General features: G+C 35.2%; 7 protein-coding genes across 9 annotated transcripts; 4 read left to right on the forward strand and 3 right to left on the reverse strand.

The window, feature by feature from the left end:
- Positions 1–5979: 5979 nt before the first annotated feature.
- Positions 5980–44595, reverse strand: MS3_00004119 (uncharacterized protein). The gene is made up of 7 exons (XM_035731834.2): positions 44403–44595; positions 19551–19799; positions 18644–18913; positions 17241–17330; positions 12871–13191; positions 6733–6848; positions 5980–6162 (listed from the first exon to the last, which is right to left on the reverse strand). Coding segments are annotated over exons 1-6 (990 nt in total). The 5' UTR covers positions 44404–44595; the 3' UTR covers positions 5980–6162; positions 6733–6789.
- On the forward strand, positions 26869–32865 carry MS3_00010455 (uncharacterized protein; the record flags this gene model as incomplete). Its single annotated transcript, XM_051218820.1, has 6 exons — positions 26869–26899; positions 26943–27230; positions 28097–28132; positions 28952–29260; positions 31219–31269; positions 32720–32865. 6 exons carry the CDS (start codon positions 26869–26871, stop codon positions 32863–32865), a joined length of 861 nt encoding a protein of 286 aa, XP_051072137.1.
- On the forward strand, positions 41519–46533 carry MS3_00010456 (uncharacterized protein; the record flags this gene model as incomplete). Its single annotated transcript, XM_051218821.1, has 3 exons — positions 41519–41537; positions 43881–44064; positions 46419–46533. The coding sequence occupies 3 exons, from the start codon at positions 41519–41521 to the stop codon at positions 46531–46533; spliced, it is 318 nt and encodes a 105-aa protein (XP_051072138.1).
- A 10291-nt stretch (positions 46534–56824) lies between these two features.
- On the forward strand, positions 56825–65808 carry CNPY3 (Protein canopy 3; the record flags this gene model as incomplete). The annotated part of the gene is made up of 7 exons (XM_051218822.1): positions 56825–56888; positions 62022–62136; positions 62174–62314; positions 62350–62434; positions 62570–62584; positions 64566–64610; positions 65752–65808. 7 exons carry the CDS (start codon positions 56825–56827, stop codon positions 65806–65808), a joined length of 522 nt encoding a protein of 173 aa, XP_051072139.1.
- A 4179-nt stretch (positions 65809–69987) lies between these two features.
- On the reverse strand, positions 69988–99514 carry MS3_00004121 (uncharacterized protein). Of its 2 annotated transcripts, XM_051212003.1 has the most exons (8): positions 99472–99514; positions 93057–93429; positions 90685–90859; positions 89305–89542; positions 83515–83696; positions 76085–76162; positions 74794–74955; positions 69988–72917 (listed from the first exon to the last, which is right to left on the reverse strand). In XM_051212003.1, exons 2-8 carry the CDS (start codon positions 93263–93265, stop codon positions 72174–72176), a joined length of 1788 nt encoding a protein of 595 aa, XP_051072140.1. In that variant the 5' UTR covers positions 93266–93429; positions 99472–99514; the 3' UTR covers positions 69988–72173. The 2 variants fall into 2 exon arrangements, with proteins under 2 accessions (XP_051072140.1, XP_051072141.1); XM_051212004.1 differs by lacking the exons at positions 69988–72917; positions 74794–74955; positions 76085–76162 and adding an exon at positions 98652–99267 and having other exon boundaries at positions 82873–90859; positions 99310–99514.
- Positions 99515–109809: 10295 nt separating this feature from the next.
- Positions 109810–114201, forward strand: MS3_00004123 (uncharacterized protein). The gene is made up of 3 exons (XM_051212007.1): positions 109810–110045; positions 112295–112478; positions 113931–114201. Exons 1-3 carry the CDS (start codon positions 110030–110032, stop codon positions 114043–114045), a joined length of 315 nt encoding a protein of 104 aa, XP_051072142.1. The 5' UTR covers positions 109810–110029; the 3' UTR covers positions 114046–114201.
- A 6698-nt stretch (positions 114202–120899) lies between these two features.
- On the reverse strand, positions 120900–130062 carry MS3_00004124 (uncharacterized protein). Of its 2 annotated transcripts, XM_051212008.1 has the most exons (5): positions 130037–130062; positions 129870–129997; positions 126525–126613; positions 123429–123618; positions 120900–121131 (listed from the first exon to the last, which is right to left on the reverse strand). In XM_051212008.1, the coding sequence occupies exons 3-5, from the start codon at positions 126544–126546 to the stop codon at positions 121005–121007; spliced, it is 339 nt and encodes a 112-aa protein (XP_051072143.1). In that variant the 5' UTR covers positions 126547–126613; positions 129870–129997; positions 130037–130062; the 3' UTR covers positions 120900–121004. The 2 variants fall into 2 exon arrangements, with proteins under 2 accessions (XP_051072143.1, XP_051072144.1); XM_051212009.1 differs by lacking the exons at positions 126525–126613; positions 129870–129997; positions 130037–130062 and adding an exon at positions 124276–124367 and having other exon boundaries at positions 120901–121131.
- Positions 130063–144179: the final 14117 nt, after the last annotated feature.

Here is a 144179-nt window from a genome sequence, read left to right on the forward strand (position 1 = left end):
GCTCTTCACTTGCTTGTTCGCTCCAGTGTATTTTGCTTGTGCATTGACCTTCTCTGTCTTCTTGTTCTTTGTTTCTTGAATGTGGTACATGGTTTCGATAGAGATCCATTCCTTATGATGATGCTTGTTGTGGCCCAGTACCTGCTGACATGTTGGAGTTGGTGCTTCGTCGATAGCGAGACTCTAATTTAGGGACGAGCCAATCAGAAGTGTTTGAGCAATTACAATTATTAGCCAATCAGAAGACTGCATAATGTGAAAATATATTAAAAGTAAGTAATAAAATACAGCTGATATTCTTCTTTTACACGATTTAAAAACTCGTATGTTAGCATCCTAACCCTAACTTAACACTAAACCCTAACCTTAACCCTAACCCTAACCGTATGCTAGCACCCTAATCCTAACCCTAAACCCTAACCGTATGTTAGCACTCTAATCCTAAACCTAAACCCTAACCTAACCCTAACCTTAACCTTAAACCCTAACCTTACCCGTAAACCTAACCCTAACCCAATGGACGAGTTTCTATTCCATATGCATTGTGAATTCAGAACCTCTGAACCTTAATCAAACCTTAACAAGTTTTTAAATCATGTAAAAGGAGAATATCCACTGTAATTCATTACTTTCATATAATATATTTTCACTTTAAACTAACTTTCTTCTGATTGGCTAATAATTGTCAAGGTCACTTAACATTCGTTCAAAGGTCGTCCTTAAATTAGAGTCTCGCCTCGTCGATCACTTTCTGATTGTCCTCCATCCTAATTTCCTCTTCTTTCAGTAGATCTAGTAAGGCTTGGAACCCGTTGTTGAGAGTTATATTGAATTCGTTGAGTTTGTTAGAATCTTGTGTGAAGGTTGTATTGAATCTTTGTAACGTTGTTTGTCCAGTCGTCTAATGCTTCTCTAGCTTCAGTTTCATTTTTTTAACCACCAGTTAGTGGTGATCTGAAGCTCTCCTGGTTCTCACGTCTTCCAATTACTTTGTGAACAGCTTACTGATTCAAATATGATCTATATTGTTCTCTGTGGTTTGGTCCGGCGCGATCCATGTGATTGTGTGTATTCGTTTGTATGGAAATATTATGTCGTATATAACTAATTTGTTGAATGCACATAGATTTTCAAATCTGTAACCATTCTCATTTCTTTCTCCTAGTCGGTTTCGTCCTATGGTATCTTCATATGCAGTGTTGTGCATTTCAACTTTGGCATTTAGGTCTCCCATCACGATGGTGCGATCCTTTCCTGGGCACTTCGCTATGATGTCAATAAACATTAAAAAAGTGGATAGTTGCGAAGATAAGCTCACACAAAGTAGACATTCGAGGTCTTCTCTTTGTTATGGAACCATTGGTGAGGAAAGTTACACTAATTCAACGTATGTGAACAGTATTAAACCAGACGAATAGATCATGTTGAATTAATTGTTACCAACTAAGTGTTTTTAATAAACAAATTATAATAACGAATCATGAATATAATAGACGGTGATTTTGCACATATTATTAGTGTTGTTAGCATGAATCCGTACATTTTCTTGTTTATTGAATTATGGTACTTTGTGTATTTAATCAATGAAATTAGCATTGAGAAAACACTTATCAGTCATAGTTACAATGAATTTCAATATAAAATTTGATATACAATGAGAAATTGCTACAAATTGCTAAAATTCATTGTTGTTTGATATGTTGACATCTATAGCACACAGTGTTACTTTATCCATAGTCATGGCAAATAAACACGAGTTATTTCTTTATTCAGTTTATGTAAAATTTATTTCATTTATGTGTATTAGAATTTCTATGGCGAGGAAATGCACTGAATTTTTGTACTTGGGTGTATTCATAGGTGATTAAAATATTTATGTTAATAGTAAGATCCTAAATATAGCTTTTTAAGGTCAGATAAAGAGATGAGGCGTAAAATATATGGACACTGATGAGTCACTATAATGAAAGGAATGAAATTTAGACGAAGGTAACAATGGTATAGAGTGAAACGAAAATATTTTGTCATATTTTAGGACAAATATTTTGCAAAATCTTATGATTAGTCATTTTAATTAATAACTGTTATGTTAAGCAAATCACGTTTATTATTACGTGATCTGATATGTTTTATCAAACCTAAGTTTCACTATTGGCTGTCTTATTAAAGAGTACAAATAAGTCTGGTTGCTTAATTTACAACCGATCTTATTGTGTTGACTCTTAAGTCAGCAATACTTTGTTGTTCTTTTTTAAAAGTTGACAGTTGTAATATGTAAAAACTTTGAAGTCATATGTCCATAGGTAATTGTACTTTAATCGACATTGAAATGACTATGATTATTTATAACTAAGATGAATACATTTGTAGACATAAAATTCCTTAGACTGAATGACCTTATTTTGAAGTACTTATTGTTTTAGCTCAAGAAACGAAACTAGCAAAGGACTGAGGAATGTAATTTTGAGCGTGTAAACCAAGAGAAATCTCAAGTTCTAGATCGTCTTCAGTTGAAGATTTTTTCATTCTAGAGTGATGTCAACTGGAGAACCTTTGAAAATTAGGAAGTTGTAAACAAGATTGGTGTTCGTACTATATTATGATTTGACTAAGAATGGAACAATGGATATTGAAAAATTGGCTTAATGGTGGACTGTATTTCGTAAAACCTTAATGTCCAGGATGTCTAGAATCTCATGTGAAGATTGTACTAAACCTTTGCGATGCTGTTCCCCTTGTTGTTCATTGCTTATTTAGCTTCAGTTTCATCTTCGCCACAACTAGGTGGTGATCTGATGCTATGTCAGCTTCTCTCCTGGTTCCCACATTTTCCAATTTCTTTGTGAGCTTTTTATTGTTGCAAATATTGTCGATCTGTTTCTGTGTAATGTGATTCGGCGAAACCCATGTGGCTTTGTATATGCTTTTGTGTGGAAATATTGTGCCGCCTACAACCAATTTGTTGGATTTATATCGATTTGCAAATCTCTCGCAATTCTCGTTTCTTTCTCCTAGTCCATGTCGTCTCATGGTATCTCCATAACCGGTGTTTCCCACACCGATCTTGGTGTTTAGATCTGTAGTGACTTACTTTTATCAAGAGAACGCGATTGGTTTAATGGAAACAATCATTATTATAACCAATTGTACCAGTGTTTGTTCCACTGTACTTGCCTGTTTATCTGTACTAAGGAGATTCTTCCTTCCTTCGATTGTGACCTTGCACGAATTCGGTTACGCTCAGTAACCACACTTGTAACCTGGCATGATCTCGGTATCCTTTCGATACCACGAGATCGCCAGTAAATGCATCTTGACCACAGCCATCAACTGCCTTCTCATATTTGGCTTACGGGGGATTTTATCGGTTAACTGGTACGTAGTCTTCCTGCAGTGGTGATCATAGACAAACGCGACTTGACGCCACGCTACAGATCTATCATCAGGGTAGTCAGGTGCTTTCCGGAGCTTTTCTCTGTGACCGATTACAGCCTCTATTATAGTTGATCTTCCCTGTCTCCATTGCTATCAATAGTGAGTGCATAACATTCATTGTGATTCCCTCCTTATTCGTTTTAAATGATGCTTTGATTGTTCTGGATCCATGAGATTCCCATCCTATAAGTGCATTACGTGCTTCTTTGTGGAGCACTATTACAACTCCTCGTTTGTGGGACGGATTTCCTTCTTCATAACCAGAGGACGCAGGATCTAACCCTTTCTATACAGGTTTGGTCCAATGTGCTTCACGTATTCCAAGCACCACCAGGTTGTATCATCTCATTTACGTCGCTATTTATTTAATCCTCCCAATCTACCACATCGTCCGGACGTTCTATGTACCTATATAAATTGTTGCTCTGGTTGTTAGACGGGGCATCAGCCTCGTGACTTCCGAATAATCTCGGCTTCCATCATGAAGCGTTATAATTCCTCCTTGAACTCGGAGGGCAGAGTTTGAATGGTTTAAATTTTTTATTCTGGTTAGTGATTTTTAAGCAAGATTGTTTTCTACTGAACGGAGTTGCCGACCCCATTCCCAACCCTCCTTCTTTGTGTGGGCTTGGGACCTCCGAAGAATATCGACTCTCACTGTGGGTCGTTATAGTTCTCCTGAATGAAGTTCCTTCAACTCTCAGGACGGAGCTAAAATGGTTTAAATTGTTTATTCTGAGGATTGTTTTTAATGTAGATTGTTTTCGACTGGATGCTGATGCTGATCCAATGCCCAACCCTCTTCCTTTAGCCGAGATTGGGACAGATGATAACCCTAGAATAGCTACATGTGAAGTTTTCTTTACCAGTAACGAGCTGAATTATTATCTTCCTCGAAGTTATTTGACAAACATTAAGCATCGAAACACCTTAAATAATCTTCCACTTCTTGGGTGACGCGTTGACAGCTAAATTCACCATTTTACTTGAATCCATTCGGATTGCGATGCCAGATGTGAATCTAAAATGCTATCGTGAGATACAATCAATCCCAACAAGTCTAGTACTTCAACAACATACAATCAAGAACTCAAATTCTAGGTACGTTGTGTGAGATTGCATTGTATCATTATTATTATTATAGTTTTAAACACAACATGGAATATTTAACTCGACACTAAGTGTACTGGTTATTCACCACAGTATATTTGTCGATTTTTATTATGGAATCGATCAGTTGCCACAACGTTCTTCATAATATGGGGTTTCAAATGCGTTAGGATAATAGATATCACTTCTTATTGATGCTAGCTAGAATGAAATGCTGAATGTTCTCTCGTATCCCAGTCACGCCTTCGGTCCATATGAAAACTCCCAGTTCATCTTTACTGCACCATGAAAGCGCAAGAAGTCTGATATTTGTGACACACTACTCATTTACGGTTGAAATAGTTGATAGTCAGCCAAACACTTCTCAAAAGTAATATCATATTGTGTGTTATATTCGGGGTGAAATTTACCTATCCAGTTGCTTGTAGAACAATTTCACAACATAGCTTACGTTAGTTCATGATAAAAATCTCAAATCCTTATCCCGAATCAAGAACAATATATGGAATCTTGGATCCCTACTAAGGTTCGAAGAGACAGATAATCTGTATCCATTTGGAGGAGTTTTATGTCATCATTTTTCAATCTACTAGAAGAGTGGTCTGCAGAAGACTTTTATAAATTAAGTGATTATGTGAATTTCCCTTTTGTATTCTGCAATGTTATTATCTTTTTTTAGCAAACTATATATATCAAAACCGTTTTCTGGTTGACTGAGAATTGGCTGAAATGTACTCGATGTCGTTTTAAGTTTGTTATTCTACTAAAAGTACTAACACTGTTCATTTCAGATTTTGTTATTCAACCGTATCTGTTGAGTGATTATTATCGTTTACAAGCGATTGAACCCTGCAATCACTATTAATAAAATTTGCATTCTGAGTAATTAATCGTCCTGTTGTATGATTTCAGTAGTCGGTAAGAGTTTGAACAATTTATAATTAAAACCTTGATTCATTTTGAATAGTCATTATTTACAACATTCTTCTCGAGTGGCTCCAAATAAAATCATTCTAAAATAGAATCCTTGCCAACAAATTAACTAACCTATTCAACTAGTTATAATTATTATTTTGCTTGAAACCCGTCCAACTGTTTTTTAATGAATGTAATGGGTGTTACTAAAACAACATATCAATCCACAACAACTATTATGATGAGTTCATTTAGAAACCTCAACTTTTACGAAATACATCTATAACTATCTCAAAAGGAGTTATATTCTACTTTTCTAAAACTACTGACTTTCCAGCTCAGTCTTTGACCCAATAGTTATGAATATGTTTGCAAGTTAAGTAGTAAATAATGAGATATTCAACAGTTCTCCGTGTATTACTTAGAGTCGTCGACAAATACCAGAGTAATAAAGCTAGAAGTTACATATACCTAGCACCCTAGTGACTTTTCAATACAATAAAAATAAAAAATACAACGTAATGTGATTGAATTTTAATCAATAGAAAAATGAAATAAATAGTGGGACTTAATATAAGAAACGTTAACTTGAAAATTGGAAAAATCAATCCATTTTTATTTCAGCTGATGGAAAAAAAATGTTTCTTCCTGAAAATTCGTCGTTTTCTTATGAAATTCGGGCTCTTCTGTCTATTACAAGAGCTGAAAAAAGATTTTTTAAAAACATCAGCATGTAATTCGTGTGGTTTTCATTATTCTAAAGCAAACATGTCATATGTTTATCCTTTCATAAGGGTACGCGCAGATACGCTTACCAGCCATAGGGCAGCAGCCAATCGTGTATCGATCGACATGTATTACTCAAGTTAAGTTTTAGTTGGCATCTGAAATCTTGTTGGAAATAATGTTCCTCGTGGGACTCAAAACTGCTTCACTCGTTGTCCGTCAGAGAATTTACCGTTGAGCTATACTGATCTCAGTTGGTTCAAATTATCTATCTTTTAGGGTGGAAGCATTCCGAATCAAGCTTTTACTACTATTTCATCAAGTAGCTAAACACACATTCCCTGGTGGGCATTTAAATGTTTTATGTACACACCTAGAATAACACGAAATGAATGAACAAACAGCCCCCTGTATTTATGATCTTCAGATAATAAATACGTAACACTATTCATCTCAAAACTAAGAATAACTAACGATACAAAGATGAGTTAATGTTTTGTTCAATGAATGCAGTTAGTAAATGTATAAAAATTCAGTGTGACTCACCTGGTACTTTGATACCAGTCTTGTTTGTATGAACAGTACTTGGCAGGCAGCTGCAGTCTATAAAACAAACAGTTTGCAAAGAAGTACCAATTGTGGACTTGAAGATATCTTTATAACTAGATAATGAAATATAATAATAAATGGATAAAACGGTAAGAAAATTTTCATGCCTAATGAAATACAACATAAATTGCGTAGTATACACCAACTACTCATCAAATAACCTTCTGCTAAAATGTCATGTAACAATGCATTCACATACCAAAACTGATTTCATACAACCAAATTTAGACAAAAAAAAATAACAAGGTTTGCAAAATAAAATGCATTTATTATATTTCACAGTTTCTCATCTGCTGCATACAACCTAAAATTACAATTATTGATATAATTATTAGCAAATGTTCAGCATACTTTAGTTCGAAACGTAACCAAAATTGTAATAACAAGAAGAATAGGGATACAAAGTGTATGAATAAACTTAGTTAAGATCGATGAGTGTTTATATACTGGAATGTAATAATTCAGAGGTTATTTAAAGGTAATGTGATTAATAAATGATTAGGTAGTCGTTCAACATGATAAAATAAACAAACATGCGAACATCAACATGATTAAGCAGAAGCTGAATATCAAAAGACGAAATAAAAACAGAGATAAAAGGTTGAGTACATGGTTGAAAAAGAGATTAAACGTTAATATTAATAAAGGTTATTAGATAAACCCCCGATCACCAGGGCAGACAAAGGCCATTCACACTTTCTGTTAAACGGAGTAACGCTGATGTTTTTATCTATTATTAATTTTAAATGCATTACTTACATTTACCTCATGTCAACTATACAAAACGTGTCTGGCAATTGCATTTGTAAAGACTTTACACCGTTTCAGCTATGGGTTCCTAGGAAGGTGTTCAGAAAATTTTGTAGAGGTCATTCTCTCTTTCCTCCCTATGTACGTGCTATCTTAGGGACATATAAATTCATAAATGCAATTGGAGGTGACGTCAGAAGGGTAATGATCTGCCTTTGAATGGCATAATGAAGAATATGCTCTGCATAGTGGAACCGACTGAGCAGCACGGAAACTTCTTCTCTCCCATAGAATCTTGAAATCTCATCTCCCTCGAACGGAAGGCGAATGAGGACAAGTTTCGTTCCAACAGTTGATTATTTACCATCTATGGGATATTCTTTTCCATATTTCATAATAAATTTCTTCGGTTATCCATTTTTAAAGAGATGTTTTTTCAGAATAGCCAATTATTCATTTATATAATTGATTGCTTGAGGTAATCTACGAGTAGTGGTTGGTTATAGGACACAGCAAATTGGTAACGGAGTTAGAAATTAACGAATTCAACCTTCACTTAAAAAAAGTCAGGGTCATCCAGTAATTGAGTGAGAATTCAATGTACTTATTTGACCCACCAACGTACAAATTTGTCGTCAGCGTCATTGGACGTCATAGATTATTAGTTTATTTTATGTCACATAGCCCGTTAAAATATCATTTGACAAAATCGCCAATCGGAATACCTACTTCTATGCTTCACCAATGATGCGTTTACCAACACTAGCAGCCTTCAGTAAACTCTGGGTCCTTGTTAGTCCTCAGTAAGGTAACTTAACGCCTGCTACAGCCCGTTCAGTCCAGAACACAAATCTCGACCTCCTCTGTTTATTTCAGATCTATGTGGTTTATATACAAGCAGAACAGACCACATGATAGCATAAAATGAAAAATAATAATTATACAAGATTAAGTCAAAAATGGCTGCGAATGTGGGATAGTGTAGCTGATGACTTGTGAATAAGTTAAGAACGGTAGACCGAATTGCTGTAGCCAATAGGTCATATGAAAGTTTATGATAAAAGGGATATATAAATAATCTAGTTACTTAATAGTTAGCCAATAAGAATATATGTAATAATATTCTATGAATAATTCCTAGCGTTTACTATTCCTTTCCTTTATTCTTCATTCGGATATAACAGTTACTTACTTACTTAGGCCTGTTACCCCCAATGGAACATAGGCCACCGATCAGCATTCTCCAACCCATTCTGTTCTAGGTCTTCCTTTCTACTTCTATCCGATTGTTGTTCGTTCTTCCCATTTCTGTATCTATTTCTCGGCGTGATGTGTTCTTTGATCTTCCTCTTCCGATTTGGCCTTGAGGATTCCATGTCAGGGCTTACCGTGTGACGCAGTCGGGTGCTTTCCTCAATGTGTGTTCTATCTACTTCCAACGCTTCTTCCTGATTTCTTCCTCCACTGGAATCTTGTTTGTTCTCTCCCACAGTCGGTTATTGCTGATAGTGTCTGGCCAACGGATCCGAAGTATTTTGCGTAGACAGCTATTAATAAACACTTGTATCTTCTGGATGATGGCTTTCGTAGTTCTCCACGTTTCCGCCCCATACAGTATAACTGTCTTGATATTTGTATTGTCAAGACCATCAGCCATTCAGTTTTTAATTAGTGACCGGAATCATGCAGAAGGAGAAAATCAATATGTCCACTATTTCCGAGCAAATGCAATTATTTCTTCAGGAGTAGCAGAGTCAATTTTTAGATTCTCAAGAACAGGTGCCTGCACCACTTATGCCAAAATGTTCAATCTAGTCCTGATAAGCACCAGGACATTTAATTTAGTCGCAGAATTTATTTTTGATACAGAAAATGGTCATGCATTTGAATCATGGTTTACTAGAATGAAAGATCTTTTTCAAATGGACCATCAAGATGAAGAGGAAGCAAAGAAGATACGATGGCTGACACCGAAACAGCCCATAAGAATATTCTAAAGATGTCACGGGTATTCGAAGCTTGACAGTTTATTTACACGTAACACCTTTATAATCAAAGTATACCAACCCACTCAAATTAGAGGTTAGAAATGAAGGGGTTTGAAGATATATTTGGAAAGCTGTCGATATGTTGAGAAGTGCTTGGTTTAAGTTGACTAGTAGTTGCGAGAGATGCGTGGCACGGTGTACCCACTTGTGATCTGGTGTTGATGCGTGACTGAGCTCCTTCAGATAGGGTGTTTCTAGTAAAACTAATGTGGTCAGCACCAATTTCAAAGACTTACAGAACTATTTATTATTGGGATTTATTTACCGGTATACTCCAAATACAAAATTTTATCTTGCCAAAACACCCAAGGGAGTTGATTTTTGGTCAAATCACTAGTATTTTGAACGTGATATTTTATGAACAAACATCATTACTTCATATTCGTTACAAATACCTCCAGTTAAAAAGGATGCTGATGAAGATTATTTGATGTACGTAAGCAGGATTAATCTACAAGCTGAGTTTCGAAATAAATGTATTTTCAAATGACCAACTTAAATGTTCATTATTTGTTTCTGGATTATAAACTTCCACAAATGCCAATATACGAACACAATTATTAGCCCATATTGAACAAGATGATGAAATGAAATTATAAACGACCACTGTATAGTGTCAACGCCTGCTTAATCTAAAATATGACAGCAATTGTGGAAACTAGAGAAGAAACTTTGGCGAATTATCATGTTCATTCCGTAAAATCAAGCACGAAAAGTAACGTTAATGTTGGCAATTACCCTAAGTTCAAATAAAGAATGCTATAAAATTGTGTTTTGGCCCAGACTTGTCCTTATCAAAGTCACCAATGTAATATATGTTATAACGTTTTTCTAGAGTCACATTAAGTATAATCATGGTATATTTTCAACAATTCCATGCAGTTTAGCTGACAAAAGAAGATACGTGGTTCTGTTAACATAATTAGAGAGAGCATCCATTATTACAATCGCTTCTAGAAAGACATGGAAATTATTGGTGAGTCGTCCAACATTACTTAAAGAACATACATCTCGTTACGCATGTGTGGATATTCTAAAACTCGTCGGAATGATCGAGTGGATTGTTCAATTTAGAGATTATTCTTTTGACAGGACATGTTATTCAACGAGTAGACATGAATTGGATCCTGTTGGCACTAAGTGGATTGATATATATATACTCTAATTGTATAACTGTTTATTGATTACCGTCTCCAACAGTCACAGCCACTTTTTGGCTTGATCATGTACAACTATTATTTCCTATTTTATGGTGTGATGTGGTCTGTTTGGCTTGTATATAAACCAAGTATGTTTGAAATGAATGATTCGTATAATGGAAGCTGGTTTTGGTGTTCTAGACTTAACTAGCAGGGCTAGGAGGAAAAGGGGCCAATAAGGATGCTAGGCTGTTCATGACGATCGATGCGTCATTGGTATGGCACAGTGATAAGATTGTATAAGTTGTATTCTGATTGGGGAATAAGTCATGTGATAATTAGCCGGGCTTAAAAGTCACAACAGTATTTATATTAAATGACTCTTGGATTCAAAGTAACTCACATGCTCTATATGTAACATCCAACGCTAAAACGTTGACAGAGTCAGATCCTTTTGAAAAACATTCGAATTTGCTCCAGAACACATTGGAATGTTGTACTATTAGGAAAGCTATACTGTATTTACAACATGGAGTGTAACCAGTTTTCCGCCCGAAACGACAAGTAACTTATGCCTCCATGAATAAGGTTGATAAAGAACTCGAGCGGTTAAAGAAAACTTGGAGTTATACAACCAGTTACTTTCTCATTATGGTCAGCTCCTATGGTTATAGTTCAAAAAGCCAACTGAACTATTCGTCTATGTGGTGATTACTCTACTGGACTAAATAATGCTTTGCAAAATCATTCATATCCACTACCTTGACCTGAAGATTTATTCATAAAACTTAATGATGGACGTTATTTTGCAAAACTCGATTTATCTGATGTCTGTTTTCAGGTGAATGTTGATACTGATTCTAAATGTTTTCTGACCATAAATACTCATCTTGCACTTTACCAAAACAAAAGATTGCTATTCGGTATAAAACCATCTCCCGAAATTTTTCAACAGTTAATAGTTATTGTGATATCGAATCTTGATGGTGCTGGCGCCTACTTGGATGATATTGTTATGGATTATTGTCTCGTTTGAATAAATTGCTTGCAAAAATATCAGAGTCTGGTTTTCAACTGCAAAAAGTAATTGTGCACTATTTCTTGGATCTTTTAAGTATCTTGGATTTGGATTTGATAAACACGGTCGTCGACCGGATCCGGATAATATATATACCAATAAACAAATGCTTCCGCTGACTGATATAATGGCATTGCAATCATTGTCGAGCATGAATGAATATTATAGCGTATTTATTCTGGCCTTGCAGACACTACACCGTCTGTTAAATCAGCTCTTAACAGCTAATACAACATGGAAATGGTCAGATGAGTGTTAAAATTCCTTAGATAATATCAAGAAAATCTCATACTCTCATTTATTACTGACTCATTACCACCCGAAATAGGCGATAGTTGTTTCCGCTGACACTTTTGATTATGGTATTGGATCTGTTATCAGCCACCATTTTCCAAAAGGTGAGGGAAAACCTCTAGCTCATCCATTGAGATCTCTAAATGCGACAACGAAAGTATAGTCAAATAGAAAATGTAGGGTTGACTTTGATTTTCGCTATCAAGAAGTTTCATAAAACGACTTATGAGTGTCTACTTACATTGTTTATGGGCCTCAAACACATTCTTTCGATTTTCAGGTCCAAGTTCGGCGTCCTAGTGTTTATTGCTAATCGCTTGCAACGTTTGCCCATGATATAAATCTACAACAAATTTCAGTCAAACCGATGCTTTCTAGATTCATTGCAAGGCAGGAGTTCGAAACGAAGATTTTGTCATTGCCACTGTATCTCTGGCAGTAGATATTAACCAGATACCACAAACCGCAACACAAGTAGCACCTCTGTCAACAAGGGATACTAAATGTACTAATTAAACAAACGGTGAGCTTAAAGGCGTTATTCGTTATCTCCTGATGGAATGACTTGTTTAACATACTAGAGATGGGTGGTGATTTTGTGGAAGCAAATTTAATTTTCATTATAAGTTCCATCATCTTTGCATGTTAATCATTCCGACCATTTAAAACTCAAAATCATTTAAACTCATCACATAAAGCTTTATGAAAAAACTTAGAAAATCTATTTGAGAAGTTATATTTCAAACAGCGAATTTGAAGAACCTACTATGATTCACTGCATTTGGCGTCTGGATCTCAACACGCTCGGAAAATTGGGTTTTAATGGAGTTTTTGAAAAGTGCCTTAACTTTATAAATGTAATTTTGGTCTTCTGATATGTCCATAATTATATTATTCAAATGTCCATCAACCCGATATTTCATAACTGAGAGTATAATTAACTTCGGTTTTAGACGTCGATGAACGCGAACCAATAAATAGTATGATAGACACTCGCTGAATTTCTCACTTATCTTATTCCAACTGAGTAAATGAATTGAACCTTCTGCAATGGCAGTGACTGTCAAGCCTTCCACTTTGGGAAAATCTAAAAATACATTAAAGTATGATTATATTTGAAGATATGAAGAAGGGAAAAGAGAGTTGTCAACAAATATACACATTTAGATACCGTAGATACGTATAAACAATAAACAATGGTATTTTATACAAACATATCTGTTTACTCATTTCGGGATAGGATATTTAAGTGACCATGTGACTGTCAGTTGCATTTATTCGACTCTGTTGGTTAATTTTTGCTCAGTTGTGGGATTAATTCGAATGTCTTACCTACTAATCAGTATTGTTAAACTCTGAATAAAATACTGATAATCATTACTAGACTTAAAGAAGAATGGAAGACATGATACTGGAAAATAAATACTGAAATTAAAAGAATAGTGATTTTTATTAACATAAATCATACAGACACGGGACTAAGGTTTTTCAGTCATGTGTAGTCATTTTTAAATTATCCCGCTAGGAATAAATTCGATTATGATTTAAATGTCAACTGAGTCGCTATACGTATAAACGGGATAAAAGTAGAAGACATTTAAAACTGCTCAGCTGTCAATTGCTGCACAGATGAATTATGCATTATGCCAAAATGGTGTAGTAAAGAATCTCAGTGGTGGATACACTGTACATGAGGACGAATCGGACGAAATTGGAAAGTTCACTCTTAATAAACACAAATTTATAGTTGCTAGTTGGCCTGAAAACAAACTTAATCAACAATAAGTGAAAATCACCACCTTTTAAAATACATGACCTGTCCTTTACGTACAGAATTCAAGCATGGAAACAAAGAAACAATAAAAAGAATGTCGATATTTCAGTGAAGAAAGTGTTCTTTTGGATAATGATATTTTCTTAAACTGTACAGTCGTAATTCCACTTAATTTTACAATATGTACTCTATAATGAGATATAATGTTCACCACTAAGCTGTTATTCATTTCATCACAAATTTAATGCACAATACTCCGTGTCAGGCGGAGATCGTGTAGCTTAAGTTGTTCATCACTGAGGGTGATCCTTCCTTTGAAATACATATTTTATAAAAAAAATCATCTGGATTTCGTCGACTGTCCCCTATTATAGAAGTTACATTTTCATAAACTCGTAATCATCTTAAGTGTTCCGCTTCCTTCGAAAATCCTACGCAAACGATCATCTCTTTTAAAATCAACTCAGCTTCACTAATTGAAACAGACTTGGCTGACAACAGCGCTGACTAGAAATTATATTTCTAAAACGAATTCACTACTTTTATGAGTCCGATTACAGAGATTTCATTGGTCGGCTAAAATGACGCTTTTGACTGGTTGGAAAATGGTAGGGCTTCTAAAATAAGTTTCATACCCTTAAACATTATTCCTATTAATCGTATTCTATTATTATATTGATCTATAAATATTTGAGACACGTTGACTTATTGACACTTTGGACGGTTTGTATTCATGTCAACACAATGCGGTTTAGATCAGTCTAATGAAGTCCTAAATTCGTCACTAAAATACAACTCTTGGTGATACTAAGTGACAGTGTCAATATAAATCTAATCCACTTGCAAAGGGATCTACATTTTGCGTTAATCCAATGCTACTATTAAACATATCTAGTTGTATTCATTCAATCCCATTCATTCATTACTAGTGTATATGCTAGTGAATTCAATTATTGAAATATTTACTTAAAAACATTTGTATTCTAGGTCTTACTAAATTCATTTATCCTCAGCCTTCGATTATAAAGATAACAAATATAACACAAACAATAACATGTTTAAAAGATGTTACTTTGAAGAATGCTCTAAAAATGCACTTCATATTTAAATAATCAATGTTTTCTGTCGAAACAAAGCAGAAACTTGGTGATGTTAGTTCTTGAGAACATATTTCTGATAGATTACATTCCGAAGGTATCTATTTAGAAGTGAGCGGGCTAAAATACGAGTGGAAAAAGGCGCACGCCAGTAAGAGTGAGCTTCAGAGGGTGCACTTTGTTAAAGGAGATCATTGTCAAAAAGAATAACAGTTTTAATGGTGTGAAACATGTTCGATTTATCCTCTATCCCTTTGCCTTACGACTAGTCGGAAATGTATTTATCTAAACGTGTGATGAAGAGTCTACTCTTAACAAATAATGTAATTTTCCAAATTCGGTCACAAATTGCTACAGTTAATACCCTAGTTCTATTATCTCGTACATCTGTTTAGAAGAGTTGGGATATAATCTATTGAAAGGGATGTTTATGGATTGGATTTCCAACAGATCAAGAGCATGTCAGACAATTTCAGGTGGCCGAAAATGCGAAGGTCATAAGCTTGATTACGACTAAGTATTTGCAATAAAAATGCAATAATATATAAAATGTATTCGTAACTGTTTTTTTTTTGGGGGGGGGGATAAAATATTTGATTAGAGTTAAAACTGAAACAACTATGTACGAAATCAGCTAATTGCATTCTAGGAGATAGTTTTTACTCCTTACCGGAATGGATTTGCAATATATGTGGAGCAATAAAAACGAAAACATGCCTAAATTTTATAATCAAAAATTCATAGTCAGCGTCATTCATTAAATGTTGGCGTGTTTGGCAACAAGGATCAAATGACTAGGTTTTATTGAGAAATAATGAGATGAACAGGTGGAACATATAAGGTGGGCCTCATGGAATTATTAATAATATTATTAATGTACGGTTATTAAGTAAGTATATAGTTTACATAATCATTTGTTTCAGTTGAAACCGTACTTAGATTTACGTTTGGCAGATAGAAACGTTTAAACAGCTTCTTAACATTAGTTAGCTTGAATAAGCATCCAAATACACTTCTACAATATCTTATACATGCGTAATACAACAAAGGTTACCTATCCCATCAGAGGCAGTGTATATGATGGAGTCTTCAACAATCAGGTAACCTTTAGCGACGTTATATGACAGACGAAAATTTTGATTTGCAGATTCATCATTTGACAGCGTTAGCATTCATACCGGTCGTAGATATCATGGGTGTATTTAGTAGTCGAATAGAGTTACCGTTCTGCATAGTGAATGACGAGGAAATCAAAGAGTTAGCAAACTATTTTAAAGACATCTTGATCGTGAGACCAGAAGGACATGGAGGACTCATCGAATCGATTTTTCAAATCGCACTGTGAAACTCCTAGGATTCTGTTGTAGAAGGCCACAAGACGGACAACAACGGTACATAAAAAGAAGCATAAGAAGGTAGCAATACATACAGAACTTGTAGTAGATGGTCGATAATGGACTATATATGTGGAATAGCACATAATTCGAATATTCAAATCTAAATACGTTAAACTGTCTTACGAAAAAACGAACAGTGCTGTGAAGGGGTGACATAAATGTTTGCTCGCGCTTGTATTAATGAGAACCAATCCCAAATACGCGTTTGTCTTAAATGTCTTCACAAACGCATCGATCTAGACACTGCTAATCTACTGTTTGTCTGTCATTGTCAAACCATATGTTGAATAAGAAGATCTTTGAAATAGTGTATTCGAAGAGGACAGTCTGTTTAATGCAACATCAAAGCGTGCAAAACAGAGATGAAGTCAAAAAGCCTAAACAAACAGATAAATGGAATAAACGTACATTCGCTTCAGTAGTTTCGTTATACTATCAAACGTACATGAAATATAACTAATACGTACCTAATTTAAATGTCAAAGTTAATTCAACGTATTGTACTTGCACTATCATGTCCTTTTGAGAGGTGGTAGCTTCATTAATTCAGCTTCAATCAAAGTATCTTGGGATTTCAAATCAATTAACTTACTGGTAGTTTGTTTATGAATGAAATACCTAATTTAGAATACAACCCTTGTAGTTTAACTATCCCAACCACATATACTACTATAAATATCACTGTTCAATCCCATCTACAGTGAAATTTTACTGATAAGCTGCATTGCATTTGCTTCAAAATACTGCGAGTAAAATGACTCATCTGTCATCTGTGGAAACGAAAACGACCTGTATATTGTCTGTTTACATGACAGCGTTTCAATATGTCAGAGAACTTTGTTATTTAAGTTTAAAAATACGGAATTACCTTGTTCAGTTGGACACCTGTCTTCTTCATCGGGATCTGGGAGTTGAGAGTTATGAAGATTTTCAAGAAAAATATTCCTTTGATCATTGCCTAGATAATCGGATAAAAATAATAAGTATTTCAATATCACTTTGTCGAACAATTTAAAATTAATGGTCCATTGAAAATGCTTGTATTGTAATCAAATGGTCGTTTCTTGTTTATACGATTATCGAAATCTTGCACAGCAAATGAATGCTGTTTAGCTGTCTGTTTGATTTAAATATCTACTTGTCAACTTTGATCATCATCGATGTTTTAAATGTAAAACCTACTGGAATCAATCCACGCTTCATGAAGTCATCACTTTGTTCGTGAGAAACTTAAGGGATAAGTGAAACTATGTTTATGGTTGTAAGCACACAGTTTACTACTCTCATTTTCCTTATCACTGTTGTATCGTTGTCTACATTGACTCCATTTTTTGATCTACTGTTATAAAGAGTAACAACCTGAATATATATATTCTATTACAAAAGATACTGTACTTAACAACGCTCTCTTCAATGTCTCAATTATAAAAGGTGTTTAACATTGAGCATTGTCGTAAACTGAGATTAACGGGATACAAATTAATCGTGTACATGATGAATAGTTGGCTTATTGCTAAACTAAATATCGTCTAGACACCACATTTAATTAAAAGTGAAATTTTAACTGACTACTACATTTCAAAACGTATTTTATTCAGCAACATACCACTCTCATACGAATTCAAAGTTTAAATACAGCGATATTGCAGACACCACTATGCTAACAAACTAGTGGAGGAAACACACTCAAATTCTAAAGGCTTATTAATTTGTGTCTGTATGCTATGAAATTGCTCGGTAATCAATCCATTTGATCATATAAAATATAAAACTTTAAACAACATCGATATAGGAATACAAGATTAATGTTTATTCCAGTATCTTTTTTTCATACCTCTTGTAGGTTTTACTTCCACTTATCAAATTTTATAAAGCAAAATACGCTTATTGAACACTTCTGTGAGGTGTTTTATGTTTGTAGGATGATGAACATACAACAATAATATTTAACAATATATAAGTTAAAGCTGTAGACTGAATGCAACGATCTAACAGTTTTCATATCGACCAGATTTAGCTTAGTGCCCCATTATCTACTGCAGTGTTCACAATAAAACACTTTCACTTGACATACAAGATTGACAAATATTATAGCTTGGTTAATTTTTCAATATCTTTACAAATCTACAGCGCTTGAAGCTGTTATATATACACTTATGTTGGGTGCGTATTCAGCTTCAATTGCAAACTGGTTTAAAACGAATATTACCAGGTAGAATTATAGAGATTATGCATTTAAATGTCATTCACCATATTTTAGATAATACTTACCAATGTTATGTGGTATAGAGCTGACTTCGGTGTAACCGGACTGATCTAAGCATTGAAGAGTATAAGATGTATTTGATTTCAAAAAATTCAACGATGAATCCCCACTCCCTCTCTTGTATGTGCATCGTCCAGCAGTGTTTTGATAACTGCCAACAACAGAAAGTTTACAATCACTTCCAGCTAAAGTTTCAAAACTGCAATAGTGAGTTACTGTTCCAGTTTTGTTGTCGGTCAGTGCATATTGTTTCCAACTACCCTCTAGTTTCCCATCTAATTAAATATATACACCCATTAGGATAAAAAAATAAAACTTCAATCAACAGAGCATAGTAATTATTGAAAAATTAGAATATAAAATGCTTGAAGAAAGGATCAGCTGCTGAAATAATTACAAGCATTCAGTAAGAAAAATGCCTAAATGAAGATAATTTTATTTTCATATCTTCTATGTTTACCAGTTTATGTACAGCGTAGTTGGTGTTAAATCTGTGATTTATTTTCAATTCGACGACTGATTAAAACATTAACTAGATCATTTTGTGATGGCTGATCAAAAGTTATTCATTTGATCCGATTCTCTTGTATCTACACCGGTCCCATAATAACAACAATTATATGAATAAAAGTTAAGTAACAGAAGAATTTGTGATCACTGTAATGCATTAGGAATCGGTCCGAATTGTTTCAGCCATACCTGTTTTTCGGCATCAAGACTAACATAAAATAAGGATTATTTCAATTTTATCACATTTTTATGACGAATCAAATCATTGATTTATTGCTTCATAGAACTGTTTTTGTGATAAATTTTATCTGGGAATGATATTTGTGCTCCTAATACGAATCCTAATATGTACAGAAACAAATTTTGTCACATAATATTTATACATTAAACATTTTGACTGACCTTCTGGTGTGATGTTAAAAATACTTGTACTTAATATTGTTCCATTAAAACTGATTTGAACAATGAAAGGTTTACAATATATCGCATGAAGAGGTATTATATTATCCGAAACATTCCAGTTTATTACATGACCTAATGAAGTATTCACTATGATTCCAGGCATCCTTTCACTAGACTTTTCACTTGAAATATATATTGTCCGACCAAATCTGTTTATTTGAATTTTCAAGTCTTCAAATAAATTTTTCACTGAAAGAAATGAAAAATAAGCTAGCTAAAAAACTGATTTCCGTATATCTGTATACATAAGGTTGTTATATTAATTGATAATTAAGTATGCACAAAGCCTATCAATAAAGTGAAATCAAAATAGTATGTGTAGATATAATTATAAACTTCACTAGTATAGGGGTTGTGGAGATTATAAGGTTTTTGACTGAGATCATGAACCGATTGACGTTAGACCACCACAATAGAAAACCTGGAAGCACTGGACGGCCGTTTCGTCCTATTGTGGGACTCGTAGATGCGCACTGCTGAGAAGTCCCACAATAGGACGAAACGGCCGTCCAGCGCTTCAAGGTTTTCGATTGTGGTGGTCTAACATCAATCGGTTCATGATCTCAATTATAAACTACACATTTGACTTCAATGTGAAAATTAGGATTAAGTTATAAATTGTCATCAACGGAGAATTTCTCGAATCTATTGGAAATTATATACCATTATATGACACTATACAGCTTGTTATGCAACAGAAAAATAAATTGTCGATAAAATAATCGTATTATTGTTTCCGTTACACAATAATAAATAAATAAAGGTCAGAGAAACAAATACCAGATAAACAATTCTTATGCATAAACGTTAGCTTTAAATTATAAGCAAAGATGGATGGTTGCTAGCAGTGGAATCCAGGACGCGAGTTTCGTCCTACTTGGGAACAATCAATATTTAGGTCATTTCGTAACTGGAGATGTGAAAATAACTGTTCAAAATTAAATGCGAATATTTATTATGAAAGCTATGAATAACTGTTTCTTTTTATTAAAACAATACAATGATGTGATACTGTTGTGGTGTTTAAAATATGATTTGCTGAATGCAAATTAAAATTTCTTAATAGCATACTTTCGATGATGATGAAGATAGCTGATATAAAACATAAATGACTGCCAACTTACAAAGTTACAGAATAAGGACATCTATTATTCACTAAAAATATCTGAACTGTTTCCTTAGAAATACAAAGTATACTAAAGATCACTATGGAGGAACTGACGACATATGTAAATAATCTTATAATTCCACAATCAGATTTACAAAATAGAAGCAGCTTGGAATCGATTTTAAAAATATGTAATACGTTGAGTTATATAATGAATTCAAAGTGAAAATTTCACAGAAAACGATAGTATTGCGTTAAGTACACATTAAATTAAAATTATGACGTTTCTTAAAATGTTCAATGAGGCAATGATCAATCTATTGAGCAAATTAAACTAAGTAAACACAATTCAGCATTTCCAAGTTATTTCAATTTCAATTACACGAATCTTGATGATCCTGGTATAATCTATTTAACAGAATTGTGACACTGACGATCACATAGTAAATGCTCTGTTTCTGTATAGAAAATAAAACTTCAAATAATGTAAATAAATCATACTAGTCAATTCTACACAAACAGAAAGCAGATACGGACAGTCATGAACCAGATTAAATGTCGGTAGTGATACTAACATGTGTATGATCAACGGTCCAACAAACTAAATTATATAGGGAATTCATTCGATTTAATGGATCGACAACAAATTTATTTGTTGACAATTATTATAGCCATAACTCACTTACCCGGAATGACCTGAATAGTGAGCAGAAGAGTTAATAGAAACATGGAGACACATCTCATCATTTCCGTATCTTAATAATTACAAACACTAACCACATTCATTCAATTCATATTTATATGAACGCGAAGCAAAATAAATGACCGATTTCCAAACAGAAAAATGAGAATATATTTCGGATTTCTTACTTGTGTCTATTGTCTTGTTGAATTAGTCCTTTTGTAATGAACAGACATCACGGAAGTGGTTTGATATTTCACGTGTGTTTCGAGTCACTATGTGACGGTATTTATGAAATGAAACACAATACATTCACTTTGTAGTATCTCGGCTAATTAAAATATAATCTGTCTGGAATTATTTGGAAGTCCACAGTCTCTAGATGACCGAATCGGATCTATGAGCTGATCAAAACCGTGTTTTTCACTCTATGTTAAACCGAAATATTGAAAAATATCAAAATGATTTACATAGATTTTATTGTAATAAAAACGCGTTGTGAAAGCAGTTTTCATGATACAGACTACTTATCAGAGTCTTAGGTATTTGGTTTTAATGTGATATGTGTTGACACAAATGGCAGGCGAAACTCTGGTATTTCCTAACTAAGGAACAGCTGTTGAAAAATACTTATTTATAATAAAATTAAGGTACATCGACGGTCAGTAAGCTGAAGCCAGGTCAATATATTTGTCATTTAATAGTTTGGATGTGAAACAAGTTTACAAAGAAAATTCACCAAAATCTGAGGATAAAGATAGAGACGAGAAATAATACTTGCAAAAAAATGACTGTCAGCTTGGCAAAAAATATTAGTTCCCATATTGTAATTTAGAACAACATATAAAAGCGAACAATATTGTTTTCGCTTAGATCCTCATCAGGATTTACTCTAATATACAGTAATATTCTTTTAAGGAATTAATAAAATAAATGGTTACTTGCTCCAAACATACACGACTCACTTAAACCCACTGGATCGAACACACTGCGAGTATATGGTTAAACCAATGTGTTCAAGACAGGTCTTCCTCTTCGTCCAGTTTTAGATATGTATAATTCGCCTCATCATAAAGCTGCAAAGTGGCTAGTTCAAATCCTAGATCCCTTACGCAAAATAGTCGTCAAGACAAGCGTGAAAGACGTCTTCGATTTCATCTCCAAAGTCTAACATATGAACTTAAATGTGAAAGGGATGATATCTTTAGATGTCGCCCCCATGTTCACTAATGCACCTTTAACTGAAACTATTGACTTTGTTTGCCAACAACTACTTGATAAACAAATTAATATTGGTATTCCCGAGATTAGTCTCAAAGATTTACTTTTGAAATATACAATGAATGTCCATTTTGTCTTTAGTAACACATATCATAGATAAATTGATGGCATAGCGATGGGCTCACCTCTAGGTGCTATCCTTGTGGATATTTATCTTGCGAAACTAGAAAACGGACCTGTCAAATATGTTATAATTAAGCTTGACTTCTACTATCGTTACGTTGATAACACTTTCATTATTCTCGATCAGAACATTAGAAAAGAAGAACTATTAGAACTATTTAACAACAAACATCCAGCAATTAAATTTACATATGAAGAGGAAATAGAAAGTTTAAAATGATTTTTTTGCAAGTATTATTTCTCGTCTCTATCTTTATCCTCAGATTTTGGTGAATTTTCTTTGTAAACTTGTTTCACATCCAAACTATTAAATGACAAATATATTGACCTGGCTTCAGCTTACTGACCGTCGATGTACCTTAATTTTATTATAAATAAGTATTTTTCAACAGCTGTTCCTTAGTTAGGAAATACCAGAGTTTCGCCTGCCATTTGTGTCAACACATATCACATTAAAACCAAATACCTAAGACTCTGATAAGTAGTCTGTATCATGAAAACTGCTTTCACAACGCGTTTTTATTACAATAAAATCTATGTAAATCATTTTGATATTTTTCAATATTTCGGTTTAACATAGAGTGAAAAACACGGTTTTGATCAGCTCATAGATCCGATTCGGTCATCTAGAGACTGTGGACTTCCAAATAATTCCAGACAGATTATATTTTAATTAGCCGAGATACTACAAAGTGAATGTATTGTGTTTCATTTCATAAATACCGTCACATAGTGACTCGAAACACACGTGAAATATCAAACCACTTCCGTGATGTCTGTTCATTACAAAAGGACTAATTCAACAAGACAATAGACACAAGTAAGAAATCCGAAATATATTCTCATTTTTCTGTTTGGAAATCGGTCATTTATTTTGCTTCGCGTTCATATAAATATGAATTGAATGAATGTGGTTAGTGTTTGTAATTATTAAGATACGGAAATGATGAGATGTGTCTCCATGTTTCTATTAACTCTTCTGCTCACTATTCAGGTCATTCCGGGTAAGTGAGTTATGGCTATAATAATTGTCAACAAATAAATTTGTTGTCGATCCATTAAATCGAATGAATTCCCTATATAATTTAGTTTGTTGGACCGTTGATCATACACATGTTAGTATCACTACCGACATTTAATCTGGTTCATGACTGTCCGTATCTGCTTTCTGTTTGTATAGAATTGACTAGTATGATTTATTTACATTATTTGAAGTTTTATTTTCTATACAGAAACAGAGCATTTACTATGTGATCGTCAGTGTCACAATTCTGTTAAATAGATTATACCAGGATCATCAAGATTCATGTGCTTGTACTTGATGTTTGCATTTTTTTTAGATTATTGGACTATTCATACTGCATCTTTTGGATATCCTCTAATTTGTAATTAAATTTTGTTTTTTCGTACGGTTTTACTCTTTATATGTGCAACACGTGAAATCTTCAACGTTGTCTCTACATGCGGACACCTGACTTTTTGGTTTTCTCACTTCTTTCAACTTTCTTGTCTGTTAGATTTGAAGATTAGACCTTTATATCGATTTATTTCATCAAACATAAATTTTATGTCAGGTTTATATTTTCCTACACTATTTAGATGAGAGAAGTCCTTGGGTGCTACTTCTATGTTGGGTGGGTTCAGTGAGGCTGGTCGGTTCAAGAGTTCTTTGAAGTGTTCTACCCACCTATTTTGCTGTTCTTCGATGTTGGTGATTACTTTGCCTTCCTTGGTTTTCACTGGTTGTTCCGGTTTACGATAATTTCCAGTTTCTTAGTTGTATCATACAATTGTCTTATGTTTCCTTTTCTTGTAGCCTTTTCCACCGTCATTGCTAGATCTTACACATATTTACGTTTGTCGGTTCTGATGCTTCTCTTATATTGTTTAATTCTGTGTATTCAGCCTGTGCCTTGGCTTTCTCTGCTCTTGCTCGGCTGGTATTGATTGCTGCTTTCTTGTTCCTTCTTTGTTGAATCATATCCAATGTATCAACAGTAACCCATTCCTTGGGATGGTGCTTCTTGTGGCCCAGAACCTCATGACACGTTGAAATGATCGCCTTCTTTATCACTTTCCAGTTGTTCTCTATAGTAGTTCCCTCTCCATTGAGTAGATTGCGAAAGGCTTGGAACCTGTTGCTGAGGGCTATTCGTAGAGTCTGTCAAAACCCCGTTGTCCAGTGCTTCTTAAGTTTCAGTTTCATCTTGGCGACCAGCAGATGATGATCTGAGACAATATCAGCTCCTCTCTTGATTCTCACTTCCTACATCGTCCTTCTGAAATTTTTTTAATGCAGATATTGTTGATTTTGTTCTGTGCAGTGTGATCCGGTGAAATCCATGTGGCTTTGTGTATGCGGTTATGTGAAAATATGGTGCCGCCTATGATCACTTTATTGAAGGCACATAGGTTTGCAAATTTCTCACATTTTCGTTTCTTTCTCCCAGTCCGTGTCGTCCCATGATGTCTTCATATCTAGTATTGTCCGTTCCAACCTTGGCATTGAAATCTCCCATCAGAATGGTCAGGTCCTTTGTTGGGCATTTCTCAACGATTAACTGCAGCTTATCATAGAATTGATCCTTAACATGTTCATTGTAGTCGTTGTTAGGCACATAGCATTGGGTGATGTTCATTGAAATACCCTCTTTCTTTGTTTTGAACGAGGCTTTGATGATCCTTGGTCCATGAGATTCCCATCCTATAAGTGCATTTTGCGCTTGTTTGGACAGCATCAATGCAACTCCTTGTGTATGTGGTGCATTTTCTTCTTCATGGCTGGAGTATAAAAGAAGCCCCCTGAAGCTAGTCTTTGTCGCCCAACTTTCGTACAATGTGTTTCACTGATCCCAAGCACCACCAGGTTGTATCTGTACATTTCTGCAGTAATTTGGATGACTTCCACTTTGTACGAGTGTTCCATGTACCTAAATCAATGGTTGCTCTGGTTGTCAAAAGAGCCATCAGCCTCGAGAATTCCGAAGGAACTTGGCTCTCAGCATGAAACGTCATAACTCTTCTAAATGATGACCTTCTGACTCCCAGGGTAGGGTTTAAATGGTTTGAATAATTTTTCCTGGTTAGCGTTTTTTAGCGAGTTAGTTTTCTACGGGATGGGGTCGCTAACCTCATGCCCGACCCTCCTCCTTTATCCGGGCTTGGAATCAGCAATAGCCCCAGAGGGGCACCAGGCTGAGTTAGAATTTTCACTAACAGAATATTAATTATTTCATCCTCAGTAATGTTCATTTTTAGGATGATGTTAAACTATTATTTACTTTGCAAACACAGCATTTCCTTTAATAATTGTAGAATAAGCTTATATAATAATACGCGATTTGATGAACAGTAACTTAAGTTTTCTATGAATGGTTTAAACTAATATTCATACATTTTATTTTACCACATTTCTCCCTTTAATGCCAAAATCACTTCTGCAGCAAGGACACTATCCCCCTTCGATTTTCACATAAATGGAAGTGATTTAATTTTAACACGGAATGATTACTTCTCATTTGTAAATCCTGATGGATTAGTCATCAAAACTGATACAGGATTCACAGCCAATACCTCATTGTTAAGCGACATCGTCATTCCATTAAGAACTTGTCCTACAAAAATAGTGCTGAATGGTTATCAAGCTTTTGGATCCGAACCAATTACACTAACTGAAATAACTCCATTCGTCTTAAAATGTAAGTCAAATGTACAGTGTATTGTGCGCTTCTCCATTTTATTTTATTCATTAATTATTAACTGATGGTATACTGAATATATTGCGATGTTCCAAAACAAGTGTCGATTTCCTCTTATTTGAACAAATGGTTTCTGTTTTTCTTGAACCAACTGTTCCTTCTTTTTAATGAAACAATGATCTAATCATCAACTGTCTACAGTGTGTGAGTTTCATTTTATACAGGTTCGTGAGTTAAAGAATATATTCCAATCGGATCGAGCGTGTGAAGAGATTAACAGTCATTCATTGAAGTATTTACAAACATTTGAAGAAAAATACAACGTGGTTTCCTAAAGCCTGTCTCCGTTGATTCTAGATTCACAGTATGAAAGTGTGTTTATCCTTCATTTTGAAATGTTTGTTAACTATTACATCCGTCTCATTAATTTGTAATTTTAGCTGAAAACTTTCCTGTTGCACAAAACTTAAGCATTCAATTGTTACAAAATACGAATAATAGAATAATTCACTTAAATTGGACGCTAAACACAAACAAGGGGATTTTGTGCCCCCACAAAATACTAGCTTTCACTGAAACTGATGACAAGAGATGTGAATATGAAACACAACACAACTATTATGAATTCGACTCACTGGAACTAAACAAGACGTATAAACTTGGGGTAGTGGTGAGGTCTTTACAAAATAGCAGCTTCAACTTTGAAAAGTTTGTGAACTATTCAACCTGTAAGTATTTACTCATCCATCTTTAAATCTCACTTGATGTTCCTAGAATCTTCTGATATCACCTAAATAATCCTCTTACCATAACTTTCCAATTAGCTGATTCCACCTCGTTTATCAAAACAATATTAGTTCAACTTGATTCGACGCTTCGAAAATCGCAAGCATAAATCGAATATTTTTTCTGAAAAGTACATATGACTGGCTTTAAATTACACATAAGGACTATCTTATCTCTTTGCTAAAGAGAACAATATAGTCCTAGAGCACAAATGTATTCATCATATACCTGGCTAGTTTCATAAAATCACTTATTCGCTTACCAATAATAACGTTTCTGTAAATTTTCTTTTTGTACCGACTCCACTTCCTATTTCTCACACTAATTAACAGACACAAGCATCATAAACAAACAGTGTTCAACTTTTAAACTCGTTAACTATTTCATATGGTTATAGATTGTAGTTATATGAAAAATTATTTCCGATACATTGACAAATCTTAAATCTTAAAGAACAATACAAACATGAAACAGTCTTCAAGAAAGCTCACATTAAAAGTTGAAAGTAGAAAAATGCTTCTTCAAATATTGTATGTTAATGACTGTGTGTTCAGTCAGCGTAACTCAACTATGTAGTTTTCAACTTTTGTGCTATTGAGAATGTTACCTACAAAAAAAACAGACCACTTAAAATCTATTTCATACAAACATATTATTACTGTTATTTAAGTTTGTTGAGACAGCTTATCATTTACATCCCAATGTAATATTTAATTGTTCTACTAAATGTCACCACAAATCGGCAGCAATTCGTTTAAAGTAATGTTTACATTTCGTTCTTTATCTTCTGTTTGTTTGTTTATTTTAGATCCGATACCAAAAATGATTTGTCCAGGACCACAAAGTAATTTATTATGTCGTTTTACGTTACATAATTTCGAAGGTTACAAGTAATCGTAAAATAAATTTATTTTATTTTAACTTAAGAACAATAAAAAGTTTGTTGGAATGGTGCATAATTAAAATAGAGAGTTTTATTGGATACGACCACTAAGTTATGTGTGGTGTCATACAATTTGTCCAACCTCACCAAGTATACGTCGAGTTATTCGGGAACATAGTTCTTAGAATTTCATTCATGTTTCGTTTATCCTTACCGATCAATAGCCTTATTCACGTAAATGTAGAAAAGCGGCACACAATCCTTAAAATTGTATGTTTTCATTGAATTATTAAATACAAGCACTTACTTGTTCACATTATAGTGACTTATTAAAGATGTGCCGTAAGGTCTTGTCATTGCATATAAATATACTGAAAGGATGTATTTGGCCTAAATCGCTGTTGTACACAAAACTCTTCAATCCAAGGTTGACATAAGTCGCTGATTCAGTAGATTCTGGTTTGCATACGTTTATTGAGATCTAGACAATACTATGTTTGTACTGTAATAGTGAGAATTCATAATAACAGAGTAATTTGGACCTCAATTAATAGTTCAAGGAAGTACCGTTACACTGACTACTTTGCTTGATGTTTCATCAAATAGTAAATGGATTTACTGTAATATTCAGTTAGAATCAAAATCTACAGTTCTCTAGAGAGTTTAATCAGTGAATATCTCTATGCCTATCTATATCGAAGCAACAAATAATCATTTGCTAGTAGATGAGCGATATTCTGAAAGTAAATTTCTATTTGACTTTGATGTTTATCATTTTAGGTTTACTTGTGGTAAACGGTTTGCAGGTAAAACATCTACCAAAAGTAATGGCTCATGTAGTAAGTTGGAATGGTTTACCTAGTCAATTCAGAAAATGTTTCAGTCATTATACGGTGATTCAACATGAAAAAAGGAATGGAACGACTTATCTTCAAATGATTCGGTCAATATGGCATTTCAACAATATAATATACAACATAAATGAGGGTAGTACTTATGAATATGGTGTCAGAGTATTTTACAGGAATGAGGCTTATGCGGAAGTCAGTCAACTAGTACCAATTTCATCAGTATCTTTACGGTCAAAAGGTAAACTGTTTTTGGTTTTGAATAATTATATGGACCTGATTTCAATCTGAGCTAACATCAAAGAGATATAAGATTATGTTGATAATGTGGTCTATTTATACAAATATATCTGTTTATATCTATTTTCAAATTATATTTCATTAGTGAGAAAAAACATTAAATATCTTTCACTTGAATAATACTTGATATATATATAATTTTAACTCGTCAGTTCTCTTGTGTGGTTATCATTTATTTTAATCAATATTCAATATTTTAACTAAACTTGATAGATATTCATATATTTGATGTTATATCATTGAAGAACACAGAAAACTTCATCTCTGGAATAACTTTTGAAGTGAAACTGGTTACTATTGAGTTGATTAGTTTTTTTCTGGAAAATACAACATTCCGGTGTTAAATAAAATACTTTGATTGAAGGAGGTTGATTATGAATACAGTAGTCTTGAGTACTGTTAGAGGTATGAGGGCGGTTATCACTTCCCGGTTGCCCACACCATGGAGGGGTTCTTCTAGAGGTACCTGAAAAGGAAATTGGATTACAGGTGGTCTTAGTGACCTGGGAGCGTGACCGCAGTGCCCAAGGGACAACTGCTTGAGGTCGGTCACACGCGACCTTTTTATGGGTGATTTTTGTGTTAGCTCCGTACTTGTTGAGACCTGACCGCCGGAGACGGATATCCGTGGGATAAAGTGAGGTGTGCAGCATCGCTGTCATGCCGGTTGTCTGAAGGAAATACCTTACTGCTGTCACACCTCTGTACAGTCATCAGTACGACTTCGCTTTCGGACCTTGGGTTTGTTGCCTTTAGTCTCACCGCTCTTCAACCGACCTGTCTGACATGGTAGGACGTTGAGGAACAGTTGTTCCAGCCAGTATAGTTCGGTTGCTTCATCATGATAGGCAAGCCCGACCACCACGTCAAGGTAGCAACAACGATCGGGAAATACTTTGATGAAAAAGTAGAAACAGTTATCCACTAATGGGATGTGTCACTTGTCATCATTCAATAAATGGATTGATGTTCAACTGTTTATAATTTTATCTTCACTCAATTTTCAATAAAACTCAATGAGATAGGTAATAGTATTTGAAGCATCCAGTAATGTAAAATTCCTCAAATCTATCTAGCACGTACTCTGGTAGTTATAAATAGATCGATTTGGGATGATTAGAAAACTGTGTGAACCTAGGTAAAAGTATTGTATTGAAATATATGATTGTTTACAAAACGTTCATTAGTTTCGATAAACACTCCATATTACATTTGTCTAACATCATTCGTTAACTCTGACATTAAACTAGATGGGCCTCACATAGTACATAGTCTTACTGAGTTTTCGACAGTTTTATTCTAAAGCTATCAACAACTAAAAGTCATAATCTGAGAAATCAAACAAGTGGCCGATGATGAAGATTACGAACAGATTAAATAGGTAAAAGTTTCGCGATGTTGTGAGGTAATTGTAATTAAAAAGCAAATTGGATAACCTTCAGTTTTAGCGTCATCTTACCACGAAAATGGTATTTTATGCGTTAAAAATAAAAACTGAAAATCAAACGCTAAAACACGATTATTCATGCACAATTCAAAGTATAGTTTAATACTTTGAATGGATATAACAAACATTGATTTAAGTTTAAAAGGAATAACAATGGCCAGAATATCTAAGCATGTGTAATTTCATCATTAAATTCTATGAATTATGTTTGAATAAAAATGGAACCTATACTACTACAAATTAAATATCAAACTGAAAACACTGTCATCGATATAAAGTATGATTACTTTTTATGCGGTACTGAATGTTATCAATATTGTGCTCAGATGAAAATTTCTTGTGATGTAATTCACTGCACGTCTCTTAAACACTCTAAAACTTTACTTAATTACTGTATTTTCTAACTGCTAGTGCCATTTCATCAGTTTTTTATACTTTTTTAAATTACATAGAATGTCCTTGCGAATTTGAAGAACAGAGAGATAAGAAATGGAAAATAACAAGTTAGTCTTACATACTAGAAGTTCATTGTGTTCGTATTCTGGGATTCTGTTGAATTAACTGTATCTCAGTGATTGTTGGTTTTGCATTGAATTCTTTGTTAAATAGGTACATGAATTCATCTAAACACCACTGAACGAATGATTTTTAATTTTAGAAAAAATCGTTCGAAAGTACTACTCACTAAACAATAGTGTTTATTATGGAGAAACTCCCCTCAAAGTATTTACAACTATGATACCTATGAATCTGTGCTTAAATCAAATATTCATTGATTTGTTATCTTACATTAAATGACTACATTATTTATGTCTTACATTACTATGCAAAACACAACAGTTAGGAAGTAGAGTACACATAAAATTGTTACTATCACTTAGTGTAAAGATATTTGTAAAGTAACAAGTATAATATTTCTGTCAATGTCATGTAAGTGCTCGATACAACCCTTCAATGGCAAAATATTACTTTCATAATAAATATCGTTAATTTTGATCCAATGTGAAGTATTATATACGAGTTGAACTTACACAGTTTGATTTCAGATTTGTTGTCAACGTCTTATTCATGAATTTCAACAAAAATATCAAATGATGTAATAATTTATGTCAGTTCTCACTAAAAATTTTAATTCAAAACGATTCATCACATTGATGTAACAACGGCAATACTGAAATCAGTCAATTAGGAACGATATCTTCCAAATAGTGTTCATTGAAACATTGGACTTTGATTTATATCAACTTCCCACTCCTTGAATGGAACAACGATATGGATCAAAGGATAATTGAAGAGCTTTGAGCTAGAAAAGCTGTACAGATTACAATTTCAACCTTTATTTACGAATGTTTCGTATTCACATTAAAGTAGTACCAAATTTGTTGACATGTATGTGAAATGTTTATAGGATATGAAAAATCCTTCATCTTTACATTAGACATTAATTGTATCACAGTTAGTAGGATTTATGAAAATAAGCTTAAGGTATCTTGCCACATATTAGCAAAACATACCCGAAACTATGAATGGACTGAGGCTGTCCCAAAAAAACGAAAAATCAGTTAATCAGCAAAAAAAACTTAGTGACGGTACTATGTATGTTTTCTAACGACAGCTGTTGGAACACAAATGATCATGAAACGACAATAATTTCGAATTGAATAAATGTGTACGCTTCAAACCCAAATGAAAAGTTAGATGATGAACCAAATATACTGTGAACTCTTCTATCTCAATGAATAATGAGTCGATTTATGTTTTGACTCAATACCTTGACGTTATCTAACATTTCAAAAGCATTTATGAGGAGAAAAAATGTTCTAATAGAATGTAATAACTGCCCACAATAAAGATGTTTTAAATGATGACTACACATATGAATTTTTAATTTATGTCCATTATATGTTTATCCATATGCACAATATATAAAACATGTTTTCTGATCGATTGCAGTATCGCTGGTCCACGAAGACCAAAACAACACATCTGCAGACGTGGAACATGTCATTCTTAAAAGCCTAACAGACGTGGAAATTCAAAACAGGACTTTTAAACTAACTATTCTCGACAGGAAAATAGTCATGCGTCAAATTAGATAACTTGTGACGGCACTGAGGAATGCTAGTATTTATATATTCATTCAATTATAATCATATTTTGACCATTTATTGTCAACATTCTAAGTACCATCTCAGTATTTTGGTTTTACACAATATTTCAATAAATGCTTTTACATAACAAACCTTTAAATCTGATACTAACTATCAAAGTATTTTAACTCTCACTATAATTCAACATGCAACAAACTACGCTTAATTAGAAAATCTGCAACTATCTTACTTTCATTGATTTGTTAATGTCACTTTCAGTTTATTACCTTTTTATATATTCCCTGGGTCATTTTTACTATTCTAAAAGTTGAATTGTTGTAGATGATTTGTGACTTCCTTAAGCAATATGAAACTTCTTCTGAAAGTCCCATCTCCTCTTTGTTTTATTCATTAACGTGTTGTTGATTTTGAAATATCGTCATTTATTCGTAGTTCGATCCATTTACTTCGCTAAATTTCTAATCATATTGAAAAAAATCCCTAAATTGTTCATACCATCAAACTAGCAAATGCTTCTAAAGACATAATCTCTATCTACTTTTGTTCTATAATAAATATGTATCAACAATAACTTATTTTTTTTTGGATTAGTTAAATCAAGAACTGTCTAACTTCTTATTGTTTCACTTTTATAAGTTAAGAAATAATCATTTAATAGAAAATGATTTTTATATATGTATACATATATAAGCGAATAATATTCTTTTCAATTATATCCCTATCAGGTTTTACTCTAGTATACAGTAATATTCATATGCATATACGAAGTTGTCAAACCAAACAAGGTTGGGAAAGGATATCGTCAAAACAATACACAGCTTCGTTCTATCACACTTGATCGATATCGGTCATGTTGTAGCTAGAAATATATCATTTTAAATAATTTGTCGTATTCCAACTAGTATTCTTTATGGGTATCTATTTAATCTCTCACACACTGTAGAAGCTATAGGAATTCGAGTTACCAATACAAGTCTTTGTATTCTTATGAAATTCGCAACACCTTTATCTCTTCCTTGGTTGAATTAGCTTTAATAAGAGATTATAATTATCATTATTTTCCATGGTCTCTGTTCGTCTATCTTTCTTTACACACCTTGTTTTCAAACACACACTCCGTTGCTCAATTATCTGAAACCCTCTTATTACGTAATCTTTTGGTTTTCATGAATGTTATTTCAACACCTATATTTTTCAAGTCATTGACCTAGTTTTCATCATCAAACGATAATTCAAGCCTTCGTTATTCTTATCACAACCAGTACACCTGTTATCACACTGTCAATTTGTACTTTTTACTTGTGTTTATGTATCAGTATGGGGAATTGTGGAGATTGTAGTATTTTAATAGCTGAATTCACGATTCATTCTAACCTAGACCACCAATGAAAACCTGGAAAGACTAGACGACCGTTTCGTCCTAGAATGGGACTCCTGAGCAGTGCGCATCCACGGTCCCGCACGTGGTATTCGAAGCAAGGACATTAGGTCTTGTGCGCGAACACTTAACCCCTAGACCAGTGAGCTGGCCAGCATCCAACGGTGTTAATGTCCACCTTGGATCGATTCATGATTTATTTAGTCTATTCCACTGCTATCACTGACTCATAAACTGCCTTGATTGGTTTAATAACATCGTGTATGCGTATAAATATTACTGTATATTAGTGTAAAGCCTGATGAGGATCTTATTGTAAACAATATTGTTCAATTGTAGGTGTCATTATCAAGGTTTCAATCATACATATTGTTCTAATTCACACTAGGAATTTTTGAAATATATATGTATTAACTAGTAACATAGCCTTCTAGCAGTATGATATTATAAGTTTAAAACTACTATTTTTAGAATTGTTCCACCTCAAATAATTCTGATATTCATTGAACAGTGTTGTTTTTTGCTCTTTGAAAACTGTAGATGATTAGTTGAATAATCAACTCTGAAGAACAACTTACCAGTTTAACATTAAGGATTAATCAAACATAAAAAACTCAGTGCAATCACCCATTTTTGATTGTTATTTATTTTTAAACTGAATATTTATATATATGAGCTTTCGTCTACATTTGATCGAATAGTTTCAAAATATATGGGCGTCGAGTTGATGTGAGATATTAAGGAAGAAGAATGTATTTGTAAAATCTCACCGAATGAATTTGAAGTAAATCTAACGTTTCACCCGGAAATCCGATCCAAGTTTTTTCAAGCAAATATAATCAAACATCAAAATTATCGAACCATGGTCTTTAAAAAAAAATCAAACAGTAAGATTTTCGATTATTCCTCGTAATGTTATCTTATGATAACATTTAATAGTGCTTAATGTTTACAATTATTGACTGAGTAACCATTCAGTAATCCGGTAGTACATTTTGTCCTAGTAGATAACTCATTGAAATTGTTTTTGTTCATTGAAACATCTAAGTATGTTTAAAGAACATTTTTGTCTGTATTGGTTTATCTACCAGTCAATTAGATTCGGAATATTAAATTTTTGTTGCAAAAACTGTAGACAGTATATATTTAATTGTATGTCACATTTCTTGTACAATTAATAATTATCAATAAAGTATTTTTATTCATGTATTCATACTATAATGTTTAGAAGATTTACTTCTTGAATTGTACAGATCTATTACTGAATGTCTAACATTATCTATTCTTGTGGTGTATGCTACTTATGTGTCGTCATAAGTAGTATGTAACACCAACCAGGAGTGGAAAACCTGGCAGCAGAAGGATAAGGAAATCGAGTTGAAGAGGATAGAAAGGGAAATAGAAAGGAATTACCAATAGGAAGAATTATATAGAATTTGAAAGACAAATGATGGAAATTTGCAGATAAAGTATTCAGTTTACGGTTCTCATATTTTACCAAGATTAGAATTACATCCCACTTGTGTTCTCGTTCATAACGTTCTAACTGTAAATTTCAGCATATGCTAATTCACCTGACTTACATTACTTAATTCTTCATGTCAAGTAAATTAATCTTAGAAGCATTCAGTCAGATCAGTTGTTGCAGTCACTGATAAAAGGCCTCAGTCACTGTACTTAACTTGTGTTGTGTGACTTTATTACTCAGATTCAACTTATTCAAAAATATTGCTTTTCGCAGAATAGATTAAGTCAAAATCCACAAAAGCGTTATTTCAAATTACGAAGACCAAAGTTAGAGCTTCTTTGTTTACACTTTGCCTGATTCGTATCATAATAAAGAAAAAGAAGAAAAAGACGTTTTATCTAAGAGCAAGATTTGAAAAAGCTTTCATACAGAGATTCCATCATTCATCTGTCATGAATAGTTGTTTGTTACTGTTGCGGAGTCAACAGATATTGAGTATGAAATTTTACTTGGCATAACCTTGCAATTGGTATTGTTAAGTTAATAGATCTACCAAGTTAAGAATATTGTAGCAAAACCCAAGTAACAACAAGAACAACGTATGCACTTAACTCGTCCTACGATTCCCAACAAACGACTGAATTAAGTGTAAAGTATCAAAGTCAAAGAAAAAGATTTTTCTGAGAAAAGAGTTACTTAATTTTTGAGGTATTTAATACAATAATAACACTTCAAGGCACGATAAAGCAGAATGTAGGTCGATAATTTATTGACAGAATGAAGCCATGTCAAATCAGTAATGGTAGTTAACAAAATTGAAATAAGTACTATGGAATGCCAAATATGAAAGTCGTTATGAATAAACTAATTTTCAGTGAACAACAAATGAATTAAAGATAAACTAGTATAAATAATCAAAGAAAGCAACTATAAAAATAAAATGGATAAACTGTCAAAAATACATGAGAATATCTGAAATCATAATAAGAGGTATTACCAGCTAATCATTGCAAAGTAATGACCATAGCACAAGTCGTTGAATGGAAGTAATATAATCAACACACACACACGCACAAAAACGAAACATTCGGAAAAAGAATCGGAAATTCCAAAACAAATGAAAAACATTAGAAATTTGAATGACCTTCATTCATAAAATCGTAAACTTACAATGTAGTGAATAATCATCACAAGTGATTGATCACTGGGTGGTGATCAATGTCATGCTTGTCTAGTCCTTATCAGTGGAGATCGAATGCTATCGATCATGTTGCAATGTGGCCACCAGTCTAGGTGACTCGACACTGTGGGCACTATATATTGAGACTTAGATGGTGGTTGGAGGTAGTCAACAGGATTGTGATTATATCTCAGTCCTACAGGAGGTCAGTCGCGGCTCGGATAGCTTAGTGGTAACGTCTCTGACTGTGAAGCTGGGTGACACGAGATCGAGTCCGCCAGGGAGCACCAGTTCCCTCAAGAAAACAGGTACAACTTGCTGACGAGTGCCAAGTAGCACGAAACCCGGGTCCAGGGTTTCCTGTTGACTACCTCCAATCACCATCTAGTGAATAATCATATTAAAAGTAGTTGGGGGTGAAAAAATACTTAAACTATCATCCGCATATTGTTTGTCTAACCAGTTAGTTGTGGATACACAAATATATTCACCTAAGCATAAAGCCTTTGTTATGAGGAAGAAATACTGTAAATCCGTCTCTCAATTAAGTGTTCGATCTGATTAATACATTCATGAATATATTATTTATTAAATGTCAATATATAAGCAGTTCTATGTGATATCAGGATTAATTACGTTAAGAACTCAAACAACGTTTGCTAAATTTTTGTTGTCTTTAAATAGATCGGTACAATTATGAAGTATAGGAATGAGAGTTAAGATATGTTTCAATGGATACCACTTAAGCTTCTTTTAGCCGTGTATATTTAATATCTAGTGGTTATTGATTCATAATGAGAACAGTATTGTAATAACTGGTTGGTAGGATATAGAAACCTTTATATTTTTTTCAGTCACGCTCCATAGTACTTAAACAAGAATCACTCACTGAATATCAGTACATCCAGCATTTTCGGCGGACAGTTAAGTTTAATACATAGACAGGTGGCATACGTCTAATTGAGTTTATACAGGCTAAGCGAATTATTTACTGCCCACTAGAGATCCGATATCTCTAACTTACTGAATTTAAATAGGTTAAAAATGACCGGCGTAAACGTTTCGTATGTGACTGAACTGAATCAAGTGAACGACGAAATAGGTAAACTAATTTGCATTAAAAGTTCACTTTAACCAAAGAATATTTCTTTGGATAACTCGATAGTCATCGTATTTGATTTATCAAATAAGATGTCGTGTATCTTCCTGCTACAGTAAATGATATATATACTCGCCTCTCTTTGTAGTTTAAGAAGCCTTTTTGTATCATTTTGATATTTCATGCCTCATATAACGTTTGGTTACTGAGAATAAACTGCCACAACTTAAGGGTAAATCGTTAAATTTTATTACATTTTGAATAATCTTCGTTGGAAAATTATTAAATTATAAGATGTTAATTACGTGCTTTTGTTCTTTCTGTTTATCCTCTCCGGATGCAATAGCCTTATTTGCTCTTTTAAAGAAATTTGGGTCTACATAGATTTTCTTAATGAACAGATGTGCTGAATTAAAACCAATATAACGGCTCAAATGTGTTGGTTTTCGGTAGATATTTATATTAAGAGATCCACTTAAATTTCTTCTAGCAAAGTAATCTAAAAGTGATAGCTCACCATGATCAATTTGATCCTTGTGAGTAAATTTAATTTAGAATGAGAGTGTCTTGACCAGTTTAGGAAAAGTTCGTAACAGATTCTCTCATGACGACAAAAGCACATCCACATATCTGAGCCAAATTCATGGTTTGTAAAACGTTCCGTTGAAGGTAGATAAAGTTAGATCTAAGCATAGATTTGGGGATTTCACTAATAAACTAATGCTTAAAGGAGATCTGCCAGATAAGGTATGATCATTCTCTAGAAAACCATTAGTAAAATCAAGGCATTTATCAATGGGTATACTAGTATAAAAATATACAACATCATAGCTTAACACGATTCTATTCCTTTGAAAAATTAATTCCTATATTTTGACTTTAAGTCAAAGGCATCCCAAGTTTATTAGTTAATGTCAGTAAATATACGCTCAAGAACATTGCTTAATATATGTATTTGAGATAATATACCATTCAATCTGGAAAAGTAGGTAGAGAGCACATAGTTAATAGTAAAACCCATCAATGATGAAAAATACAACATGTAATTATGTTATAATAGTTGACCTGAGACTTTATGCTATATGTTTATGGAATCGAAAGTAGGCTCTTCTTTCTGTTCCACCAATGCACCTACTTTGGCAGGTGCATGCGAATCTCTGTACTCAGTTGGTCAAATCATGAAAGGGGGACCTGTGGATTTTTGACTAGAGTAAAGAACATATCATTATACAAGATCACCGTATAGAAATCGTGGTTGAACACTGTTGAGGAATCCCATAATAGGACGAGATAACCAGCCAATACAACCTGGTTTTCAGTGCTGGTCTATCTAAGATTAGTTTGGAATTTTAATTATGATAATGTAATTATGTTGAATATATAATGACTTTAATTGCCTACGCTATGAAGCGCTGTAAATATAATGTTTGGCAATATTTGAAATACCGCTTTTCTAATTAGATTAAGAAAAAAAATATAGTAAATTTGTGATGAAGGTCGCTTAAGACATAGAAGCATTGTATTAAATACAATACATCTGTCATTTAATTCACAGGAATGCAAATTAATGAGGAGTAAACTTATGTGGTAACTTTAAGTCTGCATTACTTTTGTTTTACAATATTCCAAATCATTATTCGACTAATGAGTTCACGCCTTATTAATTTGCATTCCTGTGAATTAAATGACAGATGTATTGTATTTAATACAATGCTTCTATGTCTTAAGCGACCTTCATCACAAATTTACTATATTTTTTTTCTTAATCTAATTAGAAAAGCGGTATTTCAAATATTGCCAAACATTTACAGCGCTTCATAGCGTAGGCAATTAAAGTCATTATATATTCAACATAATTACATTATCATAATTAAAATTCCAAACTAATCTTAGATAGACCAGCACTGAAAACCAGGTTGTATTGGTTGGCTATCTCATCCTATTATAGGATTCCTCAACAGTGTTCAACCACGATTTCTTCACGATTAGATCGAGATGTACACACTTATCATTATTCACTGTGAAAATTGACGTTCTTATAGTTCGTTTTAGTTTTGAATACATCCATTATCTTTGTCACGAACTTGCATAAGCCGATTAATTTATCTGTGCTCATTTCTTGTTGTTTCGGGACGGTTCCAGGTATATGGTAATGTACAATAAGCAGTAGTCTAATCACTACTGTACTAATTTTAGTCAGTTTGATAGTTATTTTTGGTTTTGCGTATCTTGCAGTCTAAGTGAGTGCGTTCTCAGGACAGTTGGGGTCCTGGATATCAGCATCTATCATTACCAGTCTGAAGACTGATTGTTTGTATTGTGAAAGTTATAAAGCGATAATTTGAGTGCTAAGAGAAGACGATTACTCATAAGACAATAAGAACCAGCGACTATTGTTTATTAGCGAACAGCACGGATAAAAAAGCTACAAGCAAATCGAGAGAACTTGAAGCAGAGAGGCGAATATGTGTATGCGAGCGAATACAGAGGCAAATTTATAGTCAAATCCAATCAAGGCTCAGCTAGGCTAGGTAAGGGCTAATAATAAGATTCGAGTACATATATACATGTGAAAGAGAATGACTCATCGAGAGATATTTAAGATATTAACATTTTAGTTAGAGAGAGATATGTGAGTAGGCTGTCACATATAATCATAATAGTACAAAGAAATTTGAGAATCGTTACTGTTCGGATAACATTGTCTGTTAAATAAGTTAATACAATGTCCTAGCAAAATTTAAACATAATCGAAATCGAGTGTAGGAGACTTGCTATAATGTCTTGGGTTAGTGGGATTAAATGCTTTGAGAAGTGCTGTTGAGGAACATCTCTATGACACAGGGTATCAAGGTGATAAACTGATATCTTTCACCATCATCTATCAATAGTCAAATTCCATTCCTCACAAATTTGCCCAAACTATAGCCATCAAACTACTAGAGCCCGACTTATGTATCCAAAAGGAAACAGTTCCAAATTTTTCCTTACCATTTTTCATTGTAACGATTGCTAACTGGACATTTGCAATCTATAACATCACAAACATTTATACAAAGTAGGATTAGACGATGACAACAGCAACAACAGAAGTATTATGAAAATGAATAGCAAACAAATTGCAATACCTTAACAATGTGACAGGAACACCTTTTGCCTAAGATAAATTACGAAATTACTACTTCACATCTGTGTGGAATGATGTGCATCTGATTGAATTGATTATTATTTTTTTCAAGACTTATCGACCAATCTATACATGGTACAGTTATAAAGTAAACAACATATTTTTCTAACATTCTTTATAGAAAACTTTATTATTTGACCTTAGTAGTCATCAAAAATAGAATACTATAATAATTAGTAAAGTGGTCAGTAATAATCTTGTTAATTAATTTTCATTATACACAGTATATAAAAGGATAGTCTATGTCTAAAAGATTGTTATATCTACGATAGACAATCACAAAATTCTCTCTGTTTCACTTATAATCTTCTACAAGCAAGGAGTGCAGAATGAAACAGATTTACACTGGTGAGATTATTTCATGAGACTACATTGTTTTGTTCTTTTTATGCGTTAATACACTTTCAATGGTCTATTTTGATGTTCCAGATTATACATATTTTGTCTACATCTACTAATTCTAGTTAAAAAAAAAGTTAGAAAATATTTGTTATTCATTAGTAATTATGTTACTATTTGTATCGGTATTCTCATAAACATCATATTTTATAAGAGATCAGTAACACATTTCGACTAATGGATGTAACGGACAACTAATGACAGTTAGTTTTCCTCATTTCACTTCAGTTACTATCAAAATCGGACTGCTTGACTAAACCCAAAATGGTCGTGTACTACGCCAACTACCATTTAGTAATTGACTACCACAACAAATAACAAATTTCTTTTTTGCCGAACAGTAATTTCTTACCACTTGTGACAGTTCGAATCAATTCCGTTTATTGAGTGTTTGGGTGTGAAAATGCTACTTACATAAAATTAAGTGCATTGCAAAGACAAAATTAAGAAGACACGGTGTGTTATTTTGCAGGTCAACATAGGGTTAATAAGGAAAACCCAAGGTTTATCCATGCACCTCATAATTGAATATCTTTTTTCCAATGTATTGTTAAGTACCAGTTGACAATCATAACCTTGGAAAGTCAGGCTTGACTTCACGTTCTTGAACCAGTGGACTAAATATCACTCAAATCAACACACCCGTGCAATGGACGGGCAAAGTACACAGTTTCTCATCTAAGCTTATGGTGAAATGAGTCATATGGATGGACATCAATATTACAATACTAAGTTTCACAAACAATAAACAGTTCCAAACTTTATTAAAGTAGCTCGTCTTGAAAAACTCTGTTAACTGATATCAAATATGACTATTGCCTTATAAATTATTTCCTCAGTTATCTAATCTCTGATGGAAATTAATAGAATACAGTATACTTTAAAAGTGAAACTTAAAGATAGGTGTTTCGCAATTCAATTATCATAAACCCATATTTAAAATGTGTATTTAGTCATCCACCCATCTTTCCACATCAGTTTGATACCAGTTTTCAAAATTAACACACTCAAGACGATTGACAAAGTTGACAGATAAGATGATATATCAATGTCAAATTATCAACTATCAAAATAGAAAGTAAAATTGGATACATGCTGTCATTATTGGTGTGTTTGACTTCTCTCTCTGAGTGTTAAATGACTATTTTATTAGTGAATTCCCTGTTCTTTGTACAGCTAGATCATAAGAAGTATTACTTACTATGTTACCAGCTAATATATTCATGTTTTAAGAGCAATAAACACTTTCATTGTTGATTTTAACTAAATAAGTATGAAAGTAAAACGTTTGAGTGAATATCCAGGAGTTATCCACTTTCCTCTTATTATCACGTAGTAAACAGGTCACCTTAGTCTTTTTTTTTACATAGAATGACTGGAACATGTTTAAACGGTAGAATTTATCAAGTGTATATTGAACAAATGAACTGGAAACTTGAGGTTGATAAGAATTCAAAATGCAGTTTATTCTCACAATAATTTCACTTACTTTTAATAAAGCCAGTACGTATAAGAAATCCATAATAGATTGAGGTTCATGAATACGATTAAATAAGTTAAATTGAAGTGTTCTGATTCTGTTGATCCCGAATTTCCCTGTAATTCGTTGTAATATGATGTCTTAAAAATAGTTGTTGTTTTAGTGGTCATAGGTACTCAGATTTTAGAAAGTATTCATATTTAATTTCTAAATCATTTTGAGTTCATAAGCAAAGATGGATAGTGGCTAGCAGTGGAATCCAGGATACGCGTTTCGCCCTATCTGGGACTCGTCAGCTGGATGTACCTGCATCTCAGAGTTCACAACAGACTGATCAATTGCAGTCTTAAACCTCAATGGGAAGATGCAAGCAAGACAATACGAAGTGCATTTTGAGTTCAGTTTATAATCATCAGTGAAAATATATGCACAACAACAGAAATGTAACTTTGCATTTGCAAATATAACCATAAATGTAAACCAAAGTTTCTTCTTCGTCAACGGAATTTACATTGATTTTTAAAATTATGAGCATATCCATATCTGGTATAATTAGAATATGTGCACCATATATTATATAAACTCGGAGTTTAACTCAGTTTGAAAAGATTCTTGAATATTTTATCAGTGATAAAAGTATACCCAAATGAAGTTAGTAATCACTACCATTTACTCAATTTTGAACGTTCATTTTAATACAGTTTATCAGTTTCATACATAAATTAGATACAATAGTTAAACAATTGTTTCAACCAGAATTATGTTGGCATTTTGCAAAACTCTGTGAAATTATTTACGTGTCTTTCTTATAGATAATTCAATACTTCCTCCTGACTACCCAATGGCCGTCACAGATCAACCAACGTCAAAAGTAACATTCAGTGATATACCAGTAACTTTACGTTGTCCGTCATGTGGACTAAATACTTTAACTACTTTGGAGTACAAAAATGGTTTATTAACTTACTTAGCTTGTGGTGGTATATGCCTAATTGGGTAAGTTAATGTTTTATCTGACTGTAATCAATCTATGATTATTGACAAAGTTTAAGTAGAGGATTTTATGTCCACGTTTAAAGGATTAAAGTAAATTGTTTCAACTTGATTAATTAAGCACAATTTTTACTCTGTAGAATTACTGAGCAAATTTCAATCTTGTGTAGACAATATTTTGCACCAAAGCACGCATTATTCATTAAGTTAGATAAAATATTCATGTTTGATCAGAGCTGTCATTTATTTGTTTCGCAATTAGTTTGCAGAAAGGTAGGTTAATAAAACAAACAGGATATCTGACTTAAATTTATGTTTGGCACGATGACAAATTAACTCACTTCTATTATGGTGTTATTTAGTAGACATTGATGATAAATTTACTGCAATTATAGAAGATTATACATGAGAAACATGTGGATTTCAATGTTGAGGTTATTTCCTAGTTTAGATTCAGTTATGTTTTCATGTTAATATTCATTGACTTGATGTTAGCTGGTAATGACCGTCGTTTTCTAAGTGGATTGCTGTTATGGTCATCTCACTAGACAAACATAAAAGAGTAATAGGATGTCCATAATTAACATAAAAGTTGAATAATAATGATCTATCATACACAAACACATTGACATGAGCACATTTGAACGTATTGTGTTTTGTGTTTGGAGTTAGTCTCGGAGTAACAATAATTAAAGTACAAATTGAAAAGTGTTCTTAAAACATCAATGTGTATGTAAATGAGAAAAATCAATAGCATAGTTGTGATGTTAAAATATTCAAATTACTTTCGTACTTTCGTACCATTATTTCAACTTTTAATGATCAAAATAATTAACGTGTTTTATTTAGTAGGCAGAAACTGCATCTATTTACCAAATATTAATTATGAATAACATAAAGGTACACATACACTCACATTCATTGTTTTTCACACTGTAAACTGTTCGCATTATTCACATCTTACTGACTCACACTTTCTTATTTGCTAAAATCAATATCTGAATAGGATTGGATAAGTGTTTTGTGATTTCATTCTTTGATGATTTTGATTATTTCACTGAAGAGATTCAGACAAGACTCTTGGATAAAATGTTAGAATTACTTAGATTTCAAATGATATAGATGGAGTAGTATACGTTGAGTAGAGTAATTATAACCAGGATTCTTATTGGCTAATCTAACGGTAATCGCTGTTGATTTCGATATCATAACATGTATAGTTTCTTCTTGGTTTAATTTACTAGCACTGGGTTATCGAAAATTATCCAATCAGACTGCTCCTATTTGATCCTGTCTCCACGATGAATCAGTCAAGTCTCTGCTTCTATTATAACTAGGGTTTACGATATGTCGGTCTTTATGTGAAAACAATTTGTCTTTTGAAAATGTATGGTTTTGAGAATGAAATGTATTTATTAGTAAAGAGGACTCTTGGCTGAACCAATAGTTTTATGTGTTAGTCACAGTGTATTTATTTCGTTTATTTGAAAATTTTAATGGTTTAGTTTTCATTGGATGGTTCAATGCTATGATACTCATCATCAAGAAAGTAAATAAACTGAGATAAAATTGTATGAAACATTTCAGCTAATCCTTGTGAGAAACAAAATGAATAAAATATATTGAATGTGACTTGAAAACAGATTCACAGTCAGCTGAGTAGTGATAGTATCTTCGATTACTCGATTATTGAAACCTTGAAAGTTGATTGTAACCTGATTACAGGTTCCCTGATAGTTTGATGATTGAGTCTATTGGATAAATTTTGTATATATATTCATCATTGGATTGAAGATCCTTAATATTCCCTTTGATCTGACCATATATTTATTCGAGTAAAATAGTCAGATAACAAACGAATTATCGTCAGATAATTTTTTTGTAGGATGAAGTCGATGTAAGAGTTTAGTTGAAACTATGCAACACGACTATGATTAGATACATTTCTTTGGTCAACCTCTTACTTTATGTAAGAAATCAATTTTCCTATTGACGTTTTATTTTTCTCACTTTTGTTAATCCTTCATTTTGATGGCTTTAAAATAAACAAATACCTAATGTGGTTACTTGTACCACATAGGCTGTTCTATTAAATCGTTTACATACATGAACTACGTAGTCATACAGCTCTTTCAAAATGTGCATCGGTTGTTCTGTTTCCTGCAAATTTGAATTAAACACAATGGTTGGTATTAGGACAACTTATTCAAGAAACATTTTGCATAAACAAATCAGGATTGACACATATGGAATGCCATTGTATATGATATATATTCTACAGTAATAGCATTACTTTGTTTGAATATCTACTAACAGTTTAATACAAATCATTTTTATTTATTCTACATTTTGTGTAGTGGAGTTTTAGGTTGTTGCCTTATACCATGTTGCATGGACAGTTGTAAAGATGTGAATCATATATGTCCACATTGTCGACGTGCCGTGGGAACCTACCACAGATTGGGAAACTGAACGTTCAATACGATAAGAGAAACAAAGTCAACCAATGATAATGAATTCCTATTTGACAAATAAACATAAAGTTCTAATATACTTACAATGTTAAAGTTAACTTTTCTTTTAATCTTGGTTTATGTTGTTAATAAGTTATTTTACGTGATTATTTATTTCTCTTCATTCCTCTGAATTTCTGTTAATTAAATTGTAAGGGCATTTTGTTTAATCAGATGTTTATGGATTAAAATAAAATCGTTAATGTTGGAATGGCCTTTAAGCTAATGTTAGCTTGAATAAGTTCATATGTTAAAATGAAAACAAATATAGGTAACATATAGTGAGAGGAATAACAATGTAGTTCAAATCGTATAAAATGTTTAGTGTAAGACTATGTAATGTATGAAGTTATATGAATTTAATAAAAAAAATCATAGTGTGGCTCGAGTGCCAATTAAATAACTTCTGTTCAGAAAACTAATAGTAATGTTGAAACAATAATAATGGTAGTGGCAATACTAGGAATAATAAAAATAGTAATGATCATAATATAAAGATATGTGAGTAAAAAAACAAAGACAATAATTATCAGCTTTTAGGGGTTGTGGAGATTGTTAAGTTTTTGATTGAGATCATGAACCGATTGATGTTAGACCATCATTGAAAACCTGGAAGCAATGGACTTTATCCTATTTATCCTATTTAGATATTCACAACATGATGGTTTAGTGTACCAGTAAGGGGCTATTCAATACTATTGATTGAATCTGTACAAATGACAGTATAGAAGAAAAAGTGATGCTACTACTTCTGACAACCAGAGCGACCATTTATTTAGGTACATGGAGTGTTCGTACAATTTGGGACACCGGGAGAGCCTTCCAAATTGCTGCAGAAATGAGAAGATACAACCTAGAGGTACTTGGGATCAGTGGAACACATTGGAGACAAGTTGGACAACAACGACTAACTACAGGAGAGCTCCTGTTATACTCCGGCCATGAAGAAGAAAATGCACCACATACACAAGGAGTTGCATTGATGCTGTCCAAACAAGCGCAAAATGCACTTATAGGATGGGAATCTCATGGACCAAGGATCATCAAAGCCTCGTTCAAAACAAAGAAAGAGGGTATTTCAATGAACATCATCCAATGCTATGCGCCTACCAACGACTACAATGAAGACGCTAAAGATCAATTCTACAATAGGCTGCAGTCAATCATCGAGAAGTGCCCAACAAAGGACCTGACCATTCTGATGGGAGATTTCAACGCCAAGGTTGGAACGGACAACACTAGATATGAAGACATCATGGGACGACACGGACTGGGAGAAAAAAAGTGGTGAGAGATTTGCAAATCTATGTGCCTTCAATAAGCTGGTCATTGGCGGCACCATATTCCCACATTAACGCATACACAAAACCACATGGACTTCACCGGATCACTCTACACAAAACCAAATCGACCATATTTGCATCAACAAAACGTTCAGGAGGACTATAGAGGACGTGAGAACCAAGAGAGGAGCTGATATAGCATCAGATCATCACTTGCTGGTCGCCAAGAAGAAATTGAAACTCAAGAAGCACTGCACAACGGGGCGGACAATATCACAAAAGTTCAATACGGCCTTTCTTCAGGATACTAACAAACTCAACAAATTCAAGATAGTCCTCAGCAATAAGTTCCAGGCCTTTCATGATCTACTCAATGGAGAAGGAACTACTGTGGAGAGCAACTGGAAGGGGATCAAAGAAGCAATCACTTCAACATGCCATGAGGTCCTGGGCCACAAGAAGCACCATCACAAGGAATGGATCACTGTTGATACACTGGATAAGATTCAAGAAAGGAGGAACAAGAAGGCAGCAATCAATACCAGTCGAACAAGAGCAGAAAAAGCCAAGGCACAAGCTGAATACACAGAAGTAAACAAACAAGTGAAGAGGAGCATTAGAACCGACAAACGTAAATATGTGGAAGATTTAGCAACGACGGCGGAAAAGGCTGCAAGAGAAGGAAACATGAGACAATTGTATGACACGACAAAGAAACTCTCTGGAAATCACCGCAAAGCGGAACGACCAGTGAAAAGCAAAGAAGGCAAGGTAATCACCGACACTGAAGAGCAACGAAACAGGTGGGTAGAACACTTCAAAGAACTCTTGAATCGACCAGCCCCACTGAACCCACCCAACGTCGAAGCAGCACCCACGGACCTCCTAATCGATGTTGGCCCACCAACAATTGAAGAGATAAGCATGGCCATCAGGCGAATCAAGAGTGGCAAAGCAGCAGGACCAGACAACATTCCAGCAGAGGCACTGAAAGCAGACGTAGCGGCAACTGCAAGGATACTCCACATTCTCTTCAATAAGATTTGGGATGAGGAACAAGTACCAACAGACTGGAAAGAAGGACTTCTGATCAAAATACCGAAGAAAGGCGATCTCAGCAAGTGTGATAACTACAGGGGCATCACTCTTCTCTCAATACCGGGAAAAGTCTTCAACAGGATATTGTTAAACAGGATGGAGGACTGTGTAGACGCCCTACTTCGTGACCAACAGGCAGGATTCCGTGAGGATAGATCGTGTACAGACCAAGTTGCAACTCTACGGACCATTGTGGAACAACCAATTGAATTGAGTTCATCACTCTACATCAACTTCATTGACTACGAAAAAGCATTTGACAGCGTGGACAGAACAACACTATGGAAACTTCTTCGACACTACGATGTGTCTCAGAAGATAGTCAATATCATACAGAATTCATATGATGGATTACACTGCAAAATTGTGCATGGAGGACAGTTGACAAAGTCTTTCGATGTAAAGACCGGTGTCAGGCAAGGTTGCTTACTCTCACCCTTTCTCTTTCTCCTGGTGATCGACTGGATCATGAAGACGTTAACATCTGAAGGAAAACGCGGGATACAATGGACATCTAGGATTCAGTTGGACGGTCTAGACTTCGCAGATGATCTGGCCCTTCTATCCCAAACGCAACAACAAATGCAGGAGAAGACGACCAGTGTAGCAGCAGCCTCAGCAGCAGTAGGTTTCAATATACACAAAGGGAAAAGAAAGATTCTCCGATACAACACAGCATGCACCAATCCAATCAAAGTTGACGGAGACGATTTGGAAGATGTGAAAACCTTTACATATTTGGGCAGCATCATCGATGAACATGGTGGATCTGATGCAGATGTGAAGGCGCGAATCGGCAAAGCAAGAGCAGCATATTTACAACTGAAGAACATCTGGAGCTCAAAGCAATTGTCAACCAACACCAAGGTCAGGATTTTCAATACAAATGTCAACACAGTTCTACTGTATGTGGCAGAAACCTGGAGAACTACGAAATCCATCATCCAGAAAATACAGGTGTTTATTAACAGTTGTCTACGCAAAATACTTCAGATCCATTGGCCGGACACTATTAGCAACAACGTACTGTGGGAGAGAACAAACCAGATCCCAGCGGAGGAAGAAATCAGGAAGAAGCGCTGGAAGTGGATAGGACACACATTGAGCAAAGCACCCAACTGCGTCACAAGACAAGCCCTCACATAGAATCCTGTAGCGGTAAATAAATCCCCAAAATAAATAGCTCTGTAAGTTTTCGACATTGGATGCTGACCATATGTTTTAGCGGACTCATCTAGCTGAAGGCGCTCGGTCAGGCATCCGTACCAGATCACGTGTGGTAACGCCGTGCTCAACATCAACCGCAATCGCTAGCCAGATTAGATCAGAGAATTCCGATATATTGGTCATCGCCAAATATACTCTTCCGATCTCCTCGACTCTGTCTTTTGATTTCTCTGGGTGGGAACGAAATATATTAGAAGGTGTTACTGGTAGAAGCGTTGTCAAACACTGAATACCTGTGACATCATCATTGGTGAGACCGACGTGATCTGGTACACCTTATTGCAACTGTGAGTCTGTTCCTTTTTGGGATTTTTATATATCATTGCCTTATTTTTTATTTTTTTTTAAACATTGTGATTTTTTTTCGTGTTTTTTCCTGGATATATATATATTTTCCCCTCGTTCATTATCGTACTTCATACTTCATCATGACTGAACAGACACCTAAAGTACTCAAGCTTAAGACTTTGTCCCCACCTTCGTTTCAACTGATGCCTTTCTGGCCCGACAACATCGAAGCCTGGTTTTGCTACGCAGAAGCCGACTTCTCCGAGCACGGCGTGATCGACACACGTGCACAATTCCTCGCAGTAGTCAAAGCACTACCGCGCTAATTCAACAGGTACGTAACACCTAGTATGTTTACTAGTGATGTTTCCGATCCTTACGAAATCTTAAAACGCTCGATTCTTAAAAGAGGAGACCTAACCGATCGACAAAGGTTAGATCAACTCTTCAATAACATCGACCTGCAACACGGTTCTGCGACGGACATGTTGCAACGGATGAGAGAGGTAATAGGCCCAAGAACTTTCGACGAAGGTCTATTCAAACAACTCTTCTTGTCAAAACTTCCCCAACAGGTGCAAGCAGTTCTGGTCTCGTTCCAGAACAACGGCTTAGACGAGCTAGCTGCATCTGCCGACCGCATTCTAGAAATTACGAAACCTTCTACTACCGAGGTATTTTCAGTCAAAGAAAAACCTCAAACGACTCAGAATGATATAACCGAGTTATGTCACACACTCACGCGTTATCTTAGTCTTCGTACCGACCGTAAGAGATCGCGCACACCACGTAGAAGCATTTCTCGTAAGGGATCTGTCTCTAGACCACGAGTGACAGATAACCCCGACTGGTGCTGGTATCATAACCAGTATGGAAAGTTTTCCAGAACTTGCAGAAAACCCTGCAATTTTCCCAACACAAAACCGACTGACTCGAAAAACAACTCGGGAAACTTCCAAGCTGGCACGCGTTAACGGCAACCGTAGCCGGCGAACAAAGCCGTCTGTTATTCGTCACAGATGTGACAACGAGAGTTCGCTACCTCGTCGACACTGGCGCAGAAGTTAGCGTTCTCCCAGCAAATCCTAACGACCGACTTCACGAATCGACCCTAAACTTACAGGCGGCAAACGGAAAACCGATCGCTACGTATGGCAAAATGTACGTTTACCTTAACGTGGGTTTACGCAAACCCATTCACTGGATCTTCGTTGTTGCAGATGTTTCTATGCCAATCATTGGTATGGATCTTCTACAACACCATAATCTGATCATCGACACGCGCAAACGGAGGCTAGTAGACGGAAACACTAATTTGTCCGTTTGCGTAACTTATTTTACTGGTTGCAGATTATCCCCAGTCACAGTTAAACATATGATAGACCCACTCTATCAACCACTACTCGATAAGTATCCTGAGATACAACAAACGCAACCGAGGTTACCGTGTGTAACCAGCAACGTTACACATCACATCATGACTACAGGACCACCTGTATTTTCTAAAGCACGCCGACTAGCTCCTGAAAAGCTGAGGTTGGCGAAAAACGAGTTCGACCATATGATAGACTTAGGAATCATACGACCGTCAAATAACCCATATGCATCTCCGTTGCACATGGTCCCTAAAAAGGACAGCAACGATTGGCGTCCAACTGGCGACTATCGGCCATTGAACGCGAAAACCATTCCCGATCGTTACCCGTTGCCTCATATTCACGATTTGACAGCTACCTTGAAAGGTACAACTGTCTTTTCGAAAATCGACTTGGTTAAAGCGTATAACCAAATCCCTATGGCTACTGACGACATACCGAAAACAGCTATCATTACTCCCTTCGGACTCTATGAATTTTTGCGAATGCCTTTCGGTCTAAGGAACGCTGCTCAAACATTCCAAAGATTCATAGACGACGTTTTTCGAGGTCTCAACTTCGTACATGCGTATGTTGACGACTGTCTAATCGCAAGTCCGGACAGAGAAACACATCTCAAGCATCTGGATCTTGTTTTCGAACGACTACAAAAACATGGCATTACTGTAAACGTTCAGAAATGCCAATTCGGAACCGACTCATTAGACTTTCTGGGACACACTATCGATGCTCAAGGTATCCGACCCCTTAGAACCAAAGTGGCGACCATTTTGGATTGCCCAGAACCGACCACCGTCAAGCAATTACGCACGTTTAACGGCCTCGTAGTTTTCTGTAGACGTTTCATACCGAAATGCGCATTACTTATGAAACATCTGACCGACCAACTTCGTGGAAATGCGAAATCCATTAATTTGGACGACACCGCACGAAAAGCATTCTCCACAGTTAAGGAACTGATTGCTAAAGCAACAATGCTCGCACATCAGGACACCCGAGCACCCATTAGCATCGCAGTAGACGCATCCGACTCGGCAATCGGTGGCGTCTTACAACAATGGGTTAACAACTCCTGGCAACCCTTGGCATTTTTCTCTAGAAGGTTGCTAGACACCGAATCGAGGTACAGCACATTCGGTAGGGATCTCCTAGCTATGTATTGTGCTGTACGGCATTTCCAACACTATCTCGCATAACTTCCTTGAACAGTTTCCAAGGAATCGACCTTCTTAAACTCGCCCAGCCTCAAAAAGAAGACACTGATCTTCAGCACGAGTTATCGTCCACAACACTTAAACTACGCATCAAACAGATGGGAACAGGTAAGGAAACCTTACTTTGTGACACATCTACAGGTAGGGATCGCCCAATCGTGCCGAAACATTATCGACGCAATGTCTTCAATACATTGCACAAACTTTCTCATCCAGGTGTTCGTGCAACCATCAAGCTTATAGCAGAACGGTTTTGCTGGCCTGGAATGAATAAAGACGTGAGGGAGTGGGCACGCTCCTGTGTAAGCTGCCAAAAATCTAAGGTTATCAGACACAATAAATGTCCCTTAGGCTCATTTAAAACTCCCGATCCTCGTTTCGACCATGTTCATCTGGATTTGGTAGGATTTTTACCAGATTCAAATAGATACTCTTACCTCTTAACCTGCGTAGACCGTTTCACTCGATGGCCAGAAGCAGTACCTATTAAGGACAGCACTACTGAAACAGTGGCCCGCACCTTCGTCGAACGATGGGTAGCAAACTTCGTCTGCCCTTCAACCATCACTACAGACCGCGGACGTCAGTTTGAATCTGATCTTTCCCGTCGTCTGACCACACTTTTAGGAAGCACTCGCTTCCGAACGACTGCCTACCACCCACAAGCAAACGGGTTGGTAGAACGTTTTCACCGACAACTAAAAGCTTCACTATCAGCTGCAAACGTTTCACAGTGGACGGACGCTCTTCCACTCGTCTTACTAGGTATCCGCAATGCAGTGAAAGCTGACATTGGATACACTGCGGCTCAACTCGTTTATAGAACGACACTTCGACTTCCAGGAGAATTCGTGGATCCTTCGTCCTCTTCAATGAACATGGATCTAACCTCCTACACGAACAGGCTTACAAACGCAATGCGTTCAGTTAAACCTGCTTCCACTGGACCTCAATCAACTGATGTTTTCGTTCAACCTGACCTACGATATAGTACACACGTTTTCGTTCGTCGAGACTCGCATCGACGACCATTCGAATCAGCATACGAAGGACCCTTCAAAGTTCTTCAACGTGAATCTAAGTACTATATAGTCGATAAGAACGGAACCAACGATAGCATCAGCATCGATCGCTTAAAAGCAGCGTATTTAGAAGGAAATCCTATTCACGTCGACTTTCCTTCGGTACAATCGCACAACGCGACTCCTACACTCATAGTTCCTCAACCGACAACCAACACTAGCGATGACACTCCGAATGTATCTGAAAATAAACCTAAAACGACGCGTTCTGGAAGAAGAGTAAGATTTCCAGAACATTTAAACGACTACTGCACGTAAGGCACTACTCGACATTTTACATTATCCCAATCTTTCTTTTTAACGATATATAATTTTTTTTAAAAAGACAATTTTATTATTCCTATATATTTATATTTTTATTAAAAAAAGCAAAACAAAACATAAAAAACATTTTTTTAACGCTATTACGTGTGCTTGAGTTTATTTTCCATTTTTCGCCGACATTGTGTTTTTACGCACATACGAGTGTATTTCGACATACACTTACACTTTCTTTTTTCTTTTCCAGGACGACTGGAAAAGAATGATGCAGTTTACGAGTAGTCGAAATTTTCGTTGTAACTTTTTCTTTTTTTTACTATGTTGTACCTCGGTCCCATATAGTAAGGAAAGACGACCAGACGCTGCTACACTTAGTAAGCTATCAGAAGAGTGTTTACCAACGACAAACTCGTTGGGTTTAAACTTCTGGCTGGCCACGTCTTAGGGTCGTCACTGCCCCACTAGGGGGGAGTGATCTGTAGCGGTAAATAAATCCCCAAAATAAATAGCTCTGTAAGTTTTCGACATTGGATGCTGACCATATGTTTTAGCGGACTCATCTAGCTGAAGGCGCTCGGTCAGGCATCCGCATCAGATCACGTGTGGTAACGCCGTGCTCAACATCAACCGCAATCGCTAGCCAGATTAGATCAGAGAATTCCGATATATTGGTCATCGCCAAATATACTCTTCCGATCTCCTCGACTCTGTCTTTTGATTTCTCTGGGTGGGAACGAAATATATTAGAAGGTGTTACTGGTAGAAGCGTTGTCAAACACTGAATACCTGTGACATTATCAATCCTCAAGGCCGAAGGAAAAGAGGAAGACCAAAGAACACATTAAGCCGAGAAATGGAGATAGACATGAGAAAAATGAACAAGAATTGGATGGAACTAGAAAAGAAGGCCCAGGACAGAGTGGGTTGGAGAATGCTGGTCGGTGGCCTATGCTCCATTGGGAGTAACAGGCGTAAGTAAGTAAGTAAGTACTAAACGAAATATTGATAGAGAATAGATATCTGCCAAAACTCACAAACCGATGGTTAGGTTATAGCACGTTGATACTTATTGTGCTTTTGGCATTCAAAACTCCTGTTCATATCACTCTATCATTCAAAATTGAGTTAATCAGACTAGTGTTGAAACTAACGCCTAATCTGTTGTCCATAGGATATACCATGAGCTGAAACCCACCATTATTGAGAAAGGATCTATGACTTACCCAAAACCTAAACAACATGTTGAAAATTGATTTACATCCCATAGTCTTCACTAATTTACATGTATGTGGACACATATAAATAGGGAGGAAGAATCATGATTTGCAAATTGAGGCACCCGAAAGGGCTTCAAAAATAAATAAGAATCCAGTCACCCAATAGGAGCAGATGACACACACACAACTTTCTCTATTCCTGAACACAGTAGAAACAGTTTGATCATAATGATTGATACTAAGTTGGATTTTGTGGTGCTGTATAAGAATTATTTACAGTGAAGGCTTAAGCCATAAGAAATTTCAAGCATCTTGCCTGCATTCAAAGATAATTTGAGCTTTCACTAAACCTGTCTTAGTAGATAGACTTATTACCTAGTGATGTGATACCTACTATCTCCCCATATCATTTTTCTCCCTTATCTTACAAAATGTCGAGTTTGAACACCCTCCCCAGTCAAATCAGGTGAAACAAATAAACGCCATTCTATCCTTTCTGTATAGATCACGAACAGATTCGCTCGAAAGATGATATTTAGCTGCGTTATAACACAGAGTGTTTTCAATTCTGAAAGAGTGCTTCAGTATACAATCAAATATCCACAATTACAGTAAATGCAAGAAGCACAATCAAAAAGGGGAACAAATCAATAAGGCTGCCGCCAAGACTAAGTAACAACTAAAACAACATAAATGTAGTTCATGAGAAACATGTAAACTCAGTAAAGGCGTAAGAAGAACAAAAATCACAATAAAACACAATTAGTACCATCTCCAATGGACTCGAAAGGATTAACAGAATGTACATGTAGATGAATCAAGAGGAACAAGTTACAGGTGTATACGTGGAGGGATTTTCAAAAGCGAAACCTTCAGCGAAACGAATTATCATTGCTGACTCATCCTTCTGTCCATGACGTGCTATCGATTAATTCGACTTGGTTGTCCTTGACGTTGACAAGGCTCAGTCAGCTATCCAATATTCAAAGGTCTTCCCACTGGATTGTTCGGCTTGGACTTTGTGATATTTTGCTGGCCTAAAAGCAACATCACTTTTGAATGCCGATAAACCACTGCCTAAAGGCAATTATTTGTTACTACACACTGAAAATGCTATATATACAATCTAGCAAGATAAGGAGAGTAGGATCATCAGGTGTTATTTTGTATTATTTTGAACGGCATTGCTTCTCTTCATCATTTCATGTTGACTCTTAATGCTACGCAACTAAGTGGCGTTCGTTATTTATTGGCCAATAGAGAAGCAGGTTAGCAGTGAAAGCTAGAGAACTTATTTGATCATCAGCCAACGATTAATTTTTTTACAATGTTTATATGTAAAATAAGCATGATTCTTCTGTATTTGTTCTTGTTTTGTAATTTACAACAACCACGGAACTCGCAAAATACACTATCCAGCAAGGTAAGGAGTGTAAAATCATACGCTTTCTTCTGATCTAAAACCGAAACATTCTGGCAAATGACTCCTGGACTTGACTGCAAACCAATTTTAAGATAACGTCAACCACGAGTAGATCAAGAGAGAATATAAACTTTGAACTTTGTTCGGCACAATCGGCAAACCGTTTGTTCCCTGGAATCTGCGTCTGAGAAGTAGGAAAGTAATAATGATGACGCAAAAGTTCGGTTCGTGTCTTTCCTTTTCAAACTGAAGAGTGGACGAATTTAGTCACCAAAAATTGAGGCAATCGAAAAGTAATAAAAAGAGTGACTACCCTCGCTACCAAGGCGACTTAAGCGAACGTTTAGCGTTCTTTTGGAAGAGAACTGAACGTGTCGTTAATATCACCCGTGGTGCTGAATTTCATAGTTAAGTTATATTATAACGAAAGTCTACACAAATTTTTGTGCGAGCTCAATAGTGGTCTGTTTTATATAGACCTCCCATTCGGTGTAATTTGCAGCCAAATGAATCAATGATTTGCTAGGTTGAGGGGGATCGTCAACAATATGATAAATAATGATCATATAATGACAACTTCCAGACAGTATGGATTACCGATCTACATCTCCTAGGAGAGCGCCTGCTGAACCATTTCTAGGAGAGTGAAATTACTCTTGAAGTGGAGAGTCACAACCGTGTAGCTCTCCTAGATGAGATCTTAGGTAAACACTAAAAACAGGTTCAAACGGTTATTGAGTCATGCTACCTAATGTTATAGAAAGAAAGACCGTGACGTCCAAAATATCATAAAAAGTGTCGCTCAAGTCCTTAACTATGATGAGTAATATGGTGGCGGAATCTCCGAGGAGCTATGCGGTTAACAAAGTATCACTTCCGCTCACCATTGATGTCCTGAGTTTAGTGGTAATAATGGTATAGCGACATGTAAATCCAGCAATTTCGCAACGAAAAAACAAAGACAACGTTCATTTATTTATTCTTCCTTCATTTACGACTAGCATACCTCCGCCGACGTACGCCCCAAAGGAGGGAACTATTTAGTGAGATGCATGTTCAATAATTTTATAGCGATCAAAATAAAGACTACATTTTTTCATCTGTTTGTGACACTGTGCGTAACCATATATATTCAATTTCTGTTGTTTGTTTTTGTCAGTTGTAAACGGGCATAATCAAATGAATCATTAAGATATACTCCACTGTCGTTATTCAAATAAATCCCGTCTCCATCGCTTGTTATTCCGCTTGACTAGAGACGGCTCGTGATCGAAGATTACAATACTGTTAAAACATCCTCCCAGGCAGTTCCACGCTATGTAGAAATTTCAGTGCGGATTATTACTTAATCATTCTATCGGATTTATACTTCGCTTCACTCCTTTGGTACCCACCGTACAGGGGAGCCTTATTTAGTTGGGTGGACTGCTTTTGTGGTTGTTATCTTAGAAGACGATACAAGTAACATAAACTTCATAAGAGTCATCACATTAGTTATTTAATATGCCATTATGTTCTATTCATGGACAGTGGTTTCAGTTCACAATATTGTTTCTTTGGCGTATTATTATTAACTCTCCTTTTACTTAACTGGAGCCCAACACATGGGAAGGGTTTTCACAGTGCAGTTGTGTATGTTATCTAATTTTTCCCCGGGAGACGAAATATCATCTAGCCTAACCGTTTTCCTCCAGATCATAAGATCACCTGAGTAAAGAAGAGATCGAGAATCTACAGTACGACTGACCTTACTTACGTCTGTTAAACCTCGTCGGGGAGCAAAAGCCACCTACCAGCACTCCTCTTATCGGGCCCTGTCCTGGACAGTCCTTTCCAGCTGTCTCCAGTTGCTATTCGTTCTTTACATGTCTGCTTTCAATTCTCGACACGGTGTGCTCTTTGACCTTCCTCTTTTCCGTCCCCCCTCGAAATTACAAGTTAGCTCTTGCTTCGTGATGCACTTCGATGATTTCCATAATGTACGTCCTATCCAACCCCAACGTCTCTTCCTAATTTCCACTTCGGCTGGAACCTGGTTTGTTCTCTCTCACAAAAGGTTGTTGCTGATGGTATCCGGCCAATGGATATTGAGTATTTGCGTAGACAATTGTTTATAAATACTTGTATCGTTTTGATATTGGTTGTGGTAGTTCTCAAAATTTCAACTCCGTACAGTAGAACTGTCTCGACGTTCGTACTGAAGATTATGACTTTTGTGTTGGCTGACAGTTCTTTCGAGTTCCATATATCCTTCAACTGTTGGAATGATGTCCTTCCTTTGCCAATCCTACTCTTTACGTCTGCATCAGATCCTCCTTGTTCATCCATGATGCCGCCCAGATGGGTACGTGAAAATACTCACCTCTTCCATAGTTTATCCATCAAGTGTTACTGGGTTGATGTCCTCCATGTTGTATTTGAGGATGTTTTCCCTCTATGTATTTTGTGATCAACTGAATCAGGGGCTGCTGCTACACTAGTTGTCTTGACTTGCATTTTTTGGTATGTATGGGATAGAAGGGCCAGGTTATCTGCGAAGTCCAAGTCTTTTAGTTGACTCCGAGCTGTCCATTGTATTCTGCGTTATTCCTCAGATGTCGAGGTGTCCATGATCCAGTCGACCATTAAAACAAAGAGGCATATTAACGATAATAGGGGGAAAAAAGAAATTGATAACTCATAATAAGATGTTGTTCTGAGTCCTTAAAAATAGGTCAAGTTGCTTTTTAAAGGACACCTGAGAAGTCGCTTGAACTAGCTCAGTCGGCAGCGAACTCCAGCATTTGACAACTCTTAAGGAGTAGAAGTTGTGTCTACAGTCCGTCCTGCTATGTCGTATCTCCAATTTCTGGGTGTTATCCCATGGATTTGTATTGAGACTAAGCCTAACTAGGTGTTTAAGTGGATGTCCAGAAGGGTTAGGATACTGTAATCAATCTGAAGGTCACCTTAAGGACTAAGTATAATATCTTACTATGATATACCAATTTCTTTTCCCCACTCTATTATCGCTATTATACCTAGGTTCCTGCCTGGAGGTACTGGTGATCCACTGTTACTAGACAGGGAAGCCTGTTAAGCGAAAGCTTCTTCTATTCCGTCTACAACCATTTGAAACACTTGGCGGGAAAAACAACAAGTTCAAGGTTTGTTAATTTCCTACTTTGCCTTTTTAACCCTTGTCACTTTCTCGAAATAACGACAAAGAGCCTGGTTCCCCATGGTATCATTATACTTATATTACTGAAAACATCAACATTATATTAATAACGACAATAAAGTTCATACATTTCCCACGTAGGTTCAAATTGTCTGCAAGTAACACGTAATTACAGAAGCTAATGTATATACAATAAGTTTGTCAGAAGTGCCTTATTGCATCATAAGTGATAAAGAAACCTCCAAGTTGCACTAAAATGTTATTGTGATTCATAAGCAACCCACGCTGCTTATAAGCAGCGTATATATATTATATATATATATATATATATATATATATATATATATATATATATTCAACGTACATCCCATTGGACGGTACTCTTTAAAGAATTAAGAAATGCGGTAGAAACCAGCCTTCTCAGTGCAATTGTATCTCTGTGTAGTTATTGATACGTTGCCTTGTTACATGATACTTGCAGCAATGCATTACTGGCAAACATGTTTGTCAGATGGTAGTATTTATCTATAGTGAAGGTCAAGAAAGCTTCAGTTTCAGTTTGGGAAGAACAGGAGGCTTGATGGCCTGTGTTAGTCCTGGCAATGGTGGTCTCTCAGCTGATCTAACTTTCTTTTGAAAGAGTCGACGGATGGAGCCTCAACCATGTGCTGAGGTAATGAGTTCCACTCGTTGATGATTCGATGGGGAAGTTGATAGTCAGCTGACAAGTTCTGGGCTTGTGAACCTTTTTAGAGTGTCCTCGTAAATTCTCTGTTTTGGAAGACAAGAAAAATGAGGGCATATTAGGTGCAAGTTTATCACCAAGCAATTTGAAAACTGTAATCAAGTCGCCTCTAGTTCTGCGATATGACAACGGGAAAAGGTTCAGCTTGGCCAGTCGAGATTCATACGGAAGCTTTGCTATTCCGGGAATCAGCCTAGTCGCCGTTCTCTGAACCTTTTCCAGAAGCTCACTGTCTTTTTTTAAGCAGGGGCTAGCCGCTTTTATGCAGTACTCAAGTTTAGGACGAACGAACACTGTATACAAAGTCAAAAACGTTTTAGCGTCGACATGACTAAAAGCTCTACGTATTGACCACAAGGTTCTAAAACCTTTGGCGGCTATTGCACGGCAGTGTTCAGTAGTCTTTAAGTCTTGACTAACGATAACTCCTAAGTCATTATATGTCTGGACGACAGGTAGCTCAGTGTTATTCATCGTGTATGTGTCTGTACCTTGATGACCAATATGCACCACAACACACTTGGAAGTATTTATTGGCTAATAATTGCACTTTGTTATGTCGTTATGAACCAGAATAGTATTATTCTTTTCGGAACATTTCCATAGCACGACTGCGTATGTACATCTTTCCGACGAATGTCTACATTTATGATTTCTAATTAATAAAACAAGTCTTTGGATTCGTGTCATCTTGTTACACTTGTCACTTTTAAGTCTGTTCTAGACTTTTATGTATGATGAAGTTTTTGTATGCTTGTATTAATACCTTTATTTGTGTCTCCGTATGCTTTGTAAGTTGTTAGCTTTTTCTTCCTGTTATTTTTCAGTCTTATATCAGCTTGTTAGATCTACAACACCAGCCATACACACCCTAATCTCTGATTTAACCGTCCCAAGCGGTTTTGCAATTAAGAAAGAAAGATTGTAACTGACGAAAAAGCAGTGTTAGTGTCATGATTTTGTATCACGTCTCCTTGCTGATCTTTCTTACGTTTGTTAGAGGGGACACTATGACTGATTTCGTCTTACCATCTAAATGTGAAGGTTGGACACTGATTTGGTCTAAAGTGTAGTTTGCAAGTTTCTTGTAACAGAAATTCTGTCTCGTCTTCAAGAAACCAAGTCAAGTGATACTCTGAATGTAAGATCTGTCCAAGGGGATTCAAAGAAGGTTAAATATGAAACATCGTTGGTCTTTACCTTGGTTTACTTTATCACTTATTAGAGAACTCAGACTTTATGAAGTTCTGGAAGATCCTCCTATTTGCAACCGGCTACTTCAGTACAAAGTTCATAAAGAGCGTCAAGACAGCAGCAGATTTGACAAAGGCACACCTCAGACAATGAAGTCTCTTACGGAACTGGTGTATGTCGCTTCTAATGTTTCTTTAATTTTGGCAGGAACCGTGGCGTTGATGTGAAGCTGGATGTCCCTTTTGAGCTGTGGGATAAACCGCCTGCAGAAGTCACAGCCTTATTCAAGGAGGTAAGTCTACTGAGTAGTGCTTAATTTAGAAGTGTATCCCACTTGTTAATGAATACCAAGGCATTATAGAAGAATGGTTTTACAACAATCAAGATATAAATCTTTATGATTACCTTTGCCGTGAAAATGTTCTAGACAAATCTTCTCAAGGTTAGCACTTTTTTAAACGTGATTTTTCGATTTATTCGTGATGATCAGTCTCAACAAAATGTTTCTTATATGTGACATTTATAACCTTTTGATCGAGTTCCGAGTGCATCTTTACTTTATATTTCAAGTAAACTGATAAATTCCCCAATCAGTGAAATATGACTTAGTTTTGTTTATTATCAGCGAGTTCTATATCAAATGCACGAAAATCACTAGATTATTAATTACATATTTTATGTGAAAGAAAGTGATATTATGTGGTTGCCAAAATCATGATGGTCAAGAAAAGGTTCGAAATTTGAGTGTGTATATAAACTACCATGTATTACAAGCCTTTTTAACATTTAGAAACCATTAAACTTCACTTATGTAGATTTCCACAAAATTTGGGGATTGAAAGGTGTCTATTTTTACAAAATAAAAATCACCTGTTTGTTTCAGTACATCATGAAAGGTTTGTATATAATGCTAAGCAAACAATTTCTTACAATTATTAAGTTGAAGTTATTTACTTTGTAAATTCGTGCTAGACTTACTGACTGCTATAAACCTACGATGGAAAACTTGCCTTTAAGTACATAACTCCATATTTTTCGTCTAGTTAACTCGCGTTTCACATACTGCTCACTCCTTGCAGTTATCAATCATAACCACTAAAGTCTTTAAATAATAATAACTTATCATTTCCTTTAAGCCACAATACAACATTGTCCTTTAACAAAATAATACGACAGACTCGATTATAATCATAACTGTTGCTCATAAAGTCATTTTTAAATGGATGAAGTTGTTAATTCGTTATATATGAATACATTTCAGACGAAAAGCTGAGATTTCATTTTAAACGTGTTTGTGATATGATATTTCAGATTAACTTTCGAAACAATTACTAAGTCAAGCAGTCACGAGGAAAAACGCTATCACGCGTTATCTACCTATTAGGAAATGTTAACTTTAATGTTTTTTATAAAAAAAACAACATTGTTTTGATAAAATTAAAAAGGAGCCATATACAATAGTTCAGGTTATCACACTAAATAATCATTAAAATTAATATCAAATTAACTAGGAAAGGCAAATGTGAGTTAAACCTGATTATATAAATCACTGGTCCACTGAATAGTAAAAACAATCCGATGCTGAAGATTTGAAGCTTCGTCCTACATTAATCATGGCTCAGTGTGAAATGAGAGTCCAGCACGTAACTGTTTTATGTACTAATGAATAGAATTTCATTAGAAGTATATATTTCTCAAATCAATAAATGATAAATATATCGTAAACATTCGTTCACTGGTTTTTCAATGCTTTGTGGGAACTACATACCCAATCATCTCGTTAATAAACAATACAAAACCACAAATCAACCCTAAACTTCATTGTACTTCCTAACAACAGTCATAATTAAGTCATTTACAGTTCATGAATGGAACTGATTTGTTTGCAAGTTGATCTACTTAACTCCTATCTAATGGGACAAATAGTCACGAGTTTATTAACACCCAGGAGATTATAGGTCACAGTTCTGTTAGTTTCTTCGCAAAGATAACATGCCGTTAGTAAAGAAAATATCAATCAATGGTTCCAATGAGAATAACATCTTTGGAGATTTCTAAATTATGTGTTTAGTGTGTTTTTAACCATGTTAGTGATAACTTTAAATATAATGGAAATTTTGTGGCTGGAGTTCACCATAAGTTAAGGTGCTTCACACCAATGTATTAAACTTTCAACATGGAAATATATCGACAATATGAAATCACTGAGAAAAAGATCAGTAATAATGAACTTATAGCCAAATTTCAAAGGTAGTACGGGGGACCAGTTGGCTTTGTTTATTAATTTGTTCATATCACTTTCTTAAATCAGTGCCACTATCTCAAGTTTTGACGTGTACACTTAACCTATCTGCCAGTCGTAGTTTTGCTCCTGTGATTTATTCTTTTAATAAACTAACGAATTGGCATATTTTATTTTTCAGGGTGCTTGGATGAAAAATCTCCAAATCAACCAAAACATTCTCCAGGTTTGAACTAAGATTTTCTCCTTGCATTTTCAAAATACTGTTGATATCACAAAACCTTTTATACATGTCCAGCACTGTCCCCTAAACGTTTCTAGAATGCACAAAGTTTGTGACACCATTAGTAGTAGTCAAGGATCAATTTTGTAGACTCGTAACCACCATAATTTTTAATTTGCTTTCAATATCATACAAATTTTTAAACTTGTATTCACATGGATACCCGGTGTGGTTTTGAAGGTTATCTATCAGTGAAGTAAACTCCTAAATGTAATAATTTACTTGATACAGGATCATTACAAGTTTCTTCAACGTTTAGCATAAAGAAGTCAATATTCCCTTTAACTAAGAAAATAATCGGTTGAAATTAATCCTAAAAATATTATTTACGTTTGTTCTCACTATCCATTGACCAAATGGTCAATTTTATAGTCTCTTCCGATTCCAAAGTGTAGATAGATAATCAAATATTCGCAAGCAATGTATAGTAACCCAAGACTTTGAAAGGTATACTTTATTGTTAATTTTCACCTTATTGTATTGACCTATAAACCCTAATACATGTATCGCCCAACAGTCATCTTTATATTTGAATAGTTTGCTTATGTTGTACTGAATTAGTATTTTTTTTTCCTCACCTATCCTACTCTGGATTATTACATTGCAACATACAAATACACATCGATCTACGTTTCTTCATACACTCTCCGTCCTGTTATAATGATTTTAGTTGCGTGGTGAACGTCTTAACTTCGCAAAGTAAAGCATGTCAAACATTTGTTAATAATTATATTAATATCTGTAACTTAAAGTTGTATGCAGCTGATGAAAAACCGTGAAATAGAATGAATTCACTTTATTCCGCAAAAGCTGTAGTTGCTGCTCTGCTTAAATTAATTTTGCATTCATAGTTGTAAGGCTTTAAACCAGGTTACTTGTCTGTAATTGTAATAATCGATTCTTGGAATAATGAGTCTAACCCACAAACCTTTTGGAAGTTTCAGTTGTCTTAGTCACTGCAACAACTCTGTACATTTTTAAGTAGTCGTTTGTTAATTGATTCCCACAAGTTTGGTGTCCTTTTTGGTATTGATAATTAAAAGTAATTGATATTTAATATTATTTCTTGCTTATTTTATTTTAGAATCACACCAGTCGGATGAGTTATAATTTATGTACAACACATTGGCGTCACTCTTGACCAGTTTTTATTGGTTCTACATTTGGATTCATAGGGTTTTTGCACGTGTAACTGCATTTCAAGTGAACCTTTTCTACTGACCAATAATTGTATCGTATATTCCTTTTTTTAACTAAATGTTGGACATTTGTAATCAGTTTGTTATTACGTTTACCTCACTCTTTCATTAGATTGGAATGATGTTTTGGTCAAAAACTGAGTTATTATGTAGTTAAAATTCTTTCAGATTTTACATTTGCCTAAAGATATTATTGAAATAATTTATTCGGATATAGCCCCTAACATGTTAGTTTGAGGTATTCATAAATAAACAAAGATCATCAACATAGAACCTGGCACAATAATGCGTTTCCCCCAAGTTGCCATGCCATATTAGTACGACGAGATGAAAATAAAAGAGATCAACATAATTTACTAGCAATAATAAAAAATGACCACAATTTATAAATATGGTTAGAAAAGTATGTATGAAGCGATCCTGGGATTAATGATCGAATGGAAGATAAAGTAAATGTATCTGCAAAATTGTGACCGGTTGTAGGACATCCAACCAATGATCACGGTTGTCATGCGGACTTTAATCAGGTATTCTGTATATACCACTATGGCTCAGACTAGTAATCAATGACTACATGGGTTGGTGTCACGTTTTGGTTTGACTGCTTCTAGTCTTCCAACATACCGCACTAGTAAGCATCATCCATCAAGATAAGTAGAGGTTAGATTTATATAACATATGACCCAACCACTTTAGTGAGTGAACCACACCAACCGATTTGCCACTTTCCCCACATAATCTAAGCTTAACGTCGATATTACTCACTCCGTCATTCAATGAAACGTGAGCACTTCTTTGAAAGACTCGTTTGATCAAAACTCTGCAACCTGAGCATGTTTTCTATATTAATAGACACGGCTATAAAGTGGATCTGAACGGATAGCTACACAAGATACACGCTCTTTGGTCACCAGACAGACATCTCATCCACAACATGGCGCAAATTAAGAAACCCCAGCCGCACTTTCTAAATCCGTGCCGAGATTTTATTGCACACCAATCCACCAGAATTGATTAAACTTCCATGATAAGTAAATTAATCGATACACTCGACTACTTCACTGCCTATCAATAATTGAGTCCTTGACCCACACCAGTCCTGAAGTAACATTTTACATTAAGAGAGAGAAACCCATCCCGAACACGCTAGCCGCTGCTGAAGGCGATCAGAAGACTGGATCTTGTCAGCGTTTTCAAATAGAACTGTCATATGCGTACTCTACGTTGATAAATGGACATCGTATGGGGAAATAGACTCCTAAAAAGTTAGGTGGACGAAGTGTTATTTTGAAGAGGACGTCTGTAATTGAGTCAAATAAATTTACTAAGAGACGTTTAAGAATAGTATGTACTTTGCTTGGGCATACCCAGGTTGTTCAATAATCGATGTAGAAATTTCCGTGAGTCTATGATTTCTTGCTATAAGAGATCTCATTACTTTTCAAAAAAACTATTAAACCAAACCCCGCGCCGTTGTACGACCATGGATGGGGGATCTCACTCTCCACAATTGAAATCACGGGTCGATGTAAGCGAGACCACCATTAAAAACCCTAAAAGTACCGGACGTCGGTTTCGTCCCAGTATGAAACTCATCAACAGTGCGCACCCACGGTCCCTCACGCGGAATTCGAACCTAAGACTTTTGCTTTGGTGCGCGATCGCTAAGTTGGCATCCGACGGTATTAATTTCTAACCAGTCGATCCATAATCTTGTACGACCATTCATCAGCTGCCTGAGATGAATAACTGTCTCACACCCGACACAGATTGGACTTCACTGGTCATGGCTTCTTCCTAGAATTCCTGGAGTTACACCTTGAAGCCAGTCATTAGTTATTTCACTCTCCCTCTCGAAATGCAGTCATATGTCTACGGTCTAGGATCGTGATTGGATAAATAAACGTTCATCGACTATTATGAAACCATATTTGACGTTTCCTCATTACTTAGTGGATTAAACCCCTAGATCTAAAGCTCAGGAAATATCCTCTCAAGGAAAATACGTGCTTCGTTTTAGACGTCTGCGCAGTATCCTAGCTCACAAAAATGATGCTAACCATCGAAGAGATTGTTTCCGCTTCGTTTTCATCATATTCGCTACCACGTGGTTACATGTAGATTTTGTTTTACACTACATCATTCTTTTATTCTCATTGTGTGTACTTTTACCCTTCAACTCAGCATTTCGTCTATGTTACAAACTTCTATTTAAGTGATCTGAAGTTGCTGAATAGTCGATTTTATAATCGCCCCACAGAATATGAAATCTAATACGGCTTATTTGAAGCCATTTGAGCTGGCCTCTAACTTTCACACACTGATTCAGATTAGATAGCCAAGAAGTCTAACTATATCTTCGGAAAGTCTTAATATGGATGTACGTTGTATTTATACGATTCCCATTCAAGACTAAATATGAACTGCAATTTAGTTCTCCGTTTGTATAAATCAGTTAAATATTATTTTTGCAATGTTAGATCCGGTTTCTCAGCCATGGTGTTTAGTCAGTTAGCTACAACGTAGGACCAGACACATATATGCATCGGTCGAAGTTGCCACACCTCATTAACACAACAAGATAAACACCGAATTCATAGAAGTAGTTGCTTCAATGGTAGTAATATATAAAAGAAAGATTGTGTATAAGGATATAGTACAGAGAGGGAAAGAGGATTAGTTCGTAGAAAGAAAGGCATAAAGTAATTTCAGTCTCACAGTTTAAGGGAAGACAAAGAGTGTATACACCTACGCCATTGTGATCGATTCTGAGCCATGTCACCCACAGTCTCCAACCATTGGTTACGACAGTCACGCAGACCCCAACCAAGTAGTCTGCATCTACCAACATGGCTCAGACTAGAAGTTAGTGACTTCAGGGACTGATGCGACGTTTTGGTTTGGCCGCCCTCTTAACTTTCTTCCAATCATCTCCAACACCGGTTAGCATTGCACGTCGTGGTAATCGGTGTTCAGGCATACGTAACACGTGGCCCAACCATCTCAGTCGATGAAGATTCACAACCTCATCAACTGATTTACCATCATTCCCTAATACCCTGCACGTCTAACCTCACTATTACTTACCCAGTGATCCCAGCAGACGCCAGCAATATTTCCAAGGCATCTGTGATCAAATACTAGTAGCTTACGAGTGTGTTCTACTCTTAATGGTCATGTTTCGCTGTCGTAAAGTAGGACAGAACGAATTGCTGCACAGTATACTCGTCCTTTTATTGATAGACGGATATCTCTCCTTTGAAATAGGTGACGTAAGTTGGCAAAGGTGAAACGAGTTTTTTGAGTCTGTGAAGAGGTTTCGTAAAACACCAACCCATTAGGGCTGATCAGACTTTCAAGATAAGTGAAGTTGTCGACGCGTCCAACCACTTCACTCCCTATCTTTAATTCAGGTGTTGACGCGGGCCAGTCCTGGAGAAACAACTTGTACTCAGAGAGGGAGGAACGCATTCCAAACAACCTGGTATTGTTGCTCAATGCTACAAAAAGACTGTATTTTATCAGCGTCCTCACCAAACAGTACATTAAGTAGCGGTTTAACTGACTTTTAAGGACTAGTTCTTCAAACATCAACGGTATTTTGAAAATCATTCCTCAAGAAAGTAGTGAAAATTCATAACTTAATGTCAGTTTAGTCTTTTGACTAAATAAGTGGGTTAGGCCTACCTTTCATATAACTGATGTATTGGTTTCTTATATACATGGAAGAAATTATCTCGTCGTGCGAGAGATGCATGGGTCTTGGACTGGTTATTGTATTTCTGAATGATACGAAAGTGACATAGAACTTGTATCCATCGATGCGTATTGTTCCAAATTACCAAACCTGGTGTTGGCATGACTAGCAAAAAATAACGATGTGTGTGTTCCCCACCATCAATGAAACACTCGGAGAAATTAATGGAATCGAGATATGAGTGGTGTACATAATGTGATGATTAGGACGAAACGTAGTCACATCCGTACCAGGAGCGCCTACCTGTACGATTAACTTGGGATGGAATTTTGCTTTCTTTATCCAACTTATCACAGTGTAATGAATTCATTATCTGATATCATGGGTTTAGCTGACCGATCTAAGTCTGTTCTTATATCAACCAACAGGACATCTGGTTGTGGCTTATTACGGATAACACATTAACTGCCCTAATTGATAAATTTTCTGGACTTTATGTTTTCAAAACGTGAATTAAGATGGTTGTAGCATATAAGTCTTCAACTTTTGCGGGGAATTTCTTAGCAACAAGACTAGAACATGACTCTCTGATCAGTCATTTCAAGAACTAAAACTTGTCGACTTTCAGAAAATCGCACCCATTACTATCTCACGACACCTGTTTTACGCTTCAGTTTGACAGCCTATTTCTATGCTGATAGTTTGTGTAAGAATCTTCTGATCTGATAGCTATTAATAGTGTTAGGTATTATTTTTTTGTTTGGGCGCAGTAATTTTGCATGTCGTATTTACTATATTTAGGGATTTAGTCATCTCCGGTGAGCCACTGACAGATTGGGCGTCCTAAGTCCATGTGTAGCTACACCGAGAAATATAATTCTTGGATAACGCTCACCATCCGTGAATAACGATAAGATTTGTGCTTGATAACTGTCAATTATATGACCGTGTCTTTTTGATTATTTTAAAATAACGATCCATCATTTTAATCTCTCGCTGTCGTTTCTCGGCACTGTATATGACAATTAGACAGTAAGTTATAATCGATAGAGAGCGTAGCACTAATATGCATTGGCCTAGACTGCCATATTATATCAGCAAGACGAGGTGAAATCAACATAATGGATAACAAAGGAGTCGAAATAATTTTAGTACTTATGACGAAGAAAAAGACCAAACATTGATCTGATATGGCATGTGAGTTTGCATGTACACTCCCGCGCTCATAATTGAAGCCGATAGGAATGTTTCTAACTATCTTTTAATTTAGTGAGAGCTCCCCAAACCAACTGATGTTTTTTAAACCTTTAGTTTAGGTTGCTGACATATTTTACTGCTGTTTGGAGATCGTGCTACCCTACCTGGGCATGCACTTTCTCTGCGTGGGCAACTATGTGCTTGGTCTTTTTGGTCAAGATGAGATGTCTGGACCGTTTGGATTTTGGCTATAAAGAAACTGGAGACTGTCCAGAGCGTACATTCCTATCCTTCAGTTTCTATTTAATCAGAGAGAAAAATTCAGTCCGTTATTATTTTTCTTTTAAACTGAGTAGTATACACATTTATGGAACTACAAGTCGTCAAGTGAAATAAGCAAACTTAGAAAGAAGTTATCTACTTAACGGCAAAAGTATTATGAATGCTCAGACTGGTCGGTGTAAAACAGCTCGTTCACATAGCAGCTTGACTAAGTATACCTCATGATTAGAAAATGTCGTGCATAGACTACGAGAAGGGTGGCGGTGATTGGAAGCATTACTGAATAAGACAGTTCAATAAACGATTCTTCAAGCACCTGGAAGAAACAACTAAAGGAACAATTAAACTGGATTGCTGACTGTATACATAAAAATAGAGACTGATGGTGTAATTTGCTGTAATAGACGAGAAGCACCACACCTCAGACAAACTACTATTCTTAGATTCAGCAATAACTTGACTTATTGAGGTTCGAACTCATATACAGAAGTTGAAGTTGTTTAAAGAGTTGAGTCAGTATTTGGTTTTTGATATTGTCGATTCAATAACTTACCAACCTATTATTGGTGTATTTCAGAGCAATAAACATAACTAGATACTAAAAATAATGAGGAAAACAAGACAATACAGTATTATATTTTATTGAGAGTTAGCTCGACGATAATATTCCTCTATAATATGAAGCTATTGATACTGAGTTATAGTGTTACATTTCAATATACAATGAAGTTTTGTCCCAGCCACGCTAAGCATAGAAATCAGAAAATGTCTGTTGATAAAATCGAGTGAAATGTTCTTCACTTAACAACTTGAGGAACAAAATCTATACACAAAAAAGTTGGTTTCAGTATAGGGAAGTTGATTAAATATACAAAAACAAAAGAAAACAATAAAATATTTACAAGTATAAAAGTATATAAATTAATAAAATACATTTTGATAAGATAAAGAATTCATTCACAATAATATTATGTTTCTTGAGATGTCTCTTGATAAATTAATGATTTGATGTCAGATGTACATATGTGTTATCACCTTTTAGTTTTCATTATTAACTTTAAACACGAATTGGTGCAGTCTGTACAAAATTATAAAGCAGTTGGACACAAAAAATACATTTAAATATATTCATCAACTAACTGAATGATTTAATGTAGTCTCTGATGATTGACGTCTCAATTGCGGATGTTTTACAAAATAGTGGACAACAGCAGTTGTTGGTTTTATTAGCTCCACTTTATTAGGCGTTTTTATCACATCAGTAACGAATTGATTTGATTTAATTGATGTATTTAATTTTTCTGTTCTATTTCTTAACGAAAGATTCCTTTTGTGAGCTAACAAAGATGGTGAACTGTTAGTATTTCGCGATAGGGAAGTAGTGGCAGTAACGGGAAAAGTGGTTTTGTGCTCCACATGAATATTACAATCACTGTCGTGTTCCTCACTGTCGTAATTGTCATCGTCATCATATTCTTCTTCATCAGAACTGACATCTCGGTCATGGTTACTGACAACTGAACATGATGGTAAAGATTCTAGTGGGAATAAACTATTTGATTTATCAAGTGCCCCAATATTTTGACATCCGGATACCTCAGTTACATTTACTTTGGGTATTGAACTAGGACTCCCCTCACAATGCACATCACTTACTTTCTGCAAGTCTCTAGATTTTGTAGACGATGGAGACAATAAGTAGGGATGAGATAAAGATGTCGCCCAATGGACAAGTGCACGCTTCGTTGGTGAAATGGCTTTCTGATCATCTGTTGGTAAATCTAATGTTTTCGGAAGTGACTGATTAGAATTATTCATATGCAAATGATTGTTTTTTCTTTCGATACAATAGGGACATGTAAAATACAAAGTAATCTGGAAAAACAAGCAAGAAAAAAATTGTCTTCATTCGTTCATTTAAATTATTAGGTCACATAGTAAATATATTGTAATCGCATACAGATCCCTGTTCTTTATTTAATACCGCACGTTTGATTATCGTAATAAATTCTTAGCACGGAAAAGCAGAAATTTCCATAAAACTCGTGAAAATGATACTACGGTGGCTAACCGCCATTTATCCTCCACAAGCGTTCTCAATTAATTTTATCAATATAAAAATTGCTTTTTGTTCGCTTAATATACCTGATGTATGGATTCTATACCAACGCATTTTTTTAAAGGACAGATCAAGAGGAAAATACACCAACAATTGTTATGATTCGACTTGATTTATGCAGTAATTAGTTAGTGATACGTTGTAAGCTTCTGATAAAATCACCTGAGTTGATGTGAATAATATATTTAACTAAAACAAATCTTGATTGAGATCATGAACTGATTGATGTTAGACCACCATTGAAAACCTGAAAGCATTGGATGGCCATTTCGCCTAAAGTAAGAAATTTTGTTAAAACAACGAATGTTGGGTAATAAATATCTCGAAAGTTTTAACGGACAGATATATTGTTTCTGAAGTTAGAATTAAGAGATGCAAGTAACTATTTTAACTAAAGGCTACAATACTAAATATTAGACAAATTCCTATCTGTTCTGTTAGAAGCAACAGTTTCTAGAAACTTTAACTTAATTCACTCTTATTTCAAAAAGATGACTGTCAACGTGAATATCCTATGAAAAAAATTAATTTCAGTGGTAATCATAACTAGAGCTATCGAGTGAAGATAAAAACACCTAGTTAGTATTAAGTTAGCCACTAATTATTGATGATTAATCAATTTTAATGTGGATGATAACAAGTCAAACAGTTAAATCAACAGATAAAGTAATCTTGTGAGTTGAACAGTCTACAAAACAGTAAACAGAAGGGTAATAATATCAGCCAACCTCCTACAATCACTTACAACCACAGATTAAAATACTGCTTAATCTGGTTAAATAACTTTTGTGGACTAGTCTATTCACAACATTGGATCTATCGATCTATACAAATCAGTCAACATGATATTTCTCACTATGTAGTGACCGATTTATACTTTTTATTCAGTGTTCTATTCTTATTTCTAGTCTATTAACTCAAAAATAACCTGGAACTGCAAAATTGATCATAAGTTTAGATAATGAATTCTCTTTATATTTTAAACATCGTTTGCTAGAAACAGAAAACGAGTCTAAAACTTAGATTCATAACTGAGAGAATAGAAGGTAGAGCGGTAACTTGGTGGCTTAGGTATTCGATTTTCACATTATGGATTAACCTTAGTGTTGTTAAACTACAAATTCGACGATCTACACAAGCTCTCTGGATCACTAGAAATAACATTATCCCTATACTATTTATCGTTAAGAATAATAAAATGATTTTCTTGAAGGAAACTTATCAAGTGCAGATTTGTATGTTCGGCATTGATTCACACTATAAGCTAGAGGAACAATGATACTAACCAGGCAGAAATAAGTAAAAATATAGAACGTAATGTATGGAATAGAAACTCTAGGATCTATTAAAAACGTACCCTGTTGGTTAAGAATGAACCAGAGCTTGAAGTATTGAGAACACTATGAACCCATGTGAATGTATTTGATTTTACTTACTAAAAAATTGCACAATTATTGCCAAAGCATCCATCACTTCGTACAAACACTACACAAGGTCTGTAAACAGAATTACATGATACGGGGTTTGAACCTGCGACTCAGTTGGCTGGAAGTTGAACACTTTTACCGCAAAATCAACGTCACACTTATTCCCATTAATCAAGTCAACAAAGTATAAAATCAAAAGACTTACATTACATTCTGCTGTCAAGAATTTCGACTTCCCTTTATAAGCTTTATCTAATTCAGAAAGCGGTAATTTTAGAAATGAATGGCCAAGTAACGGTCCACGAGATGATGATGCTATTGTTGATGGTGGAAATGCACATGTACAGTGGTCATTGTTAAAACCTTCCTAAAATAAAGGCAGAGAAAAGTTCTACTTTAAATTCGAAACAAATTGTATAATGGTTTCCTCGTCTAAAATCCAGTACTAGTCTATCAGACGCTTGTAAAATCAGCAATTAATTTCATAAGTTTGATAAAAACATGAAGTCATACAACCTGATAAGCTTCCAGTGTTATACACTTTGCAGAATGCATAGATTTGTTTAACTATTAATCTAGAGGTTCTCACCAAATAAGCTATATCTCTCCATACAACTGAAGTCAAAAAGTTATTTGACAGCGTTTTCTAAACTAAATCTACTTCAGCCAGTAGTAATTAATATACTGGGTATAACTCAAGAATGGTAAAACGTATTATAATATTTTATGGGTTAAAATAAAGCTTACAATAAGAGGAATATGAATATGCATAGTCTAGTTACTTAATAATTATACAATAGAAATATACGTTTAGTATTGGTCCATAAACGGATCCCAAAAGTTACCATTCATTATTCTTGTCGGGACATAGCAGTATACTAATATGGGATTTTGAAGGTAAAGTATGTTGGGATGAGCACGAACCTACTGGAGATGGATTTATGTTCCGATGCTGTTTGCTGGTCTACAAAATCTATTTGAACTAGTTCATTTTTTATTCGTTCTAATTAACTTAGAAATTATATTCATGATTAGACCACAAGTTACAGTATCTGAAGGGTTGTAGCAGTTTCTAAAAGAGCAGTTATAAAATGGTATCAACGTTATAGGGGAATCAACTCAGAAAGACCACTACGAAGCTATGTGGAGTCATATTACGTATTTCTTAAGACCGTTCAAAGATCTCGAAGATAGGCTACTATAAATCCATCCTTCAAACAAGCTTATCAATAACATAAAATTGATATATCTTAAGTAAAGTCTCTCTTTTTGAATGTAGCATTGATGGAAAGTTAAAGTCAGTTGGTGATGATCCATGATACGAGGATATATATATATATATATATATATATATATATATATATATATATATATATATATATATATACCATTGTTACGAAGAGTCTTTTTAAATAATATTAAAATGGATAATTAATGGAAAATGAAATGTTGATAATTACTAGATGCATGAAATCCAAATGATACAAAAAACCTACCTTAGAACTGGATACACAATTAGATGACCCTTCTTCATGTAGTACGAAGTATGTGTTGAACCATAGTTGACATATTTTCTACGAATTATGAATAATAGTAATAAATAATGTACAATTACGAAGCATCAATTGGTACATATGCATAGCACAGTGTTAAAACATACTAAGTAGACATCAAAATATTTATACCTAAAACACATTGAATGCGATATATATAACGTTATAGAGTACAGACTATGACAATGTTATTCTACGCAGAAGAAAGACATAATCAATTAAATCACTCAACTCAGATTAAAACATTGCTGAGATATTAGACGACTGCGTGAATCATAGCTGTAATTCTTGCAGACTAGTGCTTTTATTCAATTTGTATAGAGGGTTTATAGAGATTGTTACATTATGTAGTTTGCGTCACGGACTGACTTCAGTTAGACAACCAGGAAACAATAGACCGCTGTTTTGTCCTAGTATGGGACTTTCCAGTAATGCAGATTTACGACCAGGCCAGGGGTCATACGCTAGACCTTCAGGTCCTGCAGAGAGGGGTTCAACTTAAGACCATTGAATTCGTAATCAATCGTTTATATTTCTAAACTCAATCAACTTTAATCTACTGAAATAAAATTTAATTACAGTGTATTTTTATTACACTATCGGTACTCCCTTTATTTAGTATGCTTCGGTTAGTAGTACCACATAAGAAATACGTGTGATCATCATTATAAGAATAACTTTGTGTCTAAAACACTGATAATCCAACGGATAAACATATTTTCTGTTATATTCCAATGAGTAGAAAAATTGTATTTCTGACGTTTCGTGACTCCATGTAAGCCACTTCTTCAAAGTGAATAAGTGTCCAAAATAAATAAACACAAATTCAAATAGTACAATTGTACGAAACGTCAGAAACACAAATTTTCTACACATTAGGATATAACAAAAAATATTTTTTTATTAACTTTCTACCCAATGCTCAATTTATTTGAAATTATCAAGTCCGACCTTGGCATTGATACCGATAAGTCAAATAGCTGTAAATAATAATCGTCATTACTTTTAGTAATGATAAGATAAGATATGGAATAAGGCTACATTATTAAATAATTGTATTTAGGATTTTATATATCATTTGCTAACTTCGTCTTCCGATTGGATGCCCAGTTAGAGGAAGGCTACAGAGAATATACGAGAGTTAATAGTTAATAGTCGGACTATATAATACAACTGCTCCTATAATAAACGACCCAATTATGCGCGCCTCAATACAGTTCAAGAATCTGTTCGATTGAAAATAGAACACCATCATCCCTAAATTTTCATTTTTCCATAGCGTTTGCTTCTTATAAACTATGTTTTACGTTTAGATCCCCATTACTCCCATTATTATTTTCCATCTTGTCGTAATTATCTTTCTGTTTCCTCTCCTCGTGCTAATGTAACGTATAACAGATTCGACAGGTAAGTGTTCGCTTTAAGTACTACTAAACTGACGATGACTGTCCAGAAGTATGCCCATCAAAAATTTAAATAAAAATGAAAAAAAAGTAATGAAACTTGTTGAAATAAGGCACGTAGAAACGCTAATAAAAGTGGTTATACATTTGTATATTTGATAATGACCTACACAAAATGATCACATGATTTAATATATGGAAATATTTAAGAAGAATGTAAACACATAAAAATTAGAATGATACTCATTGAAGAAACGTCAATAAAAATCAGTAAATTGTGTTCATGAATAAATGTGTATCTATGTAACATTGATAAGGTATGTAAAATATCAACACCAGTAAATTGAAATTAAGAACTAATGGATTAGTTACAAAATAGGATTCGATAAGAGCAAAAATAAAACGGTATAATTATTTTCATATTTATCTTTTTTGTAAAAATCTATTTACAATCTAGTTGATAATGGTCACCGTATCGATATTGGTTGATGTAGCGGTAAGTTAGGAAAACATTAAGGAACATGGTATGAGTTTATGCAATCGTTGCTGCTGGACTGAACCTTGTAGGTAGATGTATATCACCTGGTTCGGTTTGCACGATTATCGTATCTAATGGTTAGAGACATTGGATGACATGACTCAAAAGCAATAGGAATGGTGCAGATGAATTAAATCTTTCTCTTTACTTACACTTTCCGTTCTAAATTTATATTATTATTTTATTTCATGAAGTCAATTTTTCTTCTTGAATTTGATAAGTCTGCTAATTGAACGCTCGAATCAGTTTCCTAAATGCTTCTTATTACCCCAGGCTAAATCTATACGGGAAATTGGACATAAGAAAAGGTGCGAAATGTGAAAAGAACACTTTACTCCAAGGTTAGTTTATGTACATAAAATCGAAGGTATTTGTGGTGGCCTTGAGTTCCTAGAAGTTTCTGGAACTACACTAAGTATAGTAGCGGTGTGGTGTGTGCTACAGATGTCGACAGATATAAGTAGTATCATCGATTGAAAGTGAAATACCTGGAGGTAGAAGCTTAAGGAGACCAAAGAAAAGAGAACGAGAATGATTGCTGTGGAAATGAAGGGACAGTGAAGTCTGATATGATTGACATTTTGCAAATGTAGAATTTATTGTATGGTTCTCAGATTTTACTAAGATGTTCTGTAATTTTGTGCTCAAATCAGTAAAGTCTGAGACAATTGATCGATATTTTGCAGAAGAAACAGTCAAGTTTGATACTATTGATTGGCATTTTGCAAATGTAGAATTTACTGTATGGTTGTCAGATTTTACTAAGATATTCTGTAATTTTTGTGTCCAAATACATTCGGTTGTCCCCACTCACTACAGCAGGATAGGTAATTATCCAATTAGAAATCCGACAAAAGACTCTTCACTTTCTAGATGTTTTTAAGAAACCTCTATTCAACAACGATTGGACAAAATGTCTCATGGCCCCCGTGTACTTTTTCGAGGAATACTTTGAATCTTCCCAACAGAATTATAATACCTAAAACTAATATTTTCTGATACTGTTACTACTTCTACTGTCCCGAGATTACGTTTCGTTGTGTTTATAGTGTGGTAGCTCAAGCCAATGCACGTGTATACTAGATTCTACGTTGTGTATGACTGACTGGCTACTGGACACCATGTCGAAGCATATCTGAATATCGAAATTTATTTATAAGATTTCATTGAAATTATCTCTTACAAACATCAGAAGCAATAGGAATACATATAATTAAACCTAATGCTTGTGTAAAGAGAAAGCTTACCAAGCCTACTAATTTATAGTGGTATTATAAATTTACTTATATAAACGCTTCTTAGATTTCAAATTTATCTAACTTTTATTCCGATTCTTACGTAACTAGTACCAATAATCAACCGATTAACTAATTTTGTTTTATCAGTGTGGGGTTGTAGATGTTGTTAAGTTTTTGATTGAGATCATGAATCCACGAATGTTAAACCACAATTGAAAACCTAGAAGAACTGGACGGCCGTTTCGTCCTAGTATGAAACTCCTCAGTATTGCGCATCCACGATCCCGCATGCGGGAGTCGGAGCCAGGACTTTTGTTCTCTTACGCGAGCGCTCAACCTCTAGATCACTGAGCTGGCTGGCATTTATTCGTATGAATATCTAGCTACAACCAATCCACGAAATTGAGCGATCATTTTCCATTGTCTGAGGTAGATACCTATCTCTACCTGACACGATTAGCCCCACTGGTCACGGATTCTTACTAGAACTCTGAGAATTACCTCACGAACTTTTTGGTTGACATCATGAATCGATGAATGTTGGACCACCATCGAAAACCTGACTAGTGGAGCTAATCCGTGTCAGGTAGAGACAGGTATCTCACAAAGTAAACGAAGCTTCAAAGTCAAAGTTTACTAGAACTCATCGATTTATGCTTAACAACATTTTCAACTGAACAACAAAATCTACAAACAAACGAAAGGAACACTGATGGGATCACCAATATCAAGACTTATCGCAGAAGCAATGATACATAGACTGGAAACCTCGATCTTACCAGTGATCAAGGCGAAAATGAGGATTCGTTATGTGGACAACACATTCATCACCGTCAAAAAGGATGAGCTGGAAGACACCCACAATCTGATCAACAACGTCTTCGATGAAAACAAGTTCACAATGGAACAGGAATCGAACAATAAACTACCATTCTTGGATGTATTATTCACCAGAAGCGACACAAGAAAACTGGAAACTCAAGTATATCGGAAGCCCACCCACACAGATCATATTCCCAATTACAGTAGCAACAACCCAAGAGCTCACGAAATCAACTGCGTCCAAGAGGGCGAGGACACACTGCAACACACAGCACAAAAAAGTGAAGAAAAATACCTGAAGACCATCTTTCAAAAGAACGACTACCCAACCAACTTAATTAAAAAATATCAGCCAAACGCAGCATCAGAAACCAAGTCACGTACAGAAACTAACAAATGGATCACCTTACCATATATAAAAGGCATATCAGAAACTACAATGAGATTGTCGAAGCCTTTCGTAATAGGCGTAGTACACAAAACAACAAAATCAATACAATCAATCCTACGCAAACCAAAGGACGAAATGACAAAAGAAGAAAAACCGAACATCATCTACAAAATAAATTGTGCCAACTGCGAAAAACACTATATAGGACAAAGCTGATACCCTCTTCATCTTCGCCTACATGGACATCAATTAGCAGTCAAACATCGTGATATATCCTCACTTATATCAATGCATATGGACAACTGTGGACACACATTCGATTGGAGAAATGTTGAGATCTTGGATAGAGGCAATTTCAAAAACACTAGAGAATTTTAGAAGCTTGGCACTCAGGTCAATCGGCAATCAACAAGCACATTGAAATCGATCGAATTTATCAACCAATCAGAAAAATTATGGACAAACATAGGACCAAAAATCAAACCAATCGGAGATACAACCAAAATAAAGAAGTAAACAATGACAGATTTAAGGTCAACAATAACCCATCAACATCGAGGTCTACAGGACAAGCTGTGAGCCATATGTGGAGAAGTTCAAACACTTCAGTTCTACCTGAAGTTTGTGCTGATGATGTCGTCCAGAAGAACGATGAAAGCTCCACGACTAAACCATCCAGCCCAGAGAACAAAACTCCATCAAAATCATCCACCTGAGCTACAAATCTTCTCTACCATTTTGATATCAGTTAAATTAGAAGCCTACGTCAATGATCTGGTCTCGTGAGTAACCGTCACACGACTACATTGTACCACCAAAATGGTACCAATCGATCAGCACATCTCATTTATTAATTTAATATTCCACAAAAACTTCTTGTTAACAAAATTATTAAAATTTCAATTTATAATAGACTTTTTATTAGAGTTCCGATAAATTTATTTTAAAAACTAGTTGTTGCTAGTAAATACATGATACATAGACATTTTTTCCTGCAAAGAATGAATTAACAAATATACCGCTCTAATTTTGGAATGCGCTTATCTCCCTCTAAATGCAAGTTGTTGCTTCAGAACTGGTCTGCGTCAACACCTGAACTAAGGATAGGGAGTGAAGTAGTCGAACGCGTTGACAACTTCACTTGTCTTGGAAGTCTGATCAGCCCCAATGGGTTGGTGTCTGACGGAATCTCAGCACGGATTCGAAAAGCTCGTTTGGCTTTTGCCAACTTACGTCACCTATTTCAAAGGAGAGATATCCGTCTATCAATAAAAGGACGAGTATACTGTGCAGCAATTCGTTCTGTCCTACTTTACGACAGCGAAACATGACCATTAAGAGTAGAACACACTCGTAAGCTACTAGTATTTGATCACAGATGCCTTGGAAATATTGCTGGCGTCTGCTGGGATCACTGGGTAAGTAATAGTGAGGTTAGACGTGCAGGGTATTAGGGAATGATGGTAAATCAGTTGATGAGGTTGTGAATCTTCATCGACTGAGATGGTTGGGCCACGTGTTACGTATGCCTGAACACCGATTACCACGACGTGCAATGCTAACCGGTGTTGGAGATGATTGGAAGAAAGTTAAGAGGGCGGCCAAACCAAAACGTCGCATCAGTCCCTGAAGTCACTAACTTCTGGTCTGAGCCATGTTGGTAGATGCAGACTACTTGGTTGGGGTCTGCGTGACTGTCGTAACCAATGGTTGGAGACTGTGGGTGACATGGCTCAGAATCGATCACAATGGCGTAGGTGTATACACTCTTTGTCTTCCCTTAAACTGTGAGACTGAAATTACTTTATGCCTTTCTTTCTACGAACTAATCCTCTTTCCCTCTCTGTACTATATCCTTATACACAATCTTTCTTTTATATATTACTACCATTGAAGCAACTACTTCTATGAATTCGGTGTTTATCTTGTTGTGTTAATGAGGTGTGGCAACTTCGACCGATGCATATATGTGCCTGATCCTACGTTATAGATGACTGATTGACTGAATTTTAAGAAGTAATTATTAAAAAAAAATTACTGCTTCGAAAATTACTCTTCATTGAATTCTGTAACATTCAATATGTATTTTCTTTTCATTTTTAAGCAACCTTTATGGATTTATTTTCTGTAATAAGATACAATTTCAAATTAATACAAAGCTTTGAATAATTCACCACCCACTACTTAGAAACATTATCAATTTCAAATAGTCATATACACTGTTACATGTGGTTTACATCAAATGAAACATTTAGTTTAACATAAAAGATAAAATGAATAAAAATTTTCATCATTTTCTGATAGGAAATAGATTTATTCTTATTTTATTGATTTATTTTGTGGTTTAAAATGAATTTTTTTACAATATAAAATAGATATCATACAGATGTATTTTATTACATAACAAGATATTCAAATATGGAAAGTAAAAAATAACGTGTCAATTTATCCATAATATTATGATTGATCTTGTTTCATATAATTCACTAATAGACATTACGAGTAACTCAGTTAATAAGGATTGGTAAAGTCCCTAAACTTTCTACTAGAATGAAACGAAAAATTTTCGAACTTGCTCATATGTCAACTAAGACTGATCAAATTTCAGTTAAAAATATAAACAAAACGATAATCCAAACCATTTTAAATTGAATAATGAGGCTAGTTGATTGTGATTGGTTGGTAAAATGATGTTTTGTTTTGTCCAGTTAGTTTTTATTCCAATGACCTTGAATAAAACTAGTACAAAATGAGTATTCTTTTGAATCGTATAACCCATTACTTCATAGTGTCAATGAAGTGTCTGGGTAGATCCTGATTACTTGCTATATATGCATAGATTGTGATCATCTGACTTCATATCGGGTTATAAATTGTATGCCAAATTATAAAAATTCCTTGCAGAAAAAAAATAAATTCTACCAATAAACTTTTTCCATGTGACTTTTACGAATGGAAAAATAAATGTCAAGGTAACTTACTTTATTTAACATATGGTGTCTAGCATAGAATTTAACTCGAACATCTCCAAATAACAGAATATCTTGTTTCGGTTTTATAAGAACTTCATTTTGATGTATCGGTTCTGAAGATAATGTTGCACAATTTTGTCCAAACACATGAGATGAATCAAATGTATACAATTGTAGATCTAACAATAGGCCTGAGAAGTAGAATAAAAAACGACAAAGTAAACAAAAGGACAAAAGAAAACAGTACGAGTGATTAAAATGTATCATTCTTGAGAGATGTTCAATATAAATCAATCAAAGCGAAGGTAAATAATGTCCACTTGTTCCGCTTAAAATACAGTTTTTGACAATCGACATAATTAATATGAACTATTTTTACAAAAGATAACTTTATGAAGTAACAGAAAGTATCATGTATTTGTTAAAGTATGCATGATATTGAGTTATAATAGCTAATATTTTTAACTGAAAACAAAATATGATGCCATTTCGTTTCAAACAATTTTGAAGTCAAAAAGTCAACTATTAACAAACCTTTAATATCAAGTCTTTTTTCAAGTACATAGTGATAACGTCTCGCCAAATCACTGAAGAATTAATAACAAGTGTAGAGCTAATAGACTGATTATGGCCAACATGTGTTAGTGAACGATGAGCATTTTGTTAAAAATAACTATGGAGCTGATATAACGTCAAAAAAGCTGGGAGGCATAACTACAGTAACCAGTGCTGCATAAAAAGATTTTTCCATGAACAAGTTTACCTACGACATATACATTATATCTATGATATATACAGACCGGATGCCAACTCATTTCACTGGGAAACAACGATGAATACATGGTAAAAGAGATAAGTATTGTAAGTACTCCACCTGGAGCCCTTTCGGGGTTTTCGCCAATTCAAAACCGGGAAAGAGGACAGTTGGCAACCACATCCTGTAGAAAAAAACCTTGCTAAAAAACGCCAGCCAGAATGTTCGAAAAATGTGGGAGACTGGGAGGACCAATCACATAGCTACGGAAATGAGGAGGCACAACCTGGTGGTGCTCGGAATCACTGAAACATATTGAACCCAAGCTGGACAGAAAAAACTAGATTCGAGAGAGATGCTGCTGTTATCTGGTTATTAAGAAGGAAATCCTTACCACACACAAGGAGTTGCACTAATGATGTTCAAAGAGGCACGAAAAGCATTTATAGGATAGGAATCTCATAGATCCAGAATCACCAAAGCATTCCTCAAAATGTAGAGATCACAATGAATGTTATCCAGTTCTCTGCGTCTACCAACGACAGCAACGAAAACGATAAAGATTGGTTTAATAAGAGGCTGCAGTTGACAGTAGAGAAGTGCTCAGGAAAGGACCTGACAATCTCTATGGAAGACCCGAACGCCAAAGTCGGAATGAACAAAACCGAGTATGAAGATACCAAGGGATGATATCGATTGGGAGAAAAGAACGAGAATGGTGGGAGATTTGCAAATGTATGTGCCCTAAACAAAATAGCTACAGGAGGCACTTTATTCTCCTAAACGCATACATAAGCTACATGAGTCTCACCGGATCACGTATAGCAGGAGTTGCTTTACTCCAAGAGGCACCAGGATAAATAGTGGATCTCTACACGTGCCCTGGGTAAGATTGGAGAAAGAACAAAAAGGCAGAAGTGAATGACAGCTGGACTAGATCAGAGAAAGACAAGGCAAAAGCCGAATGCACAGAAGCAAACAAGCAAGTGAAGAAGAGCATTATAGCTGACAAGCAGAAATACGTGGAAGACCGAGCAAAGACAGCGGGACACGCCACAACAGAAGGAATTATGAGATGACTATATGACTCAACGAAAAAACTAGCAGGGAAATATGGTTAACCAGAGAGACCGGTCAAGGACAAAGAACGCAAGCCAATCACAGATTCAAGAACAGAGGCACAGATGGACAGAACACTTTGAGGAACTCTTGAATAGACCAGCTCCATCGAATTCACCAGACATTGAAACAACACACATAGACCTTCCTATGACTGTTAATTCATCAATGATCGAAGAAATCAGGATGGACTTCAGATAAATCGGGAGTGGGGAAGCAGTAGGACCTGAGAATATACCATGTGAAGCATTGAAGTCGCACGTAGCAGCAACTGCAGATATGCTCCACGTTCTATTCATGAAGATTTGAAAGGAAGAACAAGTGTCGATAGACTGGAAAAAGGATGCCTCATCAAAATACCAAAGAAAGGATATCTGAGCAAATATGAAAACCACAGAGGCATCACAGCATTATCAGTACCAGGAAACATTTTCCACCGAATGTTGCTGAACTGGACGAACGATTCAGTAGACGCACAGCTTCCAGATCAACAGACCGGATTCCGTACGGTTCGGTGGTGCGCAGACTAAGTCGTGGCACTACGAATCATCGTTGAACAATGAATTCAATGGGACTCGTCACTATACCACATTTACTCTCCACATTTTGCTTTCTTCTAATGGTCGACTGGATTATGAAGACCTCAACATCCAAAAAAGCACGGAATACAGTGGGGAGCTTTAAAGTAACTAGACGATTTGGACTTTGCAGATTACATAGCCCTTCTATCCCATACACACCAATAAATGCAGATCAAGACAACCAGTGTAACAGAAGCCTTTGTATCGGTAGGCCTCAACATACACAAAGGAAAAACCAAGATCCTCAACTGTAACACGGAGGACACCAACCCAGTAACACTTGATGGAGAAACTATGGAAGAGGTGGAAACATTCACCCACCAAACTGGGCAGTACCATGGATCCGATGCAGACGCAAAGACAAGGATTGGCAAAGCAAGGACAACATTCCTACAATTGAAGAATATATGGAACTCAAAATAACTGTCAACCAATATCATAGTCAGAATCTTCAATACGAACGTCAAGACAGTTCTACTGTACAGAGCTGAAACTTGGAGAACTACCACAATCATCATCAAAGAAATACAAGTATTCATAAACAATTGTCTACGTAAGACACTCAGTGTCCGTTGACCTGATACCATCAGCAACAGCCTACTGTGGGAAAGGACAAAACAGCTTCCAGCTGAAGAGGAAATTAGGAAGAGACGTTGGAGGTGGATAGGACATACATTGTGGAAATCATCGAACTGCATTACGAAGCAAGCCCTAACTTGGAATCCTGAAGGGAAGCGGAAAAGAGGAAGGCCAAAGAACATACTGTGTCGAGAATTGGAGGCAGACATGCAAAGGATGAATAGCAACTGGGAAGGATTATCTAGGACAGAGTTTGATGGAGAATGCTGGTGGGCGGTCTATGCTCTACCACGAGAGGTAACAGGTAGTAAGCTTGGCAATTAATTTATAAGGCTAGCTCATATTATTCCGTACATCACCTTACCCCATGCAATACTGGATAAGAGAGTAACAATTAAATAAGTTTCTGACATTCTATTATTTTCCGTTGTACCAACTAATTCTCTCTCTCTCTTTATACATATATTACTATCTGAATGCAACATGAATACTACAGTTCGTGTTTCAAATAAAAACGAGACTGTGTGAGTTCAATTATCAACTCGAATTAAGTACTACAAAGCACCTTCCAAAGTTTGGTGAAATAACTGGTTTTAAGAAATTAGTGATAGACAAAAATACTTAATGGTTCAATGTTTCAGGTAAACTTAATACCCCGCTGCACTATCTCCTGAAAGATTTAATCAGTAAAGAAATTTAGCATATCCAATACAAATGACTATCTTGTTCAGAAATCAGCTGGTTTTAAACTATGTTAACCTGGATAGTAGATTATGGATACATTTATTAAACTGTGACTACGTTCGAGACGAATATTTACTGGGAACTGTGGTCTGTGGAATCATTTAAGTGGGGCAGAAGATAACTCTAAGATAGCTAGTGTTCATCACAGATTTATATGTGTATTGCTTTAGGATTGTGGAGTGCACGTAGACAAGTTTCGAACTAAAACATTTTCTTCTTGGTAAACATCCCATGTCTGCTAAGATGGTTTTAAAGCGGTGGATCCGCTTTCACTCTACTTTTGTGAGGGAAAGCCCCTGAGACGAGGTGGTGGGCAGAACTTCCGTCGATGAGTCTATGAATGTGCGGCTGTGGAAGCGTTTCTCAAAAAAGAGAGTGAATTCCCCTGCCTTCAACGGAATTTGAACTAGCTTTTAAACAATAATATCCCCATATACAGCGACCAATTAAACATTTCAATGTAATAATACTACAGCGTCAAGTCATAATGGACGTTAAAAACGACCTTGTGGTTTTGAAAAGCATGTCTGACTACTGAGGAATTTGTAAAAATCAGGATGTAACGAAACCCGTTCATTCATAGTGGTTTTAAAAAGGGTAATAACTATTCGACGTTTATTAGTTTCCTGATCTTATTATCGGAGAAAACTCGATACAGAATACGAATAGATCTCCTTTTTGGAGCCTTTTCATGATCAGTATAACTTTCTAGAAAATTGTTGATCGCCTACGAAATCTTTATTTTTAAATTCGCTAGAGTTGTCGGGATAAATTTATGATACAACTATATGGAGAATTTATGCATACGAAACATATTTATTTAACATCTCTACGTTACCAGGTCTCCCAGTTTACTTCAGAGCTGACAAGGTATAAAAGATATTGGGAATAAGAACCCACTGATTTACCTATTACATGAAACCTCCGTCGCCGATGCCATGCACTCGATGTGTTTTCCCTTTCACACTATCATTACATATTTATGCTGATAAAATCTTTCCTTACCAACCATGAGTTTTATAAACAAGTATATCAAGATATTTCGTACAAAGCTTTTTATATGAAGATAAAAATCATTTACTTTTAAATTTCCTGCTGAAACCCCAACATTACTTTCTGAATTGGCATTAGTTCAGCTCTAGGGTATAGTTACACTTGTAATTCAGAACGAAGAAAATTTTATAGTTTTTTCAGTGTGAAAATGATTAAGCTATAAAGTCATATGAATAAATTCTACATCAACAAGCTATCTATGCTGGAGGGCAGAAGGGATATAATTATATACAGTATATTATGTTGGTTTGAATAATTTTTTTTTGCTGGTCAGCGGCCTATGCTCCATTGGGAGTAACAGGCGTAAGTAAGTAAGTAAGATATTATGTTGGTGTTTGCAAAACAGAGCAGTTAAAAATATTTTATAAATTGTAAAAATTATTATACAAGAATAGAAAAGCAAGTTACATAGGAAAAAAACCTTCGACATTATTGGTGGTTAAATGGTTTAGTAATTATAGTAAACACATAAGGAAAACTACACTGCAACTTAGACTGCTTCGTACTCTCAGTTTCCTAATCTAAGAACAAAATGTGGCACAATGGACTGGTGGTTTGATCACCTACATTTTAATCATAAAGGCCTCTGGTTCGAAACGCCCTCCTGTACCTACTTCAGTTTGAGCACCCGGGTAGTATTATTAATAACCATGTAAATGGGTTGTGGTTTAAAGCCGAGTGTACAAGTATGTGCTTGATTATCGAGTTATAATCAAAACTGATAAGTAATCGTCGATGTTATGTATTATGTACACATACAACACGTCAGAAATCAGGATGGAAGGCTACACAATTTACTGTTTGTTTTCGATCAGTAGCCACTAGAACTTCAATATTTATTACATAAGAGAGGTAAGCATACGGGTATGATGCACTGCCTATATGGAGAAATGTTACGAGTTTAAGTAATGGCAAAAAAGTTGAAGTGACTGAAATAATTAATCTATGGAGAGAAAAAAAATACACTACCTGGTAAATACTGTAATCCACAAACACGTACAGCTGTTAAGAAAATAGGGATTCTATGATACTCTAGATTATTTTTTAGGAATAAATCATAATAATGTACATAACGCCGTTGACTAGGTATTGTTACACCTTTACCATTGTCAGTTCGTTGTTCACCATAGAATTTCAGTGCTTCCTCTGCATTCATAACATCATGTAGTCGAAGAAGGCATGCACAGACCATAACACCAGTTCTCCCCTATCAAGATATTGTGATAAAAATTTAATATAAAAAACACTATTCAATTATAGATAAATGGCATTATTAATAGCAATATGTAATAGCTTACAACATTTTGTGGAGGTTTTATTCTTTTTGTTTGGTCCAAGCTTTTTCAAGGAAAAGCTTGGACCAGATTGCCAGGCGAAACGTTGGAATTACTTCAAATTCTTTCGCTGAGATTTTACAAATACATTTTTCCTTTTTAATGTCTCACATTAACTCGGCGCCCAAATATTGTGAAACTATTCGTTCAAATTTAGACGGAAGTTCTTATTTAAGTAATAAGTTCTGTTTGTAAGATTCTAAAAAAGACTATATACACCATAAACATGATAGACCAAAATATTTACAAATTTAAAAATAGTTATAAAGTACACCTCGTGTGCAGGAGTAAACAGCCAGCAATTTAACTGTCAATCATAAACTGGAACAACAAACCACCTAATTTCCAGTTTATATATTCAACAAATGAAATAAAACAAACTGCAACCAATGTGTAGATTAAAAATATGACCATAATTATTCAATAATAGACAAAAGGTTATGCTTAATAAATAAAATTTAATTAATCTAACCGACTTACAGAGTACGGATTTATGTATACACTGAGCCATACTTTGTGTGTGAAGGCTATTGATAGTATTTAATTGTCTAAATCAAAGTATACAAAGCTCAATAAAAACTACATATTTTGATCAATGTTGAGACTGTTCCACTAGACGCTGAGTCCAGTGCTTCTAGTGGTTAGGCGTTCGCCGGATGATACAAAGGTCATGGGTTATATCCTTCGTGGTGAGATGGTGGATGAGCACTGCTGGAGAGCTCAATACTAGGACGGAACAGTTGTTCAGTGGTCCTTAGTTTTCGGTGGTACCCCAAATACGATCAGTGTGTGGCGAATAATATCCACACATTACAGAGTTGCTTGATAAAAGTTATACTTCCCATTTTCTGCATAGTAAAGTGAATTTGAACTTGTAACCCCTTGAAAATAACATTTGTATAAACACTTCCCAAAACTGATATGAATAAAATATATGATGAATTTGTTTGATAATATCACAGTTCAAACAAAATTTGATACATACCAAATATATAAATAAACCTAGGTGATTTACCTTTCCAGCTTTACAGTTAATTGCAACGACATTTTTAGGATCTTGACTAAGAAATTCATTTACATCTTCACACAAAGCAATGATTTGTTCAAACTGAGGAGCGTTATGGTCAGAAAACGGGTATTTTGCGACTGGACCATCAAATCGACAAACGTTAAAATCTCTTTCATCACATCTATACAATTATGTAAGAAAAGAAATGTAAATAATAAATTAATTTCACTTCAGAAAATGTTACAAAATAGCCACATATGGACATTTCGAAAATTTAGTAGAATACTTTAATTTATGAACCTTAATGCTAGAATGTATGTCATTAATGGGATCAATAATTTTTAACACTAAAATATAGAGAAGAAATTTGTTGGTGGGTCACCGTAATACTCAACGATAATGATCTTAGGGATAACTTTTAAAAGTGTAGCTGTTCATTTATATAAAATAAAACGAAAATTAAGTCCTACATATATAAACATACTGACTAACGTGACTAAAAAACGCAGAAAAATTGATATATATATATATATATATATGACTAAACAGAAATTCAGCCAGTTATTCATAAAAAACATAGGATCTAGCATACCTCACAAAAAAACACCAAGAAAAAACTACTAACATGAGGTAAAGAAAAGTACGAAACACTAAAAACCAAGACTTAGATAAGAAAAGGAATGAATAGATCTGAATGACTGAAACCGATTGTGGACAATCTAGAAATAAGATAAAGAAACGCTATTGCTAAACAAATATCTCCCCAACTTTAGCCAGAAATTGTGATAGGCATTCAACGAGTAGTACCTCTGATGATACTGATCATGTAACGTGTTATAACATACTGCTAAGAAAAAATTCACAACCAACAGAGTACTTCCACATATGCAAAAATGTCGAGACTCAAAAACTGAAGATCAAGACGGTGTTGAAACTCACAAGCTCGTTTTTAAACAAATTTGTGGTTTAAAAGATTTAATGAATCTGATTCCACAAAGTAATATGGTTTATTTGATTTCACCTACTAATTAAGAAGTCAGATGAACAAATCAAAATAGCCAGTTAGGATAAAAAGATTCACGGAGAAACGAAGTATGGATCCCGAAAAACTTTTTCAGTCCATAACACTTAATAAATCGGCACATTCATATACTCAAGTATGAGGAAGCTACCTATCAATATACACATAATCCTTGCACAAATTGTCGAACATTACAACTTTTGCTTCACGTTTCCTTAGGTTAAACGTGCCTCGAAAATGTCCCGATTCTCAATAGATTCTGTAATAGGAAATACGGTAAGAAGTGAAAATATTTCACCATGAAACATAAATGAAGAGCTAACCAATAAAAATAAGAAAACGAACGTTAAGACTACTAAGAAGCAAGAGCTAATGAGCAACTATTCTTCTTGGTACTGATTTTTCAACAACCCATCTCCTTATTTCTCTTTCATATCCTCATTTCCAAACACCCAATTCTTATTGAGAAATCCCATGTTAAACTTTAAATCGTATGAACGTAGCGAATGTTAATCATTATGATCTAGAAAATTGGTTAAACTTATAGTGGGATGAGAAAAACAGCATGATATTTATTCATTCTCAATAATTCATCCGAAATAATGTAACTCGATAATAAGGACAATGTTCAAATTATTCAAGTTCCTGAAACTATCAACGTGAATATAAGAGGCTACATTAATATAGAGATTTTATCATGAGAAATATTTTTATCCTCTGTTTATATACACGGTAACAGGTTAAACCAATAACAAAGGGGATGAACACTTAAAATTAAATAGTCATTCAGTCATGCACGACCGAGATCCTAGATAATATGTGCATCTTTTCAATTTGACACACCACATTAACACAGAGATGAGGCAATAAGGACAAATACGAGAGTAGAGGCACTAGTATTATTAGCAGTGGAAGAGAAGACATAGACGATATGACTCGAGGAAGAATGAGTTCATGATATATATATATCATAATTTTTGAACTGAAGATCTAAGGGAAGACAAGGAGTGAACTTCTTCCGAATAACTCAAAAATGATGAGTACTGTATTTATAAAACAACGCAAAAACGCGGTTGACAGATAAAAAAATGAACTCGCTTTTAAACATGACTAATGAGTGGCCTAAGTATAGTTAGCCCTGATAAAGTAACTCCGGCTATCAGCCTTTTAAATTTACTGTAAACTTGTTAAGAGTTGTTTACTGAGTCATAGGTTAAATTACAATCCAATTGTTTTAGTATGAACAATCCAAAAGTTTTATACTGCAGATTTTACTCATAATAAATAACATATGCATGGTCATTAATAAACTGACTCGATATTTAAGAAAAGTACGTTTTAACAGAAATCAACTTACAGGTGATAGATTTTGTAGTGGTTCGCATGTCGTGTTTGTAGAAAGCGTACAACATCATCAATATGATTACGATAAACACCCTCAAGTTTAACAGCAGGGAATCCCATTGCAATAATTCTGCTGGAGATATAACTCAGATCTAAATCAAACCCATCTTGTTGAAAACGCTTCTTATGACGACTAACAAGACCTTTAAGAGTTTTTGGCATAGTTTATGTTACCGAGAAGAGATGGTAGACGTATCTCCTCTAATTCCTGTGAAGAGAAATCCGAGAGCAGTTAACTTGTCGTCAACACTACAGTAGGCTCTTTAAAGGAAGAATATTTATTAAGGGACATTTTGTGTGGACATAACTGGAACCGTAAACTTTGTCTAAAATGTAAAAAGTAAATTTAACGTGAACTATGAAGCACATTATAAAAGACAAGTGACAATCTGCGCATTTGTACATCTTAATTGATACAAAAAGCTAGTTTTCCTAGTTCTCTGCGTTGAAATTGGAGTTTAATTAATCTGAAGGTTTGTAACAGTCGTCGGTAGATATTGAGAATATGAGATATTTGAACAAATACAGCAAGATTGAAAACATACGGCTTATGGACCTCAGTCAGTCAGTCAGCTACAACGTAGGACCAGGCACATATATGCATCGGTCCAAGTTGCCATACCTCATTAACACAACAAGATGGACACCGAATTCATAAAAGTAATTCAGAGGTGGTAATATATAAAAGAAAGATTGCAATAAGGATATAGTACAGTAAGAAGAAATTATTTCGTAGAAAGAAAGATATGGAGCGACTTTAATCTCTTAGTTTAAGGGAAGACAGAGAGTGTATACACCTACGCCATTGTGATCGATTCTGAGCCATGTCACCCACAGTCTCCAACCATTGGTTACGACAGTCACGCAGACCCCAACCAAGTAGTCTGCATCTACCAACATGGCTCAGACTAGAAGTTAGTGACTTCAGGGACTGATGCGACGTTTTGGTTTGGCCGCCCTCTTAACTTTCTTCCAATCATCTCCAACACCGGTTAGCATTGCACGTCGTGGTAATCGGTGTTCAGGCATACGTAACACGTGGCCCAACCATCTCAGTCGATGAAGATTCACAACCTCATCAACTGATTTACCATCATTCCCTAATACCCTGCACGTCTAACCTCACTATTACTTACCCAGTGATCCCAGCAGACGCCAGCAATATTTCCAAGGCATCTGTGATCAAATACTAGTAGCTTACGAGTGTGTTCTACTCTTAATGGTCATGTTTCGCTGTCGTAAAGTAGGACAGAACGAATTGCTGCACAGTATACTCGTCCTTTTATTGATAGACGGATATCTCTCCTTTGAAATAGGTGACGTAAGTTGGCAAAGGTGAAACGAGCTTTTCGAATCCGTGCTGAGATTCCGTCAGACACCAACCCATTGGGGCTGATCAGACTTCCAAGACAAGTGAAGTTGTCAACGCGTTCGACTACTTCACTCCCTATCCTTAGTTCAGGTGTTGACGCAGACCAGTTCTGAAGCAACAACTTGCATTTAGAGGGAGAGAAGCGCATTCCAAACATACTAGCATTGTTGCTTAGTGCCACCAAAAGACTGCATTTTATCAGCGTCTTCACCAAACAGGAGTGTCATCTGCGTATTCTAAGTCGATAAGTGGACCTCCTGGAAGGAGATCAATACCCGAGAATTTAGTAGACGAGAATGTTATTTCCATCAATAGGTCTATGGTGAAGTTAAACAAAAATGGAGAAAGTAGACAGCCTTGACGGGCACCACTTGAGGTTGCAAAAGCAGATGACAGTTCGCCATAAGCTCTGACTCGTCTGGTAGTTATCGAGTAAAGAGTCTTCACAAGGTTTATGTACTTCTGAGATACGCCTTTCGATGACAGACACTGACACAGAATCTCGCGGTCTACCAAGTCAAATGCTGCTTTTAAGTCAAGAAAGACCACCATTGTCGGACGCCGATAAGTGTGCCTATATTCTAGAACCTGACGAACGGTGAATATGTGGTCGATGCAGCCACGACCAGGTCTGAAGCCAGCTTGATTCTCTCGTGTTTGCAGTTCACGAGTCTTAGTTAAGCGTCTAATAATTATCGAGGCTAGTATTTTAGATACTATATTAGTTAAACTAATCCCCCTGTGGTTGTCACAGGATGATTTTAACCCTCTCTTATATATTGGGATGATGAGTGATTGTAACCAGTCAGATGGGATAACGTCTAACTCCCAGATCTTGGCTAAAACATTAGTCAACCTAGTCGCTAAAATTAGACCACCATCCTTAAAGACCTCTGGAGCCAATCCATCTGGACCAGCTGCCCTTCCTCGTTTCAGACTAACTACAGCCTTTTGAACTTCAGCTAGAGTTGGGGAACCTACTTCAATGTTCCATTCACACTGTCTGGGAATGGAGGGTAGTTGTAGAGTAGCTGAAGGTCCGCTGAACTGTTCTCTGAAATGTTCCGCCCATCGTTCTAAACGTCTGGACTGAGAGCAGATGAGGGTGTCGTCTTTTTCCGGAATAGTCTGACTTACACTTGACTTATTAATTCCAGTTTCTTTTATTAGTCTGTAGAGCTGTCTTGTGTTCCCTATAGCCGCCGCCTTTTCCATCTCTTGCTTTCGTTGCCCACCACTGTTCACGGTCGTTCCTTAGACTTTTGGTTAACCTAGATCTGATTTGTTGTCGCTCTTCATCGTGTTCAGAGCCTGATGGGATGAGTTTACGAGGATCCATCAGTGCAGTAGACGTTGAGGAAATCCATTGGTTCTTTGTAACCATGTGGTTTAAATCACTGATAGATGTCACCGCTGTTTCCATAGCTGTTTGTATAGCTTTCCAAGCAACACCTGGGTCAGCCTCGTTTTCAGAACTACCTAAGTGTGACCTCAGTTGTTCCTGGAACCTACTTTTGGTTTTCTCGCCACTCAATTCAGTTCTAATAGGTCTTTTTAGTGTGGCTTTTTTGCGTCCAGTGGGGCGCAAGCCGATGCGTGCCCGTATTGGAGCATGATCACAGTCGAAACATGAACTCAAAAACGATCGACGGTCTTCTGTCGAACCTCTCCAACGATGACTGATGGCAATATGGTCTATTTGAGTCCATCGTTGGCTTGGTGTAGGGGGTCGCCATGTTAGACGATGTCTCCCCTTATGCTTCAAATTTGTATTTCTTAAAAATAAACGATTGTCTGAGCACAGTTGCAGCAGACGACCACCATTATCTGTTCGTTGTGCCGGAATACTAAAATACCCACCTAAATGCCTTTCTGTTTGGTTTAAACTACCTATCTGGGCGTTAAAGTCACCTGCTACGAGTACTATGTTTGAACGTTTAGCTTTTTGAAGAAGTTCAGATAGCTTACTGTAAAATTCATCTTTCACTTCATCTGAGCTGCCGTCGGTGGGAGCGTAGGCAGAAACGACAAAAAGGTAACGACGTGTGTCCCTATCCTTCCGAGTTCTTACGGAGCCGTTTAGCCGAACAGCACATAAACGACTGTTAACGGGGATCCACTCTAATAGTGCTTGTTCAGCCCTCATGCTTAGTGCTATCCCTACTCCTGCCAGTCCACGAGAGCTGGCCGTCGGGTCACCAGATACATGGAGGGTGTATCTCGTTGGCTCTCCGTTTTGCTGAGGTGAGTTCAAGTGAATGACTACACTGGGATCCTGTGTGCGTGTTTCAGAGACACAGAATACATCAATGGTACGAGATTCTAGGGTTTTAGCCAAGGAGGCCTGTTGACCGATTTGACGTAGGGTGCGTACGTTGAAGGCTCCAATGTGTAGTTTGGAGTGAGGTTTCAGTAGACCTGGGACAGTGTTTTGAGCACTAGAATCGTTGGCTATGGTGACACTTGAAAGGGAAGCCGAAAAAGAAAGTTTAGAGGTGAAAGTCGATGTAGGAGGAATAATAGGAAGTGATGACGGAGGTTGATTATGGATACAGTGATCTTGAGTGCTGTTAGAGGTATGAGGGCGGTTATCACTTCCCGGTTACCCACATCGTGGAAGGGCTCTTCTGGAGGTGCCTGAAAAGGAAATTGGATTACAGGTGGTCTTAGTGACCTGGGAGCGTGACCGCAGTGCCCAAGGGACAACTGCTTGAGGTCGGTCACAAACGACCTTTTTATGAGTAAACTTTGTGTTAGCTCCGTACTTGTTGAGAACTTACCGCCGGAGACGGATATCCGTGGGATAAGGCAGGTGTGCGTCTTTAGGGTCGACCCTTTCTAGCCCCACCCCTCCCTGTGGGAAGGCAGCGTCGCTGTCATGCTGGTTGTCTGAAGGAAACACCTTACTGCTGTCACACCTCTGTACAGTCAGCAGAACGACTTCGCCTTCGGACCTCGGGTTTGTTGCTTTTAGTTTTACCGCTCTTCAACCGACCTGTCTAACATGGTAGGACCTTGAGGAACGGTTGTTCCAGCCAGTATAGCTCGGTTGCTTCATCACGATACGCAAGTCTGACCACCACGTCAAGGTAGCAACAACGGTCGGGGGCTTATGGATCTACTCCAAGAGCAAACAAATAAGTGTAAATATCTTTGAAAAAATTCTAAGAATATTTACAATTATCTTAGACACACGAAAACTTCGGAAGTGAAGATTTTCCAGAGTAAAAATAGACAGTGAGCATGCGCCTATCTATCCATAGATTGATCAGATTTTTCGCAGTAAAGACCTAGAAACATGAACAAATCTGTAATTATGGATAAAAATAAGTTCATATCAAGTTGTTTCGCAAGTACTCCCTCCGACTTTCAGCGTAAATGCCGGACGTTAGACTCCGTCTCAATATGAAAAGCGAGTGTCGATTGTTATTTCAGTATTTAGAGCCCCCAAATGCCCTGGTATGGCCAAGAGTAGGGTGGGCCGGTCCTCCCTCTCGAAATGCTCTCGCACGGCCGCGCGTATACAACCTCTGACAGGGAAGTCCTACTCACTGCCTTCTCGTGGCGCGGCTGCTGTCTACAAAAATGAGAAGACGGAAAGCGAATGTCCGGTGCTTTGACCGGATTCCAAACCAATGGTGCACATGGGCTCCAGTATCCTAAAGGAACAAATGGCGTGTGAACCGATCGTTGGTCACCGGCTACCATGGGACTGCATCTCCTCACGATGATCCACTGCCTTGTGGGTCAGACCTTTAAGTCAAAGGCTCGGGGTGTGGCACCCTGAGAAAACCACCTTCATCTGTTTGGGCACCCGGGCAGTATCAAAGCCCTCACACATATCGAATGAGATTTGTGTAGCGCATATGTATTTGGTGTCTCCCTGTACCAAAATTTGTGCTAAAATAATAATAATAATAAACCTGAGGTTGCCAGTCATGTCACACAAGTTGGCATTTCAGCGAAAAGAGCAGTTCAGAAGTGCAGGTTTTATGACTGCATACGAAAAAAGAATTTTTTTCCTAATAATTAGGCGCACTAACACTTCAATTCTTGTCTTTATGCATCAACAAAAAACAACTTGCCGAGCTGTATGACATCTCGACACAGGTGTATTTTCACGACGTAAGACAAAATACAAAAGCATCATCGGAGAAAACAAGAACATGTACGTACTAATTTGAAGTTATAACTATTCATTGCTGTTTTATAGTTGGTGTTCAGCACCAGGAAACACAACTGCAAGTCATACTTCAGGTCGAAAATTGTTAAACAGATTACGGCAGTTTGGCATTGTTGTAAATTTTTGCGTTCATTAAATTTCAGAATTCACAAGATTATTTCAGTTCGTAATAGTAACACTGCAGTTATATAAACTGTTTGTGATCAATATCCTTGTACCATGATTTTTCTTGTCAGATGTCTTTACCCATATGTCATTTTTTGACGTAGTCGATTGCAGTCGTTATGTGGTTTGTTACGGAAATAAAGGCAAATCTAGATGACCTTTGAGGTTAGGCAAAAGGTGGACAAAAAGGTGTATAATCAGGCGTACAGCGAAAACGTAAGCGAATAGTAAATGATTCGGCGCGTATATTGGTGAGAAGTAGACAAATCAGCGGCATTTTAAACACATACGGACAAAACGGTGGAATTATGCATTGTTTCTCCATGGCAGGCGAAAAAGCGGACAGTCTGTTGCGTTTTTCCATCACTTCTCCTTTATTTTCTAACGTAAAGTACCGTTTATTCCGCCCTTGTTCGCATATATTTCCATTTATCATCTAGGATTCTTTTTATTTTATGAGTATATGCAAATACAATATTGATATACCTACGGGAGTGGTAAAAGATACTTGTCCATGTGTTACGGCAAATATTCGCGAAATAATTAACATGAATAGCTTGAAAAACATTTGTGCACAGAGGTTTTATCATGTATGATGCAGTGCACAGTGGTTTGACAAGATATTTAAACGAAATTAAAAAGACCCACTTTTCTCAATTATCATTTCGCTCCGGCCTTGAATACGTAAAGTCCGCCGTCGCTCAAATTTCAAACATTTCGTGACAAAAATATCGTAAGCTTAGTTTCTTTGTGGTCGAAAGCTATCATTAACCAATTCATTCGGCAGTACTCGTTTTTTCGTTTAACCCCAAAGGTCAAAACATTGGGCTATAATGATGAACGACCAAGAAGTATATCCTCGTAATACTTAGGGAAACTAAATCGACATCAAACCATGTTTCGTAAGATCCACCTGAAAATAAAACAGGTATGGCCTATTGTCGGAGGTTCCAAAGTCTACCAATCTTAACTGCTTAAACGTTCAAACGGATCTTCGAGCTCTTTGATGTTCTTTCCTAAGTGGAATAATGCTTCAAATGTAAAAAAACATTGAGTGATATGGTGATCTGTTGATACGAAGAAGACTATGTGTAGAACGAAAACCCATGAGCTTGTTTGTTCTAATGATTTTACGCTATACAAGGCACAGATGTAAACCGAACAAGAAGGCTCAATTGAGTTTGATTTTTAGTCGAAAAGCTTCTACGGTTGTTCCTCTTTGAACTCGCCTCAAGAGGACGATAATTTTTAATACGGGAGCGTTCTTTTGATTTGGTTTTGAGTAGACACTGATGGCAGTTCCTAATCATTCAAGAGGTAGGCTACCCTAACTTTCTGAAAAAAAACAGGAAAGAATATGTTTCATTGGCTACTGTATACTGATGAGAAGAGATACCTAAACTGCAAATTAAGATGATTCCAAACTTATCTTGTGATGAAGCATGTGAAACTGAATTAATTCGAATGTGCTAGATATTTGAATTTGCCTACATTAAGGAGGAAGAAGGAATGTATATCATTCTTTAAATCTTTTGGTCACCTACAAATAGCAAAGTCTCACAACACTGAACACACAGTAGGCCATTCATTAACAATAAGGAAAGGTTATGCTGTGGTAGATAAATAGCTAAAGTATATAGTTTCGTAAGTCCTTGACATTGACCTTGGCCTTATTTTTTACTGGATATTTAAAATTATGGTCTACTATGATGTTAGTACTGAGCTAATAATAGACACAATCCTAAAATTGTAGATTTGTTATGATATAACTGCCTAATCTATAAGATCTTATGTAGAAGTTATGCCGTCGTCTACACCAACTCATCGTATCTTAACGATCACCAATACATGATGTAGAACAAACTTAGACTAGAGATAGAACAATATACTAAATATGGATAAATGATATAAGATAACATCCAACAAGGACCACGCCTGCGAGGCCGAGCCTTGTCATTCGATCAACTCCAGTAATTCAATCCCTTGTTCCCTCCTTCTCCATCGTTAGGTATTTGTCCGCGTTAAATATTGAACATCTATTTTCTGAGTAATCTCGTGTTCAGCTTTGAGGATTGTGTGGTCATGGTCCAATGCCACTACAGACACGCCCAAGCTGAAGGAGCTTGGTCACGCATCTGCTCCAAACCACGAGTGGGTACGCCATGCTACTCATCTCCCACAACTACTAGCCAGCTTAGATCAAACGCTTCTCAAAACATTGATAGCTTTCCAAATGCATCTTCGGATCCCTCCATTTCTGACTTCTGATTAGACTGGGTTGGGATACTTTGATTATAAAGGTGTTACTTGTAAGAGCGATGTCAAACTTCGAATACCTGTGAAATCGTTAGTTATGAGTTCGACGTGACCTGGTACACCAAACAATAAACTGTGGATCTGTTGTGACTTTGTAACAGCTTAGGTTGGTTGGTTAAGAGTTGACCTCAAACAACCAAGCATATGCCAAAACAGTATTGTTCAAGTATTCATTCCTTTCCTTGTTTTGTGTAAGCGTTATATTCCCTATTATCTTATATTGAATGTTGAGAGCCTTTGTTTGTCTGAACAGATAATCCCACGCTCCACTGTGACTGCGCTAAGATCGAAATAAAGACCTATTCACTACTTGTCTGGTTTCTTCTATCAATAGCACGAGGGTTACCTATAGACACGAAATTGGTGAGCCCGACGTGACTTAACATATCAGTTTTTAAGTTTTATTTTTAGATATAGTGATATTATTTTTGTGTTTTCGGATTGTTTTCTACCCATTTAAATATTTTTTCTACACATTGTTGGAAAAGACATTCAAACTTTAGAAGAGCCAGGCTCTTATGTCCAGTACGTTCCAACTAATTAGATTCTGCCCTAATAACATGGAAACATGCTTCTGTTATACAGTATCTGACTTCGAACAACACATTGTGACAGACCCACGTCAATAATCCCTCTCATTAGTGAGGAACTACCACGCAATTTTAACTAGTATGGTACACCTAGTATGTTTACTGGTGATGTCTGAAAAACTTACAACCTGAAGAAAAAGACTGTCATTAAGCTTGGAGACCCAGCCAATCGAGAGACGTTAGAGCAGCTCCTTTGTCGCTGGTCAATGGATATTTGACTAAGACCCTTTTAGACGACTCTTTTTGTCCAAGCTTCCCTAACATGTGCACACTATTATTGTCTCATTCAAAAATATGCCGTATACGAACTGGCTGAATCTGCAAGCCAGACCCTAGACATCATTATGAGTCCTAGCGCCAAGGTCTATTCTGTCAAGCAAAAACCCCAAACAACACGAAAATGACTCTACAGATCCTTCTCACACTCTCATTCGTCATCCGTATATTTATCATAATCGCAGGTGCTCTGAAATTCCTCAAACAATTCTGTCAGGGAAAAGAAACATATAACACTGATTAGTATTAGCACCACAATATCTAAAATAAGTCTTGTGGAATTTGCGGGAAAGATTTCAGTTTCAATAACTCCAAACGTTCCGTCAAAAGGAACCTCTCAGGAGACTTTCCTACTGGCACGTGTCAACGGAAACCGTGGCCGACGGTAATAGCCAGCTATCAAACATCAACAAAGAAAAGTCTCTACCTCGTCGACACTAGAGAAGAAGTGAGCATTCTTCCAGCAAATACCGACGACCATCAACAACATCAAGTCTTCACTTTACTGGCGGAAAGTGAAAAGAAGGTCGCCACATGTAGTAAGAGATATGTTTGTCTAAACATGGGTTTGTGCAGACTCACTCACTGGATTTTTGTTGTGATAGACGGTTCTATGGCAATCATTGGTATAGACATGCTATCTATCGATACGAGCAATCGGAGGATGCTAGACGGGAATACTGAATTATCTTTCTGTGTAACATCACTTTCTGATTATAGGTTATGCTTAATCACTGTTAAGTACATAATAGATCCATAATATCAACGACTACTCGACAAATACCCAAAATTGTACCAAACGCGACTAAAATTCTCGTGTTTAACCAGCAATGTTGCACATTATATCACGACTACATGACCACTTGTATTTTCGATGGTTCGCCGACTAACTCCCCAAAACTTAAGACTGGCCAAAAACGAATTCGAGCGTATGATGGACTTAAGAATGATCTAGCTACCGAACAGCGCTTGTGCGTCTTCATTGAGATGGCCCATAAAAAGGACAACAATCATTACCTTCCACCTACTGATTGTCGATGACTTAATTTGATAACCACTCTCGATTGCTACTCCTTGCCACACATCCACAATTTGACAGCTACCTTAAAAGGTACAATTCTTCTTTACAAAGTCAATTTGATTAAGGGATATAACCTAATTCACATGACTACTTACGACATTCCTCAAAACGCTATCATTACTGCATTTGGACCCTACGGAATTTCGCACATGCGTTTCGGTCTACGAAATGCTAAACAAACTTTCTAGAGATTCATCGTCCACCTCTTTAGAAGGTTGCATTTCGTACATGTGTATGTAGATGACCACAAGTTCAGACAGAGAATCTCATCTACAGTATCCAGACCTTATTTTTGAACAACTGCGAAACACGACATTACTGTAAACATTCAGGAATTTCAAACCGTAACTGAGCGCAGATATGATTATATATACAGTGTTAAAAAAAAGAGAGATGACATGGTATTTTTATTAATATCACAAGAACCACAAAATCCTCATGTCACTTTAATATTGACTTTAATGTACATTTTACAAATTCAAATACAATAATTTTTCCTGACTCAACGAACAAAATTTTCAATATGTACATTATCCAAAACTAGTAATAAAATCTTTTTCAGTTGATGTTAAATAATTGGCATTGTAAGCAAAAGTGTAATCCATTTGAGTCTATAGGGGTTTTTGAAAAATAACATTTTTCCCCTTACTAAACCATATTTGTCTGATGTCTTCGAGCCAACAACATTTAAACTCATCAGAAATACGATCCAAAACATAGAATGAGTACTTATGATATTCAGAAAGAGTAAAAATAAATACTTCCACTTCTTCTACGCTGATCTCGTGTTTCGCAGAATGCAAGGATACGTTGTCAGTCCCCCAAAAATAACACGTGAGTCTATGTATAACGATCCCTTTCAGACAATTTTAAACTTTTGCTTGCATCAATTTTGAAAGTATACCAAGTAGCTTGAAAAATGCTTCGTGATAAAGCATCTAATTTCGGTATGGACCCAAAAAATATTATCAGCATTTCTTTCTTTCAGAATAATAACAATCACCACTAAGGTTTACAGATGTAATAAAAAACATCTTATTAGTTTTCTGCAATGGATACTCGAGTAACATCACATCCTAACGTCGTTTCAGAAATATTTTGCATGAAGTTAAATGAACACAATAAATAAACAATCTGACACTACTTCGTTTATCACATTCATCATTTCATACACGAACTACTGTTCAAAGCTATGAATGAAATTAAAAAGCATGACTACACTAAAACATGAAGCTTCTGTTGCTATCCACATCACATACCATCAGCTAGGTTGTGGGAACATTAAATTCACTGGAAATATTAGATCTTGTGACAATCCACATTGTAAATATCCGATTCATCTCCATTCACACCACATCACATTCACTATCTAGTTAAGTACTTCCTTCAAAGTTTACGTTACAGACCATCAGACACCTACAACAACTACATCATGATAACCAGTCGTTGGTGTACAATCCACATCATCAATTAACTCAACTGAATATCCTCGATCTTAGTATCAGTCAATGATGAACACAAGATAAATTGACTGGATGAATTTCATCTTTTATATATTGGTGACAAATGTATTTGTGAGAGAAACTTAACAAAGAAACGTACTCATTGACCAGTTTGATACAAAAGTATATATCACAACATATTTGCAAATCAACATTATTTCATATATTTTTCTTGTAACGTGCGATATGTTCCAATGTGATGACTGTGTAGCGTGGCGTCGAGTCGCGGTTGACTATGAACACCGCTACCAAGAAACACGTACCAAGTTGATCAGAAGGCGAAGGTTGGACGTAACCAAAGAAATTCATGAAATCCTCGAGAAGCCAAATACCAGAAGGCAATTAATGGACCGAATCGAGATATATATTTGCTGGCGATCTCGTGGTATCGAAAGGATACCGAGATCGTGCCAGGATACAAGCTTGGTTACAGAACGTAACCGAATTCGCGCGAAGTTACAATCAAAGTGTAAGTATATGAATGGAAGCATAAAATAGCTGTCATTAGCACAGTCAAACAAAAGCACGTTAAAACAAACACTGGTACAGTTGGTTATAATAATAATTGTTTTTATTAAACCAGTCGTGTTCTCGTGATAAATGTGAGTCACTACAACTGCATTCAGGACATTTGTGATCAACATCTTTACATGCCTTTACACAAAATGGAATGAGACAACAGCCACAGAAGCACCTTAAATACACAAAACTAATATTCGAAATGAGCACCATATATTTCGCTCATCATACACGTTTTCTAAGTTTAACTATAATTTCATTCACTCACTTAAGTAAACTCACTGTGAAACCTGAAGATTGTGGGTCCGTATTTTGAAAGTATTGTCATTGAGTGCTTCTGAGGAGCATTACAATAAAACGAGACTGTTATCTTAATTCTGCTTAGTTCTCAATGATACCTCAACCAAGGTCAGTTCCTGACAAGTACTACGGACACATAATTTAGCATTCTGAAAGTATTTAATCATCAGGTTAGACTGGAATCAAAATGAACTAGATGTTAAGCAAAACGACGAATTAAAAATTTTACTTCTGGGTTACAAATAATCGGAGAGAATTTCACAAGTAATCTTGTTCAATTGTTGGTCGTGCTTTTGTTGTATATCATTTGTTCCTCTAAAAAACCTTTGTTTTGATGGGATGTATGCAGTCAAATTTTAATTTCAATCAACTCTCTAAATACAATCGGTAATTTAGCGGGCCAAGATCTGACTCTTATTTAGACGAACGATTAAATATGCTGTGAACTTAAATCTTCCGTTTATTTCCGTACACTGTTGTTGGACCAACTCCATTTGGACGACGGCGATGAAACGAAGCCAACTAAGGACTGAGTAGGATAAATTTATTTCAGATATTCGTTAACGCAGTCAGACATTCAAAATAATAAGCGAGGAAATGAAGCAAAGTGAAGAAGCCAAGATTGCCAACTCATTTTAATGAAGTATCTGTAGCGTGGCGTCGAGTAGCGGTTGACTATGATGACCACTACAGGAAGACTACGTGCCAGTTAACCGATAAAATCCCCCGTAAGCCAAATATCAGAAGGCAGTTTATGGCTGTAGTCGAGATGTATTCGTTGGAGATCTCGTGGTATCGAAAAATTACCGAGATCGTGCCAAAGGAGTACAAGTTTGGTTACTGAGCGTGACTGAATTCGTGCAAGGTTACAATTAAAGGAAGGAACAATGTCCTTAGTACAGATAAACAAGCAAGTACAGTAAAACAATCACTGGTACAATTGGTTATAATAATGATTGTTTCCATTAAACCAATCGCGTTCTCTTGATAAAAGTAGGTCACTACACATCACTCACGAATCATAGCCATACAAAAATAGGCTAAAGACAGGTGATGAATAGGGTAAACGGTACACACACACGCTCAAAATAGGTAATGCGCGGTGTGAAAAAGTTAGGGACTAGATAAAATGACGAGTGACAGACATATGAGTGTACAATAGGCATATGAGCGTAGAACTAAGGGAGCATGAATTTAAGATGTACATTTACTGAGGATTACAATTCCCTATGAAAAAATGGAGTTATTATGAAGGTAAAAGTGACTCAATGTGCTGTCTGAGTTTTTAAAGTCCGTTCAAAAGCTATCATGAATCATCTAAGTGTGTGGTAGTACTAGAATTTATCATATTTCATTTTGACAGTTTGGTTCAGACCCGAAAACCACAAGTCATTAATATGTATGAAAAATATTCTATGAAACAAAAAATTATAAATCTCTTGTGCTGTAGAATTATTTATTGTTCGGCTGAATAAAGTGGAAATAAAACAAAAGTATCTGTGGATCGATGACAATTTATGAGTGGTTCATGTTAGACATTTTAATAACTTCACAAGTTTGAAAAATACTGTTGTTCTAATTTATCTTCACGACTATATGTGGCAATAAGATGTATTTGAATCATAGTACAAACTAAGAATCCCAGAAATAACGCACTTTAACCAAAAAGTATTAGATGAGCACGAACAAACCTATTGTATTCGGAATTCAAAATCAAGCAGTTAATAAGTACGAAGGAACCATTAGTTCATACAAACACTACACTATAGTTGCTACAGTCCACTGAACATTGAAAGCATGTTTAATCCTAAATTGTATAGTCCAGTAGTGAACAGTCTCAGATGCTCACCAGTTCAAAACAACTCTCTCCAGCCTCCAAAATATGCTCTAAACTGACCATTATGAAAGCTGACCAATGAATGAATTTTACCAGTTTGTAGTGATATGGGTGTACAATTAGTGTAAAACGAGACATTTAGCAAATGGAATCAATTGTGAGAAATCAGTGTTTTCATATCACATATACATAGACTTCAATTACCCATTTGCATCTTTCGGTGTGTTCTGTAATCAGAATCGTCTTCCCGTCTGGTCTTAAAATGTTCTACCGTTACTATGCTTTCGATGTACTGAAAATTATGGGGAATTCCAGTAAAAGAACTTAATGCAGAGGTAACAACGCACAAAGTTATTTGTACACCCAAAAATATTAAAAATACAAACCAAATGTCTGTTTATGAGCAAAACAAACAGCAATTACAAAGAAATGGTATATTAAACGACAAAAATTGATAACAATCATCACGAAATGAATGTTACTTGAGAGTCACTTCAAAGATAACAATCACAAATCAGTTCACTTGATTAACGAAGGTTCCTCTGCACGCGATAGCAGCGATTGCGTGACCCGACATATAAATCCGATAGTATCACTGAATAATAATCCAGGCCGAAATTCCAACATGAGATAAAATGGCTTAAAAGGGTGTTAAAAGAGCTTTATAATCTTCACTTACAAACCGTGGCCAATGAAGCAGAAGAATAGGTGACAGAGATGGAGTTTTATTTGAATAACCACGATTGCATGAGCATTATTCAACCAATCAATTACGCCCTTTTTTTATAAACACATAGCAATAGGCTTTGGATATAAATATGGTTATATAGTGTAGTAAATAAAGAGAAAATGTCGTTACAAAAATCATTGAATATTAATGTCATTATAAACTTTTCTCTTCTCTAGACGACTGTGATAGTTTCAACCCCACGTTTTGCTTCATGCTACTAACAAACAATCTTGTGAGTAGAGTCCTCCGCCATAACACTGTACAATACTATACTGTTTCTCACTTTTTTTCTGGACTTCAGAGGAAATATTTCACTCAGTCGTGTAGTGCGATCAAGGGGACTAGCAAAATATATAGTGAAGCATTTACAGCCATTATATAGTTGTGGATAAATATTTGAAATCTTGCAAACAAGTTTATAAGTGCTATTTTATTAGGTACAAACCCACTTCATCTACATGCTTCTTGTTTATCTTCAGAAAGAAAAACAGCAGATATATTAGAATCTGTGCTTTAATTCAAAGTACAAAGGATGTGCAACATTATTATGGGCAACATGAATTTATTGAACATAGTTCGTTGAGACTTCTATGTTGTACTGAGCATGCATTTGTAGTGTGGTGTCGAGTCCCAGTTGACTATGAACACCGCTACAAAGGAACGCGTACCAGAATATCCATAAAATCCCCGGGAAGCCAAATATCAGAAGGCAATTAATGGATCCAGTCGAGATTTATTTGCTGGCGATCTCGTGGTATCGAAAGAATACCGAGATCGTGCCAGGATACAAGCTTGGTTACTGAGCGTAATCAGATTCACACGAGGTCACAATCAAAGTGAGTATAATGGATGTTTTTAGCACAGTTAAGCAAAGAGCACATTAAACAGTCACTGGTACAATTGGTCATAATAATAATTGTTTTCAATAAACCAATCGTGTTCTCGTGATAAAATTGAGTCACTACACATTATTGAATAAATGCACTATTATTTTTATTTCTTTAAACTTATAAGGAATTTGGAGTAAAGTAAAAAATTCAACTTTTGTACTTTGTGGTGAAAACCATGGTGTGTATGTAGATATAATGAACAGAAATTCCATTTCAGGTATGTCTACAAAATTTTTGAAATTGCTGCACTGTTTACATACCAATACTCATTGATGCCGAAAACTCACTCAAAGTGTAATACAAAACAGATGATTCTCAGTATACATTGGTAATTGTGTTTCCTAGGTAAATGATACTCAAAATATGCTGGATGTTAGTTAATCCCTTTATTCTGTGAATCCTGGTAATCTGTTTTAAACAGGCGGCATTAATGTATTTCGTAGTAAGGCACTTAGTTATACCTATTAATTGAGGATTCTTTATACGTGGATCAACCCAGTCAATTTAAAAGGGTTTTGTTGCTGATCACTACCAACTCGACAATCGTTACTACCCAATAAACACTGAAAAAAGTGTTCCATCTTCATACTGAACAACCCACCAATTCATACAATGAGAAACTGTAAAGCTCCAAATACTACCTTTAGGTTTTACAGAATAACATGACATAAGAATTATCGTTTGTAGAAACATGATTGGAAAGCTAAAAAAAATGTTATCAATTACCGATGCAATAAAAGCGTTTGCATAGGAAAAACCTTTATATTCTTGTTAAGCGGACCAAACTATATTTACTCACGTTTGCATGCATGTATTTTTTGCTATTTATTGATATAATTACATTTAATGTTACTATCAGATGACCAATTACGTTTGTATGCACATTTAAGTTTCATCAAACTGATTAACTAATAAACAACAATGCACTTTTTTCTTGACCCAATTAGTTGTAAGAAGTGGAATATCAGGTTAGTATAACCAATACAACTATCATTAATAATTTCATTCATCAATATCTTACAAAGTTTACATTAAACTCAACCTATATAAAGAGATCATTTACTAAGAATGTGTGGTTAAAATATTGTTATCGCTTCAATCAACAATCACCAGATTCTCATTGATTCGATTTTCATCATCTTACGCAAGTGTGAAGTACTGAGATATGCAGAAGCAATCCGGTAAGTCAGAACATTTTGTGAGACAATGTTGCTCTACACTTTTCAAGATGTGACACAATTTCAATGCCTCATTCTGATGTCCCAAATCATGCATAGCTTGTGATTCATCTGATAAAAAAATTTGACACTGGTTAGCAATCATGATAATCATTTAGTCGGAAACCTTACTGGAGTCGTATAGCAAAACTGATCTGTGTTTCAAGTGTATTCATCAACGTTTATCGACACTTGATGATATTCAGTATATCCAATAATTTACTTTAGATCTTTCAAACTGAATCAGTGTCCTACTAAACAAGTTAGTATTTTCATCATAATCTCCTTGACTGGTTAAATAAAACTTGATAACAACAACAATCATCATTCAGTGGCCAATGGGCATACATAACATTTCATCTCCTAGTTAATAGTCAGTTTTGAATATGACTATGTGAATGGTAAGATCAGTTGTGTTGTAAAGGCTAAACAAAGAAGGTGCTGTTCAACATTTCATCTGTCAATATAGCGTCAGCAAGCGAAAATGTGTGTTTTTCCCCCCTTTTGGATCGTTCATTTGAGATTTGTAAGCAATTATGTCTGTAAAATCAAAATCGTAAACACTCGAAATGTCCATCTCATTATAAAACTCGTGAACTCAATACTCGTTATCAATGCCTTCTTACTTCGTCATTTACTGATAAGAATAACTTATTTGTAACTAATCAAACAGTTGTTGACTTAATACTTCGAAATATTTTTAAAGTAACAAGACATATGTTGATCAGTTAGATGAAGGAAAAATGTGTATATTTACCCAACTATTATTTCTTCAGTTATTTAATCCCTAATGTTAGCCAACAGAACTGGAGATGATTTTGATACGTGATTATAATATATGGCTTACGATTATATATCAGACGTGTAAATTTGTTTATCCATATGTTTTTTCATAAATGATTAATTCACATAAATTTAATACTGGATTCCGAAAACGCTATGTTCGATTCTATTCACTAGATCAAGAAACAAGATATTTTGGAATTTTCTAACTGACAGCTAGCAAAACGAGTAATAAAAATACTCAATATAGGGGTTGTGGAGATTATTGAGTTTTTAATTGAGATCATGAACCGATTGATGTAAGACCACCGTTGAAAACCTGGAAGCACTGGACGGCCGTTTCGTCCTATTGTGGGACTCCTCAATTGGTTTATGATCTCAATCAAAACTTAGTAATCTCCACAACCCCTATACTGACAATTAACATGTGATCACTAGTGACTAGCTTCGTGAAGGAATTCTCAGAGTTCTAGTTAGAAGCCGTGACCAGTGGAGCTAATCCATGTCGGATAGAGACAGGTATCTACCTCAGTACAATGGAAGATGGTTGCGCAACTTCGTGGATTGGTTGAGGTTAGACATTAACACCACTGGATGCCGGCCCAGTGTTCCAGTAGGTTAAGCGTTCGCGCACGAGACTGAAGGCCCTAGGTTCGAATCTCGCGAGCGGGATCGTGGACTTGCACTGCTGAGGAGTCCCACAATAGGAAGAAACTGCTGTCCAGTGCATCCAGGTTTCCAATGGTGGTCTAACATCAATTGGTTCATGACCTCAATCAAAAATAAAAATAGTTATATTCAGTCATTATATACGTTCCTGATTGTGATTTCTGAGTACTAATTAAGTGCTTTTTAATTCATCTAGTGGTTCTTTTTACATTTAAATCATCGGGTGTATTGCTCTTTATGTTTACCGGTTAAAATATCTATATTTAAGAGTAGTGGTCAACTTTTAGTTGTATTTTATCAGTTCTAACTAACTTATCAATACTTACTCGATTATTGTATCTTCAAAATCTATGAGGATAAATTCGGATGCCTGTAGCTTGAGAAACCATATCCCTTTCATCTGTGTTTAAAAATAGCCTATTTTTAATAAGGGTCAAACAGATTTAAGTTTTAATGTTAGACTATATCGGTATAGATCTGTTCATTACTACAACTATATTGATGATGAGACCACAAAGGATATCAAAATTTTAGCTTTTCAAAACAAAAATTAATTTTCATCTGATCAGAAGAAAATGTTTACAGGAAAGTATATAATCATTTCTTGAGAATACCATTGGTTAGCTAAAATCAAATTTTTATTCACCATCAAATGTTACTCACCATGTAAATGCCATTATACAGTGAAAGAATCATTTTCATTAAATTTCAAATTTTCTTTCATTTTACAAAATACAATCTAGTTTTTTTATATCTTATAGAGAAAACACTATCTAAAGTTGAAGTTCCACTGATCACTACTAATCAACCAAAAGCACGAGAAGAGTTTAGAGATAGATCAACAACATTAAAATGTCCATCATGTGGGAAAGATATATCTACACAATTAGAATATCATAATGGTTTATTAACTTATGCAGCTTGTATCGGTATATTCCTTCTTGGGTAGGTTAGTTAATTTTATGATGTTAATTTACTTATTATTATAGATAAAATACTAGTTAATAAGTTTCATACGACATTGTGATAGCAACATTACAAAAAAAAAGAAAGTAAAGTGATTCATTTCGATTTTCATACAACCTTTATTCAGTCAAATGATGTTAAAAAGTAGAGTAATAAAGATTATCCTGGTTGTCAGACATTATGTTTATTAAAATAAAGACTAATTTGCTATTTATTGAAGTGAACTTATTTAAATGCTATCCTATTATGGTATTGTATGACAATTTAGTATACACCATCATCTCTTAATAATGGCATGAAAACTTTCTCTAATAATGATACATCCACAAGAAACTAAATTGTACGTAGATTTCCCAATGTTATAGTAGGAAGTTGTGATTGTTTAAGTCAAGAGAGTGACACCGTATCTCACCCACAACATTAGACGCTGGAAACCTTGTAATGACAACAGATCAAAGTTAGATATATAAGTGAATAGATTTTGATTGGATAAATTAATACTGATACTCATAGTGACGGATATAAACATACATATATATGGGTTGCTACGATAAAGTTATTTTAATTCATCCTCATAAGAATTAAAAAGGATAAAATGCTTTAAATAAACTTATGTAGTTTTAAACTATGTAACCTATTAGTAAAATCTTTGACATCAACATACAAAAATCGAGAAGTTTCATCACTTTCGATTAGTTAAATGCTGAAAAGATGAAAGTTCGTCTTAATTTGATCACAGGTTTTTCAACCTTTCATTTCTAATTATATTTAGTTGTGTCATAGAGTTTGTTATAGCAAATAATTTTCATACAAGGATGATTGAGTTATTTTGTATTCTGAAATTGTTATCGACCCCCTATGAATTATTTAAAGAAAACTTTTCACGTACATTTAGACATGAACTCCGTTGTTTCTAAAAAAAGAGTAGTGATAGAGTGAATGTTAACTGATTAGAAGGAAATTTTCAGAAAATAAATGTGAAACACCATTACATATTAGCAATGAAATGATGCAAAAATATTTTCGTCTAGATATCTAATGATGACTTTCTGTATTCTGGTGAACGATGTATTGTTAATTATCAGTATGGGGTTGTAGAGATTGATGAGTTTTTGATTGAGACGACGGATGCTGGTTCAGTGGTCTAGAAGTCAAGTGTTTGCGCGCGAGACCCGGCTCCGAATCCAATATGTGGGATCGTGGATGCGCAACGCTGAGGAGTCCCATATTAGGACGAAACGGCCTTCCAGTACTTCCTGGTCTTCAATGGTGGTCTAACATGGGTAGATTCATCACCTCACATATTAGGCTTTTCAATTGTATTAAAATTAATAAATGTGAATACTAGTTCATATGAAAACTAATTTTATTTCAATAATTTAGAAGTTATAGTTTATTCTAGTCCATTTAATTTTCATTCTTTTTGTACAGAGGGGCTTGCGGTTGTTGTTTAATACCATTCTGTGTAAAAGCGTGTAAAGATGTGGATCATAAATGCCCAAGTTGTCACAGATACATTGGATCTTATCGTAGACTAGGAGATTGAGCATTTAATATTAGAAGATGAATCAAGCTAATTAATAATAATGAATTCATACTCGACATATCAATATCAAACTCTCATATAATTACAGTTTTAAATCATTTTATTCTACTATGTAAGCTTGTTTATTCAATAATAATACAAATGTTTGATATGAAATGAGTTAGTTTTATTTGAAAGTTTAACATTTAATCGGATTTCAATTTGATTTCCAACTTCTCAATAATCAAATATTTATTCTAATGATAATGAATGGTGTCATTGTTGTTTCTATGAAAAGGAACATTGTTCACCATTCGATTTGTGTCACATTCATGAGATTCAAATATACAAAGTGATTTATTGATTAACTGAATAAAAGTTACATTTTTTGAACAAATAATCAGTGATTTTCTACAATTTGTGTACGATTTAAAGAGAATTTTCTCTTGATTAACTTTCATCAAGAGATAGATAACATAAGTAAGAATAGAATAATGGAGTAGCATAATAAGAAAAAGAGGATTCGGCGAAGAAAATTTTCTTTTCGACGAAATCATTTACTTAAGCTGTACATCCGTATATATAGTTATATGGAAAATGTATGTCTATAGGAGGATTTATGGGTTATTTTAATTGTCTGAGGAGTAGCATAAATCTATGTACATCGTAATCATTTCATAATACATCATCGTGATACGAAAAAACCTTTTTGATACATTTCATGATATGTGAGTGTTTGTGTTGAGCTTATAAAGTAACTTGTTTGTTAACATCTTCGCTGAGAATTTATTTCAAAACAACTCTCAGTACCATAAATAAACACTTGCATACCTTCAAATATACATTTGTAATATATCTTTGCTATAATCAATTCTTCAAAGAAAATCAAGAGAAACTATCTAATGATTTTCACTTGTAATAAAACAAAGTTAGACTATATTATGCTGAGTTTTGAAATGACGATTTCAAAAATTATTACTTCTAACATTGATATCAGAGTTTATGTAGGTAGGAGTTTGTTATACTGTTTGAATGATCTGAAGATTTTTTGTTGGTTTGAAATAACAAAAATAATCATGGAATTGTGTACTAAGTCGTACATGAATAGAAAACGCTGCTGCCATTCTAATCGTCTGTGATTTCTTAAACGTCTTTTTTGTAGTATCATAATAACTTTTTACTTAATAGATTCCTTGTAGGTAAAATGGAGAAAGCAGATAATCAGTATCTGATAATGTTGAGAGGATCCGGTGTAATCTACACTTTGAACTATTATTAAGGCGACTTCTCTCGGTGGATGATATTGAAGGAAAATATCACTAATTTAAGATGACAAAGGTTAAGTGGACCTAAATCATCTTGACAGGATACCAACTAAAGTCGTATAAAAGTGAAATCTATATTCGCTTAAGATGACTCTAGTTTATATATCATGTCAACAATAAATTTCATACATTTTCAACTTATATAAATTTGTGTTTAAAGATCATACAGTCGAATGCGAATGCTAAGAAATATCATAGAATGTACTTTTACACAGATAAATTCATAGTACTGTCTATACAGATATGTATGAAGCTTTGTTCACTATGCTTTAAATTATGGCTGTAAAATAGCAACTACTCATAAGTAACATGGTTGATTATATAAATTTAACGTTACTAATTCGAAATTACTAATAATATTTATTTTCCCATGCAATGCTAATTTTCATGCATTTACTTTGATTTTCAGTCATTCCTCCGTGGTTGAACTATACGGTAGGCACAGAAAAGTGTTTTTGAAGTCCCTTAATAGTTCCTGAGATATTTACTTTTCGAAACATTCGTTTTGTTAGAATAGATTTATGATGAATGTAAACTCTATGAATGATGGGAAAATTCTATATCATAACTGAAATATTGTTGACGCGTAATTCACATGTTGAACATCATATTCATAGTTCTAATGTGCTAGACATAACGATGTAATTATTTGGTTTAGAATATTCTTAAATGACGTTATACTAGTAAACATGTAGAAATAATTTTAGTGTTTTTTATAAGTCTGCTGTTTGAACTCTCGTTGCCGTTATCTCAAAGGCTTCCTATAACCCTGAACTACTTCTACATTTCCACCCGAACAATAGAGAAAAGACATGCTATGCAAGCTAAAGTTTTACTCCAAGAACAATGATGTTCAGAAAACTGGGTGCCTTTGTGATGTTTTATAGGATCTGGATCTTCCAAAAATACTTAATATGGTGACAGCATAAGCAGATATCTAATCAAAACAGAACAAAACTCTTCATTTTTTTAATATTTCCCTAAGGTGTCTGTTCGATGCTGACTGGGTAAAACGTTTTTATCCCTTCTCCGAACCTCTGAAGTTATTTTTCGAGCGATATTTACGAACTCCCATTAGCTTCGTTTACATCAGTATGAACTATGACATGTATGACATAGTCACTCACAATGAAATGCTAATCAATGTCAAACTTAACCAACAGTTGTTTAATGGTACCACCCGGTTATCACATTAGCAAAAAGCAACAAGCAAATTATTTCATTTGTATTTCGATTGAGTATTTCATACGTACCTCTTTCATGAAACCAATATTTGTTATGACTGAAGTTTGCAACCCCTAATATAGCAAAATAATTTAGATCGAATATGTTATCATCAACCCATAAAATAGTTTAGTTTCCATTCCTCTAGGTAATACTATTTTCTTTGGAGAATCAAAATAACCACGCCTTATTTGATTAGTGGAAAGACTGAAAGGATTGATTTAGCTGACTCGAAATTCACTTTTTGAAATTCTGATCTCAAAACTAGTGGTTCAAATATCGATTAGTCGTCAATCTTCAACGTTTTGAGATCCGTGTCTATAATATTGTTCTCACAGTGTGAAAACACTTAACGCGGAAACTATTTTTATTTTAATGGAAACTGTAAAATGTATTTTTTTACAAGCGTGAACTCTACGCTTCGTAGTTTATGAGCAGTACTGCTTGACAAGAAACGTTCATATCAATTTGAAAATGACATGATACAGGTGTACAATAATGTACAAATAGTTTAGCTTTTTGTACATATCAGGCATTAATTGAATTCATGAACCGATCAATGTTAGATCACCGTCGAAAAGTGCTGAGGAGTCTGATGTTAGGATGAAACGACCGTTCAGTGCTTCCACGTTTCCAGTGGTGGTCTAACATTGGTCGGTTAATGAGCTCAAATAAAATTGAGCAGTCTTTACACCATCTTGGTTATTCCTTGTTCACACTTCCTCACGGAACTAGCACTTTAACAAAATAAATTTCATGTATATACGATTGCACAGCTTAATAATAAATTCGTTGAAAGGAGATCTCTTTGCTGAACCTCGTGTTTTTAATGTTTAAATGGGGATTATCTGTTAATCTCTACAAGCCTATAATGATAATGATCATGTTCTCACTAGTAACTAGCTTCGAGAGGTGGCTCTCGGAGCACTAGTAATAAGCCGTGATCAGTGGAGATCAACAATGCCATATGTGTGGCAGTCACCCCTCAAAGACAATGGAAGATGGCCGAACAATATCGTGGATTGATCGAAATTAGACATTATAACCGTTGGATGCCGGTTCAGGGGTCTAGAGGTTAACTATTTGCGCCCGAGTATATCAGTATATACATACTTGCTGAACAATATAGTACATTCAAGCTTGACGATGAATAATTGTATTTTTTATGCCCCTTAACAAATTAAACCCTAATTATAACTTCAGTTGAATTGATAAGTAAGTTATATAACTACCTGTTGAAAAGACCATATCCCCTGGCTTCTTGTGGCACATGGTAAACGCATATAGAAGTATATGAAACAGACACCAGCTCGCAATAAAGATAGTCATCCAAGACTCAGTGCTAACTAAATTCACGATTGACTAGCGAGTATAAGTTTATTTCTGATAAATGATAGCAATTCGCAGGTGATTTTGCAAGATCTGTCCTTCAGGATATTAAGTGACTTGTGAACAGTTTGGTTGTGAAATTTATGGTTTTGGATGCTGAAGGGATGAATTTTCAGACCGATAACGTCTAACGTAACTAATATTCACGTGTTTTCCTGATGACTGAGGTCACGTGAAAAAAATAAAAAGATAATCATCTTGCGGACGTCTAACAATACCATATTTGATTCATTCCACTTTCTTAATTAACCGATTCTTAACAGCGTTCTCAAAAGTACAGACTATTCAGTTTCGTCAACATAAATACACAATAATTCGTGGATTCACCAAGTCCCATTTTTTGATTGACTCAGGGGCTGCATCTGATTCAAATACGATTTTAAACCTTTTGATATCCTTATTCATACAGAGCAACTGAAAATGTATAAATATAGTCGTTTCAGAAATATATTGCATGAAGTTAAATGAACACAATAAATAGACAATCTGACACTACTTCGTTTATCATATTCATCATTTCATACACGAACTACTGTTCAAAGCTATGAATGAAATTAAAAAGCATGACTACACTAAAACATGAAGCTTCTGTTGCTATCCACATCACATACCATCAGCTAGGTTGTGGGAACATTAAATTCACTGGAAATATTAGATCTTGTGACAATCCACATTGTAAATATCCGATTCATCTCCATTCACACCACATCACATTCACTATCTAGTTAAGTACTTCCTTCAAAGTTTACGTTACAGACCATCAGACACCTACAACAACTACATCATGATAACCAGTCGTTGGTGTACAATCCACATCATCAATTAACTCAACTGAATATCCTCGATCTTAGTATCAGTCAGTGATGAACACAAGATAGATTGGCTGCATGAATTTAATCTTCTATATATTGGTTCCAACTCATCCGAGCCACTGGCAGCAAGAAGTCTGGTGTGAGCGAAACAATCTGCGAGGATGATGGGATGCCAATCACTAACATCCATCGATGTCTTGGATGATGGGCAGAATCCTTCGGAGGGCAGTTCAACTGGCCTGCTGCTCCGGCAACATCGGTCAGACTGTCCTGCCCTCCATGGCCGGTGACGACTGATCCACCAAATGAGGCGGAAGTCCGCAAGGAACTCCAACTCTTGAAGCGTTACAAATCACCTGGCCCAGATGACTTACCTCCGGCTCTTTTTAAAGATGGTGGTGACTTTTTGACTAAGGAATTGACGACGTTGTTTACAAAGGTTTGGGAGCTAGAGAGTGTACCAACGTCATGGAATGAGTCGATAGTTGTCCCTATCTTTAAAAAGGGTTCACGTCGTTCCTGTAACAACTATCGGGGGATAAGTCTACTTCCGATTGCGTCCAAGCTATTGGCTTCCGTCATTCTTCGTAGGTTGTTCAAAACCCGAGAATGATTGACTCGCGAGGAGCAGGCTGGGTTTCGTTCTGGTCGAGGATGTATTGATCATATCTTCACCCTCCGCCAAATGTTAGAACACCGCCATACTTATCAAAGGCCAACAATCGTAGTGTTTCTTGACGTCAGGGCTGACTTCGATTCGTTGGACAGGACTGTTCTCTGGGATTGTCTATTGAAGAAGGGTGTGCCTGAGAAGTTTATTAACATCCTAAAAGCCCTATATAAAAACACCTCAGGTAGAGTGAGGGCATACAACCACCTCTCTCCATTGTTCCATTCGAGCAGTGGGGTTAGGCAGGGTTGCCCAATCTCACCATTCCTCTTCAACTTTGCCATCGATGACATTCTGGAAACAGCTCTGATGAATGTAAGTAATGGTGGTGTGGATCTGTTGCCTGGAGAAAGACTTCTCGACCTTGAGTATGCGGACGATATTGTCTTACTGTGAGATAATGCCCAAGGCATGCAATCCGCACTTAATCAGTTGGCAATCAGTGTCCGTAGGTATGGTATGTGCTTTGCACCTTCGAAGTGCAAAGTACTTCTACAAGACTGGCAGGATTCTAATCCTGTACTCACCCTGGATGATGAGCAGATAGAAGTAGTTGAGAAGTTCGTGTATCTGGGTAGCTGCATAAGTGCTGGTGGGGGTGTGAGTGATGAGATCAATGCACGAATAGTGAAAGCCAGAGCGGCTTATGCCAATCTGGGCCACCTTTGGCGCCTTCGTGATGTTAGTCTGGCTGTAAAAGGTCGGATCTACAACGCGTCGGTGAGAGCAGTTTTGCTCTATGCTTGTGTAACCTGGTCTCTCCGAGTTGAGGACGTCAGACGACTCTCTGTGTTCGATCATCGCTGTCTCCGAAGGATTGCTGACATTCAGTGGCAACACCATGTCAGTAATGCAGAGGTTCGGCATCGTGTGTTCGGGCACAGAGATGATAATTCAATTGGTGTCACCATCTTGAAACACCGACTTCGGCGGCTTGGACATGTTCCACGAATGTCGTCCCAGAGAATTCCACGTCGTGCATTATTTGCCGACTCTGGGACTGGTTGAAGAAAGCGGAGAGGTGGTCAATGCATGACATGGTGTCGTGGCATGAAGGAAAGTTGCAAAGGACTGGCTTCTGTCGGTCCTTCACGACTCTCTGGTTGGGGTCCGAGAGATGGTGCAACACATTGGCTAGAGACGTTATCAGATATGGCTCAGAATAGAAGCCAGTGGCGATCCTGCTGGCTTCTTTTACTTTCTTCATGTAAAGTAGTTGTATCTTCCTTAACTGAAAGATTTCTTCTGGTTGCATCTTTCCGTTTCCACCATTATTATTATTATTATTACACCACCTTACACTAATCTGTTCGTTATAGTTCTTTCTCTACGCTTCTCACTTTTTTTCCTTCTCCTCTTCAAATTCCCACTGTTATGTGTGGCGCATATATATTTGGTGCCCTCTTGTACCAATATTTATGTGTTCAAATAAATAAATAATAAATAAATAAATCTATATATTCGTGACAAATGTATTTGTGAGAAAAAATTAACAAAGAAACGTACTCATTGACCAATTTGATACAAGAGTATATATCACAACATATTTGCAAATCAACATTATTTCATATATTTTTCTTGTAACGTGCGATATGTTCCAATGTGATGACCGCATTCAGGACATTTGTGATCAACATCTTTACATGCTTTTACACAAAATGGAATGAGACAACAGCCACAGAAGCACCTTAAATACACAAAATGAAAGATAATCAGTTTAGCTATTAATTGAATGTTAACTGAACATGTTAATTTGAAAACTATTCACTTCGTAAACTGATATAACTTGCTTGGAGAAAATCATTTATCATCCATTGAGCATTATTATTATTATTATTATTATTATTATTATTATTATTAATTATAGCACGTTGAAGTTTTATGTTACATTTTCTTTTAATACTATACCAATAAACTAAATTATTTTTTGATTTTATTATCAGTGCGAAGTTCAACAGTAGCCAATCTTATTAAACTTGAAGCCAAGTTTAAACAGAATAATTTATCATTCTATAGCTTAGTGGTTAGAAATTATTTTCTAAGTTGATAGTGATTACCTTTTGAACTATTAATGATCAGTTATTTTTACAGTAAAGTTCATCCATTTTATTATAATATTAACATTTGTCATCTCAATACAAACAGAATTTTGATTCGAACATTCGAACAATCAAGAGTGAAGATTTTTCCTAATTTTCATAAATTAAACAGTATTGCTATAACTTTTTATAGGTAATCAATACCAAGGTTGAACTTGATAGTTTCTATAATGAATATTTTTGTTATATCCCAATGAGTTGAAAATTTGTATTTCTGACGTTTCGTGACTTAATGTAAGCCACTTCTTCAGAGTAAATAAATAACCGAATTAAATTAACACAAGTTTAAATAGTACAAAAGAAAAAAACTATATATATATATATATATATATATATATATATATATATATATATATATATATATACAAAACCGTATTGAACACAGAAATTATGGGTAAATTGTATACTTTTATTTACTAACAGTTAATATTGAAATCTTAATTGCATGTTAACCTAATTTTGAACTTGTCAGACTCTGAAATTTTCACTGGGAATTTAACTAACTATCTATTTAGTTTTCAAAATTCGATGCACTATTCGATAGGCTATTAAATTATGACACCCATATCTTGGGAAATAAATTATTCTTTTACCCACTACTGAATAGTAGTATAATATAGTGAAAATCAATATCAAAATAGAAGTATCCTAAAAAGGTTTCAGTATATTAATCAAAACAAAATGATCTGGAAATTAATACAAATTTTAAAGATTCAAATACCTATACTTAAATGATGATTATAATCAATTTATCAATCTTGGATGAAAGTAACTACTAATGATTAACATTGAATATCCTAAATCTCAATTTACAGTTGCTGGATTATTCCACTATTCAATTTCGCTGAAATCTACTCCATCATCAATACTAATTTTCATAGCATTATGCACTCCATATTACTTAAACTTATATCGAACATAAATGACTGAAGGAAGGTGGAGTAAGTATCATTACCAAAGTTTGATTTGATAATTTCGAATAAATTGAGCATTGGGTTGATTGTTATAAATAAAAATAATATATTTGTAATATCCCAATGAGTAGAAAATTAGATTTTCTGACGTTTCGTGACTTAGTGTAAGTCACTTCTTCAGAGAATAAATAACCAAATTAAAATTAATCCAAGTTTAATTAGTACTAATTAAACTTGGATTAATTTTAATTTGGTTATTTATTCTCTGAAGAAGTGACTTACACCAAGTCACGAAACGTCAGAAAATCTAATTTTCTACTCATTGGGATATTACAAATATATTATTTTTATTTATATTCGTTTGGAGGTTTACTGTTAACTATCAGTGACCTTGGGCTATTATACAATATTCAGATGATTGTCAAAAATGGTAAGAGATCGCATTCTAGACATGCCTAATTTATAAATTATAAATTAGTAACAACTTTGGAATATTTTTGTAACATGGTATTGTTAACTGACTTTGAGTAATATACTGTCAATTTTAAAAGCGATTAACCATTAAAAGTAATTCGAATTTCGGTTCATATAAACCAAATCATAACACAATACATTACTTACGTCTATTTAATGACTTGACCAATTTAATTATACTTAGACAGTCAAGTAGTGTATAGTTAAACTCCTCAGAATATTTGACTCTTGGGTTGACATAACAACAACTACACGACACATACATTTACATACTAATACATTTTAGCATAATTAATCATTAAACTTTGTATTGATCATGAATTAAATATTAGAATTAAAATTTCAATGAAACATACAATATTAGGAAATGATTATCCGTTTTGAAGTTATTACTGGTTAATAATCACTTTCAAAATAATAAACATTTTGTTTATATATCAAGAAATAACTCTTTTTTAAACAAGTGAATATCAAATCAAACACTGTTGTTAACTTACCCAACTATGCATAAACCTGTACAAGCTGCATAAGTTAGCATACCATTACGATATTTAATCTTTGTTACAATTTCTTGATGACAGTTGGGACATTTCAAAGTTATTGGATGGTCTTGTAAAGGAATTATAGTTACTGGTTGACTTGTAACTACTGGTGTTTCTTTATTCTGGTCAGTTTTGCCTGATAACACTAGGATAAATATCAGTAAAACAATTTTTTTCAATAATCACAATAAAAGATTAAACATATTTAGCAGACTATTATTATTGAACGAACTTTTAAATATTTTGCTTTATACCAAGTGACTGGTAACAAACGATAAGAAATGCCAAATTTAGCTTTCTTGTTAGTCAGCACATTTCGACTTGTATCTATAATTTTAAGAGAACTAATACATACCTCAATTAAACATATTACCACTAGACTATTGTACAGCTTTCCAACTTCAATCAGGTTGCTGATTATCTCAATTATGATATCACAAAAATTCTGTTATACAATATAAGATGAATGGCGAAATATGTTGCAAATGACCTAATACTGTTTTCATTGTGGTGATTATTCATTTTACAACCACTCAGTCAATACAATAAATAAAGTAATATCCTCTTTTTGATAGCAAACCTTTTAGGGTAAATTACAGAAATTTACCATTTATTTATTGATTAATAATTATAGTGATAAATAAAATGCTTTGTCAGTTAGTCATTGAAGAATGTGAACATTTCAATCAAAAATCTATCAACCTCTACACTTACGATAAAAAAATGGATTGGTAAAATTAAAACTCTCTGATCCATATACTTGCTTATACAGAAATAGTTCAAATAAGTTATAGCAACTCACGTGCAATTGAGTTTGTTCTCATTTAATTCAGTTAAGCCCTTTTGTTAATTTATTTAGCGGACAAAGTCATCCGTACTATAACAACTTATTGTACCTTTATTATTGTTGTGCTTGTATGAAATATGTATGCTTGAACATTGCTTACCGCCTACGCATATATTCATTCTGCTAGCTTTATTATTAACTGCTTTATTGATTCGATGATCCATTCATTTCCCTAAATATATACATGTACATTTACACTCTAAACTCTCGGTTCGCTGACTCATTCATTCTCCTCACTGCTTTGTGACCTAAGTTATCTGCTAATAAAACTGTAGTCGCTGCTTCTCTTTGCCTTCTGATTTCAAACACCGTTGAGGATTATACGATAACGGTTACGAGGGTGATTGGTTAACGAAGCACAGCCACCACAAAGTTATTCAATAACCCTGTATCCCGATATAACTAATAATTGGCCATTTGACAATAAGATTACTCTTACCTGATTGACTATATCTATTTATCTTTGAGAACGATATTTACAATCATTCTATTCACAAATGTGATAAATAAGAGAAAATCCCTGAGGTGATATAAATATTACTCATAACTATATGTAAAAGTAAATAACACAAAACAGAATAATGATAACAAATAGGATGATAAATATCTCGTTTTTTGTAATAAGTAAACAATCGAAATCAGACAATGATTTACATAATCGTATTCAAGTAATCTTATGAATAGTTCAATCCCATCAGTGAATTTTTAATAATTTCTTAAATCCTCGATGTATTGGTTAAATCAAATAGTGTAGCTCATTTACTAGGAATACGTTTATGTATTCAATTTTAACCAATACTGCTCATGTGAACGATAGTGAAACTACTCATCAACACAAATTGAAAATAATGAACTAGGTATGAACCTAAAACCTAAAGAATGGAAGCTGATAGATTTAACCTCCACGGTAGTAATGTTAGTCACTCTCTAGGAAGTACATTTCATGTATAAAAATAAAATGATTTCATGTTGAAATATACTAATGAGAATGAGAAAAATAAGGAATTTAAATTTCCTGCTATTTAATTTATATAATACACTTGAAAGTTGCTCAGAAATAACGGGATTTATTTAAAACTCTTAGTTTTAATCTTTTGTAAGCTGAACTGGATACAAATAGAATTATTAATTAATAGGATATGTACACTAAATTAAATCAATTTTTATAGATTACCGTTAATAGTAATCTCCATTTTGATAACCTGATTCATCTGTAATTCAGTTTTGGTTGACAAAGCAATATAAGAACATTTTGTCACTCTTTTACAAAATTAAGTTATTTAAAGTATCAAACGTTAATGAGTCAATCAGACAATAGTACACAAATGCTTCATTATACGTATTAACATCCGATAGATTACATCCCTGTAAGGTTATGGAATACTGGAAGATTTTTTATTGAAGATTTTCGGGTTCTGATCAATAAGATATTAGTTACTGAAATGGTTAATACACGAGTTCATCTCTTTAGAAGTTAATTTTCTTTGGGGCCAGTAACACCACTATAATTAAAATATGATCTTCAGATCATAGAATAGCAGATCTCGTCTGGTTCCTAGGGTCATAATAAAAGACCCGAATTTCACTAAACCCTCTAATGCCCAAGTGTCTCGTGATTTCATAATACTTTATGGTAATAAATAATTCCTATGGAGGTCATTGTGTATTCATTTCAAATTGATGATGCCATTATCTTAAAACTGCTGCTCCGAACTCATTGTACCAAACATCTACGTAGATTTATTGTTGCTACAATCATTCGAATAAACTGTATTTGTTCTAAATACATGTACATAGACTATTTTTGGTAAAATATCTGTAAGCTTCTAAGAAAACATAGTCACATTTATCTGCATGGGGTTGTGGAGATTATTATCTTTTTGATTGAGATCATGAACTGATTGATCTTAGACCGCTATTGAAAACCTGAAAACATTGGACGGCCGTTTTTTCCTATTGTGGGACCCCTCAGCGGTCCGCATCCATGATCCCACTCGCATGATTCAAACCCAGAGCCTCGGTCTCGATCACATTTAACCATATTTCGTTTAACCTCAATTCTTTTGTTTATATAAAGCTATTTTGATTTTATTTCGGAAAACAAATTATTTGTAATTACCACCATTAAAAACCAAAATTTGATAGGAATGTCTTTTTCAGAAATATCACAAAAGAAGTACATTCAATTAGGTGGATTCACTTACTAGGTTCTTGCTGTAAACCCATATTTGTTAAATTTCAGCACGAATGATTAGTTTTCTGTGAGCTCACTTGGTAGGTTTTCCTCACAAAATTCTTAATATCAGTCGGATAGTTTTGCAATGTGAAATAAAAATTAAAATGTAATCATTTTATTCTCATGTAATTTCATCTATTTATTAAATATAATAGTAAGAAACTCAATAACTTATTTTTAGATCATACTATCTGTATAATTGGTTGGTTCAATATCACTTCTGGCCTATAGTCAATGGAATAAGTGAAAGTGAATAAAAACCGGTTGTTTGCTAGACCAATCATAATAACGGTTAGTTAACATGACTAATAATTTATTGTCCACAATAATAAAATAATAATAATAATAATAATAATAATAATAATAATAATAATAATAATAATAATAATAATAATAGTAATAATAATAATAATAATAAGATAACGATATTCACAGGCGCCATCAGAAGAAGCTTATCTCGCCCATTACTTATTTGTCAAGCAAATTGGCCTCAATCAATTATTGTTAATCGAAATATATGATAAAAATAAAAACTACTCATTAAAAGAAGTAAATTAACAAACTGTTTTACCATAGAAAAAATATTTGAGTTTTTGAGTAATTAATTTCACTATTTAGTTTTATTTTGAAACGTTCACTCGAGACATTTCATTGAATATCATATCTTATTTATCCATAATGGACGATTCAGTCTACTGGTTTATTTATTGTTACTTTTAAGGAAATTGAATACAAGTTCGAAACAAGTTCATTTTCAATGATAGTGTATGGATGAGACGAAATGACGAAGTGATTTTCCTTCAGCACTGATAAGAAAAAAAAAGGAAAACAGCTAAACAGTTTAAACTATTTTCAACTGTAAGACTTTAGGACTCGTTCTAATCACATCTAATTTACTACTTCAGGTAACAGCTTGGAACAAACATGACTTTAATGATGATACTTATGGATAGCCTAAATGAGTGATATTAAACCGAATTTGTGCAAAATATCATCTAAAGGGTTCTACATATACCTGGTTGATGAATTCGAATAGGTAGGGACTTTAAAGTATGGGCTCTTCTCCCGTTTCTTGGGTTAACATTTGTGCTATATTTTATTATGTAAGATGACTTTAGGAAACTTTACGATTATTAATACACTTTCAGTCTACAAAGTGAATGAAAACCAACTTCTTTGATTATAACAGTAATCCATTAATAAATGGATAGTACTAAGTTTCTAAAAGATGAGGTATGGTACAAGTTGTAAATCGTTGGAAAAAATACGTTATTATTGTAAAACGTTTTTCATTTCCATCGTTGCTACTCTGAAAAGACTCAATCATCTTTTATCGGCAAATAAGTTCTATGGACGGGTAAATTATCAACAATGTACATCTGCAATCCTACACAGTATTAAATCTATGACCTTCAAGTTTTGCAGAGAACCCACTATGTAAATTGAATGGTCTAACTTCTATCAATTAATGTTTTAAGGTGACCATTATTCAGTGACATCACTGAATCTTCATTTCTTTCCCACCTTGTTCATTGACATGGAGGGCTTAAACCCTTGGAAAATGTTATGTCTGTCACTGTCACGTCTGAAGAATACTTAACTAACCTGGTATTGAAACCCCTAATCCGACGGTGCGTAGTGAAAGGATAAACACTGATGATATTAGATTTCCTTGACCCCAGAAATAAGTTGGGTTAACACATGAATGCACTTATTTATATATGGATTTTACTCAAACCTGTTGATTAGTCGACAAACATCACACATAAGGGCAACGCACAGAATTACTACAAAAACCTGAGTTGCAAATTTTACCTTGAATTAATGCAAAGAATATTATCTTGAATAAACATCATACTGAAGTAAATCAATGTTATACTGAACGAAAATATTGTATTGTTTATAAGTATTGTTTATAACTGATATATGCTAAAGACACACATTAAATGTTAATTCATTAGGCTATAGTCACTAGGATAAAAAAACCTGGGAAACCAGTTCAAGTGAATGTAATACACTTCAGTCTACTGCCTTTTACATTCTGATCATAATTTATTACGTTTAGCTTATGTTCAAAACACGTAAATATGAGTTACTAATCATTTTCTTGATAAATTATTATTCCCTAATTGTCACCAATCAAATCGTATCTCCATCTTATATTTTTCATGGTATATACCACATTTGTTAACCTCATAATACGCTAAATTTGTTGCAAAAATCCCATTTTTATCCATTAAACTGTTCTACTGCTCTCATTTTAAAATTTTTTTCAAAAGTGGTTGAGTTACTTATGCTATCTGCAAATAAGGAGAACTTCTGTGCGGACAACCTATAACGGAATAAATATTAGCAGATTAGATTAACACTTTATCTATCAGTTTCATTTATAAAAACTATTCATTTATTGTTATTCTCATTTTCTGTTATCTAATATTTAAATAAATTCTGGTGTATCATTTATCATAACATGAATATATCTAATTGAAATTTCATCTCTACAGGTAAAAGATTGAATTTTACAGTCTGTCATAGTCAGAAGGATTTATAATACTCAGAAGCGTATCAGAATTACATGTAACTCACCAATCAAATCCTTAACATAATTTATCCATATGGAGCATCAACTTAATCTTACTTAATCCTTATTTTTTTTATCTCGGTCATTATCTTTTTACTATTAACTTCACTCAGTTATTTTTATTATTTAACATTATTACAATTAACATAACAATGCAATGTTAAACTGAGATTACATTTCATTCTTTTTTTCGTCTATATTTTATGATTACCGTGTGTAGACATCTATTTACAGTCTTACATATTGCTTCCAAGAATAAACCATTCATAGATCGGATATCAACTTATTCAGAGGTAAATGTTATAATTTCTATTCATTTTTATTAGTTGTCTAATTTAATTTGTTCGTAAAATTTAATTCAAATACTAAGATAGAATGACGTACTTCTTCACTTTTCCATGCAATATTTCCTTTTGTAAACTATTTAAAAGAAAGGATTAATAAATACACTGATATTATACGATGAACGCTAGTAACTATTTGAACTGTCTTACTATTTCTCTCTTTTTCTCAGTCTTGTATTATCTCAATGAGCTTTTACTAAACTAAAAAGCTATAAAAGTCAAACGGCATCATATTCGTCTATGGTCAATATATCATCTTTAAGTTTTTGTTCATACGTGAAATGTGCTCTCATTTTCTTTTATTCTCTTCATCTTTAGTATAGTTTTGTAAACTGAAATAAGTAATTTAAAGTATACAACGAATATAAATCAAAACTTATTGGAAAACTTACTCTCTCTCTCTCTCTTGTTGTTATTGTATTTTGAATAATTGTACGACTGTATTATTCAAATGCAAGTCATTGTGCAATTATTGTCAATTGTCATTCAACTTTTTTTTTAAATGAAGATCGTGAACTATTAATTAATATGTTACTAGTTGTTTTCAATTCATACCTGACTAACAAATTTACTGACTGACTAGTTGATTGAATAAAGAAAACATTGTTTTCTTTTAACATGTCTATTTTATAATCAATATCAGGAATATTAAACAGTTTAATGTATTTATCAAACAAAAACAATAATCTGTTAAAACTTGATCAATGAACTAGGCTGAAATTAAAAACGTGTGTAAACATGCCTTTTTAAAGGTCAAGTTAAATAAACTTGGATTCAAATAAAAACCTGTAATCATTGTCATACAAATAGTTTCTTAATGCACTTTGTATGAATGTCAAATACAAAAACCATATAATTGGTGACAAATAGAGATTTTGTTTAAATTAAACGTTGTTGTGCATGCAATGACAAAGGTTTATTAGTCAATACCTGTTAATAATCCATTTGAATTAATAATCAAACAAATATGTAATTTTGTTATGTCTTGTCCATTTTATTATTTTTCTTTTTACTGTAATTGTAAGTACTTGTTACACAACTTTGTTATGAAGACGATTTTTTTTAAATTTAGTTTAATTATTCAGAAAAATGCTTCTTTACAAATAATGCATGAGATTTCATTTAGAGATATATCAGTTCCTCTATTAGCAACAACCAACTGTGGGAAAGAACAAACCAGATCCTAGAGGAGGAAGAAATTAGGAAGAAGCGCTGGAAGTGGATAGGACACACATTGAGGAAAGCACCGAAATGCGTCACAAGACAAGCCCTCACATGGAATCCTCAAGGCCAAAAGAAATGAGGAAGACCAAAGAACACATTACGCCGGGAAATGGAGATAGACATGAGAAAAATGAACAAGAATTGGATGGAATTAGAAAGGAAGGCTCAGAATAGAGTGGGTTGGAGAATGCTGGTCGGCGGCCTATGCTCCATTAGGAGTAACAGGCATAAGTAAGTAATGAAGGTAGTTCAATAAATTATATTGTCTATTTAGTCAATATATATGTATAGATTACATAACATCAATAAGTATTCAGACTAGTGTGAGTCAGTAATTATGTTTTAAATAATTTTGTAAATTAATAATATATTCCTGTTTTATATTCGTACATGCTTTCTTCCGATAAGTCAGTGCTTTAAAAATGGAATATTTATTCTAATTTTTTTTTTAGTTTCTTATCAAGACCACTTATTTGTCCATGTTGCAAATGTGAAGACAAGGGTTGGCTATGCAAGGACGGCATTCGTACAGTTAAAGAAAATATGGAACTCAAAATAACTGTCAACCAGTGTTAAAGTCACAATCTTCAATACGAATGTCAAGACAGTTCTACTGTACGGAGCTGAAACTTGGAGAACTACAACAACCACCATCAAAGATGTACAAGTATTTACATATAATTGTCTATTCAAGATACTCATTATCCGTTGACCTGATGTCATCATCAACAACCTACTGTGGGACAGAACAAACCAGCATCCAGCTGAAGAGGAAATTAGGAAAGATGACTGAAATGGATAGGACATACGTTGCGCAAATCACCAAACTGCATGACGAGGCAAGCCCCAACTTGAAATCGTGAGGGGGAACGGAAAGGAGGAAGGCCAAAGAACACACTGTGTCGATAATCGGAAGTGGACATCAAAAGGATAAATAGCAACTGGAGACAACTGGAAAGGATTGCCCAGGACAGGGTTTGATGGAGAATGCTGGTGAGCGGTCTATGCTCCTTCACGAGGAGTAACAGGCGTAATGAGGTATGTAATTAATTCGATTGACAGATTTCAACATAGGATGAGAAAGATATAAATTATTGTGAAACTCCATAAGAAATGTTAGTGTGACTTTGCAGACTTTCTTTTTAAATAATTCCACGTATTTTTAAAGCAGCCTTCTGTCTGTAATCCCATTAAAATAATAACTATAATGTCCATTAGGTGACATCAAAAATACTAAGCTAGACAAATAATGAAAACTAGGCAGCATTAGACATTTGTTTCGTCCAATTATTGTCTTCGTTGATTAATACAGATAAACTCTGTTGGTCATGTCTTCTTACCAGGACTTGAAAAATTATCTCTTGAAATTAGTCACTAGTAAGCAGAGGAAAACTATTAGCGTTTTTCATGAAACCATTAGGTTCTAAATTTTAACTCACTTCAAAAAGAAGTAAGCTGTTAGAACTTTTCCGGAATCGACTAAAAGCCTGATTTTTTAAACAGGTCAACAATTATTGTCTAAAAGACGGAAACCCACATCAAACTGTCCAGTTCAAAGAACGAAAGACCTCCAGAAAAAATTATTGATACATTTTATAATGGTCCAGAATGTCACTTCATCATTAATATATTTTTTTTCAAAAAGATAAAATAAATTCTTTACTAATCTAACCAGGTTTGTTGTTATTTAACATTTTCTTTCCACCTTAGTTACGCCTGTTACTCCTCGTGAAGGAGCATAGACCGCTCACCAGCATTCTCCATCAAACCCTGTCCTGGGCAATCCTTTCCAGTTGTCTCCAGTTGCTATTTATCCTTTTGATGTCCACTTCCGATTATCGACACAGTGTGTTCTTTGGCCTTCCTCCTTTCCGTTCCCCCTCACGATTTCAAGTTGGGGCTTGCCTCGTCATGCAGTTTGGTGATTTGCGCAACGTATGTCCTATCCATTTCAGTCATCTTTCCTAATTTCCTCTTCAGCTGGATGCTGGTTTGTTCTGTCCCACAGTAGGTTGTTGATGATGACATCAGGTCAACGGATAATGAGTATCTTGAATAGACAATTATATGTAAATACTTGTACATCTTTGATGGTGGTTGTTGTAGTTCTCCAAGTTTCAGCTCCGTACAGTAGAACTGTCTTGACATTCGTATTGAAGATTGTGACTTTAACACTGGTTGACAGTTATTTTGAGTTCCATATGTTCTCCAATTGTAGGAATGCGACCCTTGCTTTGCCAATCCTCGCCTTTACATCTGCGCCTGATTCTCCTTGTTCATCGATGATGCTTCCCAGGTATGTGAAGGATTCTCCATCTTCCAGAGTTTCGCCATCAAGAGCGATTGGATTGATGTTGTCCGTGCTGTATCTGAGGACCTTGGTTTTACGCTGGTGAATGTTGAGGCCTACTGATACAGAGATTGCTGCTACACTGCTTGTCGTGACCTGCATTTGTTGGTGTGTATGCAATTGGAGTGCTAGGTAATCTCCGCAGTCCAGTTCGTCGAATTGGTTCTGAGATGTCCATTGTATTTCATGTTTTCCCTCAGATGTCGAGGTCTTCATAATCCAGTCGACCACCAGAAGAAAGGAAGGATAAGAGTAGACAGTCTTGTCTGACTCCGCTCCTTACTTACAATGCATCTGTCAGCTGTCCTCCATGCACGACCTCGCACTGTAGACCGTCGTATGAGTTCCGGATAATGTTGACAATCTTCTCAGGAACTCACTCCATAGTGTCGAAGAAGTTTCCATAATGTTCTCCTATCTACACTGTCAAGCGCCTTTTCATAATCAATGAAGTTGATGTACAGTGACGAGTTCCACTCAACTGAGTGTTCGACGATGATCCGTAGTGTCGCAATTTGGTCTGTGCACGAACGATCCTTACGGAATCTAGCCTGTTGATCTCGAAGTTGGACGTCTACTGCATCTTTCATCCGGTTCAGCAACACTCTGTTAAAGACTTTTCTTGGTACTGACAGTAATGCGATGCCTCTGTAGTTTTCACATTTGCTCAGATCTCCTTTCTTTGGAATGTTAATGAGGTGTTCTTCTTTCCAGTCCGTCGGCACTTGATTCTCCTGCCAAATCTTCTTGAATATCAGGTGGAGCATGTTTGTAGTTACTTCGATGTCTGACTTCAGTGCTTCAGCTTGTATATTGTCAGGTCCTGTTGCTTTCTCGTTCCTGATTTGTCTGATGACCATCCTGATACCTACGATCGTTGATGGAGTGACATCTATAGGAAGGTCTGTGTGTGCTGCTCCGATGTCCGGTGGTTTCATTGAAGCCGGCCCATTCAATAGTTCTTCAAAGTACTCTATCCATCTGTTCCTCTGTTCTTGAATACCAGTGGTTGGCCTGCGGTTTTTGTCTTTTACCGGTCTCTCTATATTATTATATTTGCCCGCTAGTTTCTTCGTTGTATCGTTAAGCTGTTTCATATTTCCTTCTCTTGCAGCCTCTTCCATCATCGTTGCTAGTTCTTCCACGTATTTCCGCTTGTCGGCTTTATTGCTCTTCTTCACTTGCTTCTTTACTTCTATGTACTCAGTTTGTGCTTGAATATTCTCTGCTCGTGTTCGGCTGTTGTTAATTGCTGTCTTCTTGTTCTTCCTTTCTTTGATCTTGTCCAGTGTTTCTATAGAATTCCATTCTTTATGATGATGCTTGTTGAGGCCAAGAACATCCTGACACGTTGGAGTTAATGCTTCATTGATACCTTTCCAGTTGTCCTCCATAGTAGTTTCTTCTTCCTTCAGTAGATCCTGAAAGGTTTTGAACCTGTTGTTGAGAGTTATTTTGAATTGGTTGAGTTTGTTAGTATTTCGAAGGAAGGCCGTATTGAACCTTTGTATTGCTGTTTGTCCAGTTGTCCAGTTCTTCTTTAGCTTCAGATTCATCTTGGCCACAACTGGTTAGTGATCCGAAGCTGTGCCAGCTCCTCTCCTGATTCTCACATCTTCCATTGTCCCTCGGAATTTCTATTGATGCAAATATGATCTATGTGGTTCTCTGTGGTGTGGTCCGGTCAGATTCATGTAGCTTTGTGCATATGTTAGTGTAGAGATATTGTGCCGCCTATAAACAATTTGTCGAATACACATAGATTTGTGAATCTTCCCCATTTTCATTTCTCTCTCCCAGTCCATGTCGTCCCATGATATCTCCATATCCGGTGTTGTCTATTCCGACTTTGGTGTTTAGATCTCCCATCAGAATGGTGAGGTCGTTTCTTGAGCACTTCACTATGATTGGTTGCAGCCCCTCATAGAGTTGATCTTTAATGTCGTCGTTGCTATCATTGGTGGGTGCATAACATTGGATAATATTCATTAAGATCCTCTCCTTCTTTGTTTTGAATGATGCTTTGATGATTCTGGGTCCGTGAGATTGTCATCGTATAAGTGCTTTTCGTGATAGTTTGGACAGCATTAGAGCAACTTCCCGAGTGTGTGTGGAGCATTTTTTCTTCTTGGTGATCGGAGTATAGCAGCATCTTTCCCGTATCTGTCCTTTGCTATCCAGCTTGTGTCCGATGGTTTTCGCTGATTCCCAGTACTGCCACTTTGTATCTCTTGATTTCCGTTGCTATTTGGCTGTTCTTCCCGGTCTTCCATATTGTCCGGACGTTCCATGTACCTATAAAAATTGTTGCTCTAGTTGTTAGAATGGGCGTCGACCTCGTGACTTTCGAAAGAACTGGGCTTTCACCGTGAGTCGTCATAGTTCTTCTACATGAAGATCTTCTAACTTCCAGGGCAAAGTTAAAATGGTTTGAATTACTTTTTTTGGTAAGCGTTTTTTTAGCGATGTAGTTTCTAGGGAATGGGGTCGCCAACACCATGCCCAACCCTCCTCTTTTACCTGGGCTTGGGACCGGCAGTAACTCTAGAAGAGTGAATCAAGTAAACTCTGATAATAAAATGTTAATTGTTTACTAACTAATGTATCTTCTCTTTTCATATTCAGTTGTAATAAACAAAGTCTATAATGTAATGAGATGCAATCCTATATTTTGCGAATTCCCATTTTGACATTTGGTAAATAAAGAAGGAACGAATCGAGCGAATAAACTTCTTTCTAATTATATTATATATATATGCATAATATGTAAAAAAAGACAATATTGGACGGTGGCGTAATTTAGTGGATTGATTAAAGTTAGACATTAACACTGTTGGATGCCGGCTCAATAGTCTAAAGGTTAAGTGTTCGCGCGCGAGACTGATAGGTCCTGAGTTCGATATCTTGCGGAGCGGGGTTATTGATGCGCACTGATGAGAAGTCCCATACTAGGCTGAAACGGCTACCCAGTGCTTCCAGGTTTTCCATGGTAGTCTAAATTCAACTGACTCATGAGTTATTAAATTACTGTAATCTCCACAAAACCCGTCTCTGATCATAAAAAAAGAGAAGGTAATAACAAAATATTTTGATGAATGGTCAGTAGTATAGTAGTTATGTAAGAATCAAGAGACGAATGTTGAGAATAAGTAAAATACAAAAAATACAAAAATGGAAAAAATACGAAAATAGTTTATCAAATTTCTGCTACAAACTCGCCTATGCCGATGGCCAAGGTAGCGAGAACGGTTGTACAAACTTCTTCTAGATGCAAAGGTTAGGTTTGTGAACATGGATTGCAATGGCTTCAGCAATATGAACTTTATTCCTAAACAATATGTCAAATTTGATGGAATATATTGGATAAGCTTAAAAGCTTTGTTCAGTTCAACTTGATGATCCGTGTCCACCAAGTGAGAGAGAATAAAACTCTTAATCACTCTTACCTGTCCATTGCTCAACCACGATGGATGGTGTTTTGTTATATGATTACGAACTTGCTTTCTTAAATCCTACATTAACATATAGTGCATAGTTATTTCTAGAATATTCGCTACTGAATGATAATGGAAACTAATATCCTCAAAGTTCAGATCCAGTTAGCTTTTCATAATTACAAAAAAATATTCTACCTTGAACAATAAAATTTACAGCCGTTTTTTGTTTGTATTTTTTACAGAAATACGTTATTCATCAGACTTTGATTAGGATTAGTCATACTAATCTATATCTTTTTCTATTTAATGCTATGGTTACAAAAATATTTCAATGTAACCCTCTCTTAAATAGAGTTCAGTAAAATACATCAGAGAATATTATTCATAATTTGTAGTCATAATAATAAATTAATGATAGTAACTTACGCACTTGAATGAACTAATCAAAATAGGCAACATTAAACATGATGAGTCACTAGAGGTAAATGAATATTGTAAACAAGATTTTTAAAATAATGGATTGATCGGGAATAGTTTAGAACATAAATATCCTTTATTCATATATATATATATATATATATATATATATATATATATATATAATCACCTGAAATGAAGCTAATCAAATGTATTCCATTCGAATTTCCATACAAATACTACTGATTAAAATGAATTTGCTTAACTAAAGTGAAAATGTTAAGTATAACATTCTATTGAATCAGGTAATAATTGAAAAGAAATTTATACATTCTATTGAGAAGTAATAATGTACTACAGAAATATACATCAAGTGTATAAGTAACTAAATTATAACAAACTTCTTATTATGTTTGTTTTAACATTTGTGTATTTTGTACTACTGTAAACTTTACATTTTGTATTTCACATGGAGTATTCAATTCAATAAAATTTATTCACTTATGATTTGTAAATAAGCATTAGTTGAATGAATTGACTGGGTATAAATTTAACTAAAATTATTTGCACTATTTAAATAATCTTTATTATTCATGGTTATAACATTAATTTTAATGAATTAAAAATAATGAGAAGAAAATCATACATTTGTTTTAGTCATAAAGTTGTAGTATTAATGAACTTTTGAAAATCATATTGAGAGGGAAGTAGTTAGTCACCAGTGGTACCGAATGGTGTCATGTTGTAATGGGAGTTTATTGAAGTTGGAAATACGAATGAGGAGACTATAACTTATGGAGGAGCTTTGAGCGAACGTAACCTTGAGAATATCCACCAACTTACTAGGGCTGAATGAAGATTATAAAGCAGTTTGAAGAATAAGGGTTATGACTTACAATTGATGATTAGGGTTAGGAATTAGATTTATGATTTTTATCACGAACTGACATCAGCTAAAGTGTCAAAATGCTATTTAGAAAAGTGGGTGAATGAATTTCGAGCCAAAATCTGAGACCAGCTATCCTAAATCTGATTGGTTCGTTCATAAGTTATGGTCCCGCCATACAAATCAGTGGATTCTGGCTCAGTAATCTTTATGCGACACTGTCACCACAAGAGGTCCTGTGTTCAGCCTCGTAGGAGATCGTGGGTGGACACGATTAAGGAGTCATATACTGGGCCTAAGTGTCTACCCAATGCTTCCTCGTATTTAGGGGTTCCCTCGATTAAATGTAACTTAATCTAATCAAATTTTTACGAGGCTCTCAACCACATGCTACATTTTTGATAAAGTATTTTAGTAAAAACACTAATGACAATTATTTTGTGAAAATACGTAATCAGCATGTATAACCACACTGCCAGAATGATTATTTTGGCATAGTGCTAATGATTTAAATAAAAAGCAAATCAATGAATCGATAACACTGGAGCTAGCAGCATTTTGAATAATGAAAAATTATAGTAGGTTCACCTTAGCAAAAACTTAGTAGGAATAATTCTAGAAAACCCGAATTCAATCACATTTCTTAGAACCAGACGACTTAATGAACGCAGCAAGATTTGGGAAAACCTTTATATAATGCGCTGTTGTAAAACCTAATGTGATCAAAATGAAACCAATGACAGATTATAAGATTATTCAATATGCACCAGGTGACAACAAAATTTACTGAGAACGCAGAGTAAGTCTTGAAGCAGTGTAGTCTGAAATCACTCGCAACGCTTTCAGTGTTCATTAAATATGTTATGTCCAGAAATCAAGACCATTCATCTGCTTATCTAATCAGTGGTTACTGCAATTTAGAGAGTATTTTTCATCATAGATTTCATTTCGAGCCCTAACTTTTAATGTTTTTATAACAGAAATCGAGGTTGCGCTAAATTGATACCTTCACACTGTTCATTGATAGAAAACTCCGGGCAATAAAAGTGAAGTATTTAGTAAAAATCACACTACACTATGAATCAGCCACTCGCAAATTAACGTTGTCCACATCCTCAGCCAAACTGTTGAGTACTTTTGTTATATGCAAATTATTCATCCACACATGACTTTTTTATGCGCACTGAACATACTACTAACTATTATGAAGTACGTAAATATTTTCAAGAAACTACATGACATATTCAGAATAGGGAATAATATGAGTTCGTTGAATAAGTCCCTCGACATTTTCTTTTTATTCTTCCACTTCGCTATGGTGCCGAATTGGTTTCAATGACTTAGATACATTCACTTTTATTTACTAATTTACTTCTTTCTATACTTAATCTTTTACATTTCTACTGATACTTTAACTACTTCTAATCTGATCTTTTTCTTGACAATTTAATCCTGACGTGGCAATGAGATGTGCTAACTTAAAAATATGTACATATGTGCCAGGTTGTATACATTGTGTATGACAGGCTGACTGAGTCAACTGTCATCTTTCTATTGTGTGATTTGTGTATATGTATGTGCAACAACCAATGGTACTTACAGTAACGGAAGGCTTAAATAAGTGAGTGCTCAACCATGTAACATCACCTGAACTGGTAAGCAGAGACGAAGACTCTGTCCTACCGGTTTAAAAATAAGCATCTTCGACAACAAATGTAAGTATATCTTATGTCTTCATATAATGAATCAATGTGACAACCGTTTATTCAATTTCTGTATATAAACTATGGTATACAAAGTGCATATCAAAGCAACTATTATACTAAGTAAAAAACAGATGGCTGATAATTGGTCACCACTAATTTAGTAATAACGAACATTATAATCAAATTATTTTTTCAGCTATTCATTCAAAGTTCAAATACAAGTCGTCTAATATACCAGTATGCAGAGTGAAATTTTATTTATAGTATTAAAATATTAATGATAAGTTTGAAATAAGAATGATAACAAGCCTCTTTACCTAATCATTCAGCTTAAGGCAAAATAACTAAGAGCACAAATTCTCATTGCAACCATAATTAACCGAATATAATTGGTACCAAGAACCAGAAATCAAACAGTTGGTTACTCGCTCACGTTCATGTATTAATTTGACATATATAAATACTTAAACTAGGATTGCTTAAAGACTGATATTCAACTTTAGGAAAAATACGGGATTTACATTTTTTCATTTCCGTTTAATCCTAGTTCTGTTCAGATCGATTAAACGTTCAGAATATGACTGTAAGAAAACTCCACTCTTAATTGTGAAGTATAGAACAGTTAGAAATAAAGTTAAGAACTGTAGAAGCACTTCCATCTGAATATTTACTTATATGATTAACTAATTTACATCATGACTATTTAACTATTCCTGAATTTCTGACTGACGACGGCGAGTTAGAAGTGAGTAAGAAAGTCTTTATTTAGAAGAATTATAAAGCCTCATGGTGAAAGCCGAGTTCCTTCGGAAGTCACGAGGTCGACGCCCATTCTAACAACTAGAGCAACAATTTTTATAGGTACATGGAACGTCCGGACAATATGGAAGACCGGGAAGAACAGCCAAATAGCAACGGAAATCAAGAGATACAAAGTGGCAGTACTGGGAATCAGCGAAAACCATCGGACACAAGCTGGATAGCAAAGGACAGATACGGGAAAGATGCTGCTATACTCCGATCACCAAGAAGAAAAAATGCTCCACACACACTCGGGAAGTTGCTCTAATGCTGTCCAAACTATCACGAAAAGCACTTATACGATGACAATCTCACGGACCCAGAATCATCAAAGCATCATTCAAAACAAAGAAGGAGAGGATCTTAATGAATATTATCCAATGTTATGCACCCACCAATGATAGCAACGACGACATTAAAGATCAACTCTATGAGGGGCTGCAACCAATCATAGTGAAGTGCTCAAGAAACGACCTCACCATTCTGATGGGAGATCTAAACACCAAAGTCGGAATAGACAACACCGGATATGGAGATATCATGGGACGACATGGACTGGGAGAGAGAAATGAAAATGGGGAAGATTCACAAATCTATGTGTATTCGACAAATTGTTTATAGGCGGCACAATATCTCTACACTAACATATGCACAAAGCTACGTGAATCTGACCGGACCACACCACAGAGAACCACATAGATCATATTTGCATCAATAGAAATTCCGAGGGACAATGGTCAGTCAGTCAGTAACAACGTAGAACTTCGTACGTACGTACATCAGTTCGAGTTGCCACACCACATTAGCACAGAGATGCACTTGTCGATTCAAATCCCGTAGTGGTAGAGGTAATAAGAGTATAAGCAGTAATCGGGAAGATTAGGGTTTGGAGATGTTATTTAAAGAGTATAATCCAGTGAAAGAAATTTGGAAAGAGGAAAAAAAAGGGGACATGAAGAATTCAGAAGATTAGAATTTGGGAGAACACAGAGAGTGGATGCACCTGCGCCATTGCAAACGATTTTGAGCCATGTCATTCAGGGTCTCTAACCATCGGTTGCTATCATCTCGCGGTCCCCAACCAGCTAGTCTACACCTACCAACATGACTCAGTTCACTTGTCAGTGACTTCATGGACTTGTGCCATGTTTTGGTTTGGCCGCCCCTAGCTTTCTTCCAACCTACTCCTATACCACTGAACATAGCACGTCGTGGCGAGGGACAATGGAAGATGTGAGAATCAGGAGAGGAGCTGGCACAGCTTCGGATCACTAACCAGTTGTGGCCAAGATGAATCTGAAGCTAAAGAAGAACTGGACAACTGGACAAACAGCAATACAAAGGTTCAATACGGCCTTCCTTCGAAATACTAACAAACTCAACCAATTCAAAATAACTCTCAACAACAGGTTCAAAACCTTTCAGGATCTACTGAAGGAAGAAGAAACTACTATGGAGGACAACTGGAAAGGTATCAATGAAGCATTAACTCCAACGTGTCAGGATGTTCTTGGCCTCAACAAGCATCATCATAAAGAATGGAATTCTATAGAAACACTGGACAAGATCAAAGAAAGGAAGAACAAGAAGACAGCAATTAACAACAGCCGAACACGAGCAGAGAATATTCAAGCACAAACTGAGTACATAGAAGTAAAGAAGCAAGTGAAGAAGAGCAATAAAGCCGACAAGCGGAAATACGTGGAAGAACTAGCAACGATGATGGAAGAGGCTGCAAGAGAAGGAAATATGAAACAGCTTAACGATACAACGAAGAAACTAGCGGGCAAATATAATAATATAGAGAGACCGGTAAAAGACAAAAACCGCAGGCCAACCACTGGTATTCAAGAACAGAGGAACAGATGGATAGAGTACTTTGAAGAACTATTGAATGGGCCGGCTTCAATGAAACCACCGGACATCGGAGCAGCACACACAGACCTTCCTATAGATGTCACTCCATCAACGATCGTAGGTATCAGGATGGTCATCAGACAAATCAGGAACGAGAAAGCAACAGGACCTGACAATATACAAGCTGAAGCACTGAAGTCAGACATCGAAGTAACTACAAACATGCTCCACCTGATATTCAAGAAGATTTGGCAGGAGAATCAAGTGCCGACGGACTGGAAAGAAGAACACCTCATTAACATTCCAAAGAAAGGAGATCTGAGCAAATGTGAAAACTACAGAGGCATCGCATTACTGTCAGTACCAAGAAAAGTCTTTAACAGAGTGTTGCTGAACCGGATGAAAGATGCAGTAGACGTCCAACTTCGAGATCAACAGGCTAGATTCCGTAAGGATCGTTCGTGCACAGACCAAATTGCGACACTACGGATCATCGTCGAACACTCAGTTGAGTGGAACTCGTCACTGTACATCAACTTCATTGATTATGAAAAGGCGCTTGACAGTGTAGATAGGAGAACATTATGGAAACTTCTTCGACACTATGGAGTGAGTTCCTGAGAAGATTGTCAACATTATCCGGAACTCATACGACGGTCTACAGTGCGAGGTCGTGCATGGAGGACAGCTGACAGATGCATTGTAAGTAAGGAGCGGAGTCAGACAAGACTGTCTACTCTTATCCTTCCTTTCTTCTGGTGGTCGACTGGATTATGAAGACCTCGACATCTGAGGGAAAACATGAAATACAATGGACATCTCAGAACCAATTCGACGAACTGGACTGCGGAGATTACCTAGCACTCCAATTGCATACACACCAACAAATGCAGGTCACGACAAGCAGTGTAGCAGCAATCTCTGTATCAGTAGGCCTCAACATTCACCAGCGTAAAACCAAGGTCCTCAGATACAGCACGGACAACATCAATCCAATCGCTCTTGATGGCGAAACTCTGGAAGATGGAGAATCCTTCACATACCTGGGAAGCATCATCGATGAACAAGGAGAATCAGGCGCAGATGTAAAGGCGAGGATTGGCAAAGCAAGGGTCGCATTCCTACAATTGGAGAACATATGGAACTCAATACAACTCTCAACCAATGTCAGGTAAACTTAGTTTATTCCTTGCTTCTAATAACTTGTGTTTACCGATTTCAGTATACAATAATTTTTTTATGGACACATAATTTTTATTTGCTATTATCTTAGTCAACGTTTCGGAACTTTCTGTTGTGTATGGTATCTATTCACATCATTTCTTTGAGTGGTGTTTGAAAGTCTACTTACGTCTTTGCTACAGTATGTCAATTTGTATTATAAATAACTTGTGACAAACTCTGTCTTTATCAGTTAGCTAAATTCCATTTGTTATTTCCCGTAATCAGATATCATGTTTCAAGTAAATTCCACTTTGTTGATCATAGATCGGATCGACGTTCCTCCATTTCTTCCTGTCTAATGCCTGTTTGTTCTAAGCACATCAACTATAATTTCCGCAGCGACGTAATAAGAGAGAAGTGAACATGATTTTCAATAATGAAAGCTATTTCCATTTCCAGAAGAAGGGAACTTGTAACAATTCTGTCTATATAATAATCATAATGATAAACTTGCTAATGTCTAACAAAACACTGAATTCATAGAGACACTAATTAATCAGAAAATGTCATAGTTCACTTTGATAACTATAAGATGTAGGTTATCATTCTGTATTTGCTTATTCGTCAGAACTACAGAACTACTAAAAAAAGGATAAACTGAAACTTTTCTAGGAAAGTTATTATTAAGAGTTGATCAGAACTGAAACAAAGTTAAAATTTAATTTACATTTCTACTGATCAAATTGTTAGTCATATTTCTTTACATGCGAATAAAATGAAACAGTAGATGTGAAAACTTTAAAAAAATTAATTGTTACTTATTCCAACTAACTCTGCCTGGAGCCCCTATGGAGCT

Source organism: Schistosoma haematobium, chromosome ZW (assembly GCF_000699445.3).
Source record: "Schistosoma haematobium chromosome ZW, whole genome shotgun sequence".
Lineage (NCBI taxonomy): Eukaryota > Metazoa > Platyhelminthes > Trematoda > Strigeidida > Schistosomatidae > Schistosoma > Schistosoma haematobium.

Bases quoted from the DNA above. Each gene is read 5' to 3' on its own strand.
- MS3_00004119 (XM_035731834.2), bottom strand. The intron at 17,331-18,643 runs GTAAGTATTATC...CCGATTATCTAG, and splicing joins CTCTATACCACATAACATTG to GCAATGATCAAAGGAATATT. The intron at 6,849-12,870 runs GTAGGTTCTTCA...TTCATTATCTAG, and splicing joins GCCAAATGCAGTGAATCATA to TTATAAAGATATCTTCAAGT.
- MS3_00004121 (XM_051212003.1), bottom strand. From the start codon at position 93,265: ATGCCAAAAACTCTTAAAGGTCTTGTTAGTCGTCATAAGAAGCGTTTT. The intron at 83,697-89,304 runs GTAGTGTATTTT...TCTACTTCTCAG, and splicing joins TGGATTACAGTATTTACCAG to GCCTATTGTTAGATCTACAA. The intron at 76,163-83,514 runs GTAAGTTACCTT...CATAATTCGTAG, and splicing joins GACACCATATGTTAAATAAA to AAAATATGTCAACTATGGTT.
- MS3_00004123 (XM_051212007.1), top strand. The intron at 112,479-113,930 runs GTAGGTTAGTTA...CTTTTTGTACAG, and splicing joins ATCGGTATATTCCTTCTTGG to AGGGGCTTGCGGTTGTTGTT.
- MS3_00004124 (XM_051212008.1), bottom strand. From the start codon at position 126,546: ATGGGTTTACAGCAAGAACCTA. The intron at 123,619-126,524 runs GTAAGTGAATCC...TATTTATCCTAG, and splicing joins GGGTTTACAGCAAGAACCTA to TGTTATCAGGCAAAACTGAC. The intron at 121,132-123,428 runs GTAAGTTAACAA...TGTGTATTTAAG, and splicing joins ACAGGTTTATGCATAGTTGG to GTGCTTCTGTGGCTGTTGTC.